The sequence below is a fragment of the Canis lupus genome, chromosome 38 (assembly GCF_003254725.2).
Source record: "Canis lupus dingo isolate Sandy chromosome 38, ASM325472v2, whole genome shotgun sequence".
NCBI lineage: Eukaryota > Metazoa > Chordata > Mammalia > Carnivora > Canidae > Canis > Canis lupus.
The window spans coordinates 9,526,330-9,670,508 of record NC_064280.1 but is presented as its reverse complement, the minus strand read 5'-3'; the positions used below and the strand labels follow the sequence as shown (position 1 = coordinate 9,670,508).

Here is a 144,179-nt window from a genome sequence, read left to right as displayed (position 1 = left end):
AAATAGTGTAAAATACTTCTAGAATCAGCTATAGAAGGTAAATTTCAAAATTGTTTTGAACAGAGTAACATTATTTAAAAAGCATATGCTTGGGATCCCTGGGTGGCGCATCGGTTTGGCGCCTGCCTTTGGCCTAGGGCGCGATCCTGGAGACCCGGGATTGAATCCCACGTCGGGCTCCCGGTGCATGGAGCCTGCTTCTCCCTCTGCCTGTGTCTCTGCCTCTCTCTCTCTCTGTGACTATCATAAATAAATAAAAATTAAAAAAAAATTAAAAAAAAAAAAAAGAATGATCCTGGTCTATGACACATGTAGGAATTATATCAGCCAGGAGGTGAAGGCATGGTGCCACACTTGACTACATGTGTCAGAGCTGGAGAAACACTTAACATCTCTGAACTTTACAGCAAATAAAATGCAATTTCCTCTAATTGTATCATGATTAAATGCACATTCTTCCCACTTCATGAAAATCTTTTCAAATATTTATCCCTCTTCACTCTTGTACTCTTGCACTTTCTACAAAACAACCTCCACATCTCTGCTTTTCAGGGTTTGGCCTGTCTTAACTTGAGTATTATTTTTCATCCTGTTGTCTCTTCAGTGTTAGATTGCTCTGTTAGTTAAATGTATTTGATTCTTCAAGACACTTCAGAAGGTGACTTTGCCTGTGAGAATGAACTCTATACGGCAGGATTAGGAGATGAACAGTGGAAGGCACTACTGTCATCGTAACACTTCACCCATTAGGATGCTTCATGTTTTTGTTTTTATTTGTCTGTAATTCTTTACTCTTTCACAGCATATCAAAGATCATTTTTCTCAAAATGTCAGTTCCTTAGCTGAAGGATTACCAGTGTCCAGTTTTACAAATTTATGTAATTATAATGCATAATCTATTTACTTCCCAGTAACTGGAGTATAGCCATCGCTGTGGGAATAAAAGCAAGACTTACAGTTCAGAGTAAAGGACATATTCATATCATATTGCTTGTGCCAACAAGGTGAAACTCTACTTGGCCTCTGTGACATTCCGAACATCAACATAGAATCTTAATTGTAGTTTGCCTTTTTTCAACAAAAAAGCATGTTACAAATGCTTTCAAATAGCATTAATTCTGAAATTAAATTAAGGCTCTCACATTATTATTTCTGTTGATATACTAATGTTTCATTGTGGAAAAAAAGCAGTCTATAGTTATTACTATGTAGCTCTGCACTATGGGTAGTTACTGGCATCACAGTTATCATTTAAATCAATTCTATTTCATTGTGAAACTCTTTTTGTTATTATTTATGACAACAAAACAACAATAATTATGTATGTTTTCTGACTTACTTTGATTTCTTACAGCCTCATACTTCTTGTTTCATGATAAATGATCCACCTATGCTTGTTAATACCACTATGACTGTTCCAGGGTTAATAGTCCTAAATTGGAATCATTTTCCTTAGAGCTGAGCAGTTACTTACAACTCATAGCTTCAACAAAAGAAGACATTTCTTATTTGTGGTAAAAGCTATATTCAAACAAAAATTAACATTTTTTGTGCTAGCCATTTATATAAAAATATATCACTCTAAAATTCACACAGATAGCAAAACAAACTATAATTATCTCCTTAAAATGTTTTCCTTAAGACCTAAAGCTAAGGTAGTTATCAGTCCCACACAGTTTTCCTACCAACTCTGACACTGTCTTACCTAAAAGATTCGTCAATCTAGATTTTCATTTCTACTTCTTCAGCCTCTAAGGCAAATCAGTTTTACATGTCTGATTATGTAAACCATTGCAGTCAACTAGTTAGTTAGCTCCAGAAACAGTGTTCTCTATATGATCTAACTGATTTGTTTCCATAATTCTTTTTAAGTATTTTAGGTTAATTTTCTAATTAAGAATCCATGTATTCATTCTGGCACCTAGGATGTTTCAAGCCTGTTAATAACCTCTGACCTTTTTACCAGAATGGTGCCATTATTTCCTTTTTTTTTTTTTTTTTTGCTGCCAGTCATTTAAAAGACAAACTCCTAACTGCAGGCAATCCCCTACTTCTCTCCTCAATTTAAATGGCTGCTCTGTCACAGCATACAAATTTATTGCCCTCTTCTCTTGCCCAGCTTATTTCCACTCCTGTAATTTGCCTGGTTTATTTCCACTTGCCTGGTTTATTTCCATTCCTGTAAGATATTCTTTGAAATAATTCCTGCCTCCATATTATAAAGAAGTATATCTAGGTCTGTTGTTTCCTTTATATTACATAAAAGCTTCTACATCCTGTTGTCTTTTTAGAAAAAAAAATTCTTAATAATAAGTTTCTTTACAAAATATCATTTTTTCACCCCAATCATCTTTGTTATCTTTTCCAGGGGGAGAGATATAATCATATTTTTGAAAGAATTAACATATTCTGAATTATTATACATGCAAATGAACTTTTAATGCATCATTGTATTCAAATATATGTATATTACATACACAAGTCGGTTTCCAAATTGTAATAATTATCTTTGTTTCAAATGTAATGAAGTTGAAAATTGGAGTTTAAGGAGAAAGGAAATATCTCAAATGCTTACTTTGATTAACTGAATGATATCTTTGTGTATATGGAATCAAAACAATGACTAATTTAATAAATTAACTCAAGCAGTCATTTGATGGGGTAAAATTCATATGAAGCAATTGCTTATCATCATGCAACTGCTAATTTGCCAGATTATTTAACTGTGTAGCATTTATAGAAATAGTCACAACAGATTTATTTATAATAAAAAACACTTGTATATTTCAATTAGTTTGAGAGTATGACTTCAATTGTACAAATACATTTGAATATTACATGATAGTGAACTTTACATTGCATCTGAACACTGTCTTCTGCTTTCTCCCAGATTAATTCAAAAGACATCCTATTACCTCAAGTTAGTTCTTCCTTTTAACAATGGAATTATTAAATACATTTCAAATTATTAAATGCAAAATACTAGCTGGCACAATCAGTTAACTATCTTATCTCTCATAATTCAGTCTTGCCTTTTGTCTCATTTTAGAAATTAAACAATCATAATTGTGTATATTTTAACTGTGATAGTCTTTCTATAAGATTAAAGGTTACCTTTAGATAAAAAAATTACAATGTATCTGAATTATTTGTACATGTAAATAAAAGTACCCATGACACAACAATAAAACAGTGAATAAGAAACTCATTGAATAATTCTTGTTTTTAAGTAAAAAAAAAATTGTATAGATATTAGGGGTTAAATTGCATCTCCAACATATTTTGTTATTATCATTGTGATTTGTTGTCTAATAATATTGACCTCTTAAATAATATAAAATATGTAGAGATTCCTGAGCTCGGGACGCCTGGGTGGTTCAGTGGTTGAGTGTCTGCCTTAGGCTCAGGGCGTGACCTGGGATCCAGTCCCACATCAGGCTCCTTGTGAGGAGCCTGCTTCTCTCTCTGCCTGTGTCTCTGCCTCTCTCTCTGTCATGAATAAATAAATAAATCTTAAAAAAAAAAGAGAGAGAGAAATTCCTGAGCTCAACTCTACTTTTATGGGCTAAAGTTACAGTGGTAAAATTGGCCTGCCTATATGTTCTATTTCCCAAATGTGTTAATTCTCTAGCAAATAGATACCACTGTTTCTCATTATAGTTCCTTAATTCTACAAAATGTGCTATTAGAATTGGAAAAGAAGTAGCTGTACGTAGAGAAAAACAACTCATCCTAGTTTATTTTATGAGACTGGTAAAATCTTGACATTAACATCAGACAAAAAATTTTACAAGAAAAGGCAACTACAAATCCAAATATTCATGGATTTAAAAATATATGTAAATTAAAAAATATATATATATGTAAAGTGATAGATATAAAATAAAGTATTAGCAAATCAAGTCCTGCAATATATAATAGATAAATCATGACCAACTTAACATGATATTATTAAATCATAATATAAATATGTGTAAAGGTTTTAAAAAGAAGTTTATATAACCTTTCATGTATACAGATTAAAAACACATGCTCATCTTGATAGATACATGAAAAGTAATACAGTTAATGATAACATCTAATGAGGTGCTACAACTTTCAGCAAACTAGAAATAGAACATAAAAGGACACATTTGTGGATACAAGATACCTTTTTAAAAATACCACTGCATTCATATTAAAAGTTCAAGATCAGGGACAATGTTAGATGTTCATTCTCACCACTTTTATTCATTATTATACTACTGCATATAGACAATTGGGTGTATTTTGTTGAGGATATGGGACATCAGAAACTCATTCATCACTGATGGGAATATAAGTTGGTATAGCTATTTTAGAAAATAATTTCAAAGGAATATTTTTCTGGGATTGAGAAACTGATTTTAAAATATATTAGGCAATAAAAGAGTTAAGAATAGAAGATAAAAAAGTATCTATTTTTAGTATGTTTCATGTTGCATTATGACTCTTGACAAAAGTGCCAATATAATTCAAAGGGAAAGGATAGCCAATAAAATATGGATAGAATATATATTAATGGAATAGAATATAGAATCCAGAAATAGACCCACTGATATAAGTAGCAATGATCTGAAGATGAATTGACATTACAAAGAAATATGGATAGGATAGACTTTTCAGTAAGTGTCACTGGTATACCAGTGTAACCACATTAAAAAAAGAAAATAAAACAATTTTTTTTTACCTTATCCCCAAACAAAAAATAAATTCTGAGTTGAATAACTAAGCATGAAATAACAAATATGAAGTTTTGATAATATTATATTGGAAGATATCTTCATTATGTTAATAAGAGAAAAAAGATTAGAAAAGACTAAAAAGACAGTCTTCTCATAATAACAGAGATCAAGAATGCAATCCAAGCATATAAGTGCATTTGAAGTCCCTTTTACTCTCATCGACATTAAATTGACCAAAACAAATAATCTGGTCAAGCCCAGAGTCAAGAGGTGAGGAAATGCAATCTGCCATCATGAGGCCATGGTAAGTGTTTGGATGTTTAATACCCTACTGTGGAGTGAAAAATCAGAATCAATAATTCAGTCAACCACATCTTGAATACAAGCTAGAAAGAAAACGTTGGCATCCATTTATTTCTAACCAACTATTGTACTTTTGCAATAGTGAATTTTTCATTCTTTTTTTTTAAATCATGATACTACATTTGACAAATCAATGTATTTACTGAACAATGAGTTGGGAAGCACACCTATAAGCTTTCCCTAACACAAGCATAAAATTTCTCTCTAGTAGAACCAAACAAGACTTCTAGACACTGTAAATTTAATTTGAAAATTTCAGAAAACAAATTTATCCAGATTGGACAAGGGCAAATTTCAAGATTTAAGGAAAAAAATCAAGTATTGTATAATATTTTCTAACTTACATATAAATATTCTATTTTCAGTTCCTAAAAATGTAAATGTAGTATTATTTTTTTCAAGTGTAACTCGGCTTCATTCACATATCACAGTTGGCTTTACAAGAATATTTTTCTAGTTAAATATCATAATTTCTTTATTCAGTGTCTCACATCGTACTTTCAATCATATCATTTTTTTCCCAAGTTAATCTGCAAAGGGTTCACTGGGGAACCACACAAAATATGGACTGCTTCATGAATTTGCATGTCATTCTTATGCAGGGGCCATGCTAATCTTCAATTTTAATATTTGTGTAGTTTTAGCGATAATTATATTTCAGCTCAGATATTAAAAAAAGTAATTTTTGCTAAAACTGCAGAATATGCTTATGTATGAAACTAACGCTTTCTATACAAAATATAATTCTAATCTGTCTTTCATTTACCCAATTACTTTGCAATTATGAAAATTTATTGCGATTTGAAGCAAAGTGATCTGGCAAGATACCACATACGTATATTTTGGATGAATATAGGTAAGATAGTCAAGTGATCTTAACATAAACTTAATTATACCAATTGTCTATAGTGACATGAAACTTTGAAATGAAGTGAGCAAATAAATTGTGCAAATGGGAAAATTGAATTGAATTATCAATGTTAGCTACCCACTTTAGCCCTTTGTGCTGAAATTCAGAACACCACATTGGCTATACAAAACTAACTTTAAATTAAATATGTTATAAAATTATAATCAACAACCATTGAATTTTCAATGGCAGCAGGAGATACCAGTAACTGTTTTTATGAGATTCCTTAATTTATAAAGGAATATTACAGATTTCAAATGTTTTCCCTGGTGGTTATAGGGTAGTACAATGTTTATTTATGCTTGTTTGGAGTATCTTTTTAAAAAAATTAGTTACAAGAATGGACTAAGAAAGGAACCCCAGATAGAACACTAAATTAAATCTCAGACAACTACTTTTTTAAACTAGAAAAATTGTTGAAAAGAAAAATACATTTGTCAGAGAAAAAAATATCAGTATTACACGAAAAATAGGTAAGGATAAAAACTTAATTAACTGCATAACTATATGCCAGGTAAAATATTATTTTAAGATATGCATTATTAGAGTAAAATAATGTATATAGAAATGTTTTTCCAGAACGATTTTATTTAATCTTTTTTATTATGATAATCTTTTGGAAAAGTTTCGGGTTCATAGCAAAATTGAGGAGAAAGTACAGAGATTTCCCAAATACCTCCTGCCTTCACACATACCTGGCCTTTTCCATTATTAACATTAACAACTAGAGTGGTACATTTTTTAGAGCTGATGAATCCTAAAGTGAAACACCATAATCATTCAAAGTCCAAATTTTATATTACAGTTCACTTTTGGTTTTAACTTTCCATGGAATGTTAAATTGTTGTTTATTGATTTATATATAATGATATGTATCCATCATTACAATACCATACAGATATACACCAAATATCCTTTGTGCTCTATCTATTCATCCCTCCACGCCCCCAACTCAAACCTGGTGACCTCTATATTTTTACTCTCTCCACAGTTTTGCCTTTTCCAAATGTCATGTAGTTGGAATCATGCAGTATGTAGTTTTTTTAGATTCATTACTTTCACTTTGTAATGGGCAGTTGTATTCTTCCATGACTTTTCATGTACTGATAACTCATTTCTTTTTGCACTAAATAGTATTCTATTGTCTAGATGTACATAGTTTATTATCTATTCAGATACCAAAGGACAGCTTGGTTGTTTCTAACTTGGCAATTATGAATAAAGCTGCAATAAACATCCAATGTGCAAATTTCTTTTTGGGCATAAGTTTTCAACTCCATTGAATAAATTCCTTCTAACAACCATGAGTGAACTCTGAAGCAGATCTTTTGAAGACTTCCAATAGCCATTTGAATCTGGAAGTAAATTTACCCCTAGACAGACTTTGAGGTGCTTGCATATCCAGCTAACAAACTGATGTAGAGATTTTGATCCAGAACTACTCAGATAAAATAATTATTTGACTCCTTTCCTACAGATATTATGGAAGAAAAAGGTTTTATTTTAAACGTTAAGTTTTGAATACTTTGTTACATAGCAATAGATAATGAATGTGTGTAATGTTTTCAAAAATTATTTAGTCAACACATATTTCTTGAACACTTGTTGAATGTCAAACATTGTTCAAAGTATTACAGATTCAATTGTCAAGAGGAATAGGATTATGGATTTCATTGTGCTCATTTCTTTTTTTTTTTTCTCGATTAGGATTTCTTGCCTAGTTTTAATTTTCCTTTGATTAAATTTTAACTATATACTTTAGTAATTGAAGGCAATCATTAACTGTTTAATGTGAGCCAGATTTTTACATTAAACTCATTTCTTCATTATAACAATGATATAAGATAGAAATTTGTACAAATCACTAAGCTATTATTGCCTATAAACACCAAATCCACCCTTTTATACTCTGTGATTCTAGAGCTAGGCTATGCAAGCTGGTTTAAACTTTAACAGTTGGTTCTCTATGAAATTTTGCAAATATGGGGCACTTTAGAGAAACTAAAAGACAGGAGAATGTAGGAAGGGATATGCTTCTTCCTGTTTTCTTAGAGTTCTCCTCAGTTTTGCCTTAGGAATACTCCATGTGAGTATGGAAAGTTGATTCTACTCTCCAGCTTTGCTTGCTCCTCCCAGAAACAACCCTATTCTTAGCCTTTACAGGTGCCAACATCAGAAACACATCCTCAAAGATCTAGGTTTTAGAACCACAGAGCCTTTCGCCAAATGCCTCGGTTCTTATAACTCCAACTCACACTTCATTTTTTCTCCTAATTTGGCCTTGATTCTTTCTAGGAGTTACTAATTTCCATGTTACTTCAATATTCAGTATCTCTTTCAGTTGTCCAAAACTTGAAAACAATTCTTAACATTAAATTCTCTCTCTCTAAAAATGCTTAGTGTGGTTTCTGTTTTCTAAGTGGACCCTGAATACTATAATATTTTGTTTTTTCTCATGTTGCTCAAGGTCATAGAATCTCTGAGTAGAAGTGCTGAGTTGAAACTCAAGTGCTGTGACCAAAGGGCTTTTGCATTTAACAAGTAATCTCTTTTGTTATGAGTTGTTACAGTTTTCTCAAAATTATTAGTTTTAGGTATTCTGAATTTTGAAAAAATAATCTGTTTTAGTTCTGAGATAAATCATTTGTAATCTAAAATGAACATTTACCCAATATCATGTATTACTAATGATTTTGAGGATGCGTAATTATGAAGTAGAGGTAAAATCAAAGTAAGTCGGTAACAGCCAACTCAGTCTCCTTATTCCTTTCTTGCCACATTAGTACGAGATGTGGATTACCATTTACATGTGAGGTTAACAAATGATACTTCATACAAAGAGAAATATTTCATTTAAGAAACCTCTTCCATTTTATACACTAATAATTGCACTGTTTAAAAATAATTTGCAAAGAACCACAAATAAATCTGTATGTTACAGATTTGTTTACCATAAAAGTTCTAGGGAGAATAGGTATATTCTATAAAATGTATTCCATAGGTAAGGACTCTTTCACTTTTAAATACCATTAATACTTTAATTGTGAGTTTTATCAATAACATATTTTGAAGGGAGTTTTATTGGACCACTTTTTTCCCCCTGGTCTGTCTCTGAAGAAAATTTAAAAAAAAAATTCAGATCCACTACTAATGCTTTTATTCTCTAACTGATAATTGCTTAGGAATTCTTTTATTTTTGTGATATGCTTGCCTTTTATAATTTTAAGTGTGTGGTATTTGAAGTTATACTTCAGTGCAGTATAATTCTTGCTTTGTTCAATTATACTCCTAGAATTTAAGCTGTGCTCATTCAAACTATTGCTTTAAATTGTCAAATCTGGGATTTTTGTTAACTTCTATAAGATATTTTTAATTTTTAAATATGCATAAGATACACATATGTGTATGTATTTATATATGTATACACACATACGTATTAATAGATACAGTTATCTATTAAAAAGAAAACAATGAGATTAATTGGATTTAGGCAGAATATTACTCATGGCACTTATGAGAACATGAGCTTCATGTTCACATTGGATTCTTTTGTCTTTCAAGCATGGGAATAACACAGAAAGTGCCTGGGTAAATGCTGAATACGCAGTGATTTGTGTCACAGTTCATAAATACTCAGTTTAGGGAACCCAATCTTAACCAGAAACTGCTGACAAACTTGCCCACACTTTGCCTATGAGAAACGTTTTATTTTGTTTTATTTTATTTTTCCTGGAATATAAGCAAACCTCTAGATCTAGAACAAGGAAGGGGACTTGACCCGGACTATCGCCACACATATGTAAAATCTGCTCACTTGTCTATATGGAGATACTCTCTCTAGCTTTTAAAGGTGTTAATGTCTAGAACTGTAGAAATGCCAGAGACATGGAGAATAATCTCCCAGCAGATATACAGACTTATAATATGTAACGTGAAAAAGTGAAATATGGGCTTTTCCTGTCTTCTTCTGGACCATCCTTTACTTTGAAATTTATTCTACAAATATAACAATATACTTGAATATAATGATCAAGATAAGCCTTCCTTTCTTTTCAGAGCATATATTGAGGATCAATTTAATCCTAGATTTCATATCAAATAATATTAGACCTACAGAAGCATGATAAATGTATTCATAAAGGGTCAGTGAAGAGAAAATCTTCATCCTATATCCACATATCTCATTGACTAAGAAATTCATTAAATAACACTATTCAGAAAGTGACTGGCTTTGATACTCGCCTTTGATATAAAGAGGAAAATACTTTACTATCAAAAATGACAATTGTAGATCAACTTACTGAATTCCTATGAATTTATGTATCATCATCGTTCCTGTGCTATACCAGTAAAACATTTTTTTCTCTGTTATAAAATAATTCACATAACAACAGAATTTATGTTGGACAAATAGTATATGTTCTTTCATTTATAACTCTAGCATTGTCTTCAAAAAGCAATAAAATATTAAAGTAAAATATGCAAATACACCCAGAATCATACACATCTATGGTATCCCCTAGCAACAGTGTAGTTGTACTTCCTGAAATGCAAATCCCAGATGTTATTAAATACAAGTCACATTTCTGACTCCATTAAGAAAAATCTGAATTGTAAGAACCAGCAAACACCTAACATGGTTAGTGTCCCTGAATAAGAAATAAAAGCATAATGAATTAAATTGCAATGGAACTGAGGGAAACCACATTAAGAATGGGCTAACATTGGCATTGGAACATTTACTGAACAATACAAAACTAAAGCATACATCCATATCTTATTTTTTACAACTTTTTTCCCCTTTCCTTTGACATTACATTTCTGAAAAGAAAGTAAAGGTGTTTATCCTTCCCAGTCATAAGATAAATAAACACTAGGGATTTAATGTACAACATGATGACTATAGTTAATAGTGCTGCATTATATATAGAAAAGTGGCTAAGAGAGTAAATCCTAAGAGTTCTCATCAGAAGTAGAATTTCTTTTTTTCTTTTTTCTCTTTCTCTTTTTTAAAATATTTTATTTATTTTTTCATGAAAGACACAGAGAGGCAGAGACATAAGCAGAGATAAAGCAGGCTCGGTACAGAGACCTTGATGTGGAACTTGATCCCAGGATCCTAGGATCATGCCCTGAGCCAAAGGCAGATGCTCAACCACTAAGCCACCTAGATGTCCCAGGATTTCTTTTTATTTTTTCTTTTCCTTTTTTTTATATTTTATCCATATAAGGTAATGGATGTTAGCTAAACCTATTGTGATAATCATTTCAAAATACATGTAATGAAACTATCATGCCGTACACCTTAAATTTATGCAGTGATGTATATCAATTACTTCTCAATAAACTAGAAAAATGTTTTTGCTATCCTTGAATAAATATGGAAATTTCTTTTTTTTAATATTTTATTTATTTATTCATGAGAGACACACAGAGAAAGAGGCAGAGACATAGGTAGAGGGAGAAGCAGGCTCCCTAGGAGGACCCCGATGCGAGACTCGATCCCTGACCCCTGGATCATGCCCTGAGCCGAAGGCAACGCTCAACCACCAAGCCACCCACGCGTCCCAAATTGGAAATTTCTTAATCCCAAAATTCTTAATCCTATAACTATTCCTGAATGATGAATTACTTAGTTTGGTTATTAACCATTTTCAAATTGTAAAAAGCATTTACTTGTAATAGTTTAGAAAATTCAGAGAGAGCAGTGATGGAGTCTAAAATAGGGGTATTTGGCATAGAACAATGGTGATCTTCATTAATTCTTGTACACATTGTTCTTCTGGTCTTTCATGGCTGAGGTAGGTGCCAGTGAATGGTATAAACTTTAGTAATTTTCCCTGTTCCATATTGAATAAGATAATTTCTTTAAGTGTCATCACAGTATCTGGCATATACTAAAAATATTAGTTTATTTTTCCCTAATTCTACTCTGTTGCCTCTAAAGAATGTGGATTCTAATGTTTTTTCTTCCTTGAATGCACAAACTATAGTGGATTAGGGATGTTTATAAATTAATATTATTAGACTTATTTTATACAGGACTTGTGAATTTTCAAGTAACACTAAATACTTGCCCCAAGTACCTTACATAATAATGCTTTTTAAATCAACTCTGTGTATAATTTACATAAATAAAAAGCATCCATTTTAAGTATGCAATATCTATTAGTTTTTCCATTATGACTTTGTATTGTGAAAACTTGCTAAACTCTATGACCTTGCTACTAGCTCATTATGGATTTGTTAGGATCTTTTTAGACACATAATCATGATAACTGCAAAAATACATATATTTATTTTGTTTTCTATCTTATTGCATTTTTTTCTTTTTTTGTCCAGGAATAATTGATATACAGAACATTATATTAGTTTCAGATGTACAATATAATGATTTGGCATTTGCATACATTGCAAAATGAACACCACAATAGGTTTAGTTAACATCACCATGCATAGTCTACAAATGTGTGTGTGTGTGTGTGTGTATGATAAGGACTCTTAAGATCTACTCCCTTAGCAACTTTTGAATATGCAATACAATATTCTAACTATAATTACTATGCTCTACATCACATCAGAATAATTTATTTATTTAACTGGAAGTCTGCCTTTTTCCCCCACCCCCTTTCTTGACCTTATTATACTGTTGCAATTCTGAATAAATATGCTCAAGGCCAACTTCCTTGTTCTATTCCAAACATAAAGGAAAAAAAAACTATTTAAATAAATATGAATGTTTGCTGTTTGGGGTCTTATTTTGTTTTTGCAGTACACTCAAATGTTTCTGCATCTCTTAGATAAAAATATATTTTTTCTTAGTCTATTAATGTGATTTCCTGTTATTACTCCAACAAACTTCCCCAAACTTCATTTTAAAACAACACAATTCTGTGTTAAAACAACATAAATGTTACTTTCTTAGATCCTGGAGGTTGAAGTCTGAAATGGATCTCACTGTGTTAAAACCAAAATATCTTCAGGCCTTTGTTCCTGCTGGCAGCTCTAAGGGTAAATCTGTTTCCTTGTATCTTCCTGCTTCTAAAGACCACCTTTATTACTTTCGCTCATGGCCTCTTTCTCCATCTTCAAAATCAGAAGCAACTGATAGAGTCTTTCTCATGCTGTATTAGTCTGACAGTCCTATTCTGAAATTAAATCTTTCTTTACTTCCCTTATAAGGATACTTGTTTTTAAATTTAAGGGCCACTTGGATAATTCAGGATAATCTTCCCATCTCATTATGCCTTACTTAATCACATCTGCAAAATCTCTTTGACCATGTAAGTTAACATATGCACAGATTCCAGGGATTCAGACACTAACATTTAGGTGGGAAATTCAGCCTATCATGATAAACCAACCTTGCATTCCTGGGAAAAACAGTACTTGATCATGGTGTATTTTGCATCTTGAATATTATTAATTTGGTATGCTATAAAATAAAGTTAAAAACATTTGTGTCTATGTTCATGAAAAATATTAGTCTATAGTTTCTTTTCTTGTAATGACTGTCTGGTTTTAGTATAAGGATAATGATGTCCTTGTATAATGAGTTAAGGAATACTCCATCCTCTTCTAATTTCTGGAAAATTTATGTAAAATAGGTATTATTTCTTTACATATGTTTGCTAGAATTCAGCACTCTGTAAAAAGTATAATACAACATGACCAAGTGTGATTTGTACCAGGAGTGCAGAATTCATTCATCATTTAAAATTCAGTCAATCAACGAAAATTATTAGATTGGACAGAAAAAAAAAACTGTTATCTCAGTGATGCAGTGAAATTGCTTGAAATATTCAACACCTATTCATATCATAAAAAATTAGCAAATTAGAAATAAAAAGGAACATTCTTAACAGGTAAGTGGTGAACGTATCATTGTATATTGTACAATGGAATAAATCTACTGATTCTCACAACAACATTGATTTTCAAAAGCATCATGTTAAATGTAAAAAGACTGACATATAAACAACATATGCTGTATAATTCTACTTACGTGAAACTGATGGATAAGCAAAATCTGATGGAAATAAAAATAATGTTTGCCACTGGATGATAAAACTAACTTGAAGGGAACATGATTACATTTTCTGGGGAAGGCACATATTCTATCTCTTAATTGTATTTTTGCTTACAGACTTGTTTAAATTTGTCAAAATTCACCAAATTTTATTCACCAAATATAGTCTCTGTATTAAATTTATCCAAATAAAACAAAACACATAAATAAGAATTAACAAACAAACAAAAAATAACACCAACTATCTATATGAAATGTACTACTTACCAGCATTTTTATTGTAGCAGAGATTAAATTTTGAATTTTTGTAGCATGCATTAATATTTCTTATGTGTATGCATTTATCTCCTGAGTACTTATAAGTGAACTTCTTAAAATGTAATTAAAGGATGAAATAAATCTATTTTATATAGATCACCAATAATTCTTTTTGTTATAGAGATATTAAGAAAGGAGCATAGCTCTAATAAGAACAATTTGTTCCCATTTTTTCAAATATGCAGCTCTGCTATAAATAGATTTCCACAGAAACACCTACTGCTTATCAAAATTTGAGCCAAGAAAATCTCTTATGTACTTTTTTTAATGCAACTGAAACTTTGTGATTGAAAAGTTTTCTTCCATCATTTTTTCAGAATTCTTTTAATTTACCCAATTCCTCTGAATCTTCACCAAAAGTATCTGTATTTTGGGAAGACTCCCCAGTATTCAAGTCTCTCAAATCTTACTCTTCAATTCTCTTAACTTCATATCTCAGCTAAATCTTTAAAAAAGCCTTTTAACTACGGGTGTCAATTAGCCCTGAAATATATTATGATTAAAGTATTGTAATCCTAAACTATATTGTACTAGAAGTATTTCTATACTAAGCTGCTGTATTTCCCTCTTGCTATTTCAACTATTTTATTGTTATAGTTTATTAGTTGAAAAGTAACACAGATATGTGTATGGTTAATCTTATCTAGATTATGTTCATGAGATATTGTATGACAAATAATTCAACATGTTTACTTATTAATATAAAAGGAATAATTATAGAAGATGCAGGATATTATCCATATAATTCTACCAATTAGAAACTTGAAAATAACGTAAACATCTCCCTTACCAGTCCCCCAATCCAGTTAGCCAAAAATATTGCTGAATTCTATGTCCCAGATCTTTCTAATAGCCATCATATCATTTATATATACTTCAGATCTAATTATCTCTTTCTTTGTATTTAATTTCTTCAGATTAAATCTCCAGTTTTCACATCTCCCTACAGTCTTCTACTATACAATAAATTTCCCTGCATCCTCAAAGTCTTGGTGATTGTTTCTCTTTTTTTCCCTTTAACTTAATCACTTTCCCACTAAATTGCCCAAATGATAATTAGGAACTAATAATCTTGTAGAGTTAGAACAGATTGTAACATGATTTACTGTTATAATAACAGTAGGTATAGAAAGAGTCTGGTGGTAATTAACAGATGTTGATAACATATATGAAGGCCTAACAAGTAAGGTTCTTTTGGGCTATAATTGTTACTGCAAAGCATCAGACCAATAACTTGCTAATTGGAGAAAGAAAATTAATGCAATGACTTGTGTACCATGCAAAACATTCAAATATACTATTTAGGTATGGCTAGCTTTTGTGTAGAAAACCTCAAACATAGAGCTTTAAAAATGTGCTTATATAATTTGTATTGTTCATAGTCTTTATTTAAAAAAGTATAGACTAAAAAATAAAACAAAAAAGAAGAAAAAAGAATAGACTACTGTGTTACACTATAGTCTCCTATGTTTATTACTTTATGGTACTTAATAACAAACATAATACCTTTTTTAAAAAAGATTTTATTTATTTATTCATGAGAGACACAGAGAGAGGCAGAGACATAGACAGAGGGAGAATCAGGCTCCATGCAGGAAGCCCAATGTGGGACTTGATGCCGGGACTCCAAGATCATGCCCTGGGTCAAAGGCAGGCACTAAACCACTGAACCACCCGGGCATTCCACAAACATAATACTTTTAATGGCAGTTGAGGAATTACCATTGCGCAGTCTCATAGATCTAAGGTTGTAAGTTCCTTTATCATTGTTTTTGATAACCACAAAAAATATAAACTAGTTATTTCAAGTCTATTAATATAATATAAGTACATAAAGCAATTCAGAAAGGGGGGAGAGATAAATAGCATGCCCAATGTGTGCTTTTAGAAAGGAAATTAAAGCAATGTATCTATTTACAGCCCCAATCTTTAATCTGTGGTCTTTTTGTTTGGTTAATATTTTGTGGAAGATAGTGGGATAACACCTCAAAAAATAGCATCTCCAAAAAGAAGTAGATTATGGCAGTCTCTGGCTGAGAGTCCTTCTAACTTGTTTCCTGTAAGCCAATGATTCTCAAACTAAGTTGCCCCTTGCAGTTGCTTGTTAAGCTGTCCTAAATATATGGATGCTCCTCCCAGTTCCAGAGTAATTAAATCACCAATATTACTGGTGATGACATACTGATAATCTTAAAGCTTCACAAATCATTTTACCGTGTATCCAGGATGAGAAAATTGGTCTACAATATCCTTCCCTCACCTTCTCCCTGCACTTGAGGACAACAGCTACTGCTGATGGGACTCTTCCCTAATCTGATGCATTTGAAACTGACTACATCAAACATATTGATTTTTTCCTCTTCAAAGCCCTGATCATAAGACTAGAAGTTTAATTACTTCTAGCTCAATTACCACATCAGTCTTAAGCAGATAGAATTTGGTATTTTATTTTATTTTATTTTATTTTATTTTATTTTATTTTATTTTTAGAATTTGTTATTTTAAAGAAACAGATATTTTAGCCAAGTCATATTGGCCTATAGGAGGTTATTTCTGGACTATTGTATATTTTAAAATATGCAAATGACTTAATATTATGCATGATATTACTTTCTTCTCTCAGTCCTCAAGGAAAGGAAATCATAATATAGTCTGTCAAAACTCCTTTGACCACACTGAAAATTATTTTAACTTTTCTCATTTTCAGGGTGAAATAATCACAAGTCATTAAGAAGTTTACATAAAGTCATTTCTAACTTAGAATAGTAACGATACTATTGTATTCAGTAACATAGAAACCTGTATCAAATTATAGTACATTTTAAAGATATATATTTTAAGTAAAATAGCTCTAACCTGTTGTACTGCCTGTTAAAACAATACACCTGGTATCTTACTTTATCAAGTAATTGAAATTATCAAAGTCATCCATGAAAAAAAAAAAAGACATCCAGTTAGTGATCAATGCATGTATTTAAACATAAAAAAAAGAATAAAATCTTGCTATTTGTGACAACATGAGTGGACCTTGAAGGTATTTTGCTAACTGAAATGAGTCAGTTAGCAAAATCATATGCTACATATGCCACATGATTTCACTTATGAGTGGAATCTAAAAAACAAAACCAGATAAAACCCAGACTCATAGATACGGAGAACAGGGTGGTGGTTGTCAGAGGGGAGGGAATGTTTTGTACAGCCTGGGGAATGAAGTCCATAAAATTATATTAACTTTGTACAGTAATAAATAGTAACTAGACTCATGGTGCTGAGCTCATGTGCATTGTACACAAATACTGAATTACTAATGTTTTACGCCTGCAACCAATATAACATTATATGTCCATTACATTTCAATTTTTAAAAATGGGATTTAAATTTTTTAAAATAGATTTTATTTATTTATTCATGAGAGACACAGAGAGAGAGAGGGGCAGAGACACAGGCAGAGGGAGAAGCAGGCCCCATGCAGGGAGCCCAATGTGGGACTTGATCCCGGGTCTCCAGGATCACGCCGTGGGCTGAAGGCAGCGCTAAACCGCTGAGCCACCTGGGCTACTCTAAAGAATGGGTTTTAAAATGTAGATTAAAAAATAAATAAATAAATAAATAAATAAATAAACAAACAAACAAATAAAAATAAATAAATAAAATGTAGATTTTAAAGATCATAAATTGAAGGAAATGGAAATGAAGTTGTATTTTTTGGCTCCTAGTATATACCATACACTGTAAAGACAGTATCTCCTATTTATTTTCAAAACACTTCTCTAATGTGAACTATTAAATCCATTTTACAGATGTGGAAGCAGAGCATATGTGAAATTAGACAAATTGCCAAATCACAAGAGTATGTCTGATTTCAATCAAAATCTGTTATTCTAAAGCAGATTCTGTTTGTTTGCTTGTTTTCCTCCTTATAACTAAAATCATTTAGGATGCCAAAAGCAGCAGAGACACTTTCACACAGTCTGTGTTTATCAGTGGAGGACACATATTTCTCTTATGTACTTTACACTTTTAAATTGTACTTACTAGAAAAAAGGATAGATGCTATATTGCCTGTGAAATTTCATTTTCACTTTTGTCCAGGCTGAAAGAGGACAGACTAGTGACAGAGCAGAAGAGCAGGAAAGAGTGACAGCATAAGCAGTGAGGAATGTGATTAGGATAATTTCATCAAGAGATTTTAAGTGGTCAAATATTTTGGCAATTATCATAGTAATTTCCAAAGCAGCCCTAAGTGCCCTTTTATGAAAATATATTTGAACCATACTTAGGATATTCATCTCCAGGAGAGTGTATCTGAGGAAATTGCATTAGGAGATCACTTCTAGGTAGAAATATGCTGAAATTAGGATCAATCTGAAATTGTTTCTCTTAATCACTGCATAAAATTTGCACATACGCGAAGCTAAAAAGACTAGACCTTTTTAAAAATCCTCTACCTTTGGTAAAATTTAGAAACAAGAGTTTTGGGATGTCTGGGTGGTTCAGTGGTTGAGCTTCTTGCCATTGGCTCAAGGCGTGGTTCTGGAGTCTCGGGATGGAGTCCTGCATCGGATCGGGCTCCTCCATGGGGCCTGATTCTCCCTCTGCCTATGTCTCTGCCTCTCTCTGTGTGTCTCATGAATAAATAAATAAAACCTTAAAAATAAAAAAAAGAACAAGAGTTTCTGGGGGCTACTGGCTACATCAATAGATGTGATCCTTATTGTGTCAAATGACACCTTCACATATGTGTAGAAAATTAATGGAAAGAAACATTAAAATATCAAGTGTAGGAACACCTGTGTGGCTCAGTAGTTGAGCCTTTGTCTTTGATTCAGGGCGTGATCCCAAGGTCGGAGATTCAGTCCCACATAGGGCTCCTTGTGGGGAGCCTGCTTCTCCCTCTGCCTGTGTGTCTGCCTCTCTCTGTGTCTCTCATGAATAAATAAATAAAATCTTAAAAAAAAATACTAAGTGTAGGCAGCTCTGTCTGGTAGAAGGACACGTGATTTTTATTTCTTCTTTATATTTTTCTGTACTGTTCAAAACCTTACCTGTCCATTATTTTTGTCATTTTGAGCATTGTTCATAACCATAACAACAGCTGCAAAAAAAAAAAAAACAAAAAAACAAAAAAAAAAAACAAAAAAACTCAAGCTGCACACTTACCACACCGTACTATGCCAGAGCAGACCATATGAAAACTCTCGTACAGATATTTCACTCTCATATAAATTTGGACATTTCTCTTTCTACAAACCTGGCTTTCTCCACTATCTGGCTACCCAATTTCATCAAAATATGCATATTGCTCATTTGTCCTTTGCAGAGAAGTTCTCCCAAATACATTCTTCCTACAGGTTTTCCCCAGTTCCCATGACATGCTTTCCTGCAGCACAAAGTTTTTCTTCCTAGTCCATCATGGTAGCTCTGATGTTGGTGACTTCAGCTCTGTTTAGAATCATCTGACATTCTCTACTCTTTAGCAAGGTGAACAATATTCCAATCACTTAAAGCTCAGTGTAGATTTTATTTATTTTCCCCCACTTTCCACTTCTGTGTTAGTTGCTTCTGCTATGTGCCCCTACATTATATTGTCCTTTTGTATTGAGAGCACTTACTATACTTTGATAAAACAGATTTGTTTTTTAAAACATTTTTATTTATTTATTTGAGAAAGAGGGAGAAGGAGAGTACAAGCAGGGGAAGCGGCAGAGAGAGAAGCAGACTCCCAACTGAGCAGGGAGCCTGACACCAGGCTTCATCCTAGGACCTCAATCTCAGGACCCAAGGATCTTGACCTGAGACAAAGGCAGACTCTTAACCAACTGAACCACCTGAGTGCCCCAAAACTGATTTGTTTTTAAAGTGTCTCTCCTAAAAAAAATAAATAAATAAAAAATAAAAAATAAAAAAATAAAGTGTCTCTCCTGCCAGATTTCCTGAGAAATTTGCATGTGAAATTATATATATGTATATACTACTCATTCAACATGTGTGTGTGTATATATATATATATATATATATATATATATATATAAACGGAGTTTAATGAATATCAGAAAACTTGCAATTGTTACCATAAAGAATAAGAAAGAAATGTGTCTAGGAGGGACATAGGAGATTACTGTGCTGTTCCTGATGTAAAGTTCACAGATTTATGGTATCTCTACTCTTTATGATTGTCTAAACATTTCTAACATCCGGAATACAAATTTCAGGGAAAGAACACTGCATGCGGAAGTTAATTAGTTGACAGTGAGTGTATAAGTAATGGGTCATTGATTAGGAAGGATATTTGGAAGGAAATGTATTGATAGTAACCATTAGGAAGTAACCAAAATCAAATATTTAAGGGTCGGAAGGTCCCATAGGATTAATGCAGATAAAATAAAATACCAAATTGATAGGATGATTATTGATCATTTCAATCAACTGGTCTTCCAATATCAACCCTCCCCACTTCCCTAGGGGTTCCTTCACAATTGTCCTCCAAAATTCAGCCCCAGAATCCATCGACCCTTCTCCATTTCTATTTCCAGAATTTGGTAATCCGCTAGTGTAAAAGTACATATGTAGATACTTTATACAATTATCTTCATGAGTTCCAAATCCAGTTCATACCAGAAGATTACACAATAGCCTGCTATATGTTTCCAGTCTTTCCAGTGATCTCTGGAATTATGAAAGATTTCACAAATCCAACTGTCATCTTGCTGTCAGCACATGATCTTGAGTTTTATTTTAGAAGAAAAGATAAATCAACAAAACACATCAAATTCTCTCTATTTCACTTACAAAGATGAACCTTCTTGTCTTAGTATCCTTTCACACTCTATCAAGCAAGAGGTGTCCTTTTCTCCATCCAAGGATAATCCACCCCTGTTTGGAGGCATATTTCCTCATTCATTCTCTGAGAATATGCTCTATCAAGTGAGTTCACTCTCTCTTATGGATCGTAATCTTTTCATTTTCTTTTGTTTATTTCTATGAGCATTGAATTCCCTATCTTCAATATGAAACATTAAGGTTCTTAAAATAAAATAACCTCTTTGTCTTTTCTCCTTTTACCATCTAAAATTGCTTCTTTGATGTGTAACAGTGCTTGTAGTCTTCTTCATTTACAGTCTGTTTTTTCTCATTTTATATATACACCCTAATGTCCCAAACAAAGTGTCTGCCCCCATCTTTCTGAAGAAACAGATGGGATCATCGGTAACAACCTAGCTATCAAAAATATTTATTATGACATCATCTCATAATTCTAAGTGTGCATTCATCTAGCAAAATCTCATCTTTTGGTTTCTTTCAACATTCCCCTATGTACTTCTTACCTCTATAAAAATGTTTCCCAGTTTTATGGGAATTTTTCATGGATTCACCTTTCTCCACTTACCTTACATACTGGTGATGACTCTACATTGTTTGTTCCTGTCTTTTTAGTTCATGTTGATCTATAGTTCATTTAAGAATCTGAATTATGTTTTTCAATTTCTGTCTTTCATTGTTGGTAATAATTCCATGTGATAGAATTTTTTTTTAATTTTTTTTATTTATTTATGATAGTTACAGAGAGAGAGAGAGGCAGAGACACAAGCAGAGGGAGGAGCAGGCTCCATGCACCGGGAGCCCGACGTGGGATTCGATCCCGGGTCTCCAGGATCGCACCCTGGGCCAAAGGCAGGCGCCAAACCGCTGCGCCACCCAGGGATCCCTAATTTTTTTTTTTTTTAATGATGTAAAAGAAGACACAAAAGATAACTAAAGTCTGGCCATTTAGAGCGAAACACTGCAAGTGATAGTTTCCAACAAAAAAATAAAAAGTCAAGGCGCCTAGGAGGTTCAGTTGGTTAAGTGTCTGCCTTCAATGTAGGTCATGATCCCAAGGTCCTGGGATGGATCCCCATGTCAGGGTCTCTGCTCAGTAGGGATACTACTTCTCCCTCTGCCTGCCTCTCCCCCTGCTCTTGCTCTGTTTCTCTGTCAAGTAAATAAATAGAATCTTCAAAAAAGAAAAAAAAAGAAAAGAAGAAAGGCATGGATTTGTAGATCAACACAGATTTTGGCTCTTAAAGCAGAACCAGCTCTGCTACTTTCTAGAATATAAATAGAGACAAGCTATTTAAGTTTGTTAAACAAATTTGTTGTTTAAAATGAGTTTGAGTGGAAACGTGGGTGGCTCAGCAGTTGAGCATCTAGATGTCTCTGACCCAGGGCTTGATCCTGGAGTCCCGGGATGAGTCCCATCTCAGCCTTCCTGCGTGGAGTCTGCTTCTCCTTCTGCCTAGGTCTCTGCCTCTCTGTGTGTGTCTCTCATGAATAAGTAAATAAAATATTTTTAAAAAATAATAAATAAATAAAATTAATTTGAGGGGTGCCTGGCTGGCTCATTTGTTTGAGAGCTTGCCTTTGGATCTAGTTATGATCCCAGAGTCCTGGGGTCTAGCCCACATTGGCTCCCTGCTCAGCGGGGAGTGTGCTTCTCGCTCTCCTTTTGCCCCTCCCCCAGCTCATGTTCTCATTAGCCTTTTCTCAAATAAACAAATGAATGAATGAATGGATGGATGAATAAATAAATAAGTAAATACTAAAAAAAATGAGGTTGACATCTGTATCATTGGATAAGTATGGCATTTAAATGAGATGAAATATTTACAGCAATTGGTTCATGTTCTGGAACTTAGATAATGGTTGATAAATTGAGATATTAATATTACCATTATGTTATCACTTGTATGTCCATCATTTGGCTTAACTGGATAAGATGAAATTCAACCTTAACCTGGAAAGATATACGGATAACAATAATGGCTGAATGAAATAAAGTCGTTTATTCAAAAATATGTACTGACTCTACTTCATATATCAGGCACTGTTATACTTGGCATTGAAAAGAAATGATTTAAAAATGTAACATTTTAATTTATTGATTAACAGGCATTTATTGAAAATGTTATGTGGGAGTCACTACACCAGAATATGAATGTAGAATGATTTTTTAAGAGCTTTTATGGAGCTAACAATATAATATGGGAAAGACAGCAACCATAAAAAAATTATAATTTGAAAATATGCTCAAATCTCTGAAGTGAAATACTTGACTGCTAAGACGGGGTGGGGGGGGGGGGGATCAAAGCACAAACTGACCAGAAAAATCTTTTCTAAGAAAGTTATATTTAAAAGTGTTATATGAAAGATGAATGGAACAAAAACAGGTGATAAGTGGGAAGGAGAATATTCCAGGCAGAAAGAATTGAATATGTAAATGCCTTTAGGTAAGAAAAAGATATCAACACTTAAGAAAAAAAAAGAGAGAGGCAGTATAGCTAAAACCTGGACAGTTAAAGGGAAGTATCTCAGGGGCACCTGGCTGACTCAGTGAAAGGAGGATGGGACTCGATCTTGGGATCATCAGTTCGAGCCCCAGGTTGGATAGAAAGTTTACTCAAAAATAAATAAATAAGTAAAACTTTAAAAAAAGATATTCTATAAAAATAATAAAAATAAAAGGAAGTAGCTCAGATTGGATTTTGGAGATAGAAACTGAAGCAGCTTATTCAAGATCTTACAGTCAAGGTTGTAAAATGTAAAATGGTTCAGAGGTGTGGAGTGAGTGACATGCATCATTTATCTGCCATTTATAGCATGTTTGTATATGGCAGACATTTTCTAGGTCATGTAAACAAAATTAGTGGAAATAAGCAAATTTTATAACAATTTGCATGTGAGAAGATATGGGGAAAAAGGTAAAGAGGAGAGTTCCAATGGGATACAGGAGTAGGCTTTGGGGAAACTGCAATTTTAAATGGGGAAGTAAGATAGCAATGTATAATATATATTTGTTCTGGTTTTGCTGCTTAATTTTTTTTTCAAATCTACTACTTTAAAGAAATATATTATTTCATAATCCATCCTCATCACCACCTTGTTTTATTCTTTAGATTAAGCCATTGTCAAGAATTACTTTTGTCTTTTCAAAATTTTTTGTGATATAATTGTCCCACTTTTATTGTTTTAAATTGCAATGTATCAAAAATAAATAAATAAATTGCATGTATCTTGGAATCTCCCCATTTCAGAACACATACTTCTTGTCCATTCTTTTATACTCTAATCTGAGATTTGTATAATAATGATGAATTTTATTAAACCAGTTGCATACTGGTAGGCATTTCAATCATTTCACTTTTAAAACATATTTCCAAAAAATTTGTAAGGGAAAGCTTTGTGACACACTTTTGGAAAATTAAGTATCATCTATTTAGGGAGTAGAATTGAGGGACAAAGTGATTTATATTACAAAAAAAAAAAAATGATGGATAAGCCCAAACTATTCTCCCAAATGACAGTATTGATTAAACTTTAACCAATAGGATGCGAGGATTCTGACTTTTTAACTTGCATCAGTACTTATTATCACATTCTGAGAGTCACTTAGATTTTATAATTTTTCAATATGACTAAAATAGTATCTTATCATTGCTTTTATTTACGTATCTTGGATTATGAGAGAGGTTCATCTTTTTTCATTGTTACCTGTCAGTTGTATTCTATTTTTGATCAATCCTTTTTTTGCTGTATTGCAATATCTCTTTAGTAAAGAAACCAGCCTTTTTCAAATGTGTCAAAAATATTTCATTGAATTTTCTTTTTTTTAAATTTCGTTGAATTTTCATCTTTCTTTCACTATATATGATATCTTTCATTAAATAGATATTATTGTTTGGGAATACTCAAAATTATATTTTCTTTCATGGCTTCTTGGTTTTGAAACCTGATGAGATTTGTTTAGGAAGATCTTCCTATTCCAAGTTGACAAAATATTCATTCACCATTCTTTGTTACGTGGTTTAATTTTAATATTTCAAGCATTTTGCCTGTTGAACTTGGTTTGAGTTTTAAAAATTAAGTAAAGAGGCATTCTTATTTATCTCCAAATGCTAACCAGTTATTGCAAACATTTAGTTAAATAACCTATCAATTTCTTAGTAATTTAAAAATGCTTAATTTTTTTATCATGTAAAAATTCCAAATGTAATTACAATAATATTTCAAAAAATAATATATTGCATTTAACTGTCTGAATATTCCTACATAAGATCATATTTTAATACATGTAGATTTGTGATAGTTCTTTCAAAATAAAGAATGGCCAAAAGCCCGTCATTATTTTCTTCATAGTTGCTCTGGTATTTTTGCATGTTGTAGGCATTTTTTTCGGATCAAATTAACTTTTTAAAAAATTTTTGAATAGAATGATACTAAGCTAATATATTACAGAAATGATAAACATCTTGATATTTAAAAAGTTTTCTTCATAAAGGCTTTCCATATTTATATTTACTAAAATTTGTTTTATATTTTTATATTATATGTAGAATATTTTATATATTTTTATTTTATTTTATTATTTTAAAAAGTACAGGTCTTAATATATGTAAAGGAAATGTATATTTATTTTATAGACAGATACCTAATCAATTCCTTTTTCTCTAAAAGTAACATAATGATTCCTTATTTCTTATCCACTAAAACTATAAAATTATAACTACAGCTTTTTAAATAGCCATTTGAGTTTAAAGAATTAGTTGACTATATTATATACTTAATGCTCAGAAGCTTGCTAAACTTTGAGGAAAATAAAAATGTCACCCATTTAATCTGAGCTACCTTAAAATGTATTGATTATCTCAAGTGGCCATTAATCTATATGTATTCAAAATATAAAGAAAAATATTATAATTCCATATACCAAATTCCTAGGAATATCAACTAAATAACTCATATGATCTACAACCCTTTGTCTCAAATTTTATTTTCAAACATCATGAGAGACGTGTGCTAATCTTTCCCTTCCCCACGTATTTTTTTTCTGTTTTTGATTATTTTTCACAAATCTAAGTCTGTGGTATATCGCTCTAAATCAACATGCATAATAGACACTAAAATGTGGCTGATCCTAGGATCTCACTAAGTCTATTGTTTTCTTATCATTAAACGAGTTATATGTTCAAATAACTTGGCTACTAATTAATGTGAATCAGGGAATTTCCATTGGAATAGTATTTTGAACTAAAATCCCTAACTTGATAAGTTGAAGACACTGAGACACAAATATATTCAATGTCTTGTCTAAGATGACATGGCAAATCCAATTGTCATTAGATATTACCAAAAAGCTTATATAAAAATTCATATTGTAATTTTAATTTGCTCAAATGCAATCTTAATTTAAAATACTCTGGTTAGATTCTAGTTCTCATAAAAGCATAATTTTTAAAAATATACCTTATTTGGGAATGTTGTTAGAGTGATTATCATTAGTAATGTCTGAAGTGATTATAAAATGTAACTCTGGGGCAGCCCGGATGGCTCAGCAGTTTAGCGCCGCCTTCCATCCAGGAGACCAGGATCAAGTCCCCCACATCGGGCTCCCTGCATGGAGCCTGCTTCTCCCTCCCTTTGCCTGTGTCTCTGCCTGTGTGTGTGTGTGTGTCATGAATAAATAAAATCTTTAAAAAAATGTAACTCTGTCAAAGGAGTTACTACAATATTTATACGAACATTAATAAATAAAATGACTTTCAATTATTGTACAATGTTTCTCAACAGATTCCAAGTCACATTCATATCATATCCCACATGATAGAAATTAGAATAATTATGGAAGAGTATATGTGAAACAATCTAATGTTTTCTTCAAGATTAAAAGAATGTATTCTTATCTGTTATGTTCATTATCTGAATCAAGGCAAGGGAGAGCATTTTTCCAAGATGTCCTTTTGTGACTTTAATCCTCATTATCCTGAAGGCATGTCTTAATAATGACAAAACAGTCTTTCTGTCTTGTTTTTGGCAACATTGTTCAATTGTCTAATTAGTGTTTTGATATTACAGAGAAGTATTAGAAAATTTATGTAAGACAAACATTTGTTGTTATTGTTTCATAAAGAAATAATCTCTAGTATATTATTTTCAAGCCCACAAAGATATATAATGTCTACAATTTTGACACTTTTTAATTATTCTAAAATACTAGGTACTGCTGATACAAAGAAAAACAATCATATTTACACATAAATATATATTTATATTTACATATATTTCTATCTACAGCTTGTCTCAAGGTGATGTTTTCTAAATTTTTATCAAGTTAGATGATTGCTATTTTTAGGTTTATCTCTCAATATACTATTTTTTATTTTTAACTTATTTTGAAAGCATATAGAAATTTGAGTACTGTCTAACCTCATATATTCCTTTGTTTATAGGTGGTTTAATGTTTGTAAAGATTAAAGAAATCATGGCCAAATATATTTTTTCATTTTAACTTTTCTCTGCTTTTTCAATTTTTATTATTTTTTTATTATTTTTCTTTCAACTCAAATTTTTATTTAAGTTCTAATTAGTTAACATATAGTGTCATATTAATTTCAGATGTAGAATTTAGTGATTCATCACTTACATACCACACCCAGTGCTTGTCAAAAGCGCACTCCTTGGTACTCATCACCTATTTAACCCTGCCCCCCACCCACCTCCCTTATAGTAACCCTAAGTTTATTCTCATGGCTAAGAGTCTATTTCTTGGCTTGCCTCTCTTCCTCTCTCTCTCTTTTTTTCCTCTTTTCTCATTTTTTTTTTCTTAAATTCTACATATGAGTGAAATCATATGGTATGCGTCTTTTTCTGAGCAACATATTTTCTTTACCATAGTACGCTCAAGCTCTATCCATGCCCTTGCAAATGGCAAGATTCCATTCATTTTTATGGCTGAGTAATATTCCATTATATATATATATATATATATATATATATATATATATATATATAATCACATCTTCTTTATCCTTTCATCAATAGATAGACACGGGCTGTTTCCATAATTTGCCTATTGTAGATAATTCTACTATAAACATTGAGGTGTATATATCGCTTTGAATTATTATTTTTGTACCCTTTGGGTAAATACCTAGTAGTGCAATTGCTGGATTATATGGTAGTTGGTAGTTCTATTTTTAACTTTGTGAGGAAACCCCATACTGTTTTCTAGAGGGGCTGCATCAGTTTGCATTCCCACCAACACTGCAAGAGAGTTTCCCTTTCTCCACATCTTCACCAAAACCCTGTGTTTCTTGTGTTGTTGATTTTAGCCATTCTAAGAGGTGCCAGGTGACATCTCATTGTAGCTTTTCTTTTTAAGATTTTTATTTATTTATCTTCAAGATATTATTTATTTATTATGAGAGAGAGAGGGAGAGCAACAGAGGTAGTGAGAGAGAGTACAAGCAGGAGAGGGAGAAGCAGACTCCCTGCTGAACACAGTTCTATGCTGGGCTTGACCCCAGGACCCTAGGATCATGACCTGTGCAAAAGGCAGGCTTAATTGACTGAACCACCCAGGCACCCTCTCATTGTAGTTTTCATTTGTATTTCCCTGATAATTGAATGATGTTGAGCGAAAGATGCTCATGCATCTGTTAGCCATCTGGATGCCTTCTTTGAAGAAAAGTTTATTCGTGTCTTCTGCCATTTTATAAATGGATTATTTGTTTTGGGAAATGTTGACAATTTCTTTATATATTTTGGATACTAATCCTTTGTCAGATACATCATTGCAAATATCTTCTATTCCATAAGTTTCTTTTTAGTTTTGTTGATTGTTTCCTTCTCTGTGCAGAAGAGGTTTTTTTCTATGAAGTTCCAACAGCTTAGTTTTGGTTTTGATTCCCTTGCCTCAGGAGACATATCTAGAAAGATATTGCTATGGCTGATGTCAAAGAGGTTACTGCCTGTGTTCTCTTCTAGGATTTTGATGGTTTCAGGTCTCAAATTTAGGTCTTTCATCCATTTTGAATTTATTTTTGTGTATGGCATAAGAAAGTGATCCATTTTCTTTTCTTTTTTTCTTTTTTTCTTTTTTTTTTTGCATGTGGCTGCCCAGTTTTCCCAACACCATTTGTTGAAGAGACTGTCTTTTTCCCATTGGATATTCTTTTCTACTTTGTCAAAGATTAACTGACCGTGTAGTTGTGGGTTCATTTTTGGATTTTCTATTCTGTTTTATTGATCTATATGTCTTGTTTTTGTGCCAGTACCTTACTGTCTTGACCACTGCACCTTTGTAATATAACTTTAAGTCTGGAATTGTGATGGCTTTAGCTTTGCTTTTCTTTTTCAAGGTTACATTGGCTATTTGGGGTCTTCTCTGGCTCCATACAAATTTTAGAAATGTTTGTTTTAGTTCTGTGAAAAATACTGGTGATATTTTTATAGGGATTGCATTAAATGTGTAAATTGCTAGAGTGGTATAGACATTTTATCAATATTTGTTCTTCTAACTCATGAGCATGGAATGTCTTTCCATTTTGTGTATTGTTTTCAATTTCTTTCATCAGCCTTTTATACTTTTCAGAGTACAAGTCTTTTATCTTCTTGGTTAGGCTTCTTCCTAGGTATTTTATTATTTTTGGTGCAATTATAAGTAAGGTTGATTTCTTAATTTTTCCTTCTGCTTCATTATTGTTGGATTGAAATGCAACAGATTTCTATACCTTGGTTTTGTATCCTGTGACTTTGCTGAATTCATGTATGAGTTCTATCAATTTTTTGGTGGAGTCTTTTGGATTTTCTATACATGTCATCTGCAAATAGTGAAAGTTTGACTTCTTTCTTTTTGATATGGTTGCCTTTTTTTTGTTGTCTGAGGTGTCTAGGACTTCCAGTACTATGTTAAATAATGGTGGTGAGAGTAGACATCCTTGTCTTGTTCCTGACAGTAGAGGAAAATCTTTCAGTTTTTCCCAATGGAGGATGATTTTGCTGTGAATTTTCATAAGCTGTCTTTATTATGTTGTAGTATGTTCCCTCTGAACCTACTTTGGGAATTTTTGTTATAAATGGATGTTGTACTTTGTCAAATGCTTTTTTCCCCATATATTAAGAGGATCATATCGTTATTCTTTTTTAAAATTATTATGGCATAATATGTTGATTCATTTGCTAATACTGACACATCCTTGCAACCTCAGAATAAATCCCACTTGACCATGATGAATGATTTTCACAATATAATGCTGGATTTGGTTTGCTAGTACTTTATTGAGAATTATTGCATCCATATTCATCAGGGATATTGGCTTATAGTTCTTTTCTTTTAGTGGAGTTTTTGTCTGATTTTGGTTTCAGGGTAATGTTGGCTTCAGAGAATGAGTTTGCAAGTTTTGTTTTTCTTTTCTATTTTTTGGAGTATTACAAAGCTGTAGTGATCAAAATAGTATGGTTCTAGCAGAAAAACAGACACATAGATCAATAAAACAGAACAGAAAACCCAGAAATCAACCCACAACTACACGGTCGATTAATCTTTGACAAAGAAAAGAATATCCAATGGGAAAAAGACAGTCTCTTCAACAAATGGTGTTGGGAAAACTGGGCAGCCACATGCAAAAGAAAAAAAATAAAAGAAAAAGAAAATGGATCACTTTCTTATGCCATACACAAAAATAAATTCAAAATGGATGAAAGACCTAAATTTGAGACCTGAAACCATCAAAATCCTAGAAGAGAACACAGGCAGTAACCTCTTTGACATCAGCCATAGCGACTTCTTTCTAGATATGTCTCCTGAGGCAAGGGAATCAAAAGCAAAACTAAGCTGTTGGAACTTCATAGAAAAAAAACTCTTCTGCACAGAGAAGGAAACAATGAACAAAATTAAAAAGAAACTTATGGAATAGAAGATATTTGCAATGATGTATCTGACAAAGAGTTAGTATCCAAAATATATAAAGAACTTGTCAACATTTCCCAAAACAAATAATCCATTTATAAAATGGGCAGAAGACACTAAGACTTTTTTCCAAAGAAAAAATTGATGTTAAATTAAAAAGTGATTTCAGCTGAACAGAAACATCACATCATTGCCTATTAACAGGATATATTAAAGAATATAGTCTAAGAACAAGAGATAATTCAGTAAGAATGCCCACGTTTCATAGCAACGACATGTTTACAAAGTACACTAATCAATATGTGCACCTATCCCATATGGGTAGGATTATCCTAAAAAATATTGTACATTTAGGATAATATTTAACAGTGTTCTGGGTTTCTTTTCTTTTTTTTTAAGATTTATTTATTTATTTATGATAGGCACAGAGAGAGAGAGAGGCAGAGACACAGGCAGAGGGAGAAGCAGGCTCCATGCAGGGAGCCCGATGCGGGAATCGATCCCGGGACTCTAGGATCGCGCCCTGGGCCAAAGGCAGGCGCCAAACTGCTGAGCCACCCAGGGATCCCCTGTTCTGGGTTTATTTTCTGAAAATAATGTTTTTATTTCTAAAAGCAAATTATATTAGGATTATAGACAAAATTTTAGATTTGGTTATTCATTATGTAATGTATCTTCCACGGCTTAATAGTAAAAAATTCTAAGTTACTTTAAAGAGCTTGTGTAATTATGCACATTTGCGGAGAAAAACAAATTGACGCATTTGCCAAGGCACAGAGTTTATTGCAGGATTGTTTAAAGGAAGATTGATAATGCTGTTATAATGCTGTTATGATGGAATTGTTGGATATGGCATTTTAGCACTTTTTAAATCTTGCAGTATGAAAAAGTAAGATTTGGGGCACCTAGGTGGCTCAGTGGTTGAGCATCTGTCTTTAGCTCAGGACCCTGGGATCAAGTCCCACATCAGGCTTCTTGCGGGAGCCTGCTTTTCCCTCTGCGTGTCTCTGCCTCTCTCTGTGTGTCTCTCATGAATAAATAAATAAAATCTTCAAAAAAAAAAAAAGAAAAAAAACAAAGAAAAAGAACATTCAAATGTATGATTTCCAAGATAAAATAAGATGTCTTATGGTTTAGAGCTATGATTCAGATAACACAATTTGTCAGCTTAGGGAAAGTCTCTTAGTGCTCTATTTGCTCTGGTTGAGAAAGCTTCTTGAACACTCAATGACTAGAAAGATTTATATAGATGCTCATTTTTTACTGGAAGCATAGTGGATAAGGATCCAAATGTTTGCTTTCAGCCTGTCTGATCTGTAGATGCCATACTTTTCTGAGTTGGACTAATTATAATTTGGTCCTTTTAATCAAAATCTAGTGGAAAAATTAAAATGGCCCATAAAAGACCTCAGTAAATTATTCTTTCCAAATATATATCAGCACACCACCCCCACTAGTTTGGTCTGCTGCCAAAAAAGTGGACATTTTTCATAGTACAAAATGCCCAAAACTCTAGAATAGATACAGCTCACTTGGAAAAGGGGGTAGACAATAGGGCATCCTAACTCTTCTAGAAATGGTGTGATATTTTGACTCTTTTATTTTTTCCTCCAGCAGAATTTTTGAGTCCATGGTGACATTCAATTATAATTTTCTTTAACCTTTTGGGGGGAGGGGATACAAACAAATAACTTTCTCTACATTTCACTTACAGAAATATTTGTCAAGAAAAAAAAAACGTGGAATTTTTTGAACAAAAATGCACCCACCAGGCAATATGTAAATACATGTTCTCCTCCATGTTAACATAAACCCATCGTTTTTTGGAAAATGTATGGAAAGTTAACATAAATATATATTTTATATAGATATTCAAGAATCTCTGCTTTGCTCCTTAGCCTAACTATTAACTCTTAGATATTCCCATTTCTTCAGAAGCCTTCAACCAGGTACACACCATGAGAACCATTTTTACAGGATTCTGTATTTGTTTATTTTATTCTTTTGCATTTTATCACTACTTTGTACTATAATAGGATTGTGTGTGTGTTTATGTGTTTTGGATCTCTCCTAACACTCATAATCTGATTCAGAGTCTAAGACATTCTAACTATTAAAGAGAAAAATAAATGTTATTTTAAGTTGAAATAGTTCCACTGGCCACTTGTCTTCATGGCAACCTGAAGAGGCAGATGAATATTAATATACTGATTTTACAACTATGAAGTTGAGAAATAGAGATATTTAGTAGTTTGCACACAGTCACACTGGTAATAATTTCCGTGCAGTACTTATGTAGAAGGAAGGCCAAGCTCTTGGCCAGTAGGCAATGTAAGGCAGGCTGTCTTTCTTGTTTTGGGGAGTTATAATAAGGAGTACATACTTAGTAGTGACCTTTGCCATGTATTACCTCAAATCCCCTAAATTTCTCTTCCACTTTGCCTCTCAAGAAGCAAACACCAAAAAAGATTACATAAGATAAATTTGAGAAACAGTTATATAGGACCAGGTCATAGTCTGTTTGACATGGTTCATAAACATGTGTTAACAATTAAAACAGAACATACAATTTTCTTACTTTAAGTTTTAAAATCTATTCTCTTGGCAATTTCCAAATACACAATATGGTGATGGATGTGTTAACTACATGTATTGTGGTAATCATTTTGCAGTATATACATATATTAAGTTATATTGTATACCTTAAAGTCACACAATATTATATCAAATATATCTCAATAAAACTGGAAAAAAATTAAAGCAAACATCAAACATCAGTTACATTTACATGTAATCAGTTACATTTACATGTAATATTCACATAGTCCTTTCTAGCAAACTTTCAGTAACCCTTGTTTTTCAATGTAAAACTCAGTTTTTAAGTTAAATTTATAAATAAGAACAAATGGAATGTACAAAATTTCAGGAAGAAGGCTGTGACTTAAAATCACCAAATGAATGAAGTATAAAAATAGTATAATTGCCATAGTAATTCATTTTATTTTATTTTGAATAGATCACTTTAGCAATTCTCAGATAGAAAATGTTTAATATGATGGAAAAAGACATGCAGATAATTGCTCTTTGGATGAAAGCAGTAATCTTGTAGAAAAAAAAATTCTTTTTGATATTTAAGTGCTACGTAGTCATGTAATGGTACACTAACATAAAGATTTAAGAACCAAAGATGTATCTCTTAGGAACCTTTATAAAGCTCATTTGCAAAATTGTGTGAAGTAAACTGAACAAGTAAGATGAAACTAAGAAAGGATTTGCCCCATTTAATCCTCTCTTATAGACTCTTGAAGCATTGGCTATTTATGAACTAGTTTATTATAATGGCCCTATATCAAAATTTCTCTAATACATACCTATTATCTTTACTTGACAGCCCAAGCACAAAAATTCACATTGGTTTAAAATCATATGTTAGCTTGTATATCTTAACTGAAGATGTATTCATTACACATAAAGGTGTTCTTAAGTTTTATGTCTATATAGATCAGGAACCTACATTTCTGCATATTAAGTTATTTCTATAAATAAAATTTGAGTTAATTTTTTAGTCGAAATTATTGGCAATTAATTGGAGTAGTAAGAATATGCAAAATATACCTGTGGGGAGTTGTTTGTTAATATTGACCTTAAGGGCGGCCGCGAGGCGGAGACGCAGGCGGGAGGGCCGGGTCCCGGCGGCGCGGGCCCGCGAGCCTCCGCGGGTCTGAGGGCGGTGGCGCCCCCTCACCCCACCCCGCGTGAGGGGGGCTCCAGCCCGGCGGCGGCGGCGGCGCCCGCGGTGTCGGAGCCAACCGAGGACCAGGCCGCGAGGCGACCGCGCCCGGAGGGTTTGTGAAACAGGATCTGACAACCAACCTCTTAGTGATGATCGACAAAGAAATTGTGAATATTTTGTTGACAGCCTTTTTGAGGAAGCTGAGAAGGTTGGTGCCAAATGTATGTCTCCCACCGAACAGAAGAAACAGGTTGATGTAAGTATAAAATTATGGAAAAATGGATTCACAGTCAATGATGATTTCAGAAGTTACACTGATGGTGCAAGTCAGCAGTTTTTGAACTCTGTCAAAAAAGGGGAATTACCTTTGGAATTACAGGGAATTTTTGATAAAGAGGAGGTGGATGTTAAAGTTGAAGACAAAAAAAATGAAGTATGTATGTCCACGAAGCCTGTGTTCCAGCCCTTCTCAGGGCAAGGTCACAGACTGGGAAGTGCCACACCAAAAATTGTTTCTAAGTCAAAGAGTATTGAAGTTGAGAATAAAAATAATTTGTCTGTTGTTCAACTAAACAACCTGGAACCCATCACTAATGTACAGATCTGGTTAGCCAATGGAAAAAGGATTGTCCAAAAATTTAACATTTCTCATAGGATAAGCCACATCAAAGACTTCATCGAAAAATACCAAGGATCTCAAAGAAGCCCTCCCTTTTCCCTGGCCACAGCTCTTCCTTTCCTCAAATTGCTAGATGAAACACTCACATTGGAAGAAGCAGATTTACAGAATGCTGTAATCATTCAGAGACTCCAAAAAACTGCTGAACCTTTTAGAGAACTTTCATAACATTGATTTTTGATACACTAAGTGGAAAGTTTGCAGAGAATGATGGTTGTTAATGAACATGCAAACCAAAATGAGGGAAAGGATGTCAGATTTGCTGGACTTTGGGTTTGAGCACTGTTTAACTCCCTCCTGATGAGAAGATTTTTAAATCAGTACAAGTTAGGAAAGTGAACTATGACTGGAAACTCTATTCAATGCACTTTTTCCAAAAGGCTACTCAGAAAGAAAGCTACACTTATTTCAAATACCAGTTAATTCAACAATAAGATATATAGAATCTTAACATGGTATAAATTAGCCAGTGTATTCACAGCATCATTCATTCAAATATTCCCAACCAGCAGTGATTTATTTAGATGTTAGCTGTCTCAGATTTTTTAAAAGCAATATATTAAGAAAATTATACATGGCAGGTTAAAAACATCAATGTAATTATTTTATATCTGAGATACAGTCAGAAGGCTAGAAGGAACTGCTTTCACCACAGCTATGCCTGAATATCAGTGTTCTCTATTATTCACTTATGGCAGGATTTACTCATATTAATTTGGCATAATACCTAAAATGTATTTTAAGAATAAAATTGTGCAGCTTAGTATAATGTCAATATTAATCTCCTCCCATTTCTACATTTTCAAGAAGTGTAATTTAAACAATTTTTTTTTTATCCAGGAACCCTAGTTCATCCCTTATTTTATTTTATTTTGAAAATTAGGTATTTGTTTTTAGCTAACATTTTAAGTAAACCTTTCATTTGCTACCACTTGCTTAGAATCTAATGCTTGTGTTGGCACATTGCTAATTAATATTTTTTAAATGCATCACATAAAGTATGGTTTTCTATTCCAAATACCAGAGTCAACCTGGATATACATTAAAGGATTATTTATTACATCCTGATGCCACCAAGGAAAACATGTTCTGCATTTTAGTTTTTTAACCCAAACTGGTTAAACTTCAATATTTCACTGTCAGATTGAATTCCCTTGCCTGAAATAAGTTTAAGAAGTTTTTTCTTTTCCCTGCAAATTATCTATTGAATCTTATGTAAAGCAAAATAAGGAACTAAATAGCCATATCTATCAGCAGTAATGTTCACAGGGCAGTGGGTATCTGCTGGAAAGAGTAGTTTTCCAACTTCTTGGTCTCAAGACCTTTTATTTATATGGGTTATATATATGATACTGAAAATAAAAAGTTATAAAATACTTATTCATTAAAAATAGTAAGCACATGTTAATGCAAACCACATTTTAATGAAAATGCATTTCCTTAAAAAATTATTAAGAAAAGTGGAAATTGTATTCCAGTTTTTGCAACTATCTTTACCGTCTGACTTAACGAAGACAGATGGAGTCTCATATCTGCTTCCACATTCAATCTGTTGTGATATTACACATCATGTAACCTCTAGTAAATGCTACTGTATATTCATGAAAAATTGGGAGTGTGGGAAATAATAATGTCTTAGTTTGGTTATGAAAATAGTTTTACTTGAAAGAACCATTCTTACAAAACAGTGGTTTACAAGGATTCTCAAATCTTAGTGTAAGAATCCTTTGGAAAGCGTTTCAGAATGTCTATTTCAGGCATCTACCACACACATATTCTGATTGATTGTATCTGGGATAAATCCCAGATCTCTGCATTTGTAATCTCAAGTGAGTTTTAGGTATGTAGTAGAAGAACCACTGTTCAGGGTTCACTATGCTTCCACCCTAAAAAAGTAAGCCTGTGTGCTTCACCATGGACAGTGGAGGACTCTCCACTGAAATGGACTTCTGGACCTTTCAGTTTTATCCTTTATCTCCCACAGTTTGTTCTTAGACTGTTCCCCTTTAACTCTTAACTAATCATGATACAAACCTATCCCTCCTCTTCTCTAAGGACAGCTGAGATGAGGCTACAACATTTAAATGAGGTTTTCATTAGAAGCTCAGGAATAATAAGGGAAAAATACACGTAACAGATGACCTGGTTTATAAATACATCTTCTGTTTGAGGTCCATATAAAGACTGCCTTCTCATCTAGCTCTCAGCCTTCCATATGGTAGAGGCTTATCAGGAAGACGAGGAGGGCAAAGGAACCTTTTTGTCATTTACTTTCGTAAGTGAACAGATATATAATAGAAAATACTGAGTATGTTTACAGCTGTAGTAGAGCCTTCTCTAATGAAACATAATGGCATTCTTAAAATGAAGGAACAGTAAAAATCCACAAACTCAGATATAAAAATAAGATAATTGTTAATGTATTTTCCAAGAGTCTGTAAGAAAATGTTTCATAAAGGCCTATCATGAAGCATTGTGTAACTTAATTTGCATAATTTTTAGTCTATGTAATTCTCCATATATTTCTATAAAGGGGCTTCTCATTGGAAATATTTTTCTTGTACCTATAAAAAAACCTCCTTTGTGGATTTTCCAGTTTATAATTACTTATCCCGAAGATACATTGGAGATTTTCTTGTGTGTACATGTGGAATACACCCCAGTGAGAAATTCCTATGGAGAAAGACTCATCATCAGCAATAACCTTCATCTTTGTAACTGTGAACACTTTCATTAATGTGAATAATATTCTCAAAGGCTTTCTAAAATCGGAATCATCCGATACAGCTTTCTACCTTAAAGTTCAAAATTGTAAAGTTGTTAAATAAATGTGTAGATTATGCAAAACATACTTAAAATATAAATTGAATTTGGCAAGGCAAGGGAAGACAAACTTGAAAATACAGGTGTTGAATACAATTTGATCTACATAGTTCCAAAACTCGCCAGTTTCTTAAAAATCATTGTTAAGGCTGATACAAGAAGTACATTTCTAGTTTTATAGATTCTAATTTAATGGTTAAATTACTATGCATTATGCAGGTTATAAAACTGTTCTTATTTATTTTATATACTTTTCTCATTCAGAATACTTTTCATTACTTTTCGTTGTGTTGGAAATATAGCATCATGCATCTGTTTCAGTGCCTTATTTTTAAAAGCAATCTTTTGCTAATGGTTGAAGAACTGTTGTCTTAAGAATGAAATATTTCATTAAAAGGAACTGTGAAATAATCTAAAAAAAAAAAAAAAAAAAAAAAATATTGACCTTAAAGAACTACATGGTTAATTTGCATATTTTACTCTGATGTCTGTACGTAATAGAACTTATTCTCTGCTACCTATTTTATTTCCTTCTTTACTAATATGTCGACAAATTCTGGGTGGCTATTATAATAATAATATCTGAAATTTTTCAAGTGCTTTCTTATGTGTTAGGACTTCAGACTCTCATGCACAACAGGAGAGTTTTTAAACAGATATCTATAAGTAGGAAAACAGAAACAAAACAAGAACACAGATTGCTAGCAAATCCTAGGCTCATTATCAAGTAGCTTTTAAATTTAAAATATTAATAACAAAAACAATAACAGTAATATCTACCATTTGTGGAGCTCCCACTGTGTGTAAAGCATTTTAAAGACATTATCTTACCATCGCAGACTTGAAGTTACTACTGTTATATGTTATTATTTGGCTTAAAGAGGCCAAGTTCCTTGTCCAAGATAATACAGCTAACAAGTAACAGAGTCAGGCAAGTATCCCTAGCATGTAACAACCCAAACTGCATTTGTGCCATGATAGCATGCTAAATCTCATTTTATTATTTTTAATTTTATTAATAAACTAGAATCCTTTTACAAAAAGGAAACAAAATTTTATAAAGGTTAAATATCAGCTTAGATCTGTTGAAGTCAGAATTTCAATCACACTCTCCTTAATAACAAAATATAGTCTTTCCATAGAAATGATACAATGCCAGTTCTCTAAGAAAATAGGTGGAGAAGATCATGCTTATCAGACATTTATCATTAGGCAATGGGTAGCCATCAGCAGACTGAAAATACATGAGGCAAAATTGAAGAAAAATGATAGCAATATATAATGTGTTTTGAAAAAATACATTAGTTTAATCCAATCTCCCAGTTTTGAAAATCATTAATAGTGCTGTTGGCCATGGAATCGTGATCATACTTTCTAAACCAAATGAGTTTCTCCAAACACCATATTCTGAGGACTCTGAATCCCAGAAGTCCAGCTTTTTTCTTCCTCTCTTTGGTCTCTTCCTCTCCCTCAGCTTTCTGAAGTCTCTGTCTTCACATGGACCATGCTTTCCACATGGACCAAGTCATTTCCCAGGCTTGTTTGGATTTTTGCACTCAGTCAAGACTTGTCTTCTCTGAGCCTAACTACCTGAAGAAAAAGAAGGAACAAATATAAGACTCAAGGAAAGAAATAGATTCACAGGTAGACCTAGTAGATGTCTGTATTAAATATAATTTGGTGGTCTGCAATAATCTTAACCTTGCGTTAGGCAGTATGCTTAAGTGGACATGGATGTAAAACTGCCTTGCATATTAGAAATTGCAAGAAGTTGTGTTTATCTGGGCAGAAAGTTTCAAGAAAAAGCATAAGATCATAACACACAAGAAAAAGGTGGAGCTATTATTGTTATACAGCCTTGTAAAACACACCTGCACACAAACATGCACATGCACACATAAAAATACATTGCTCTCTTCAAAGACTGATGGACAGACATGGGAGTACAATGTTTCTCAGTAATTCTCTAAAGTATGTCACAAAGGCCAATGAATTTAAATCAGGAATTCCTGGATGGCTCAGCAGCTGAGAGTCTGCCTTTGGCTCAGGTCATAATCCTGGGGTCCTGGGATTGAGTCCCACATGGGGCTCCCTGCATGGAGCCTCCCTCTGCCTATGTCTCTACCTCTCTCTGTGTGTCTCTTATGAGTAAATAAATAAGATCTTTTAAAAAGTCAGAAAATCAGAAACCACATATAAGAACTTTTATTAAGTTTAGCTGAAAAACTAAACTAAAATATTCACCGCAACGAGTGTTGAAGTTAAAATATGTCATTTGAAACAAGGAGAAAAGGTAGAATGAACTATCTAGAAATGTTGAGAGATATTGTGGAGTATTTCTCTACATGATTTCTCAATTTCCATATTATTTATCTTCATATTAAAAGAGAAAGCAATATGAGAACACCTGGAATCAATTATACATGTAAAGATCAATCTAATATACTAAATTTTTAAAAGAACTCTGACATTTTTGTTATCATATTCCAATGGATAAGATTTCTTTGAAGTGTAAGACTTTGCAGTTTGGTTGTCCAGTTATAATACCTAACTTATTAAAGGAAAAACAATCTTTCGAAATATTTTCATACTTAGTCTGTAAAAACTGTCAGGATAAAGAAATTATTATGGAGGCAAGGTATTAAAAAAGCAATTAGAAAGTGACATGTTATAAATAAAAATGCAAGCTTTTATGAGAATGTCAAATTTAATATTCATATAATATGCCAGTTTAGAAAAATGTTGCCAGAATATAATATCTAGCTCTTTTCTTCTTGATGAAGCTAAATCTTGTGAATTACTTGAGATGATATGTGTATAGATATTTTTTTTCTCTTTGTACATATGTTTCTTTACCCTTAATTCCTGTCACCAAATTAAAGGCCAAGCTGCTTATTCCATAACATGCCCAAACTGTGGACATTCATTCATCTCACATTCCAATTCTAAACATTGCATGCTTCCAGATAAGAGAATTATGCAATCAAATCTTTAATACATCTCATGTAAGCTTGTTAAGATTATAGTTTAGACATTATGTGTTTTAATTTTAGGATCTCAAATTATGTAAAACTTATTTAAAAGATGATTTTAGTGTGTCTTTTCTATGATAGATTTTATGCCACAGAAAGGAAGAACATATATCTTTGACTTAATGTATTCCATACCAACCAGCCCAAGCATGATACAGTGTTCAGGTGACTTTTATTTTGGCCTCAAAGACTATTTAATACAAACATACAACTGGTATCTATCAGACTTTAATAAAAAATCATTATATGTTTATTCACAATAAGCAAACCACTTCTCTGCCTTTTGCAAAATGGCCTACTTACTAGTACTTTTCTAGAATTCACTAATTTTTGGAATTCATTAAGCATATATCCATTTAGGGAGAGACTTTTCTACCTATACATGAAGGAGCCTCTTGCTGTCTTGAGATCTGTGGGTTTCTTTCAAGGTGCGTCAGATACAATTTTCAAGGAGAATCAAGAGCAAGAGGATCCTAAAAAATTCAATGTTTTTAAGTTCAACAAATTTATTTGTTTACTTACATATGTAACAAGAGTTTATTGTTTGCCTGTTTTTGTCAATTCCTGAGCCCTACATTGGCATAAACATAGATATTTTGGGGCAGCCCAGGTGGTTCAGCGGTTTAGCGCTACCTTCAGCCCAGGGAGTGATCCTGGAGACCTGGGATCGAGTCCCGCATCGGGATCCCTGCATGGAGCCTGCTTCTCCCTCTGCCTGTGTCTCTGCCAATCTCTCTCTCTCTCTCTTTCTCGGTCTCTTATGAATAAATAAATAAAATCTTAAAAAAAAAAACATAGATATTTTGCTGGTCTCACTTCCCAAACATGGTGGTTTAATAGTGTTTGTTTATTGATGGTATAAGTGGATATTTCCATACTCTATATTTCAAAATTAGCATTCTGTGTAAGAATTGGCAGATTATTTGAAGACATTTAAAAATGTGAATCATCTCTATATGAAATAAATGTTTTTCTAAAGTTTTTTTTTTCTTCTTAAAGTATAAACATGGTTCATGAGTGGCGTTTGTATACTCAGCATTTCTGAACTTCAATGAAAATGCTGATGTGTAGCAAAATTTCTAGCTAAACTTTGCTTTTGTTCTAAGGTCACTTAGGTTCCAATGATTAAAAACGTTCAAGGATGCATTTCATATTAATCTTGGGAGGAGCAAAGATTGACCTCTGCTAAAATTAAATATAATTCAAAAAGCTGCATCATTCTTAAAAGCAGCTTTATTAAAAATGTTCATCCTCAAACTTTTTTTTCATCTTATTACTTTTATATGTTTTTCTTGTTTCAGTTTAATACATTATGTCTTACAAAAAGAACATCGATAAATCTATTCAAACTGAAAATAATTCTGTAACAGTAATAAGATCAAATGATAGCCTCAATCCATATGATTCCTTCTCTATGATTTAGAATGTTTTGGAGATAGTTTTTCTAATCTGTAAAATATCCCTGAAAACATTGTGTTATTTTACTGATGAGGTTATTACACCAAGGTCACAGCAAGAAAGAGCAGGGTTTTAATATATCCAAGCATATACTATTCTTCCCAAGTTATATTTTCCTCAGTAAAGTTAGAATCCAGTAAAAACATGTCCCAACTATGTATTTGAAAAGAAAAAAATATTCTTTTGACCTTTGCTAGCTATTAACTAAAGCACAATGCAGCTGAAGCTAAGCTCCTGAGTGTTCTAAAGTAGTGGGAGAAAAAATGATTGGATAAGAGAAATGCCTGCCAACTCAGAATAAAAACTGGTTTCCAGACTTTCTTGGAAGCATTAATATACAGCGATTTTTCATGCTATTCCATTCAAGTATTTTATTAAGCTCTGTAGAGAGAAAATTTCAACATGATCCTGATGCTCCAAGGGTTGTAATCTCTCATGTCTGTATCTGGAGGGTGTTGGGAAACAGGTGCTGAAACATTTTCATATTTTACTTTGACAAAAATAAAGACTATCTGGTGTTAGTTTTTTGTTTGTTTTCAGGGCCTGATTGAACATTTGTGCTTACACATTTCATGTGGGGAATTTTCACAAGAAAATATGTGAGAAATCTGAGTTCAGACAAAGAAAATTTCTGTGAACTATTAACAAGCCACGTTTGATGAAAAATGCCACTGAATACCTGGTTGAGTGGGAGTGTCAATTAGATGATCAGCCCTTGATGTGATTGAAAGGATTTGTGGAAACCAGGCAATGTTTGTTTTAGTAAACATTCAGAATTATTCTGGGACACCTTTGTGAAACTGTTGAACACCTCTCTGGATCTCTGTTTCTTCATTTATAAAGTAGGTATGAAAATATAAAATTCCTTAGGTTAATTTATGAATTACAAAAACTTATGAATATTAAACGTTAAAAGTAAAATAATCTCTCAAAAAATGTAATTTATTTTCTTGCCACCCATATTGCTTTTTATTTTCCTTCCCAGACTGTATTGTATATATCATATTTATAAAAGCAAGAGATTGATGCCATATTAACTAGTTTATATTTAGAGAGAATGGTTAAGAATATATGAAGTTTTGGGATCCCTGGGTGGCGCAGCGGTTTAGCGCCTGCCTTTGACCCAGGGCGCGATCCTGGAGACCCGGGATCGAATCCCACGTCAGGCTCCCGGTGCATGGAGCCTGCTTCTCTCTCTGCCTGTGTCTCTGCCTCTCTCTCTCTGTGTCTATCATGAATAAATAAATAAAATCTTTAAAAAAAAAAAAAAAAGAATATATGAAGTTTCAACACACACAAAAGTAATTGGCTGTCAGGAAACCAAGTGGATTGGGGAACCCAGAAATCATAGGTGTTCCTTTTGATTATGCAAGGGCATTGAACAACAACCCAATCAACTGATGTCTGGTTTAGAGAATATCTTACATGATGAGTAGTCATTCAAAATCATCCATGATCAAAAAATAAAACTCTGAGCATATTTAGTAGCTAAATATTTTCTGTTGTTAATATTTATGTTGTATCTCTACTAGCAAAATGAGCAAAATTTCTCACCATTGGAAAAGAGTTCATAAACTATAAACACAAGTTAGAAAAATGACTCTTAGGACTAGGTGCAGTAATGTGGAACATATATGAATTAATGATACTTACGTGACTTTCAATCTCTGTTTGTTCACAGAATGTATGTAAGTAATTCATAAAATAAGCTTTTATTTAGATTATTTTGTGTTACCTTCTATCTATCTGTCGGTGTGAGGGCCAGTTATGAAGCAGAACATTTTTCCCCTAAAGAGAGATGTAAAATGTCCTTTTCATGGCATTTGAAATCCACTCATATTTTTACAGTGGAAAGGCATCATCGTCTTAGGTTGGTTACCTGAGATAGGATTTAATATTCAGGCATCCTTTTGTGGTTACAACCTGTTGAAGGGAAACATAACGGTTGAGTGGAAGAAGAGGTTTTGGTGAGATGCAACCACAGTGAAGGGTATCTCCTTTGATGGGATACTGTAGACTGTCCCTATTTGGATGAGGAAGTCAGGTCCTCATACTCTTTTTTTTTTTTTTTAATTTATTTATGATAGTCACAGAGAGAGAGAGAGAGGCAGAGACACAGGCAGAGGGAGAAGCAGGCTCCATGCACCGGGAGCCTGATGTGGGATTCGATCCCGGGTCTCCAGGATCGTGCCCTGGGCCAAAGGCAGGCGCCAAACCGCTGTGCCACCCAGGGATCCCAGGTCCTCATACTCTTGCAGGATAATCAGTCATTAGATTTGGGCCACTTTGGGAAGGAAGTATAATACTAGCTAAGACAGATGAGGCAATGCTTATAGGGGGCTGATAGCTGAGGATTTTCTTTAGGGATCACTCCTAGCATCTATGGAAGGAAAGTATTTCTGGAGGGACAACTGAGTAGCACACAACAACATTCACAACAATTTACCGATTGTGCCACCTTGATCATTTCTTTTTTCTTTTTTTTAAGATTTTATTATTTATTTTAGAGAGAGATAGAGAGTGTGATTGGCAAGAGGGACAGAGGGAGAGGGAGATAGAGAATCTCAACAGACTCTGCTGAACAAGGACTCCAATCTCAGGGCCCGGAGATCATGAACTGAGCCGAAATCAAAAGTTGGACACTTAACTGACTAAGCCACCCAGGCACCCCTTGCTCTGCTTCTTTATACAAATTCTGAGTGAAGTTACTCCAAGATTACAATAAGCATATCTTTCTGTATAAAACTTGGAAAAGGAAGCTTAGTAAAATAAAATATAGTCCGTGCCACTGCCACAGGTCTTGGAACTACTATTGGTATTTTTTATCCCTCTCCTCTGTTACCTATTCTTAGCTCCCCTGATTCAGCTCACTCTCTCTTTTTCCATGGTGGCATGAACTATCTCCTTATTCTTGAGGTTTTTGAGTTCCTGATCATTATGACTTTCTCAAGACATTGTGCTGCTCTTGTCCATCTACTATCAAGAAAGGGTAAGGTAATATAAAGGAACACCAAAGTACAGGTACACTTTGGAAATATTGTACTTCAGCTCCAGACCACTGCAATAAAGTAAACATTGCAATAAAGCCAATTAAATGATTTTTTTGTTTTCCTAGTGCATATAAAAATATGTTTACACTATGCTATAGTCTATTAAGGCTTCAATACCATAATGTCAAGAAAACTGTACATACCTTAATTTAAAAAATACTTCCCAAAAAATGCTATTATCTGAGCTTTCAGTGAGTCATAATCTTTTTGCTGGTGGAGGGTCTTGATGTTGATGGCTGATGACTGATCAGGAAAACGGTTGCTGATGGTTCAAATGGCTATGGCAGTTTCTTAAAATAAGACAACCATAAAGTGTGCCTTGTTAATTGTCTCTTTTTTCAGGAATGATTTCTCTGTAGCATGTGATGCTGTTTAATGGCATTTTACCCATAGTATAACTTCTTTTATAATTGAAGTAAATCTTCTCAAACCCTGCCACTGTTTCATCAACCGAATTGATGTAATATTCTAAGTCTTGTGATGTCATTTAAACAATTTTTAAGGAATCTTCACCATGTTTTTATCTCAAGAAACCAAATTCCTTGGCTAAAATTAACAACACAGGAAACAATGGATGTTGGTGAGGATGTGGAGAAAGGGGAACCCTCTTATACTGTTGGTGGGAATGCAAACTGATGCAGCCACTCTGGAGGTTCTTCTACAGTAAACAGTAGGAAGATTTTTCTAAAACGTTAAAAATAGAACTACCCTATGACCCAGCAATTACACTACTAGGTATTTATACAAAGGATACAAAAATACTGATTCAAAGCAGCACATAAATCCTGATGTTTATAGCATTATCAACAATAGTCAAATTATGGAAAGAGTCCAAATGTCCATTGACTAATAAATGGATAAAGATGAGGTAAATATATACAATGGAATATTACTCAGCCATCAAAAAGAATATCTTGCCAACTGCAAGGACATGGATGGAGCTGAAATAGCCAGAGAAAGATAAGTGCCATGTAATTTCATTCATATGTGGAATTTAAGAAACAAAACAGATGAACATAAAGAAAGAAAGAAAAGAGAGGGGATAAATAATAAGAGACTATTTGCTATGGAGAACAAACTGCGGGTTACTGGAGAGGAGGTGGGCAGGAGATGGGCCAAATGGGTGATGAATATTAAGGAAGCCACTTATGATGAGCACTGAGTGTTATATGTAAGTGATGAATCACTAAACTCTACTCCTGAAATCAATATTTCACCATATGTTAACTAACTAGAATTTAAATAAAAACTTGAAACAAACAAACAAAAGAAACCGCTTTCTTTGCTCATCCACTAAAATCAACTCCTCTTCTGTCAAAATTTTGTTATGAGATCACAACAATTCAGTCAGGTCTTCAGATTCCACTTCTAATCCTAGTTCTCTTGCTATTTCCACCACATCTACAGTTACTTCCTCCAGTGAAATCTTGAACACCTCAAAGTCAACTTGTTGCAAATCCCTGCTCATGTGCATCTTTTCACCTCTTCCTATGAATCACAAATGTTCTTAGTGGCATGAGTGAAGCCTTTCTGGAGGATTTTCAATTTACCCTACCCAGATACATCACAAGAATCACTATTTAGGCAGCTACATCCTTACAAAATGTGTTTCTTAAATAATAAGTTTTAAAAGTTGAGATGACTCCTTCCAAGGCTACAGAATGGATGTTGTGTTAGCAGGCATGAAAACAACACTAATCTCCTTATACATCTCCTTGAAAGCCCTTGGATTGCAAGGTGCATTGTCAGTGAGAGTCATATTTTGAAAGGAAACTTTTTTCAGTAGGTCTCAATGGTGGGCTTCAAATATTCAGAAACCATAGTGTAAGCAAATGTGCTATCATCCAGGCTTTGTTCTTGCATTTATAGAGCACAGAGGGTAGATTCAGCATAATTCTTAAAGGTCCTAGAATTTTCAGGATGACAAATGGACACTGGCTTCAACTTAAAGTCACCAGCTGTATTATCCCATAAAGAGAAAGTCGGCCTGTCCTTTGAAGCCAGGCATTGACTTTTCCTAACTGTGGAAGTTCTAGATGAAATCTTCCAATAGAAGGCGATTTCATAAACATTGCAAATCTGTTGGTCAGTGAAAGTTCATTAACTGTCCTAGCTTGATTTCTGGATCAGTTGCTGTAGCTTCTATATCAGCACTTGCTTCTTCACTTTGCACTTTGATGTTATGAAGATAGCTTCTTTCCTTAAAGTTTATGAACCAACCTAGGCTAGCTTTAAACTTTTCTTCTGTAGTCTCCTTACCTCTCTCAGCTTTCATAGAATTGAAGAGAGTTAGGGCCTTCCTCTAGATTAGACTCTGGCTTAAGGGATATTTTATGGCTGGATTGATCTTCTATGTAGACCACTAAAATTTTTTCCATATCAAAAATAAAGGTCTTTCACTTTCTTATTTTCCATGTATTCATTGGAGTGGCACATTAATTTTCTTTAAGAACTTTCCTTTGCATCCACAACTTGGTTAACTCTTTGGTATAAGAGGCCTAGCTTTTGGCTTATCTCAGCTTCTGACATGCCTTCCTCACTAAGCTTAATCATTTCTAGCTTTTAATTTAAAGTGAGAAATGTGCAACTCTTCCTTTTACTTGAACATGTCAAGGCTCTTGTAAGGTTATTAATTAGCCAAACTTAAATGTGGTTGTGTCTCAGGCAATAGGAGGCCTGAGGAGAGAAAGAGAGAGAGACAAAAGAATGGTCAATGCATGCATTTGTTGATTAAGGTCTCCATTTTATATAGATATTATTTGTGATGTCCCAAAATAATTACAGAATTAGTTATGTCAACTTTGTTAGATGGGAACATGTATGGGCACATGTATGGTGTTCAATCCTGTAGAATGGTTACTCTGCTTGTGCTCAGTGTGCCAGCAACAGTGTGGCAAATGACAGGTGGCTCATGTCAATTTGCCAACTTGCACCGTTTACCTAGGCATTTAGTGTCTTTTCCATGGTGAATGCTGTCTTGCTAAGAATACAAAGGGGGTATGTCCAGTCTTAGATGTCCATTCATACACCCTATCGTATACTCGTTTGCTCCTGACTTTCTCATCTTTCTCTTTCCAGGCTTGTTTCTCCTTCCAGGCACCAAGTCTTTTGTCATTGGCAAAAGTCCATGTATATTCTAACATCAGATGGTCATTCTTCGCACTCAAAGTGGACGGTCATGTGTGAAGCTCTGACATTTCAAAAGTTTTCTCTCATGACTGTCATCAGGAGTGAGTTTATCATGCAGCCACAGTAACTTTTAACATCTACTCAGTTTCCAAGCCAATTCACAACCGTGAGCCAAATTGGGCTACTTCCCTCTCTGTCAGCTGGTCATAAGGGATGCCCACTGTGCACTGTGAGTGTTGGTAAATTGTGGGGTGACATGATGATCTGCATGGTCTGAATGGTCTGTTCATCGAACTTGTTTATACTCAGGTCTTACTGCTATTTGATCCAGGATGTACCACTTCTTACTTTCAAAAGATTGCTTATAGACTTCTCTTTATGATGTGCTTGGTCTATGACACTCATCTCATTATAGGAAATTTTGGCTCAAGGTTTCTTTCCTGTATAGTGGTTAGAAGTTCCATCTCTGTAGCACTGAGTCAAAAACCATTTTTCATAAATCGTATAATCCCCTACTGCAAAAGACCTGGTTTTACTCCAGTAAAGACTAGAAGTATTCATTTTGTTTCTCCTACTGGGGCTTTCCATTAACTCCACATGACATTTTTTCCAGCACCAATAATTCCAATAACATAGTACAAGAAGCAGAGCTACTTGCATTTTTTTGACTTATTTCTTTTGTTATAAATTTATTTTTTATTGCTGTTCAATTTGTCAACGTATAGAATAACACCCAGTGCTCATCCCATCAAGTGCCCCCTCAGTGCCTGTCACCCAGTCACCCCCACTCCCCGCCCACCTCCCTTTCTACCACCCCTAGTTCATTTCCCAGAGTTAGGAGTCTCCCATGTTCTGTCTCCCTTTCTGATATTTCCCACTCATTTTTTTCTCCTTTCCTCTTTATTCCCTTTCACTATTTTTTATATTCCCCAAATGAATGAGACCATATAATGTTTGTCCTTCTCCGATTGACTTATTTCACTCAGCATAATACCCTCCAGTTCCATCCACATCGAAGCAAATGGTATTTGTCATTTCTAATGGCTGAGGAATATTCCATTGTATACATAGACCACAGCTTCTTTATCCATTCATCTTTCGATGGACACCGAGGCTCCTTCCACAGTTTAGCTATTGTGGACATTGCTGTTAGAAACATCGGGGTGCAGGTGTCCCAGTGTTTCGCTGCATCTGTATCTTTGGAGTAAATCCCCAGCAGTGCAATTCCTGGGTAGGGCAGGTCTATTTTTAATTGTTTGAGGAACCTCCACACAGTTTTCCAGAGTGGCTGCACCAGTTCACATTCCCACCAACAGTGTAAGAGGGTTCCCTTTTCTCCACATCCTCTCCAACATTTGTGGATTCCTGCCTTGTTAATTTTCCCCATTCTCACTGGTGTGAGGTGGTATCTCATTGTGGTTTTGATTTGTATTTCCCTGATGGCAAGTGATGCGGAGCATCTTCTCATGTGCTTGTTGGCCATGTCTATGTCTTCCTCTGTGAGATTTCTGTTCATGTCTTTTGCCCATTTCATGATTGGATTGTTTGTTTCTTTGCTGTTGAGTTTAATAAGTTCTTTATAGATCTTGGATACTAGCCCTTTATCTGATATGTCATTTGCAAATATCTTCTCCCATTATGTAGGTTGTCTTTTAATTTTGTGGACTGTTTCTTTTGCTGTGCAAAAGCTTCGTATCTTGATGAAGTCCTAATAGTTCATTTTTGCTTTTGTTTCTCTAGCCTTCATGGATGTATCTTGCAAGAAGTTACTGTGGCCAAGTTCAAAAAGGGTGTTACCTATGTTCTCATCTAGGATTTTGATGGAATCTTGTCTCACATTTAGATCTTTCATCCATTTTGAGTTTATCTTTGTGTATGGTGTAAGAGAAGTCAGTGACATTTCTATACACTAACAATGAGACTGAAGAAAGAGAAATTAAGGAGTCAATCCCATTTACAATTGCACCCAAAAGCATAAGATACCTAGGAGTAAACCTAACCAAAGAGGTAAAGGATCTATACCCTAAAAACTACAGAACACTTCTGAAAGAAATTGAGGAAGACACAAAGAGATGGAAAAATATTCCATGCTCATGGATTGGCAGAATTAATATTGTGAAAATGTCAATGCTACCCAGGGCAATTTACACGTTTAATGCAATCCTTATCAAAATACCATGGACTTTCTTCAGAGAGTTGGAACAAATTATTTTAAGATTTGTGTGGAATCAGAAAAGACCCCTAATAGTCATGGGAATATTAAAAAAGAAAACCATAGCTTGGGGCATCACAATGCCAGATTTCAGGTTGTACTACAAAGCTGTGGTCATCAAGACAGTGTGGTCCTGGCACAAAAACAGACACATAGATCAATGGAACAGAATAGAGAATCCAGAAGTGGACCCTCAATTTTATGGTCAACTAATACTCGACAAAGGAGGAAAGACTATCCATTGGAAGAAAGACAGTCTCTTCAATAAATGGTGCTGGGAAAATTGGACATCCACAGGCAGAAGAATGAAACTAGACCACTCTCTTGCACCAGACACAAAGATAAACTCAAAATGGATGAAAGATCTAAATGTGCTACTTGCATTTTAGACTGAAGCTACTGCAGAGCCCTTTCCTGATCTGCATATTACCAAAAGCTATCAGCGTTTTTTGTCACTCATGCCACTCAGTATATTGGCTGAAGCTGGACTGGATGTCTCATACCAAGCCTTCCAATTCTAGCACTTCTTGCTTTTCCAGTCTGTCAAGCATGATTTCTATCACTGTAGGTTAGTTTGTTTATTATGGAGTTTCATAGTATGTATTTTGCTTACATGCTATATATTTTGTATTAGGCTTCTTTCATTCACATAATGATTTTATATGAATCTACTAACAGTGGATAACAGTAGCAGTTCCTTTCTATTTATAAATAATGTTCCATTCAATAAATTTACTACAATATCTTCTTCTGTTGACAAACATTAGAGTTATTCCTAATTTTGGCTATTATGAATGAAATTTAGGAAAATTCTTGTATAAAATTACTTGTGGATATATGCTACAATTTATGTTAGATAAAGGGAAATTTGGGAGTAAAGTGATAGAAATATGTTAAATTTTAAAAACAAATAGTATTCTAAAATGACCATATCATTTTAAGCTCTTATTAATAATGTATGACATTCTCAATTGCTCCAATCCAGTTTGTCATTTTGGCAATGTGTATTTCCTCTTTTGTGAAGTGTGCATTCAAACTTATTACTCATTTTTCATTGGGTTGCCTGTGTTCTTATCACTGACTCATAGTAGCTAATTATGTATTTTATATGTTAGCCTTGTGTCCAAAATATATTCTGTAAATTTGTTCCTTCAGTCAGTGGCTTCCTGTTTACTTTCCTGATTTGATTTACACAAGTTTTAATTTTGACAAGCTCAAGTCATCTTTTCTTTTATGGTTTGCTTTTTCTGTGTCCTCCCTAAGAAATTTTGCCTATCTCAAGGCACAAAGAAATATCCTCTTTTTCCAGAAGCTATATTATTTTAGTTTTACATTTTGGTCTATCACCCATCCCTAATTGATTTTTGAGTAAGGAATGACATATAGGTCAGGTTATTAATTCATCATGTAAGATAACAAATTGTTCCAGTATAATTTCTTCAAGAGACTTTCCTGTATCAATGAATATCATGAGGAAATTGTTTGTGTATCTGTTAGTATAGATGTGTGCATGTGTATGCATATTGTGCATATATATATATTATACTGCATATATATATTTGTAATTGCTAGACTCTATTCTGTTCTATTGAGCTATATGTCTACACTGGTTGCTTACAGTACCTTAATATTGTCTTTCCATTAGTTTTTTATTGCTGCATAACAAATTACCTAAGTTAGAGGCTCAAAATATCACCCATTTATTATCTCCCAACCTTCTACATCAGAAGTCTGGGACAGCCTGGCTAGTTTCTCTGGATTCTCTACTTAGGATCTCACGAGGCTGAAGTAGGTGTTAGCCAAATGATTTCACTTCTGTAGCTTGGGATTCTCTTCCAAACATATACTATTTGCAGAATTCAGCTCTGCAGGAGGACTCCCTTGTTGGCTGTTGACAAAGACTTACTCTTGGCTCTGTATAGCTGCTCTCTGGTTCTTGTATGTGACCCCATTCATCTTAAAAGTCAAAGATGGCATGTTGAATTCTTCTTGTAATTCAAATCTCTGAAACCAATAGCTGATTCTTTGCAACTATCAAGCAAATTTGATAAAACTTTACTCAGTGTGATCAGCAAAAAATAAAGAAAAAGCAAATTTCTCATTCTCACAAAGAATGAGAGAAATACATAACTACAGATCCCTCAGGTATTAAAAACAACAATAACAACAATAATAATAAGGTGATATTATGAACAACTTTATCTTAATAAATTTAACAATTTTCCAACTTCTTTGAAAGATATAAACTGCTAAACCTAATTAAAATAGATATCATGGATACCTCAAGTCTATTTTAAAAATTAGACTTTTAGTTAAATGACATGTACAACAAAACTCCAGACACACACGCCTTTACCAGGGAATTCTAGCAAATATTTAATTAAAAAAATAAGAACTCAATATAAAATTTTCCCAAATTCCAAAATAAGGGAATATTTAATTATTCTATGAGGTCAGTATTATTCTGATAACAAACCAAAAACAAAAACAAATTACAGGAAAAAATAAGTACTGCTAGATGAGTATTTACTAATGTTCAACATCGATTCCTTTCAAAAACGTGTCAATAAACCAGTATTAGAAGGAAATTTCCTCAGTCTAATTCAGATTGAAGAAATACTGCCAGCTATAGAATATGGAATGCCAGGGATCCCTGGGTGGCTCAGCGGTTTGGCACCTGCCTTTGGTCCAGGACATGATCCTGGAGTTCTAGGATCGAGTCCCATATCAGGATCCTGGCATGGAGTCTGATTCTCCCTCTGCCTGTCTCTCTCTCTCTCTCTCTCTGTGTGTCTTTCATGAATAAATAAGTAAAATCTTAAAAAAAAAAAAAAGAATATGGAATGCCTGTAAATACCTATGGCTTACAACCTAATTAATCATGAAAGACTGAATGCATTCTTCCTATGATCAAAACTGAGGCAGGGATGTAATAGTTCCCTTTCAGAAAGGGCTGTGGGAATCATTAACGTGGGTACTTGCTGGGGTGTTGTGAGATTCCTCCACATGGGGACTGAGTCACTTTTTCACATGATGAGTTTCAGATCCAAAAGTTGGACACTGAGTTAGAAATCAAGACTTTATAGGAGGAGAAATTCTTGATTATGGTCATAGCTTTAGGGGTAAATATATATACATCAAAAGTTATTAAATTGTGCCTTTTAAATATGTACAGTTCATTTCATGTCAACTCTACTTCAATAAAGCTGGAAAGAGAAATGAATTCCATATGTCCTTGATTGCAGTTCCAAATCCCCAAAGGGCCAGCAGTTCTGCAAAGGGAACTCTTCGACTTTATTTTCTAATAATACTGATTTGTAGCATGATTTTAATGTATGTAATTTTGGACATTACTCAGAATTTCTTGTCCTGGAGGCAAATTTGAGTGGATTTCATTTTATGTGGTTTTGGCTTTAAAAAAAAAAAAAAAAAAAAGTTTCCACCCAATTGTAAAAACAGAGCAAATAGGTATATGAGAAACATGAATATGTATATATGCATACACATTTAGAGGCATGTAAATATATTTATATATGCATGCACACAATATGAATACCATTATTTTCATTATGATATAGTCAGTGAGTGTTAGCAGAGATGCTTGTCTAACCACCGAAATGATAAAGTATCTTTATGTCCAGAGGTGGGCATGCTTCTTCTGTGGTCAGGGTATTAGGAAGAGGTGTTGAGTCAATCTAGTCTGTAGTAAAGCTGTGCGTGGGCTTCACTGCTGCCTCCATGACATCCCGTGTACTAAGGGCTTTGCCACCTAGTGGTGGACCTCAGTTTCATGCTTGGCGCCTGGAGCACCACTGTTTCCTTCAGGACTACTGTACTCAGATTTCAGCCATTCTTCATGCCTGCCACCAGGAATCTCCCTCATCCTCCTTCCCTCCTCTAGGGGTGAACCACACTAGGCTCCTACTCCATACAAGCAAGAGTAGAAGAGTGCAAGCTTTGAAGAGCACTTGGCAGTGGGTGAGATTTAAGGAGGAGCTTCCATCCTCCTGCTCATCCCCTGTTCTAGTAAACCCTCAGTTATGAGGCTCTCATACTTTAGGCCATTCCTCAGCAACCACATTTGCCTGATACTGAATGCACAGCCCGGAGCAAGCACTGTCTCTCTGTCTCCCAACCTTCCCAGGGATAGAGGAGCTCTGGCTCATATTCAGCACTGGGGCCAGTGTGAGCAGATTTCCTGTTGAATCATGGCCCAGTTCACCTCAGCCTTGCACTTAGCAGGGATTTTGGGTGTGGGGTTGCGAACAATTGCCCTGGTGCAGAGAACCCATACTTAGTGATGGATCCTGGCACAGGAAGTTGTGCTGACCTACCCCCAGATTCTGAAGATTGCTCAATTAGTGATCATAACAAGGGGGAGTTTTCTCTCAGTTTTAGGCAGGCCCTCTACATGCCTGCTTCACACAGGCAATTTCTTTGGGTTTTCTCATTCCCTTCCTCGTCTTGTGATCACTAAGTAGAAGTCCTTGGGGGAGAAAATTGGTAGTCGATATGACTTCTCTTGTATCTGTGGCTGCCCAGAGATTTTCACATCGACCCATGCTTAGCTTTAAAATCTCTGCAAAACTCTAATCATGTCTTCTTAACTGCTTCGCTGGTGGTTGCCTTCTCCTACTGCTCTGCCCAAAGACAACTAGTCTCAACTCTTCTAGGAGTTTAGATTTGGGTTAGTCAGTTTGCTTTACAACTTCAACTTTTTTTTTTTTTTCAACTTCAACTTAAATAGACTCAAAATGGAATTATGATTTCTGAAGGTAGTCTTGGTGTTCTTTGGAGACTCTCCACATACTAAGAAGCAGAAGTGTCCAAATGCTGTACTGTATGTGATTTATTACTTTTCCTGAAGAAGGTGAGATGTTTCTAAGATGTCTACCTAGCTTTCTCCAACATAGTATCTCCTATAAGCTATCTACATCCCATATGACAGTAGTGGCATTGATCTTGTATGTGTATCCCAGTTATTCATTTTAGGATCAAATGTGTGATCCCTAGGTGGATCTGCAGACTCAGTTAACCCATGGGAACTGAACTAGGGCTCAAATTCAAGTTATGACCTTGCTTTCATATGTTCCCATTCTAACTGTGAGACTGTAATGACTGTTCAGATTCCCTAATATCAAGGTCAAATTGAACTCTTTTGTCCAACTGTGTTTGGAAACTTTGTGTATTTCTTTTTTTCCTCAGTGTATATTTGCCTGAATAATGATGGTAGTACCCTTTCAGGGACTATGGGAATCATTTCCATGGATACCTACTATGGTGTTGTGAGATTTTTCCTTCTGGAGACTCAGTCACTCCTTCACACAATTTGTTTCAGATTTAAAAGCTGGATAGGAAGAAAAGCCATGAGAGACTCCTAACTTGGAAGCAAACAAAGGGTTGCAGAAGGTGAGATGGGTGGGGGATAGGGTAACTGGGTGACAGGAATTAAGAAGGGTACATGATGACATAAGCACTGGGTGTTATACTATATGTTGGCAAATTGAATTTAAATTAAAAAATAAAATTTAGGGACCCTTGGGTTGCTCAGCAGTTGAGTGTCTGCCTTTGGCTCAGGGTATGATCCTGGGGTCCTGGGATGGAGTCTCACATAGGTTTCCCTGCATGGAGTCTGCTTCTCCCTCTGCCTATGTCTCTACCTCTCTCTGTGTCTCTCATGAATAAATAAATAAAATCTTTAAAAAATAATAAAAATAAAAATAAAATTTAATGTAAATGAAATAAATTTAAAAAGGAACTATGCAATTAAGTAAAAGTAAAATTATTGATATGAATAAACCAATATGACCTGGTAAAAATCATTAAATTGTAAATCAATTAAATAAAGCTGACTCTCTGGGCATATTTTGTTTGAAACGTTATCTCAAATCATTAGAAATGGGGGGAAAACTTGAAACATTAAAATTCAAAGAGAAAAAGAAAGTTGGATACAGAGTTAGGAATCATGATTTTGCAGACCATCCTGGAGTAACTAGGAATGGTGGTGGAGCTTGATAGGTAAAAGCACTCAGTTTTCTCACCAACCATCACTGGTTTCTTTTGAATTTACACGTAGAGTATTGGCCTGTTAGTTGCCCATCTCTTTGTTGCCATAGGAACACAATTTTCTGGTAAACATTTGTATGATTCTTTATAGAAATCACATTGTTGTCCTCAAACATTAATACACATACTAATGATTATGACAAACTGACTTCTGTTGGTTAAGGGTCACTTCCTGCCATCATTGTTTTGGCTCCTATCATTGGCATTTGTCAGCAAGCTCAGGTTTGTAATAAAAGCTCCTACATCAAACCTGACTTGCTGGGGGGCCACAGTATTAGCACACAGGGGTTCTTATCACCAGGTCATTGCTTATAGAGTATAAATGAGGTACCTCATAAATGAGGTAAGTGAGAAGCCTCCCAGGGAGCAGAGTCCACTGCTGACTTTTCAGGTCTTTCATAGCTTATTCCCTCCAGCATTTCCCAACTTTGAGCATTTTAATTCCTTCTTTTTAGTTCTTCCATCTGCAATTCAAATTCTGATATTTCTCCCTCATATACTGTGAACCATCACTTTTTCCATGGTCCTAGGAGCTCTCTTTAGCCACCCTTACAACATGTAATGTCTCCTGAGATCTTTGCCAGATTGTTAAATCCTATATGTTAGAAGAGAACTCCGTGCTCGCTTCGGTAGCACATATACTAGAAGAGAACTCCAAAATCAATAAATTCTCCTTATTCGAACCTTAGTTTTCACTGTCTTGTTCAAGCACACTCAGAATTCAGTTGCATGTATACTTCCCCAGATTTTTCATTAAATGCTAGTTGGGTCCTACAGATCCTTTAACCTATAATCACTCCCTGTCTTTTCGGATTTAATATGCCTACAGGTTGGGTTATGCTGTGACTTAACTTTCATTATTGGCTAAGTTACAAATATTAATTAGTGGCCTAGATTTTGCAAGGAGAGGCTTCTCCATTCTCTTCAGATAAGGATGAATATGAAGAAATAGGCCGTTTGTTCAGGCTCAGGAGGTCCACTGATTTCTGAGAATTTAACATTTTTGAGCACCTTAATTCATATATCTTCATTCTATATATCAGAATACCATTCTTTCCCAAACAAGTTCTGTTTTGGAATAGGAGACAGGCCTTAATGGAAATACTTAGGTATCTACCACTGTAAGTCTAGGTGTTGTTCCCTGGGTCTTAGCTCTTTCTAATCTGCTAAGGTAAGAAATAAGTGACCCCAAGAAAGACCTCTGGCTCTCAACTTAGCCTTTATTTCCAATTAATCAAGATTAGCTTTTAGTTATTTTTCAGTTTAATCAAACTGTGCATTAGACACCCACTTCCATTTCATTAGCAGTTAATATTTCCCCCTCCTTCCTCAAATGTGTGATACATCACATCTGCTAATGCATTCCCTTCTACCATTGTAGTTCACCAACTATGAAAGTTAAAAAATTGTAGTGCCACCTTGGGCCTGAAGATATCTATGTTCACCCACTGCCAGTCAGAGGTCAGAGGGTCTTTACTTGCAAAATTTCATCTCAGAGCCTACTTATTCAAGCCACCTCTGGAACTCTCTGCAGATTTGTTTTCTAGAAAAGCCAATTCTGAGATTGATTAGCAACCAGAAAATTTATTCATAAGCATTTTGAGTTAACACCTGTTAAAACATAACAATGAACAGAAGTTGAGCTGCAGTGTAGATCTAATAGAGGCTTCAGCTGTCTCTCTGGGGAGTTCCAGAGTCGGGAGGACACGTTAGAATTGTCTCAAGGTTGACATAGAGCCTGGGCATTTGTAACTCAACATTGATTTATCACTGAAAATGGGCATTATTTTGAGCAAAAGCTGCTCTCTTCAACTGAGGCAATCCTTTAAATCATTGACAGATGAGGGCTTTCTGACACGGAGAAGGTGGGAAGTGAGTTCTTTCTTCCTGGTGGGGAAAATGTGTAATCCATCATAGCATTCACTACAGGGTCCTTAGAAGCCATCAAAATAACCTCTCAAATGATGCAGGACACTATTTTTTCAATAATTCACCAGTCTCTTTTAGTCCTTTGAAATCGAACAACACTAATACTTTCACTTGCAGTCTAGTGCACTGTTTAAAATTAAATTCAAAACGTATTTATTTATCTATTTATTCATTTACTTTTTAATTTTATTTATTTATTCATGAGAGACACAGAGAGAGAGGCAGAGACACAGGCAGAGGAAAAACCAGGCTCCCTGTGGGAAGCCCGATGCAGGACTCGATCCCGAGACCCCAAGATCATGCCCTGAGCCTAAAGCACATGCTCAACCACTGAGCCACCCAGGTGCCAGAAATTCAAAACTTTAAAAGCTGGAACTTTGCCAACTTAAAAGTGGTTAGTTTACATCTATGCCATCTTATTATTTTTTGTTAGACCGCCTGGAGGTTGTAATTCTCTTATAGTCCAACCAATCGATAGTGAAAGAATAAAGTTAAAAAGAGAATGAAAGGAGTAAGATTCTAATCCCAGAAAGGCATTTTATTGAAGTCCATTTATTTTCTACAATTCCAGCTCATACACACACACATACAAACACACATTCAGGTAAAATGTAACAATATGTCAGGACACAGTGCTCTCTATTAGTCCCCTGGACCTTTTGTTACATTTCTTTATGATTTTTCCACTTATAACTGAGATGGATCTACAGTCATTTTTAAAAAATTATCTTTATCAATTATAGTTAATTAAGATAATATCTCAAGTAAGTTGTGGAGCTTTCATTCTTTTTTTATCGATAATAATTTTATATGTCTTTAGACGTTACACAGAATTAGGCTGTGGGATCATCAATTCTGGTAACTTTTTAAAACATTTCCAATCTTTGCTAAGGAAATTGGTCTATTCAAATACAATCTATCTTCTGGCCACATTTTTAAATTACAATTTTATGGGAAATCACACATTTCCTCTAATGTTCCAGATTTATTACATTCACAATTATCATATAATTCTCTTCATCTTTTATCTATGGCTATGTGTCCTTTGCATCCTTAATTTTCTTCATTTCTATATTCGTGTTGATTTAAAATAATTACAAGAACTTAGCTTCTGTGTATTTTCAAAATAAGTTGCTTTTATATTTATCTATCTTCGATTCTTTATGTATCTTTTATTTTATTAATTTCTGCTTTTGTGTTTATTAATTTATCAATACTATATTAATGTATGCTGTTCTCCTAGTTTTTAACATATAGTAGACACCTTCATACTGTGTATGCTTTATTTAATAGTGAAGATAGAGAAAACTATAAAAGATTAACTTTTTACCTAGTACAAGATCAATATTTGTTTTATTTCATTTTGGGCAAAATCTCACTTTTTTTCCAATCACGGTTATATAAGATACTTATTCCAACCTCATTTATTCTATACAATACACATTCATGCACACACACAAACACACATGCAAAAAAAAAAAAAAAAAGAAAACCTAAAAACCTTTATCTTTCTGTGTTGCCTTATTTTTGTATGCTATATATTACTATATATGAAATAAGTATGTCAATATATGTTGCTTTTATAATTTTTAATAGCCAAATAGCCAGGAAAAATGAATAGTTCTTATTCAGTTTCTAGTACTACAAATAAAAAGTTGATGACACTTAAGATTAACAGTTTAACTTAGAAGGGTTTTTCTTGTACATATATATGAATTTATACCTTTCTTAAAAACTGTGTTGTTGGTTTAATTTGGTTAATATTTCATTAACCTAATAAATTAAATTCACTTAAATTTCTATTGCATTTACAACTTATTTATTAGATTTCTTTATCATGTAACTAATATATTTATAGATATAAGACATGTAATTAATTATGGTAAATAAAATTCATTTCTGTAATACTGTATATGGCTATATAGAATATGGAAGATGATCTTCAAAAATCATATACTGAATTACATATAATGCTTGCTTAATAAGGAATATATTAACGTGTTCAGATTTGAGTATACAGATTGTATATATATTTCTCATATAATGTATATTCATATTTATATATATTTTAAGTGAAAATATAAGCATACACACTAAGCGCATGAATGCATACTTGCATGCTTAAATATATATTATATTTGCATTTGTGTAGTTTAAATGGCTATTATGTCAAAATAATATATTTAAGCACTTTAAAATCTAAATGTCAAGACTTAAAAAAAATAAAAATAAATAAATGTCAAGACTTAAACACTTTTGGAAGCTGAAACACTCTGTAGCTTCCTGTGTGTTTAACCAATATGTAATTTAAATGCTGCATCTCATATTCATAATGAAGTAAGCTGTCTTTAACATGAAAATACTTAACACTTTTTGTTAAATTATCTTTTATCTTTCAATTTAAAATCATAAAATCAATATGAGTTTTTTTAACTATTGTATTTTTATATAATACATATAGTACTTTTAATTTGGCACAAATTTATCAAAATTAAGGGGTTTTTCTTCACCATTTCTGTATTTTTAGAAGTTTACTTACCCAATGAAAAAGATAGGTTTAACATTTATTCAAGGCTGAAGGCAATGACTTGAAATCTCAGGATGGCAATATTGTCAGTTATCTGGGTAGTATTTAGCCATTTAACTATTTCTTATCCACCACCCTGTAAGTACTTCTTTTGTATGCACCAAAGTGTAAAAATATCTTTAAAAAAGGAAAATGAATTATAACAAAACATATTTTAAATAACTCACATTATCTAAGAATATATATATATATATTTATATATTTATATATTTTGTTGGGGCTTCACTGTAAATAAGTAATTATGTTTCACAATGATCTTGCTGTGAGCAATGGAGTAAATGAATGTGCGGGAACCAAAATTATTCTTCCCAAGTCATAATAAAATTCTTTTTTTTTCATAATAAAATTCTTTACAACAGTGTGACTTATATCATTTAAGCATTGAAAACTAATTCCTTAAACTTCCCTATTGAAATATTTCATAATAAAAGGAGTGTCATTTGACACAGTGAGCTAAAGGGAAAATTCAAGACTCGAAAAGCGGAAGAGATGATAACCCAATTTTCCTCCCATTGCTGTTATTGCAAGTCAATAGGCTAGCCTCATGTCTTGAAGCTGTTGACATTTTTTCGCAAGTATTTGTACATTAAATATCTGTTAATAACCTAAAGAGTATTTTTAAATGCAATGACTTCTTAGAAAACCATCATAAAAATCATTCTTAATTAGGTTTAGGAAATCAATTTGAGGGTCTGCATAAATCAAATTGTATGTACTGCCATGTTGAATGCAAGGTCAGATAAGAGGTAGGAAAGAACATATCTGAGTTGTTTTTCTAAGCAACATACCTAACTGCTAAATATTAAAATTGACTTTTGTAGAAAGAAGAGAATATTTATTATTTAAGTGTGTCAGGAATTAAGTTAAACACTTAAAATTGAGTGACGGCTGCATGATTTGACATCATTACAAATAGCACAGGCATAATTTCATTGTTATTCTAAAACTGTGGGCAATAAAAGGAAAAACCCTTCAGAAGGAGCCTAGAATAACAATATTATATCCCATAACAATGATACTCAAATATGGTTTGGTGGTTGTACTATTCAGGAGCAGACTTTGTTTCCCAAGAGTTTCCTCAATCACTAAGGTAATACAGAAGACAAAGGCCAAGCTTCAGGGAATTCAGCAACTTTTGCTGTTGTTGGATGTCTCATTGCACCATGAGGACACTGAAAGAATGTTCCAAAAAGCCTGATATTTTACAGTCCCCTTTAAATTTAGCAACCATTCACGGCAAGAGGAAAGTGTTATCAGGAAAGATAAGACAATCAAAAAGTGTAGCCTCCATTCCTAAATTAAAAAATGTTTGCCCTTAGAAGTTAAAGTGAGTTATTTAATGTCCTTTTGTAAGCTATTATTATTTGATAACTTCAATCATTATGTAACACTGTATGTTAAGAAATTTGTGTGGGGGGGTATATGAATACAACCCTAAAATGATCCTAAGGGGTATTGCTACTATCACACCTTTATATGTGAAGAAAATGATAATGAGAGATATTAGGAAACTCTGATTTTACTGGTAAATTTTAATTTCACGTTATTATCCCTCTATCCCATAAAAGTTCAGCAACAAAAATTTCTAGAGTCTCCCGGTACTTCCTCTCTTTACATTCTACTTATCTTATTCCTTTCTTGCTTTTATTTAGAACTACCTTTTCATTATATTTAACCACTTTTTTGGCTTTTCTTTTTTAACTTCTTTTATAAAAGAAGGTAGAAGCATGACTCCTTTAGATAATTGGTCAAGGGGTATCTGACTGGCTCACTCAGTAGAATAAGTGACTTTAGATCTCAGGATCATGAGTTCAAGCCTCATGTTGGGTGTGGAGCCTACTACAGAAAAAAAAAAAGATAATGTTTGTATATACAGGCAAGTACAAACTCCATTTTGTGGATGTAGCAGCATGTGGTTTTGTCTTTACATACATCCGTGTGTGTTTATCTAAATCACTCTTCCTGTCAATATAAATATCAATTTAATTTGAAAGTATAAAACTGTTTCCTAAATAAATACTAGCTCATCTAAAAATGTTCAAATATTAAGTTGCACTTAAGTTACAAATATTAATTAATGCTGACTTAATTCCAGGTTCCATGCTTAGTACTTCAAATGAAAACAAACATGGAAAATGAGTGTATGAGTCCCTTCCTTCAAGAAGCCTGTAATTTAGTATCATATCAAATGTATGCAAAATAAAAGATTAACATCGCAAGATCTGAATTAATGATAAAAGAAGCTAAATGAAAAAAATAATTTAAACCATTTAAAGTAAATAATATTTCCCAGAAGACATAAATTTTTGAACTGGGTTTCTAAGAATGAAGTTATCAGAGGTGAAAATTATTCCAAAACATTTTATTATTTCTTGAATTAGTAATAGTATGAAAAGATATTAAATATGTGATCACATACCTAGCAAAATGTGACAGCAAATTTAAGTGGACATAATGAAGGCAGAGGATACTTATTTATGAGAAACTTAATTTGCCAATGATAAAAGCCATTTTCAGGGACTTAAATATAGAATACCTGGCTTTTCTAGATGAAGCATTATCATCCCTCCTTTGTCCTCACATATGTATGTGCCTCTCAACATGAAATGAAATAGCTTGATATCAATTACAGGACATTATCGCCAAGGAATAGACATTATGGAAGTAAGAGAGAGACATTACCCATTATGAGAATGATCAATTCAATTATGAACTCACAGTGGTACTACACCTGCTAACTTATATCTCTATACCCAACAGTCCAAAGTAGACAAAGTAGGCAAGTTCAAATTAGATGTTATTGCCATCATGAAGCTGGTTCATTCTGAAGGAGCATTTTGTCTTCCCAGGATGCTATGACCTCTGTGTGGCACTACTATTAGCTACTTCTTTATGAGTCATGAGAAAAATAAACCCTTCAGTGCTGCTTAGGGAGGCTTTGAGGTACTTACCATTTACTTTTTTTTCACACTGACTTTATGCTCCTCACAGTAGTAAAGCAGACAGCACAAGTCACCGAGAGTAGTTAATTTGATAAATAAAGAATGGTGACAAAATAAACCATAGGATATAGCCAGAGGCTGCAGTTATGAGTATATGTGTTTGAAATGCAGAGATTAGTTGGATGTTTCTGTTTTTTTGAGAAATCGTCAGTTCACTTGGTTGGAAATGAATGACGAAAAACAAATGACTAACAAAAATGCAAAAATCTCCCTTCCCCCCCCCAAAAAACTTGAATTTTCAAGTGCTGTAAGTCTAATATTCTATCACATTCTACCATTCTACACTTATAATCTTAAGTTTCGTTCACCAGGGGACTTCACTGGAGAGTGTCAAGGCCATGCAAAAGTTTAATACAGAGGGATACAGAGGGAAAAAATCTTCTGAAGGTGTACAATATTAAGCAAGGATAATGGACATTTTAAATCTAGTTTTTAGCCAATACTATTAGTGTAGATTATAAAAAGTAAAGATTACAATGCAAAATAATAATAATAATAATAATAATAATAATACAATTATTTTACTATATTATCTTTTTTTGTCTTCTCATATTAGGCCTGGACGTGTAAAATCATATGTCAAAAGAAAGCAACATGACTAGGGTGCCTGGATGGTTTAGTTGCTTAAGCATCTGCCTTCAACACAGATTATGATCCCAGAGTCCCAGAATCAAACCCTGCATCAGGGTCCCTGCTCAACAGGAATTCTGCTTCTCCATCTGCCCTGCATCCCACTCGTGCTCTCTCTCTCTCTCTCTCTTCAATTCTTTCAAATCTTTTTCTTTCTTCTTTTCTTTTTACTTATTTTTTCTTTTCTTCTCTTTCTTAATGTCAAAGTTTTCAGATACTTCATCAATCAAGATGCATAAAACAGATTTTAAATTTGCTGCCCAGACCTGAATCCGATACTCTGCAAGGGCCTAATCTTGAAAACTGTAATATGGCATTTGCTCCTTTGTTATTAATTAACATTTTATGCAACATGGCTCATTAACGTTTAAAACCTTTTAATCAAAAAAAAAAACAAACAAATAATCTTTTTTAATCTATTGTCCTAAGTGGAACTTGGAAGAATCTACTTTTCCTAGGTTCTTTTTCAAAAAATATAGTCATTAACTTAATGAAGAATAGATTCAAAAGAAAAAAAATCATCATATTGTTCACAAGGCTCTACCCATATTCCAATTTCGACCTACTCAACAGATCTATATGGAATATAAATAGACAGCAATTGTGTAAACTTTTACAAATAAGAGAACAATTTGTTTGTGTTTTCTCCCTTGCTTTTATGTGTTTGGATGACATCTTTCTTGTTAGTGACTTATGTGTTTGAAATGTCCTTACCTGAGCCCACTCCCCCTTGAGCTTCTTTCCCTTATGTTGATCTCATTGCTTTTTGCTTTCAATATTCTGTAAAAACTGGGACATCTGGGTGGCTCAGCGGTTTAGCACCTGCCTTCGGTCCAGGGCGTGATCCCAGGGTCCAGGGATCAAGTCCCATATCGGGCTCCCTGCGGGGAGCCTGTTTCTCCCTCTATGTTTCTGCCTCTCTCTGTGTCTCTCATGAATAAATAAAATCTTTTAAAAACATTTTGTAAAAACTATATTCTGTCTCCAATATTTTTTTTTTTTTCTGAAATGTTATTTCTGGATCCCTGGGTGGTGCAGCAGTTTGGCGCCTGCCTTTGGCCCAGGGCGCGATCCTGGAGACCCGGGATCGAATCCCACGTCAGGCTCCCGGTGCATGGAGCCTGCTTCTCCCTCTGCCTGTGTCTCTGCCTCTCTCTCTCTCTCTCTCTCTCTCTCTCTCTGTGTGTGACTATCATAAATAAATAAAATTAAAAAAAAAAAAGAAATGTTATTTCTATGCTTAAACTTTATAAAAGTAGGTTTGAACTACCTATTTCTGTCTATCTATTACCCATTTCTCGTTCTCCTCCATACTTGTGGGTTTAGGAGCAAAAGGAACAGTTGCTCGGCTGTCTGTTATTCAATCAAGTAATCATTCAGCTGCTGTGTATCTATCTTTCTTCCTTTGGAACTATTAATATTTACCTATGTCTTCTGTCTCCAAAATAAAGCAAATATGCAGGTTTTCTAACTTTCTTGAGGGCTCCGGTATCTAGTTCACAGTGTTCATTGTAAAATACTTGTTACTAATGCTGATGACTTCAGTGTAAGCGTTCAACATACGTTCATTCTTTTTCCTCACTGCTCCTTGCCTTATCTGCACCAGTATTCTTGTTCTACAACCTGGATTGGTCATCTTCTAGGATGGATCTATCATATATTACTATCAACTGGAAATTATTCATTTTCAATACATCAAACCTAAAACTAGGTTTCTAATTTCTTTTCCTTTTTTTCAGCTTTTATGAAACATTTGTATTGCAAATGTTCTTAAACATTTCTCTACATGCTTTATACACTAGGTATAACTTTATTTTTAATTTAAGCCTGTTCAATACATAACATTGTATAAATTTAAGGTGTTCAACATAATTTGACACTTTTGTGTACTATAATATCATTACCATTGTAGCATTAATTAGCACCTCTATGAGTTGGAGTTCATTATCATATTTTGCAGATGAGAATAATTAAGTTCTAAGTCTCTTAGAAGGTCTACTGATTGGGACGCCTGGGTGGTTCAGTGGTTGAGTGTCTGCCTTTGGCTCAGGGTGTGATCTTGGAGGCCCAGGATCAAGTCCCACATCACACTCCCTGCATGGAGCCTGCTTCTCCCTCTGCCTATGTCTCTGCCTCTCTTTGTGTGTCTCTCATGAATAAATAAATAAAATCTTTAAAAAAAGAAAATCCACTGATTATTATGCAAATTGTCTATATTCATTATGCTGTGCATTAGGTCTCTAGAACGAACTTACTACTCATCACAATTCTGTACCTTTAAACAATATCTGTACTATCTTCCCACCCCCATCCTCTGGCAGCCACCATTTTACTCTCTATACTTAAAGTCTGGCTTTTTTAGATTCACATATAAGTGATATCATACAGTAGTACCTGTCCTTCTCTGTCTGACTTACCTCATTTAGTTTAATGCTGTTCCAAATCCATCCATGTTATCAAAGTGGAAGAATGTCTTTTCTCGTAGCTAAATAATAACTATCTATATATATGCCACATCTTAAGCTTCTAATTTCTAATTCTGGCCACCAGTGTCTGTCTTTTCTCATATCCTCTCTTATTTTTATAGCAACTGTATTACATTTGGATGGGTAGATCAAGTCCCCCAGCCTCACCCGAACTTTAGTCTAGTAGCTCCTTTATAGATCTGATGACCCACTGTAAGCTTAAAATCACTTTTGTTCACATGTCATCATATTTGCAGACAAAAACTAAAATTTAGAATTACCATTTGTTTTCTGTTGGAATCTATGCTGTGTCAGTTTAGTTATAAAAGACTCAGAGCAGATATATCATTCACCTCTAATTGTCTCCCTATCAAAATTACAGCAGTGGTCACAAAACATTCCACTTTCTAGAAGTCCTCTTTTCAAGTGACCTTAGCTTTTATTTTACTGAAATAATTTAGATCTCCAAAACTAAGTTAACTTAGATTTCTGATCCCAATGCCAGCATCTCTCTATATATTAACCCATATTCTTCTCTTTCTTTTTTTTTATCTCGAGATGAAATATTTCTGTCTTTCTTTCTAATGTTGATCATCAGGATAGAATGTCAAACGGAAAGAACGCTGTGAAATCAGAAGCCCTGCTTTGTAATGTTGCCATTCTAGTGTTTTGAACAAGTTACGTTTCTTTCTGAAACATTATATATTTAGTTTAATAAATGTCATTACTCTCATGTGATTTCCGTATTTAGTACTTTTACTTTATTGCTTGGTATAGAATTTGGGGAAAAATGTGCTATACTCTAAATAACTTTTATTTGAAAGCTTTTTAAATGAAGAGAGTTTTTATAGCTATAGAAGTAATAAATTTAAGAATAACAGCCTTAAAGCATTTTTGTTTAATTGCGTTTATCTCTATTATGTCTTAGGAATCTCATCGATTTTGAGGACTATAAAAAGATCATTAAGTTATCTGGCTCAATTCAATATAGTAAACAATCCCATTTAAACCAATCTTTTAGACAGTGGAATATTAAATTGTAAAATTTATGCAACACACATTAATTGGACAATGAATATGCCAAAATACTGGCAAAGTTTTAACTCTGTGTTATTCCATAGAATTATTTTTGTATGCTATAAAGATATTCAACCCATAATTATTTGAAAATTATAAAATTGTGTATCTAGCATATACATTCCTTTCTTGTTGAACATATGATATTATTATGAAAATGACTCCATCGTAGTAATTTTTCACTAAATATCTATGTTCATCATTCATGTTGATAACTTTGAATGGCATTCTTACAATACCTTAATTCTTATGTAATTTACTTTTTCTCAACAGGAAGGGATACTCCATGCCCAAATAAAGAGGATTGATCATCAGAAAGCATCACCATAATCGCAAGTATAATTAAATATATAGGTTACTAGGAACATTTAAATATACTAATTTAAATACTATTTAGGTGGTACTTTATTATTTTATGAATAATTATGATCATTGAATTGTGAACAGTAAGTAGTAAAGCCTTGAAGTAACTATCTCTTTCTCATGGTATGAAGTTACTCTAAGTTAGAAGCAAATTCCTGAGTAATTCTCCCTGATGTTAGTCTTAGTTTATTTCTTGAAATATCCTCATATTTTCTTTTTTTTCTTTTATTCTACTAAAACCATTGCCAGTTTTTTTTTTTGTGTCATCAAGCCTTCAACTCATTCTTAATATTCGTTTCTGTATTTATTTACTCACTCAGGTTCATCTCTGTGTGAACCACTTCATCTTCATATCCATAGAAGAATTTCACTTGTTATTACCTGTGGGTCTTCAAACTAAAAAATCCCCATAGCCTACACTTTTTTATCCTCTTTCCAGGATATGTGACCATTACTGTCATTATTAGAAAATATTGATTTTTTTGAAAATATTGATTTTTATATATGCCCTAATATATTGTTAACATCTTCTCTCCTACAAAATCAGTATTTTACAACTTACAAACCAAAAAGTTGAAATTCCATAGCATCGCTAAGCACAGATTTAAAGACCCATCACAATTCCATGTCATCATAGCAAAATGGTTTCTCTCTCACTTTGCAATGAATATCTCTATAATTTCTCTTTCTCACTACTTCAAAACATTTTTTCTTTTGTTTTAAAAATTCCATCCAAGTACATTTATATACTTTTGTACCAAATCATTACTTTTAAAGTTTTCTGTGTCAATGCAAGTTACTCTGAAACATAGCACCTATTGTCTATGACAATTATTTATTAGTGTCTCTCTGCTTCCTGAATTTTTAATATATTTTGCTTCATATGATAATACAACTATTGGCTTAAATAAAATCACCATTTGTTTAACAACCAAAACCCCAAGATAGACTATTTTTTACGAGTGAGTTTATGTCTCATAATTGTTTTTAACCCAAAAAGAGACTTAGAGACATTATCCACATTGTCTTTTCTTTCTCTGACTTCTTTGGTGTGTTGTTGTTTTTTACAAAGTTGTTTTATTTTTGTTTTTACAATGCAATGATTTCTTTTTTTTTTTTAATTTTTTTATTTATTTATGATAGTCACACACAGAGAGAGAGAGAGGCAGAGACACAGGCAGAGGGAGAAGCAGGCTCCATGCACTGGGAGCCCGACGTGGGATTCGATCCCGGGTCTCCAGGATCGCGCCCTGGGCCAAAGGCAGGCGCCAAACTGCTGCGCCTGCTGCGCCACCCAGGGATCCCCAATGCAATGCTTTCTAATAAATTTGCAGAGTTGGGAAGCTATCACCACAATCCAGTTTTAGAACATTTTCATCACAACAAAAAGATCCTTTCTACCCATTTACAATTATTGCCTTTTCCCATCTCCAGCTCCAACAGCCAATAAGCTAGTTGCTGTCTTTCATATTAGTGGAGTCAAAACTAAGTGACCTTTGCATCTGACTCAGATACATCACCTCACATCTGCCAGATTGGCAATTATCAAAAAAACAAAAAATAGCAAGTGTTAGATGTGGAGAAAAGGGAAACAGTGAACACTGTTTGCGGGAATGTAAATTGGTGCAGTTACTATGGAAACATATAGAAGATCCCTACTGAAAAAAAAAAGTTTTAAATTAAAAAAAAAAAAAAAAAAAGATCCCTACTGTGGGGACACCTGGGCAGCACAATCAATTGAGCATTCAACTCTTGGTCTCTGCTGAGATCATGATCTTATAGTCACAAGATTGAGCACCATAGCAGGGACTATGCTCAATGCAGAGTCTACTTGGGATTCTTTTTCCTTCTCCCTTTGTCCCTGTTGCTAGCACATCCTTTTTCTCAAATAAATAATAAAATCTTTATTAAAAATAAAAATAAATAAAAATTCAAGTACCATAGAGAAAACCCAGCAATTCTAAGCTGGATATTTATCCAAAGAAAACAAAACACTAATTACAAGAGATATTTACATGAGTGTGCTCATTGCAATATTATTTACAAGAGCCAAGGTGTAGAAGCAATTTAATTATCTATTGTTGAGTGAATGGATTAAAAAATATATGGTACACACACATACACACACACACGAATGTCACTCAGTTATCAAGAAGAATGAAACTTTGCCATTTGCTACAATGTGGATGAACATAGTATTATGCTAAGTGAAATAAGTCAAACAAAAACAAATACCATATTATTTCACTTATATGTGGAATCTAAAAAATAATACAAATGAATCAACAAAATAAAACAGCAACTGACTCTTAGATACAGGAAATAAACTGTTGGTTACCAGAGAGGAGAGAAGATAGGTGGCACATGAAATAGATGAAGGAGGTAAGAGGTACAAACTTCTAGTTACAGAATAAATAAGTCAAGAGGATATAATATATACAGCAGAGGAAATATAACCAATAATATTGTAACAACTTTGCATGGTGATGAATGGTAAATAGATTGTCATGGGGATTATTTCATAATATATATACAATCACTACGATAAAAACCTGAAACGAAAGGATATTGTAGGTCACTTATATTTCTTGGGTTGTAATTGAGCGTATTATGACTCCATTTTCTCCCTTTTCTTAGTATGTTATATTTATTTTCTTTTTTTTTTTCATGGTTGTTATACTACAGGTACTTTATAATAGAATATTCCCAATCTCTCCCTCCTTATTGTCAATTCATCCCATTTATCTATATACTGTAATCACCCAATACATTGTTCTATTATTATCTACCAATTCATTATTATTAAGAATAATAAAAATAAAATATTTTGTTTACTTTTTTGTTTATCTGGAAAAAGTTGTATTTCTCCTTGACATTTGAAGGATATTTTACTTAAAACAATTCTATGTTGATTTTTTTCTTTCAACACTTCTTTCAACACTTTAATCTATTCATGTTTGCATGGTTTCTAATAAGAAATTCAATTAATTATTTGTTGTTGTTTCTCTATGGGGAAATTCCTTTTTCTCTGTTTTTTCAAGATTTTCTTTTTGTCTTTGGATAACTATAGCTTAGCTTGTGAACACCTCAATTCTCTGATGGAACTGAAAAAGTCAGTTTTTTAATTTGTTCAAATATTTTCTTGTGAGGACAGGACTGATAACTTCCAAATTTCACTTGTCAGAGCTTAAATCCTCTTTGCCTACATATTTGTTCTTTATAAAATTATTAGAAAAAACTTAACACACATTATTATGGAATAATAATTTTATCATAAATAACATTTATTTACTATGACTTTGTTTAGACTTTCATGTAAACATAGTCATTTAACATTCCCTAAACATTTATATAATATTTTACAAAACAGATTCCTCTGCATTCATAAGGAAGATATAAATAAAGAAAAATTACATTTTATGTTACAATATTCTGATGCCACATAGACTTCAGACATTTATACTACAGTTCATTAATTACACCAGGAAAGAGGATAATTTGACAATTTTGTTGATTCTCAAAAGATCACTTAAGTATGTGTAAATTTTCTATTTGTTCACTTCCAAGTGTTAGTGTTTTCATTTCTAAACACTTCAATATATGTTTGAGAGGTAGCAAAAGCACCACTAAAGGCCCTTTCGATAATTACAGTAAATTTGAATTCTATGATAGAACTCTTTTATGATCTTTATTTATTTATTCATGAGAGACACAGAAAGAGAGAGGCAGAGACATAGGGAGAGGGAGAAGCAGGCTCCACGCAGGGAGCCTGATGTGGGACTCAATCTTGGAACTCCAGGATCAGGTTCTGAGCCGAAAGCAGACATGCTTAACCGCTGAGCCACCCAGGCATCCTGATAGAACTTTTTAATTAGCCCTATGGACCTAAATTTTATTTTTACAGATTACCAACATTGAAATATACAATACAGAATAAAGAAAAACTAAATCATCATCTGCATGATATAAAATATCTAGATTCTTATCTTAAATATCTTATTATCTGCAAAACTTCCGTGGCTCTATAATTTCATTTAGAAAATGAAAAAATTTCCAGATCATCTGTAAATATGTAAAATTTTGAAATATAGATCAACGTTTATAGTAATTCTACACTCAGTAGGAAAAAACATGAACACTTCACTCTTAGTACAATCTATTCTGGAATATATCCTATGTGTAGGATATATCTTTCAAACATTTGAAGCAAATTGCATATGGTAAAAAACATATACCACGATATCTACGGTGGTTCTTAATAAAGAGAAAGGAAATACTTGTGACAGTTATGTTATAAATTAAAGACGATCAAGATACACAGAAGTATATGATTTTTAGACTTAACTCCAACAGGTAAAATGTCAATACCAGTAGGCTTAAATAAGTTATGTATATTTAATATCAAATCTAAAGCAAACATTAAATGAAAGTTTTACAAATAGCACATTTATAAAGACTATAGATAAAATGACATCTTAAAAAAAGGTTCAAATAACTCATATGATGTCTGGAAAAGGAAAATAGAAAAAGTAAAACAACAGCAACAACAAACAGAACAAGCAGAAAACAAAAAATAAAATGTCAGACTTAAGCTATAATATTTAATAATTATGTTAAGTGTAAATGGATTATATTAAAATTTTTAATGGATACAAAAATAAACAATGTACTATCAAATACAATCTATAAGTAATTTACATAAAATACAATGACATAAGAAGTTGAAATTGAAAGGATAGAAAAAGATGTCCTGTACAAACATTAATTGAAAAAATCAGGGGTGGCTATATTAATATCAGATTAGCTAGATTCAGAGCACATAAAATTACCATGAATAGAAAGGACATATGCAACGATAAAAAACTCAATCCCTCAAATACATAGCAATATTAAATGATGCATATACACAAAAAAACTGAGCTGCAAAGGTTATGAAAGGAGAAATAGATATCCATGAATACGATTGGAGACTTTAACATTCTCTCTCAACAAATAATATAAAAATTGGATAGAACATCATCAAGGATATAGCAAAGACCAGAAACACTATCAACCAAAATGATGTATTGAATATTGCTCCCAACAACTGCAGAATACACACTCCTTTCAATTGGCTATGCAATACATATTAAGAAAGATCAAATACTGTGCCAAAAAAATCAACAAACTTAAAAGAGTTAAAATCAAAGTGCATTCTCAAACTACAAATTTAAAATAAAATCAAATAACAGATATAAGAGGGAAATCTCCAAACATTTGGAAACTAAAAATCTACTTCTAGGTATCAATGGACCAAAGAGGAAATCTCAAGGGAAATTATATATATATATATATATATATGCATTGAATTGAACGTAAATGAAAGACTATATATCAATATGTGTGGGATTCAGCTAAAACAGTGCTGAAAGGGAAATGTATAACCTTGACTGCTTATATCAGGGTAAACCTCAAATCAATAACCTAAGTTCCCATTTCCAACTAGTAAAAGAATAAAAAAATAAATTCAAATCAAACCAATAAAAGGGGCAGCCCGGGGGGGCTCGGCGGTTTAGCGCCGCCTTCAGCCCAGGGCCTGATCCTGGAGTCCCAGGATGGAGTCCCACCTCTGGCTCCCTGCCTGGAGCCTGCTACTCTCTCTGCCTGTGTTTCTGCCTCTCTCTCTCTCTGTCTGTCTCTCTCTCTGTCTGTCTCTCATGAATAAATAAATAAAATCTTTAGAAAAAAAAAAAACGATAAAAGGAAATAATGAAGATAACAGAAGCTAATGCTATTGAAGCAGAGAAGTAATGGAGAAATTCAATAACCAAACAAAAAGATTCGGGGCACCTGGGTGGCTTAGTCAGTTAAGCATCTGCCTTCAACTCAGGTTATGATCCCAGCATCCTGGGGAAGTCCTTCATCTGGCTGCCTGCTTAGTGAAGAGTCTGCTTTTGCCTCCCTCCTGCCCCTACCCTAGCTTGTACTTTCTCTTTCTCTCACTGTCTTTCCCTAAAATAAAGTATTTTAAAAAAATTCTTTGTAAAGATTAATAAAATTTTCAAACCTCTAGCAAGATTAGCAATGCAAACAGAGAGAAAATACAAATTACTAGTATCAAGAATGAAACAGAATATCACCACAAACCTTGCTGATAACAAAAAGATAATGAGCAATATTACACACACTTTTACGCATATAAATTTGACTAATTATATAAGATGAACTGATTCTCTTAAAAGTAGAAACTGCTATGACTTACTCAATATGCATAAATAATGCAAATAACTACATAACAACTAAGGGAATTTAATTTATAATTACATACTTCCTGAAAAAGAGATCTCCAGCTGCAGATAGTTTCCCGGGAAAAGTCTGTGAAATGTTTCAAAAAAGAATTAACACTAATTCTGCACAATTTCTTCCAGAGAATAGAAGAGGGAGTACACCCGAACTTATTCTATGAAACTAGTGTCAACCTAATACCAAAATCATACAAAGACAAGACAGAAAGGCAACTATCCTGTATCCATACCTACAAATCTATAAGTCTCATAAATATGGATGCCAAGATTCTCAACAAAATATTAGCAAATAGAATTCATTAATACATAAAAAAGAATTATATATTATGGTCAAGTGGGGTTTATTCCAGCCTTTTTCAACAGCTGAAAAATCAGTCAATGTAACAGGCTAAGGAAGAAAAAACAAATGATTATAACAATTAATGTAAAAGAAAAAAAAAACAATCAAATTTACTCATTGATCAGAAACACCCACTTGGTGATTATATTTTTAAAAATAAATGTTATTTTAGAAAAAGAGAGAGAGCAGGAGTAGGGGCGGCAGAGGGATGGGAAAGAAAGAATCTCAAGCCGACTTCCATTTGAGTATGGAGCATAATGCGGGCCTTATTTCACAAACCTGAGGTCATGACCCGAGCCAAAATTAAGTAAGTCGCTTAACTGACTGAGCCACCCAGGTGCCCTAGAAACACCCATTTATGGATTTTAAAAACTTAATTAACATGAGAAAAAGAGTAACAGAGGGATGTTTCCTCAACTTGATGGAGAACGTCAACAAAAGCAAAAAATATTTATTGTATATTTTTTTTAAATTTATTTATTTACTTTAGAGAGAGACAGAGACAGAGACAGAGACAGAGACAGAGACAGAGTGGGGGTGAAGCAGAGGGAGAGAGAGAATCCTCAAACTGACTCCCCACTGAGTATGGAGCCCAATGTGGGGCTTGATCCTAGGACAGAGTTCATGACCTGAGCCAAAATCAAAAGTTGGACATTTAACCACTGAGCCTATTGTATAGTTCTATTATCAAGTTATTTTTGATTTGCAAAAGCTAATCCTCATGATATAATGTCATAATAGAGAGAACAATATCATTAAAGCCAGGAACTCTGCTTTCAAACTTGACATTTCCAATTATTTTGGAGGACAGATAGACACCTAGATCAATGCAATTAAATAGAGAATGCAGAAATATACCTATTTAAGCATGGTTAGCTCCTTTTTGACAAGAGGGTAAAACCAACTCAATGGAGGGTGTAGTCATTTCAACAAATCATGCTGGAGAAATGGGATACAAACACACACACACACACATACACACCAAAACCCAAGAAACCTTAACCTAAACCTTACACAAAAATTAGCTCCAAATGATTTATAGATTTAACTATAAAATGTAAACCTATAACTTAAATAAAAAACGTTGGTATCCAGGGCCTAGTGAACATGACTGACGCTAAAAGTATCGTCCATAAAATACAAAAAATCCTAAATTGGGTTTTTTCAAAGTTAAAATGTTTTGGTTTTATGCACAAAAGATCCTGTTAAGAGGATGAAAGACATCCTCTAGACTATGATAAAATTTTACAAACTGTATATCTGAAAAGAAATCGAATCTAAAATATATGAGGAATTCTCAAAATTCAACCCATAAAAAACAAATAAACAAAAACAAGCAACCTAATTTGATTGTTGAAATGAGCATAAAGACAAGAAATAGGCAAAGATGTGAAAATAAATTTCGCAGAAGTGGATAAATGGATGGGAAAAATCAAATGTAGATGTTCAACATCACTTGCCATTAGAGAAATGAAAATTAAAACCATGATGAGAACAGTTAAAATTAAAAATAATATCAATATCAAATGCTCTTGATGATACAAAGCAAATGAATCTCTCATACGTTGCTGGTAGAAGCATAAAAATTATAGCCATTCTAGAAAATGGTTTCTAGAAAACCAAGCATACACTACCATAGACAATTGCGCCCACTCCTGTGTATTTATTCCAGAGAAATTAAACTTATTTAAAAAACAACAACCCACAAAAACTGTACATAATTAGAACATTCTTGAAATGGAAAATTTCAGATATGGAAAAAATGATCATATTTGTTAGGATTTAAACATGTTAAGGAATTGGAAGGTGGGCATAACTTTACACAGACAGCACTAGGGAGATATTTGCAAAGATGGAATATTTTATATTTTGATTGTGGTCATGATTACACAATTCTTTATAAATTAATATACAAATTATCAATATCAAATTCCCATTTTTGGTAGTTTACTATAATTATATAAGATGGGGAAAACTGGGTGAAGTGGGCATGGGACCTTTAGGTGCTAAATTTTTTCCTTTCTGTGTAATCTTGCACTTTCCTGAAATATAATTATTTCAAAATGCAAAGTTTTTTTTAAAGAGCTACTTATGATTTCCCTAAGTGACATTGACATTCATCCACTTCAATACAATCTGTGTTCTCTAGTGACCATTTATACTCCTTTTCAGTAAGATTTATGAAAAGCTTGTCATTAACTTCTAAAATATCTACATTTGCTACAGAAACCTGATTTTACCTAGTTATTCAAGAAATTCTCTAAATGAGAATGAGAAAAAGTAATTGGAGAGTTTGAATGTAGAGCTTTCATCTCCTTTTCCTTAACTTACAAGGGCAATAGAATATAAGACATTAACTCTTTTCGATGTTTATGTCTTTGAAATTTAACTTTCAAAGAGATTAGTCTCTCAAGTGAATTTCTTCCTAAGAATTCAATAATGGTAGGGGATTTATATCCAAATTTGGGACTTGTCTATATAGCTGTCGAATCACTGGGTGTTTGATCAGAGAAGCAGAAACAGTATGAGCAGTACAAGATAACTGATTTATTATAGTATTTAGAATTTACACAATTAAGGGAGGAAGAGAGGAAATATGCTCCGGAATGGAGAGCTGAATTATCCAGATAAAAGTCACTACTGAGCCCTTCGTATACCCTAGAGCATGCAGATAAGTAGGAGCTTGCAGAGAAAGCTGGGAAGCTAGAAATATGCATCTGCCAGAGTAGAATTATAGGAGACGTAAGTAATGGAGAAGATTATGGAAGGCTGCTGGCTCTGTGTCTGTTGTTAGGACTGGGATTGCTCATCACCAGAAAGAAGAGTCACATAAAAAGCACAGGAAAGAGGACCATCATGAACCTGAGAGCACTACTGCATATTGTTCTAACCATGGAATAGATCGAGAGCAGGCACCACTCCACTGGCTCTATCAGCTTCTAATCACCAGGATGAATATGGATGATGTGTCACTTCTGCTCTCCAAGTCTCATATATATTTCTCTTTTGGCTAAATCTGACTTGGAATAATAGAAGAAAAGGAATTCTGGGAAACAAAATTCTATCTTAGCCAAAGTGACACAGTCCAAAACCACCACAGTTATTGTTTAAAATCAAGGTTTTCATGCTGACTTTGAATCTCATAGCTGAACCATGGGTGCAACATGTTTGAAAACAGAAGCGGATATAATTCGAGAGAGAAACAAGAATTGAAAGCACATTTTGCATATTTGAATAAAGTGTTCATGGAATCAATTTAATAAAGAAACTTTTTAATGTATTTTCCTGTCTTCTAGAGACCATCCATCTTGTCCTTAGAGAGTATACTAAATAATGGTTTGTATGAATATAAAAACTTCACAAGTGTATGAAAAAGACTCTTCCAGTTTTCCAGTATATAATAGCAAATCCTCTACTTGATTACAGGGTTCATATTTTATGCAGATAGATTAACAGAAAATGAGCTCTAGAATGTTGGGAGAAAAGAAATTATTCTTGACATCTGGTGGTTCGAGGTATATGAAGGAATATCTGCTAGCATAATTTCCCTGACCTCCAGTTCTTTCACTAACTCATTTCTAGGGAAGGAAGAATAAGTTACATGATTGGTGTATTTGGAACAAAGATTTGGACATATGCTCAACCACTCTGTCATAATTTTCTTAGGAAACAGTTGTCAACAAGAAACATGACTTTACTCTAAGGAGACCTGTTGTTTTACAGTGCCACCTGTAGCTGGACCCATCTATCTAATTCTGACATTTGGGAACGGAAAGACCTTGTCTTCTGGTAGGATTCTGTTAACCGGATACCGGCCTCCTTATTTCTATCCATTGTTTCAGAACGTGAGCAGGGAAAATTAGGGCTATTTCTTACCTGTTTTCATCAAAGCTGTCAAATTTTCTTTTACCTAAAAGTAAAGTCCATCCTAAGTGATAAAACATTTTTCCTTGGGGAAGGTACCACTTCAGTGGTTCCTTCTCATGAGAGAATAGGTATCTTATTGGATTGAAGGCTATATGCTAGGCTGTTATAACAAGAATTTCCAAAAGAGAATGCTTTTAACATGACAGAAATTCTTTCACCCTGAATATGAGATGGGCAGATGATGAGGGCTGATATTCAAAGCATGTGGTTCCCAGGCTCCTTCCTTTCCATTCTTAGGCTTTGCCATAACATATAATCAGAGATGTCTTACTTCTGCATTCCAGCCCACATTCAGGTGGGAGAGAAGGGTTCACTCTTTTCAATAATATAAGGACAAAATCCAAAGTGGGTCACAACTTTTACCTCAATGTCATTTCTTTAAACTTAACTATGTTACCACATTGCTAAAAGAGAGACTATACCCAAGTAGTTATTTTCTTAGTTTTTTTTTAATTATATAAGAAGAGAAGGGTTGATTTGGGATAAGAATTAGCTAATTCTTACCAAAATACCTGTGCCTGGTCTGAATGTCTAGCTGCATCTGGTTTGATATTAAAAGGCTGATATATATATATATATAGATAGATATAATATTTTATATTATATATTATATATTTTATATATTTTCTTTTATATTTTATTTTTTCTGCTCTGCTGTGTAAAGGATGAGGAAACTGGTCAAAGCTCACTCCTTCTGATGGCTGGCCAAAGAACACATCTCTTTTCCAACTCTTGCTTTTTTGTGTCTGACAGGTGTGTGAATGTCTACAATGTTCAATATGCATAAATTTCAGTATATTACCAGCTCCAGTCAGTTCACTAGTTGGTGTTAACATCAAATTTGGGAGGCAGTATTTTTGTTTATTTAAATTTCAACTTTGATCTTCAATCCAGTTACAAAAAATTGTAACTATGAGCACTAAAGTGCTCGACTTTTATGGCCATTTCCTGAATTTGTTCAGAAGCTAGGGAAGAGATTAAATAATTAAATGTTATTCCACCTCCAACATATATTAAATTTTTGATCCTGAAAACAGTACAGCAAGCTAGCTGAAGTGATATTGCTATTCTCAAGTAAATATGAGGAAATTAACAGCAGAAGAACTCATTTTAAGGAGAGAATAGATTCAGAAGGGAAACACTCTGGGAAATGTTTGTACAGCTTTGGTTAATTGGTTATTTGCTCAAATAGTGCAGAAATAGATAACAAACATTTTTAAAGCATTCATTTTTATGAGGATAAATAAAACTTATTAATGATGAAGTAAGGAAAAAAAGCATGGCTTTGGAATAAGACACCATTGGCTTTGACTCAGATCATCCACTTCTTTGTTATATGAAAGCATTCATATAACTATAATTGCATAATTAACTATATACCAGTAAGTTACTTAAACTCTTAGAACTTCAAGGCGCCTGGGTGGCTTAGTCAGTTAAGCATCTGCCTTCAGCTCAGGTCACGATCCCGGAGTCCTGGGTTGGAGTCCTATGTCTGGCTCCCTGCTCAGCGAGGAGCCTGCTTCCCCTCAGCCCCTCCCCCTGCTTATTCTCTCTCTCTCTCTCTCTCTCTCAAATAAATACAATCTTTAAAAAATAAATAAATAAAATAAACTCTCAAAACTTCTTTTTCCTATTCTAAATGAGTGTGATGACATCCCTTCATAAGATTATTGGAAAAATTAAGTAAAAGGTAATATGAAAACACTTACACCAGTATTTAACATACCATAACACTTAATATAATTTAATTTTATCTCAATCACAGAAACCCATAAGTAAGAATCTGTTTGCTTTATTCCATAATGCAAAGCCCTGAGATTTAAATTTAAAAATTATATGTCATATCAATTTTTTCTAGTTACTGCCCAATAACAGTAATTCAATAAATATTTGTTTCATGAAGTAGTTGAGGATCTTAAAGATTTAAAAATATAGACTTGATAATATAAGTAATGTGCTAGCATTATTACATTAATATGAAAGAAATTCTAAATATACATGGTTTGAGGTAAATATAAAAGAAGCCCAACAAAATCTCTGTAAAATTCCTTTTGAAGTCATTGAAAAAACAGATATTGGTTATCTGATCAGTTTAATCATTCTTATATTCTCATATTCAAATTGACAAAGATAATGTTACTATTTGGGTGAGTTAAATTTAAATAATAAGACTTTGATGATCTCTAAGATTCCCTCAAGGGTTAAAACAATCCCTATCTTCTTAGAAGTTGCTGCAAGGATTTTTAAGAAAAGTGTTTTTTCCCTTTTTTTTTCTCAAACGAGAGCAATCAAAAAAACATTCAATACTGTGCACAAAATCATTCCCATTTGATGCTGAAAGAAATGATCCCATTAAGATGATTATCACTTACAAAAAGATTTCATTTTACAGTCTATGATAGATTTCCTATTGACTTGCTACTCTTCAATTCCATCCTAGTCTAACTTCTAAGATTCTGTGGTCCCTGCATTTCCTTCTAACTAAACCCAAATATTCAGTATTATTTTTTGCTCAATAGGATGTTATAACAAACATGTATTTCATGTTGTGCAAGAAATGGTTTCTTAAAAAAAAAAAAAAGAGGTCTATAGGGAAATGTAAGGAAGAGGACTACATCCACATAATATGGATTTCTGATAGAAAAAAAATGCTTTAATTCTTTTTTAGTATTTGTTAAAGGAAAATTAATCTTCAGGAGAATGGACAGGAGAAAAAAAATTGTAATACAACCACCAGTGACATGAGGAGATGAGGCTGAGGACAGGGATGGGGACAGTTAAAAGGAAGGAGACCAAGAAAAAAAAAAAAAAAAGGTAACAAGCCTGACTAAATAAGAAAGTTTTCTTGATAGAAAGGGACCTAATGGGGATCCCTGGGTGGCTCAGTGGTTTAGCGCCTGCCTTTGGCCTAGGGCATGATCCTGAAGTCCTGGGATCGAGTCCCACATCAGGCTCCTGCATGGGGCCTGCTTCTCCTTCTGCCTGTGTCTCTGCCTCTCTCCTCTCTCTTTCTCTTTGTGTCTCTTATGAATAAATAAATAAATTTTTTTTTTTAAAAGGGACCTAACTTACAACTTTTCAGGGTCAATAACCTTAGAGAGATAAAGAGAAAATGAGGGTAGAAATCAAACTGAATTATACTGTAATGAAAGGTAGTGGCAAACTCATAGAAACTATTGGGAAGAAAACAAGAATATATATCACACTGAACACATATTCAGATGAATAATCAATATGGTGAAATATGATGATAACAGTCTGGTAAAAATATCATGACATTTGAATCAATTAGAAATTAGGAAAGTAATTGCACTCAGATCAAAGAAAAGATATAATTGTATTTTGAATTAATGAGGAAAAAAGGTACCAGGAAAGAGAACCAAAGAAAATAATCTAGAAATAATCTCTAGATAAGTGTAAGTTTGTCAACTTTAAACAATACTTCAAGTAGCAGAAGGTGATTTGGGGAAAAATACAATCCTCGTTAAAAGGAGAAGGCAGGAGTATAGAAAGAAGAGCCAAATATTATCAGATGGAACAAATGATGCATTTCAAAAAAAGAGCATGTCCAAAATAAGAGACAAAAAAAAGCTGTCTAAAAGTTTTTGGAAAGATTCTTAGAGGGTTATTACTGGCATATTCACAATAAAATTTATTAAAATTGGGGTGCCTACGTGGCTCAGTTGGTTGGGCATCCACTCTTGATTTCTGCTCCAGTCATGATTTTGGCGTCAAGGGATTGAGCCCTGCCATCGATTCTGTGCTTAGCACAGAGTCTGCAGAGTCTTCTGGAGAGATTCTTTCTCTCCCTCCCCCTCTACCCTACCCTACCACTCATGCTCCCTCTCTAAAATAAATAAATAAATATCTTTAAAAAAATTGTTAAAATCGTCCCACCTTGAAAAGTTATATAACCATTATTCTTACTGGAACCAGAAATAACTGCACTTTGATCAGAAAGGAGTATTCTCTCCCTGCCATTAATAATTTGATGCAGATTATCACCTATGCATCAACTATACATTTTTGATACCTGCTAAATGCCAGGCATTGTGTTAGGCACTTTGAACTATAAAGATGAAGAGAATACCTCTCATTCTGAAGACATTGACAGTTAATGGCAAAGCTGACAAACACATTTGAAATAAAATATAATTATTAAGAAAATGGCATTGAATTCTACTGAGGGAATGCAAGGCAGATATCAGAGTGGACTTGCCCTTGACCTAAGACTTGAAGAATAAATATGCATTAACTCTGGTAAAGAGTTTTCTTCCATAATATGAAATTTTGCAAAAGGCTCACTAAACTATTGACTATAAACTAAGAAATAAATCACACAACTTTTTATTGAGTATTGGATTTTCTTTTAAATAACTTGGGAATACGAATTTTGAAGCTCGTAATAGGATGTAGCCTATTACAAAAATGTCATTTCAATTGGGTGTATCTGTGGCACGTTTGTATTGTATTTCCTCTGCTGTAAGCCAAGTATATCTGGGTATGTACTATTAGCTTTTCCAGGGAAAAAGTTTCAGAGTCCATTTTCTGCGACTGAATTTGGCCCATCCACATGATTGGAGTAGGATAGACTGTGGCAGAGTCTTGTATTGACCCTACTATTTATCCTGAATAAATACTAAGTGCTAGAAGAACAATCTAAAGGCTCAAATGAAGAGTACATAATGTAACACATTAGTTCAGTTGGAGGATACACCTATACTATACTATCCTATATGATAAATGTGACAATTACTTTATATAAATATAGTATAAATGTCATCTATTAAAAATTGAGTTTCAGTTTTTTCTCGGTATTAAATTTTCAGGAAACCTAAAGAACATACCATTAAATCCATGGCCACAATACGTAAACACACATACACACACATGTACATATAGGCATGCACATGCCATTGAAATATGAAGAACTGCAAGTTGGCAATACATAGTTGTCTCTTCATTTCATTAAAAAAATAATAGTACCATAAATTTAATTTGAACTGTCCAAGATATGAACTGAAATTTATCTCCCTAGGCTCACATAAATTCACTATGACTCAGCACTATTTTTATACTTTCACGAATAAATAAAAGCTTTTGAGATTTAAGTGAAATATTTTGTTTAGAGAATTCAAATGTATGTGTGTGTGTTTCAAACAAGATACCGTTTCAAAGGTAGAAATAAAAAACTACATACTATATGATTCTATTTGTATAAAATGTCCCAAAATAGCATTCTCTTTGGAGACAGAAAATAAATTAGTAGTTATCTCAGGCTGGAGCTGGGAAGGGGAATTAACAGCACATGGGCATGAGAAATTACTTCAGTGTGATGAAAATGTTATAAAACTTTATTATGGGGATCCCTGGGTGGCGCAGTGGTTTAGCGCCTGCCTTTGGCCCAGGGCGCGATCCTGGAGACCCGGGATCAAATCCCACGTCGGGCTCCCGGTGCATGGAGTCTGCTTCTCCTTCTGCCTGTGTCTCTGCCTCTCTCTCTCTCTCTTTGTGTGACTATCATAAATAAATAAGAATTAAAAAAAAAAAAACTTTATTATGGAGTGTTGCACAACTCAGTGAATTCGCTAAACACTGTTGAATTATATGCTTAATGGGTAAATTTCATGATAGGGATGACTTTTATGGTAAATTATATTTCAATATGTTATTTTAAAAAGAAAAAGGAAAAAAAGAATATGTTCCAAATAAACATATTGGCTGAGAAATAAATCTCCTTTGGAAAAGAAATCAGTATTTTAACAAATTAATGTGTATTCTATCTTAGGAATAGTTTCTTAAAGTTTTAGAGTGAACTATTTTCCCAAGTGATATTTCAATAAAATGACTCAGATCACTTCACAGTTTAACACTGTTATAATGATATAATTACAAAATTTCACTTATGTTTTCATCCCCTTGCTTTTACCCATATTTCATAATCATAAATCTTACCAATTAGTTTAACAACTACAAAACATCCCATCAATTGGACACATCACAGTTAATTAACACTTCATTGATAAGCATTTAGTTATTTCTCCAATAAATAAACCATTCAATTAGGACATTGTTGCATATATTCATTTGGATATTATGACTATTTCTTTAATATATTTCTCATAGGTTAGAATATTCACCACGTTCATATTCTTTGTCTCAGAACTTTTTGATCTGCCTATATATGGATCAAAGTACTTGATGTGGATATCCTTTGCTGTTGAATATGTTAAATTGTTTTCCACTTTGTCTCTCTCTTAAACTCGGAGGTTCTTGGGAGCTCTGGTGCACAAGATTAGGGCTTGTCACCTGTGGCTTCCAATTAGCATAGCAAGTGAGAGCATTGTTATTAGGTTACAGTATCTGAATCCTAAAGTGAGGAAGTGTTCTGTGGAGTAGACATAGCTAAACCGGAATTACTTGTTCTTGCAAAACCATATACTCAATGTCATTTCATAAACATCATCTTTTGTTTTAATTTTTACTTTTCAGTTAGGAAGTCCCGCAATTACCTTTAGCTAGAATGGAAACTTTAGGGTGTACCACTTCAGTGGGAAAGGAGAGAGGGAGGTCTCATTTTTGCAATTGTTTTATTGCCAGACTTTCCAATCCCCCTTTCCTTTTGACCATACCCTTATCTTCCGTGACTTCTGCATAGCTGACTCACAATCTGGAACTTCCCTGGCACATGTGTTGATGTACATGTGTACATAATACACATATTCAATTATATATGCAAAGTGTTCTAAGAGAAAAGCAAGCTGTGTGTAAGTGCCAGGCTCTTTTTATTCACCAATCTAGTTTAGCAATAAATTATATACAAATGTGCATCATAGTGAACTTAGAAATCATACAATAGTCTGTAGTGTAATTGTTTCTTGATTTAATGGTAGGTATTTACATCAGGGATTCTCAACCTTGACTACAAAATAAAATCACTCAGGAATCTTTTAAAAATTACAATACCCAATCTCTTGTAAAGATCAGTTAAATCATTGTTTCTGGTAGGGAGAAGGCAAATTCAATAATCATTCTATTTTTAAAGATCTTCAAGTGTCCCTACAGCCAAGGCTGGAAATTTGAATATATCCATTTTTTATCACAAATAATAATGCAGTTATTATACTATTTATATTATTTTTGAAAGTAATTTAAGATTATTTTTCATAATCGATACCTGGGTATGAAATTGCTGGACTAAGTGGCATGCCCTATCTAAATGTCTGTATGAATTGCTAAATTGCCCATTGAAAGTTTGTCAATTAAACAATATGTGACAATGCCCCATATTTCTTTGTATAATGATCAGTACTAGGTATTATGAGTAAATTTAGAGATTAGATTTGTTTTGAAATGCACCATTGAAACCTTATTATTGTTATAATTCATCAATGCAAAAATCAAAATCATACAAAATCCAAATTTGAGAATTTACTATTCCTTTATATCTATTTTTCATGGTTAAGCCAAGAGAAGTATAATTTATTCATATTTGACTATGTTTTGATTATTTTCTAGCAGTGTGACATCAAAATCTCTACATATTTACTATTTTTATTTTTTATTTTTATTTTTCATATTCACTATTTCTAAATGATAATGACAGCTTCTCATGAACTTAGGGAATCAGATTAAATATCATTTGTGATATAGAAAGCTTCACATAAGTCACATATGTGAAAATGAGAATTTTGAAATCTGAAACTTTACATTCACTTAGTACTGTAAAAAACCAGTAACCTCTGCTTTTTGGTTACATATAAGTTAAAGCAAAATTGCTTGAAGCATAAGAAATTGGCAAAACATTAATAAAGCTTTCAGCATTCACACCTTGTCTTTGCTGAACTGAAAGCCAGACTCATTCAGGCATGTATTAGGGTCATTAGGAAAATGACTTCTATTTGTTGTTAGAAATATTACTTTTCATCTGTACATGAATTGTCTTTGAATTTGTAAGAGCCATGTATTGATTGTACATCCTGTTATATAATGGGATGTCTTGTGGGAGTTTTGGTTACTTTTCCATTTTAGGCATATGAGTGTATATTTTTCCATTGCCCCAACCACATACTTATTTATTTATCTCTGGTAGAAGGACAAAAATGTTTGACATATTCTGATCCACATAGTCATCAGTAAAAATAATTTACCAAGTTTGTGGCTGATTGTATTAGCAGTAGAGTAATGACTCCTTAGACTTTTGGAAAACATGCATTAAGAAAATTATTTCATGATGAATCCCCCCACAGTAAAAATCTATTTTTCAGTGTGAAACTCTAGTGAATTGTGCTCAATTTTATTTGAGAGGCTAGAGGTCTGAATAGTTGTCAACTAGAAAAAAGGTGAACTGGAATTAGAGAGGACCTGGAAGAGACTAAACCTCAACTTTGAATTAAATAATCCGTGAAATTGGGTTGAGTTGACTGGAGTGTTAAGCTAACAGCACTATAAATTCCAGAAACAGATCTATACCTACATGGACACTAGGGTTATGATAAAAGCTTTACTGAAGAGATGAGAAAATAATGATGTTTAAATAAGTGTGTGTGGAAAATAGGATATGTTTATGGAAAAATTAAAAATGACCCAAGGTCATACCATATGGAAAAGTACAATTCAGATGAAATGTAGATTTAAATTTAGGCAAAATAATAAATATTCTAGAAGAAAACATAGAGAACATCTTCAAACTTCATGATGTGAAAATGCAGAATAAAATATTTTTTTAAAAAAATATTGATTGGGGCAGCCCCGGGTGGCTCAGCGGTTTAGCACCACCTTCAGCTCAGGGCGTGATCCTGGAGACCTGGGATCGAGTCCCACATCAGGCTCCCTGCATGGGGCCTGCTTCTCCTTCTGCCTCTCTCTCTATGTGTCTCATTAATAAATAAAATCTTTAAAAAAATATATATTGATTGGATACTTTAAAATGGCAAAGATCTGCTTATCAAAAGATACAAAAAATGAGTGAAAAAGAAAACCAGTGGAGAAAACTGCAACATATATGAGTGATTATGCACACACACACATTTAAATATAAATAATATAAATATAAATAATTTATATGTTTACTTCCTACCAAAAATTATGCTAATACATATGTAAACTATCTCCCACAAAGAAACAGAAATAATTTAAAAGTTGGCAAGAGGGATGCCTGGGTGGCTAACCATTTGGGTGTCTGCCTTTGGCTCAGGGAGTGATCCTGGGGTCAGGAATCGTGTCTCACATAGGGCTCCTTGCAGAGAGCCTGCTTCTCCCTTTGCCTATGTCTCTGCCTCTCTTTCTCTATGTGTCTCATGAATAAATAAATAAAATCTTTAAAAAAAAATTGACAAAATATTTGGCTGGTATTTTGCACACAAATGTTTTTCAACGGCTTACAAACATAGGAAAAACTATTTGATCTCTTTAAAATCCAGAGGAAGAACAGTAAAGCATAGTGAGTTATCAGTTATCATTATTCACACACTATGATGGTAAAGGAAAAAGACAGCTCAGGCCAAGCTTTATAATATACAATGGTGGGGAGTCAGCGGAATGCCTGAGGAGGATGCTCTGCTAATCTCTGGAGCTCTTTCTCTGTGTTGCTCTCTCCGAGGATTCTGTTCATCCTACAAGCTCTAGCAGCATCCTTGGTTTTCTAGCACTTTCAGCTTAATCTCCTCAACACAGGGAGTCTCTTGGACTCTGCTGGGGTCTCCTAGCCTGGCTAGGAGCCCTGGAGCTTCTCTCAAGATAGTAAACTTTTAGAAATGTAGGGCTCATCTTATTTATTTCCCATCTCTAAGAGATCACATTGTATTATTCTCTGCCCTCTAGTATCTCAAAATTTCTGTTTCATATATTTTGTCTCCATTTTTTGGCTGTTTATGAGTAAATCTGGTTGCTCCGTCGTAGCTAGAAGCGAGAGCAGTATCCCTGCTTTTTAAGTGATTTTTCTCAGCATAGTTAAAAGCAGAGTTCTGCTACTGCAAACTAGTGAAAATACTAGTTGTATCATTTTATTTATCATGTCATGTATTGCTTTCTGAAATCCACTTTTAGTTTAAATAATAAAATACAATTAAACTGGTCATCATATTCTTCATTATTAGAGTCTGGATTATGAAGACAAATATTTACCAAAGAAATTCCTATGTTCCCATCTGAATTATCACAATCCCCCGAAGTATATCATGTTCACCTCTCAAAAGGGTGATAAAGGTTCTTATTGCTCCCTGAAACTTTCACTAGCTACCGTATCTCATGTGTTACAAAAAATGCTAAAGGATCCTTTCAATGATTCAATGTGGCTCTCTATGTGGAAATTTTACATTCCATGTTTTTATAATGGAAATATATTAGATAAAGAAGCTTGGACTTGTTTCATTGAACTGGAAGTTGAGGCATTTTTCTTACCATTGTCCTATTGAACACTCATAATTGCTGCTTTGCTTTGTGTCAGATGCACATGTTATTTATTCCTCTTGCCTGTCACTGAGTGATAACCACTCATGGTTGAGGCGAGTAGTCCTACCACATTCTTGCCTCATTCTCTCATTTAAGAAGATATTCAACACAGCAGAGTCCAAGTGGGGCAGTGGAGGTTAAATCTGCTTAAAACGAAAAAGCATAAAATGTGTGGATTTTGTTGGTATATTGAATTAGACAAACCAAAGCAAAAATAGATATTTAAGAAAATCAGGACAAATTAAAGATACAGGTTATTAGAAAACACTAGTATTTATGCTTTAGGTTTCCTTTTTTAATATAATAATGATATAACTATTTTGAATCCTTATCACTTAGAGATACTTACAAAGTGACATATGAGCCATATTGTATGATAAATATAATTGGCCTTAAAATACTCAAAAAAAAAGTTAGGTGTTTGCATTTGAATAGAGACAGTGAGAAGAGCTAAAAGATATAGTAGAATAGAACTTAATTTTGACAAAAGGTGTGAAAATTCAAATGAGTTATTACAAAAGAAATACATGACCATCTGAACAAAAGAGATTACTACAAAAGTAAATAAAAGAGAATCATATGTATTTAAAATAGTGGTTAAGGTAATTCATAAATAATATGTATTTTTATGAATAGATATTAAATGTATATTAAAATCACATCATCAATAATAAGCAATTTTCATTAGTCAGCTTGTATGGTTAAATAACTATTACCATTATGTTTCTGAATATAGGCTGACCCCCCAGTAGTTGCGATTTCTGATGACAGGGTATAAGTAAAATGTCAATAACATTCACTTTTTGAGACATAGGTGAACTAGGAGAAGAAAACCTATTTAGAATTTTACTTTTTTGCAATGTCTTCAGGATGATTTCTTCACAAACATGCCCAAGGTAGAATCATTTAAAGTTGTTTCTGTTCAAGAGATATACTAAATCGAGAGCAGACAAACGAGTCTGTGGGCCAAATCTGGACTGACACTCATGCCTGTAAATAAAATCTTATTGCCCATAACGGTAACCGTAGCAGTTACATGTCATCTGTGGCTGCTTCTTTCCTTCAATGGCAGAAGGAAGTGGTGATTTTAAATTATATATTATATATTGTATCTTATAAATATAAAACATATGGGACACATGTATTATAATTATTGTTAATTTTCAAGAAATGGAAAAAACAGAAAATCATATTTAATAGAAAGGAATGTCAAAGCAAGACCAAGGTATATTAAAAACATGAAGACTTTTATATGTTTTATCTCTAGAAAGCTATACCATATAAGCTGTTTTAACATAAAAAGAAATGTCTTTGCTACACATAAAATTAGTAAGATTATGTTTTTACTTAAAATAGTTGTGTTCTTTTGCATGATTTAAAAATCCATGTAGTGTATAAAGGTTAAATAAACAAGTTACACAGGTTTAAATTGTACCATATTAATGCTTTGAGGGTTTTGTTTTTGTTTTTGTTTTTGTTTTTTAAGATTTCACTGCTGAGGACATGTGTGAGCCTAGGGAAAGCACTTAATTTGTTCATGCAGAGAATTCATTTTAGGTTTTTTGATCTTTCAGGCAGAATTTGATTCATTCTTTAATACTAAAAGATAGTGATCTTTTCTAAATAGCATCATAACATGAGGACTTTTCTGTCCTTTTACATTATAAACAGAATACTAATTTCCGTAAGCTCTACAGGGAGTAAAATTTACTTTATGAAAAAGAGTAAATCACAGATTTTTTTTCTTTTTTTTTTTAGAAATCATGCTCTAGGGGTAGGATAAACAAGTCAGATATTTCATGGAAGGCATCAATAGAAATAGCTGTTCACAAGAATTAAGACAGCAAAATGTTTTAACTGTAAAACAAGTGAGATTAGATAACAATATTCATTTAAATGTGTGAGTGACTCATATTGTCTGCGCAACCCAGCCTCTGCTCTAGGTCATGCACAAAACAAGACAGAAGTTTTCCAAAAGCAAATCTGAGTGTGCCTGTAGTAAAGAAGCTGTCAGAAGGACTTTTCTTTAAGCTCCTAGCCTATGGAGTTTCCTTTTATAGATCATCAATAAACACCATCATAGAAATAATAAATGTCATCACTTCCACATTACAGAAACTTATCTTGTCATGCCATGTTTTTCATGGAGGTGCTTCTTGGTCTTACTGGCATGACTATTAAGTATTAATTAAATTTTTGAAGATTGAATCATTAAGATTTAGAGTATTTTTAGTTCACTTAAGCCATGTGAATAGTCATCACAATTTCATTTATATTTATCTTGGTTGCTGTCTCAAGTTAGCCTGTAGCCTGACTGACTCGTTTATCTGAGTCTACTAGCAGAACCCATAATGGCATTATTTTAACTCCTATCTACTCTTTCTATTCTGTTCTCTGTAGAGGCAAAAGATGACCCTCTTTTCTCCTATACATAACTTGAATCATTTAATTATTTGATTTTTATACACTTAAACAATTAAAAGCACTGCAATTCTACTACTACTACTACTACTACTATTACTACTATCACTACTACTGCAAATACTATTGGTAATTAGAAGCCATTGCCTTCTTATTAATATTTCTGAAAGATATTTTGCTGCTTTTGCCCTTCTTATAAAAAAAACTAGACAAGTTTCTCATTTCTTAAGAAATTATATATGAATAAAAAGGTAATATGTAGAATCACAGTGACTTTAAGTAAGACAAATACAAATTATGAAATTTAGTTGATATTTTAGAGGTAATGGGCGCAAAAATCATCTATCACAAAGACATACTTGTAATTTAATCTAGCATACTTCTATCATTTTAACTACAAGGAAAATATTTAAATGAGTAGGAGATAATTAGGGTTAATGATTAATATGTATACAGCAGTGTAGACTGACTACACATTATAAGAGACATCTATCTGATGGGTTAGTTATACATTCCAATTGGTTCTTGACCTTCTCAAATAATTTGTTAAATATTCTGATTTTCAATCAGAAACAAATTGGTAAACTTATAATATGATCCCATCTCTACATTTAGTATCATGAAAAGTTGAATGCCTAATATTCCTTTACAAGATATATCACTTTCTAGATAAAACACAGAATCTGGACTGCGTGAGTGGCTTAACTAATGTTACAGAGCTAGTTTGTCTATTCCCAAAACTGGTATTTGGCATATCATCGAGTAACTCAGTTGCAATCCAAATATTTCAAAAGCTTTATTTAGAGTTTTATTAGGTACAATCATTTATCTTGGCTGTTTCTGATTTTTATGCTCAAGACTAGAATATGTATTTTAAACAGGGGAAGCTTAAACACAAGAATATAAATTTGATGTAACAGTGAGTTTCTAAGAAACTCAATCTATGTCTCTTGACTATTCCAATCTGTTAAAGTCTTCATAATAGCTTGGCTACATTACCACTAGTGCTCTTGCTCCCAAATCTTGCCCATTCAAAATCCAACCTAAGAAATATTATTTGAATATATTTCTAAAATGGGAGAAAAATGGAAATCTAGTATATAACTTCAATGCTGCAAAAGGTATTGAATTGATCATCTCTCTCATAAAGTGTAGAAATAACAAAAGGTAAATGCACATGTTTACATAGTATGCTTATACATGAGAATTATACATACACACGTGCATATGCAATGTAGGTCTTTCCTATTCAAGAAATAATATTCAAAAACATAATATTCAGGGCACCTGGGTGGCTTAGGCCGTTAAGTGTCTGACTTTGGTTTCGGCTCAGGTCATGATCTCAAGGTCGTGAGATCAAGCCTTGTGTTGGGCTCCACACTGGACATGAAGCCTGCTTAAGATTTTTTCTTTCCTTCCCATGAGGTCCCCATGCTCACATGCTCTCTCTATTTCTCTCAAAACCAACATAATATTCAATGCCTTTTCTTATTGTTTTGTGCAATTTACCCATTGCTGGCTTACTCTCCTAGTAAGATATAATATTTTATAAGTTGATTTGTGAACTATAACCCCAGTGATAGAAGTGAAATACTTTTTCCCCTCATATACTGTGTGTGTGCGTGTGTATGTTTGTCTATATATGGAGATTTAAGATGTGTGCTGGCTATTGATTTCTTGCTTCCTCACTTGAAATACATACATTTTCTACTCTGTGAAAATGGATCTGGGCCCTTAAAATAATTTTCTTTGTCAGTCAGCACTGAAGCTTTGTCAGTAAAAGGCACAAAGAAGACATTGCAAGAGGAAAGAACCTTTGCTTCCTAGTTCGGGTGTGTTTACTCAGCAGGCGCCTGAAGCACTCACTGGGCATGGCTTCTCTAGTTCCCGGTTCCTGCAGCTTCTTTGACAACAATTTCCTGCAACACACATGGTTTCCAATGAACCTAGACATACTTAGCAGTTTATGGAATCATACATCAGCACACAGTCCCATAGGGGATATTACAGTAGGAAGCATGAACTGGAAGCTCTTGGACTTCCATTCCTTTTCAAGATAATAAATCAAAAGCAATACCAAATTCCTGGGGTAATGCCAGAAATTGATTCCACCATAAAACACTTGAAAGAAAGCAGAGGTGATATTATCTATCATAGTTCTTCAGAGATTTCTGATGCTCCTGATATTCCCCAAAATATCACACTGGTCCACCATGTGATACTACATTATGCTGATTGAATCTGAAGTAACGGGTTCTTGAGAGGTCTTAGTAAGAAATATGTAAATGAGAGAGTTGGAGGTCAATTTCACAAAAATTCAGGGACAAATCACCCTAGTGGCATATCTAGGATTCAATGGTCTGGAGTAGATTGAGATATCCCTTCAAGGTGAAAGACAAGTTGCTATACCTCACCATTATAAAAACAGAGAGGTACAATGCTTAGTGGACATTTGTGTGGAAATTAGAGGCAACATATTACAGAATCACCTGTAAGGAGGTCAGTTTTTAATGAGACCAGAATAAGAGAAGTGTATAGAGGAAGTTAGTAGAGCCAATATACCTCACACTGATCATATGGGAACATTACAGTAAGAAACACTAACTGGAAGCCCCTAAAACTTCCATTGCCTTCCATGATAATAAATTGGAATCAATACAAATTCCTGGGAAAATTATAGAAATTAGTTTCCCTATACAGCGCAAGTTGCTCTATCACTGGGCCTTGTGATCCAGCAAATCCAGAAACATTTGACCTGTGACAAATAAGAATGTTATATCAAGTATAGAATGGATAGCAAATGAGGGAAGACATGGATATTAACTCATAGTCTGATAATCACTTATAAAAACTAATCTTTGCACATTTCTATTTGCAGGTTATGTGTGCGTGTTTGAAAATGCTATTTTTCACGTCCCTTTATGTTTTCACTTTATATACTAGTTATTAGGAGCTAACTTTATAATTTAGTCTTTAGATATTCTGTGGGATGGTGGCTGAAGTTCAGGGGTACTTAATATATCCACTGATGTATACAGTGACTCATGATTGTATGTCGCCTCATTTAGGGGAAAGCAGGAAGATTCTTTTCACTTAATAGAATGATAGCTGTGTCTTTTTAAGTAGAAATACAGAGTTACTTTGTTGTTTATTGAAAAGTTCAAATGTTTGCGGAAGAGTATATATGGAAGCTAAATAGCCAAAGGGGTGGATTGGGTCAGTTGGTGATTTATTTGTTCTTTGCCTCCAATTCATCTTTTTCCCTGCTTTGTGAAATGCATCTTGGCCCATAAAGCATCTTAGCTCTTTACCAGCTGGCACTGAAGCTTTGTCAGTAGAGAGGGCTGGAGAATTGTGCAGGAAAAAAAAAAAAAATGTTTTCTGCTTCCTGGTTCTCATGTGCTCACCAGGCAAGCCCCTGGAGTCCGTATGGCTTTCTCCAGGACCAGGGCCCTAGGTTTCCAGCAACTGTAGTGAACAAAAGCCAGGAAGACAAGCAGCTAACAGTTGTGACTGGCATCCCACTCACCTTAGGTGTTTTTTGTAGCAGAGTGCTTCTGGTTTCTGCAGTGCTCACAGTTTCAGCAGAACCAGTTCTTGCAGTATTATGGTGGTCAGCAGCAAACACCAGGCAGCATTTTTCCTTGACTCGTCTCCTTAGGCAGGTTTCTAGTGAAATGCCTCCAAAGAGATACCACCTCATGAACAGCTTTCCTAAATACCTTAGAATTAGTATTTCCCACAAGATCTAGGAGGCAAATATCCAAGTTCTTCAGGACAGGGCCACAGAGATTTCCCTGCACATAATGAGCCATAGCTGAGCCCCCTCCAGCACAATCTGGATCTTTTCTTCAGGCATTGTGTATCTCCCTTGGGAGAACTAGCTGCTTGTGACATCTGCTCTTCTTATATCTTTGAGATTTCTGTGTGCTTCTTCTTAACCTAACCAATCCCTTTATTCCAATACCCTTTTAAGTGTATTTAACTACCTTCCCCTATTCAAATTTCTATGTAGTGTCCCTCTTCTCTTTAGATCCAGATTAATAGGTGACTTCTATCTCCATATTGCTAGAAATATTTCACTTCAAGTATGTGTCTTCTGTTTCAGTAGCTTTATTTAGAATTTATACTACACAATCACAGATCGTCTACCACTAAATATATTACCTACCGTATATATTAGCCACAACTTTTCCCACTCTTCTTCATCATGCCAAATATCAAGGTCTGTACCGATTAATGTATTAGTCAGATGAGGCACGTATATCAGAATTTCAGAAATTGTTTTTAAAGTGTTTGGGGCCTCGGGCAGCCCCGGTGGAGCAGTGGTTTAGCGCTGCTTGCAGCCCAGGGCGTGATCCTGGAGACCCTGGATCGAGGCCCATATCAGGCTCTCTGTATGATGCCTGCTTCTCCTAACCTCTGCCTGTGTCTCTGCCTCTCCCTCTCTCTCTCTCTCTGTCTCTATGAATAAATAAATAAAATCTTTTAAAAAAAAGTGTTTGGGGCCTCTTCTAATTATGTTATTTGTGCTTTTTCTCCGCTGTCTGTTCTACATGTATGTATTATGAGTTATCTTGTCTGCTACTGGTGCTCTACTGCTAAGTTATCTTAGGGTAACAGCTATCTCAAGATGCAGTGGTCTCTGTTCCTAGACATAGTTTATAAATCTGTAGATCATCAGTTCCAAGGACCAGGAACCAACTTCTTTACTCTCCAGTCTCCTGTGACCTCCCAGGCTACTTTCCTATACTTTCTACAAAAGTATAGGAATCTCTACTGAGTAACTTTTCCCTGGAATTTCCCACATAGGGAAATCTGACTTAGGGCAGAGAAAGCCCTACAAAGGTGACCGCACTAATATCTTCCAGCGGCAGGCTTCCTGCTATGTCAGCACTATCTTTGCTTCAGAGAAGTGTAGGGTAGCGTCCTAGACCAGATTAAAGGGAAATTAGTATGAAATAACCCACTATCCTCCCTCCTCGATATAATATATGTGATTATATATATATGTACATAGACATGAATACCTATATGTATCTATAGAAATCAATCTAGGGAGAGATTTGCAGTAGAGTTCTTTACCACCTAATAATATGTCACTAATATCTCCTGCCAACAATTATCCAACTTCTATAATTTAAAAACACCTATATGCGTATCCAGATAACATAAAGCTATGTTTTGTTATAATACACTTTGCGTCAGCTTCTTTGACTTATTAAATATACATGTTCAATAAATTCTATCCAAAGTATTCTGCATTTACATTTCTAGATCATTTACTTAATATCCTGTATCTGTTAGAATACATCACATATGTTTTTGTACTTCAGTGTGGAAGATTAATATATAAACAAATTTAGTGATGTATTGTTTATTCGGAGGGATCTATGAAATGTTCTAGTAGCCTCAAAGAGTACGTGCAAGAAAAATAAAGCCACTGTAGCCAGGAGGGTTAAAATAAGTAGATTTAATAAATCTTGCAAAACAGTTAAGTGCTTGCAGTGATACTGTGTATGCTGTTGTGCTCTAACAGCATAGATAAGAAGTGGGGAAATGAGAAGCTGGGCGGGTGGCAAGAGGAAGGTGAGCAAAAGAAAGACAAGCTGTATGGTTAATTTTAAGAAATGGTGTGACATTGTTCAGATCTGGTTTGTTTGAGTTTCTCTACTTCTTAATACTCTTAATTTGCCTCTGGTTTCAATTCTATTGATAATTGGGATATTTTGAGACGTTGTAGGATAATAAATAGATGTGATGCAGGATAGGAAAATGAATCCTTTTTCTAAAATACACTGTGCTGTTTCTCCCTAGGATTAATGCATGTGAATTGGAACATCCAGATAATTTATCCAAGTGAAAAATTAGGGGCTAAATGAACCATGCAGTGTGTTTATGCTACTTAATGGTATAAGAAACTATAAATGCAGAACTGCATGTGCGATTTTGGTAATGAAGCCACACAGTTGTCATGGACCTCCTGCTCTACTATTAATTTTTGTTTCCTCCCACAGCTTCACTACCTCTGAGCTTGGCCAAAACTGTGCAGCCACATTTCTTTTGCAAAATTTTCAAAGAAAAATATCAGCATTAATATTATAGTTAAAGATTATAAATTGAAAACTCTCTTTGAAAGGTTAAAATCATCATAGCTAGTATACAGATTCCTTTGTCTTTTGAGGACCTGGTGTTTGTGAAAATACTTTTTAAATTATTTTTTTCCTTGCTGACATTAATATTGCAAATGCAAATTTAAAACAGACAGAAAAATATGAAGGAAAAAGTTCACAAACCATGCCATGAATGTAATGAATTCACTCACTAAATTGTACTAATTCTGGGCAAGATTGGTCTGTGTGCTCACAAGTGTGAAACCTGTACTATTAAAAAAAGTACTTATTATGAGTTATCTAATACAGCATTTAAAAATAAGAAAAGCAAAGTCTTGCTTTCCTTTGTTTAAATCTGAATAGTTTTAATTTTAAGCTAAATTATAAAAATCCATGTAAGGAGCTAGAACACACCTTGACAAATTATATCTGATCACTAAAAGTTACCACGTTTTGCTTTTTTATAATTACTTAGATCATTTTCTTTTCAACAATTTGGAACACGGTTTGCAGCACAGAAGTAAGAAAAAAATAACATTTCTGGCAATCAAACCATGATTCTGGGCAAAGTTCATCTATGCCACCAAAAATTATTGAGTGCCCATTTCATGCCTGACTATGCGCTACAAAGAAGTGCCCAAAACATACGTGCTTCTTATGTTCCTGAAGTTAATCTATTCACATGACATATGAATGAATCTCTCTACTTTTCCTTTCGGCACAATTATATAAGCTGACTTATAATTATATAAGCTTACTTCTGTGCATTCATTTCAAGTTCCAGAACACCGTGGTTCTAATTATTTGAATACTTCTAATCAAATCAGAATTTGGTGGTGGGAATTGAGGAAAAGTAGGGTCAAGTAGAGAAGGATAGATGGCTCCAATCCAGGAAAAGAAAATACTTTAACACTTCTCTGCCCTATCCCTCATCCCCTAAAATAAATAGACCAACCCCCGCCCCCAAACCCAAAACTTCATTCACTTTGCTTTTAGAGCAATACCTCAATCTAATCATTGTAATACTTTATCTTGGAAACAACAACTCATCTGGGCATTTATCTCCCACTTTATTTGTGTATTCTTGAAGCCAGCAGTTACATCATAAATATTTTGCCTCAATTTAAGAATCAAGTAGAAGCCTCAGATTTTTTTTAAAGTAACTTAACTGAATAATTAAGGAATATGTCTGGGTAATAATTTGGTATGGATTATATTGAAGAAGATCATAAATACACAGGAAGAAAATAGAAAAAAAAAATACAGGTAAGTGAGCTACCTATGCAAAATGACCCAGAGTCCTGAGTCTTCCGTATGAGCTTTGGCATAAAGACACATGAGAAGTAATACTGAATACTTAGAAAGATGATATTAGCCAACCCCCCCCCCAAAAAAAATTGTAGGTAACCCTCAAAAAATTAAACACCAGACATAAGAAATAATATGGCCTTAAATGGAGTTTAACATATCATTAGTTTAAAACCTGTATATTTTGTGATGAGTGGCTACTGGGAAAAGAGTTGTCCACCATGTGAGAATATTATATGTAATTGTATATTTGATATACATTGAGACAGGTTCAATCTATTTAAACAGAGGACAGATGGGAAAGAGAACATGAGAATAGAAATGAAGATTGGAGAAAATGGTGCTACAAATCAATTTTTCTTTCTTTTTTTTCTATTGGAGTTTTCATTTTATTTTTTTATTTTTCATTTTTTTAAATTAATCAGTTTACTTTAAGTAGGCTCCATGCCCAAGATGGGGCTTGAACTCATGACCTCAATATCAAGTCACATGCTCTAATGACTGAGCCATCAGGCCCTCCTCTACTGGGGTTTTTAACTTGTTTATGCAAAGTTCATAAGTCCCGAAATGACCCTCAGTTGTCACCAACTACCTAAGACTACCCTCAGATTCACTAGTTTGCTAGAAATACTCACAGAACTCAGCAAAGCTGTTATGTTCATGATTCTAGTTTATTACAACGAAAGATACAAGAGAAGAGTTTTATACAGCAGGGTCCAGGAGTCACTATGTGTGGAGCTCCCAGTTGTCCTTTCCCAGTGGCATTATGCAGACACAGCTTACTCCTGTGTGTGACAACGTACGAGGTGTATTGCCAGCCTGGGCAGTTTCTTAAGCCTGGTTTCCAGAGTTTGTATGAGGGGTGGGTCATGCAGATAGGTCTGACTGCCCATGTGGCTGACGGTCTCTAGCCCTTCCAGAGGCTGAGTTGATACCACATGGCCCAGAGCCCCTATCTCAAATCACATTGTTAGACTAAATAGCTACATCCAAAGACCCCAGGTAAACAAAGTCACTTTATCAGGCTGGACGTTTCAGGGGTTTAGAGAACATCTCCTGAGAGGCAAGTGCAAAGGCCAGACTTCTCTTTTGGCAAAGTAAATACTCTAATGCACAGTTAACATTTTATTTTGTTGTTGTTGTTTTCATGTGTTCATGTCGAAACTGCAACATGAACAAGTGGGGTGTTCAGTATATGATGGTTTATTTGAGTCTTTAAAATTAAGAAAAAATACCTGATATCTCACAAATGAAAATAGAAAAAAATATAATACAGTTTAAATTCAGCACGTTTAATATGACTGACTTGGAGTGGTTTGTGTTCAGAAATAATAAGAGTAGCTTAAACAAACTGGATCAATTACAGGGCAGACAATTAGGAGACAGCCCTAAAAGCCAAGTGGGTAAGCCATCTGGACTTGAGCTAATGAGTTTTAAGGAAATGTGGTTTTCTTAGCATGACTAGCCTGTTGTAGTAATTTTGAAATGAGATAATGATCTGGATTAACACTGTAGGTATCTAAATGAGAATTTATATATTAACAATATTTTTAGCCTTATTATGGTATAATTGATAAAACTGTAAAATGTTGAAAGTGCTCAATGAGATTATTTGATATGGGCATACGTGGAGACATGGTAAAAGGATTCTCTCCAGAAAGTTATTTAGCACATCCATCATCTTCATCTCACATATTTATCCTAATTTTTCTTTCTGGTGAGAACATATAACTTTCACTGTCTTAACAAATTTCAATTATACAATTCATCCTTATCAACTATAGTCACCATGTTATAATTAGATTCTCAGAGCTTATTCATTTCATAAGTAAAAGTGTGTACATTTTTACCAACTTCTCCCTATCCCCCAGTAAACAGTAAAATTGAAGCATTTTACACCTTAATTACTTTGTAAATATATATTTTTAAGATTTTATTTATTTATTCATGAGAGGCACAGAGGCGAGAGAGAGAGAGATAGAGAGAGGCACAGACACAGGCAGGGGGAGAAGCAGGCTCCATGCAGGGAGCCCAATGTGGGACTCAATTCAGGGTCTCCAGGATCAGGCCCTGGGCTGAAGGCAGCGCTAAACCGCTGGGCCACCGGGCCTGCCCCAAATATTTTTTAATTAATCCTGTTTTGTAAAACTATCAAACCAGTATAAACATTCTGAAAACAAAAACAATCAGTTAAAAACTTTGAGGGGTATCATAATCATAAAAGCTGTATTTACTCATCTTGAATTAAGCAGACTGGACATCATATACTTGGAATTATATAAAAGAAACTAAATCCACATAATGGTTTATCTACATGGCTCTTTACTACTTGCTTGTAAAGCTCAGTCTTGTCATTTATTATTTGGTTGTTATAGGAAAGCTTTTAACCTTTACACTGAAAATATTTTGCAAAGGCTCACAGAGAAAGAAAAAATCCATTAAAAAGGACCCTTCAAACTATGTAGCTTGTGTCAATCTTTGAATTATTATTGATTCTATACTTAGAAAATTTATTTTATGTCTACCTACCTCGACATTAATTTGGAGATTGAAAAAGCAAGCAAAAGCAAACCAATTCTTAGAAGATTTTAGAAAGTTACAAAAACCTTTCCCTTTAACATGTAATACTTTCAGCTATTACACATTAACACAGAGAAAAATTTATGTTAGAAACAATTTGGGGAACCCCTGGGTGGCTCAGTGGTTTGGCGCCTGCCTTTGGCCCAGGGCGTGATCCTGGAGTCCCGGGATCGAGTCCCGTGTCGGGCTCCCAGCATGGAGCCTGCTTCTCCCTCTGCCTGTGTCTCTGCCTCTCTTTCGCTCTCTCTCTCTCTCTATCATAAATAAATAAATCTTAAAAAAAAAAAAAAAACCCACAGGAGGAAAAAAAAAAGAAACAATTTGAAGAGAAAATGTTACCGTGGGTAAAAGTAGCTTAGTTTTTATTGAAAATTAAATTAACTCCCTTGCAATAATTTTATCAATAAATTAAATAATGATGAAAATAATAATAAACATTTACTAATCACTCATCAAATACCAGGGCCCTTAAAGAACTTTATACCAATACCTCAGTTATTCTTCATAATAAATCTATAGATTAGGCATTGTTATTTTGCATGTTTGAAAGATAAGGAAACTGAGATTTAACAACTTTTACCTTGACCAAAATTTCTCAAAAATCAAACAATAGATCTAATATTTGAACACATCACTGCTATCTGATGACAGATCTCCCTAGATTTAATTTCTGTCTTCCCTGCCTTATCACATTGGGTTAAGATTGGTGGAAAATATGAGTGAGCCACAGCTCAAATTTAAGTTTGAAATTAAGTAGGGAAGCCAGGGCCAAGGTTCAAAAGAGGTAACATATTTTGATAAAAATAGTATATGTTTATACCCTGAGCTTAAAACCTAATTCCCCTAGTTCTGTGTTTGAAATTTGACTTTCTAATCTATAAAGTTGAAAAATAATGACTATCTTCCTTGGTAGAATATATGGGTAATATTTAAGGGGCACCTGGGTGGCTCAGTCAGTTAAGTGTCTGCCTTTGGCTCAGGTCATGATCCCAGGGTCTGGGGACCGAGCCCAGAGTCGGGCTCCCTGCTCCATGGGGAGTCTGCTTCTCCCTCTCGGTCTACCTCTCTCCCCTCTCCTCTCATGGTCTCTCTCTCAAGCATAGCCCTCTCTCAGATCAATAAATAAAATCATATATATATATATATATATATATATATATATATATATATATATACAAGAACCAAATATTGTTAAGTGAAGTCTAATAGGAAGTGATTTGTAGGAACTATCTTCTTTACAAATGTTCAGCCCAAATGGGTCTTACATTTGAGGCAGAGACCTGAACAGTAAGATAAGTAGCTTCTGACTGGCAAAAAAACATAATATAATAAACCTTCCTCAACATGTTGAAGCTAGAGATTATTTAGCAGAGAAATATATAGTATTATCCCTGCATATTACAAAGAAATGAAATTAATTGGTCCACGGCTGAAGCCACCTTTCCCTTACATAACAAATATTGACTGAGCAATTGTAAGCATCTTTTCTGGTATATTCTGACTAGGACATCAACATATCAAAATTATAACGTATTTTCAGAAGTCTTCTACGATCTTGCCTAGGGAGAAATACCATATCCACAAAAATCAAATAAATAGTACACGTGGCAGTGATAAAGAATGAGACAAAAGTTGTGAAAATGGGGCAGGCAGATGGGTTGATGATGAGAGACGAAGTCTCAGTGGAGCGCAGGCTTGGGGAGGATGGGCCCTGGAATGAGAAGTAGAATTTGATGAGGAAGAGAGAAGGAAAATACAATGAAAACTTCATCATCCCAAAAATAGGTGCCGTCTCCACCCCCATGAACTTACCTCATTTGCTCTTCTTTCTGGAAGCATGGTCTATGACAAAAATGGTAGATAGAATTTGTAATTTAGGTTTTGGATATCTCCTGGAAATACTTGAAGGCCCGACTGATAACTTTAAAACTTTATCCTTTTAAATAAACTTCAAATGCACTGAGCTTCAAGTGATTTCTCCAAGAATAATCAGTCAGAATTTTACAATCACTTTTGGCTTTTTATTCAGTTTCTTTGATTACTCCTCATTTAAACTGGTTTCCTTGCTGTTTCCTCCCCACTCTGCAAATACAAGCACACAAACGTGTGTGTTCACACACACACACACATGCATGCATTCACACACATAGTGCATACACATATACACACAGTGTAGTTTTGTCTTTTTAATCAAGAGCAGTACATAAAGCATGGCTGAAAGCAGAATTGGATTGATGTCTTTAGCTTGTTACTTTTATGTTTACATTTCAGACCCTGATTACTCTATTTTATATAGCTACAGTCTTGTTATTTATTATTTAATTCTTGAGATTAACTTGAATTTTATACATAGTATGATGCAGAAGTCAATATATACTTGAAGAATATAATTGAAATAGCAAACAATGTTTTCACTTGATGATAGTAGTTACAGAAACAGTTTATTTTATGTTTTAATTTTCTGTGTATTAAATGTGTGTCATTGAATCACTTTAGTCACCTGGCAAATGTGCTATTCTCAGTCTTTGAATTCATTTTAAAATATATTAAAATTTGAGAAGTTGAGTCCTTATTTCTGGATCATGAGCTGCCTCATTACTGCAGAAATAGGTTACAGGGACCATGAACTTTCTTATCAATGCCCTAGCCACTTTAATCATCTGGTAGTCCCTAAATCAACAGAATGTAACACAATTTCATCTAGATTTCTTGTTGATTGATAGATACACATTCTATTTTTTTCTTTTCTATGAATGCTTACTAATACTCCACTAAAAGCTAATTTATGGCACAATTCTGTAAAACAATCCCAACTAATGTATAAAAGGGAGGTATTATAATGCTTATGAAAATTTTATTGCTTGTATAATGCAAGTAGTGAATAACTATACAGTATATTACTTTTAAGGAAATGCTAAATTTCTGAGGCTTGCAACTACTTAATCCTAGGAAGCAAAGACCACTAATCCACATATAAGAGTCTGAAAATAATCCAAGAGTTGGGAGAAGACTTGTCCCTGCCTGTCTTTCTTCTGAATATTCTTCATTAGTGGATAGCAAAGCAAAGTTTATTGAGGGGAAGTACATAGCCCCTAAAGAGGGAGGGGGACACAAGAGGGCTGCCCCTGGAGTTTCAAAGTCTAGGAGTTTTGAGGAGAATGTTGTCGGGCTGCTTTAATCTGATTAAGCCTCCATGCTCCTATCACCCAATCAGGTTTTCTTCAATAGGCTCATCTACCTATCTGGTGGTTGTTCAGTGGGAAAGGGTAGAGGGCTCCTTCCAGGGTGGTGTGAAATCCTTTTGGGGGTAGTTTCCACTTAAGGCAAGGCCCCTTGTCTCTGCCTGCCTTTTTTCTGACTATCCTTCATTACCATGAGTCCTGAGTCAGAAAATGAGATATTTTAAGCAACTCTTTCATTTTGTTCTCGTCATTTTATTGTCTATTGGCAAGCAGATAATTAAATATTCATTTAAAAATTAAATATTCATAAAAATATTCATAAAAATATATATACATGGGGGTACCTGGGTGGCTCAGTGGTTGAGCTTCTGCCTTTGGCTCCAGGCATGATCCCGGGGTCCCAGGATTGAGTCTTGCTTCAGCCTCCCCTCAGGAAGCCTGCTTCTCCCTCTGCCTATGTCTCTGCCTCTCTTTGTGTCTCTCATGAATATATATATATATATATATATATAAAGATTTATATATATAAAGATTTTATTTCTATATGTTTCTATATATTTCTATATTTTATATATTATATATATTCACATATATATAGAGAGACAACGTGTTTTGTATCAAAAGATGATCATGGTTCCTATCGTCATTTAGTTAACTTCTTAATCTAAGAAACAGATATTAGGCAGAAAATCTAATTATTAGCATACTTGTGTGTATAATTAGATAGGATGTATGTGCCCTATTCATAGTATACTAATAATATTTTAATTTATATCTTGTTTATACAAAATTCAACAACCTTCACATGCTTTTCCTTCCAATTTTACCTCCAGCCAGTCCCTCATTTAAATGATGGTGCTTTCAAACTCAATTATTACAGTGCCTGACTTTCAAATATAAGTGTTATTATCATAAGGATATGAGTATCATCTCTAGTTCTACTCTGATGACATTTTGAAATTTACATATTATTAATTCACCTATCTCTAAATAGGTGTAAGATTGATACTCATCTGAATTACTTATTGGTTAAATAAGAAAATGTTCATGAGCACCAAATATATTATTGGCTTTGATAAACATCTTTCTCTATATTTCCTCACCCAACAATCCTTTTCCTCACAACTGAATATGGATGTCTTACTTTGGCTTTGTATATTTATTTGTTTTGGCTTTTTATTTATTCATTTTTCATACATTATAGAAGGACTTAGAGGATTTCTATGTTTTTGTTTGTGTTTTTATCTAAGGAAAAAAGTTAAGTGGCTTAAGCTATTTACTTGGTGTTTGTTTTCAAGGATAACAATTCTCCAAGACAGCCATGACACAAAATACTTGATCTTTTTGAAAAAATTCTGCTAGGGTGCCTGAAATTCTCATTTATTTTTTTCTCTCTCTTTCAGATTACTGCATACCAATTTCTTGTTAAAATGCCTGACAAATGGGTGTGGGAACAAACTGAGAAGCAGCTAGTTTAAATTTACTCCAAATTATTTGATCCACTTTGTAAGCACATTAGTATCAGCAAATTCATAAGGAATTAAACTACACAGTTCTCAAAGTATTTGATTTACTTTCTTTCTTGAAGGGGAAGAAAGATGAAATTTAGGAGCGAGGTTTATTGCTATCCTCAATGGAAAATTATATGATTACTAGCATTACATGTGACCTTCGAAGATTTGTGATGAGTGTAGAAAAAAGAATAAAAAGATGCTGAAAAACTATCCAGTTAAATATGATATCTTTGAAGAGACATGTTGAATATAATGTTATTTTGTACTAGAAAAAAAGTCCATCTCTCAAAAAATGAAGCAGTAATTATAGTCAATCATGACACATTTTTTAAGATATGCCAGTAGAATAAAAAGTAGTATTGCTTACCTAAAATGAAATAAAAGCAAAAAACTATATTACTATGACAATGTCTAGCAAATAGTAAATACTATTTCAGTTCCCATAATTTTTATTACTATTTTCTAATATGCTAATCTTACCAATTGTTTCATTTTTATAAAATATAGAAGATACTAAGGGGGATGGTGGCTCACCCAGTTAAGCACCTGACTCTTGATTTGGGCTCACATGTTGATCTCGGGGTGTCCTTGAGATTCTCTCCCTCTCCTTCTGCCTCTCCCTCCACTTGTGCTTGCATGGGTACTCTCTCTCTCTGTAAAAATTAAATCTTAAAAAAAAAAAAAAAATAAGTAGCAGACTTTTTCAAAAGTAGAGAGAAAAATAATTACTGAAGCAGAAACTGTTTCATAAAGATTATAATCATTATTTAAAGAATTTCTAATTATTATTTTTACTTCTAGAATATAAGAAACTTAAAAGGGATTTTTTCCCCCATTCAATAATCCTTTATCTTGTGGAAAAGCCCCTCTGTGATTTATATTCTAATGAAGTCAGTAACAAAACACCTGTGGCTATTCTAAGTGATTTGTTGTCATGACTTTTTTCTAGAAATAAAAAGACAGTGAATTTGAACACAATTACACAAGCATAGAAAGATGTGTGACCTATAGTTTCAATACTCCATCCAATCTTCCTCTATACAGGTATTTAAATTTGTGAAAAGTATGGTTTATTCCAATACATAACAAAACCCTGACTGTCTCTGAGTTAATAGTCACACGTATGAGGTTAACTGCCAAAGACAAAAAATACTCAGGCTATCGTATCATATGACTACCTAATAATTTTGATTTTTAAAAATGTGAATGGAGATAAGAAATTACCTAAGTCTATATCAGTCACTGATTATTTGCAAAATATACTTTTCATAAAATACAAGGCAGATGTGTCTCCAAAAGTTAATTTCTAGGTGGAGAAGGAACACTGTATATTTTGACTGTAGTTTCTTGCATACCCAGTTCATTACTAAGTGTTTTAGCATATGAAATTGTATCCTGCTTCTGCTCAAATTGATTTTCTACTGAGTCTGAGTGATGGTGCTCTGGGAGGGCAGACTTTACAGTTTCATCATTGTTCTGTTTTGTGCTATCCCAAATCATAGCCCCATCTGTGTTAGGTTCAGTACGCATTAGAGCAGGTGACCACCTTTGCTATATAAATGTGAAGAACTTCTATTTCCCACTAAAAGTGTTAAATTCTTTTTTAATATTATTAATATCTTCATGATGGATTGCTTCTCATTATTTGAACTTTGTTCCTTTATAAAGGAAATGTTTTTATACATTTTGAGCTCAAAACAGACGTTCACATTTTAAGAAGTCATATTTGAAAGGACTAAAATAATAAGCCCAAAACTAGTCACCAATATTTTTGACGTATTCACTAGTATGCCAAAATCATATTTTACGATGTCTATGAGAGATCTGTAATTACATTTAATTGTATTTGCCATAAAATTAAATAAACTACATTTATCCAGTTTTACTTTGTTACTGTCTTGTTAATTTAGTAAGACTGTATAGTATTATAATGATACTCTTTTGTGAACAGGAGTAATATTTTTCTATATATCCATAAAAAGACTTTCTTTCATTGGATTTGCTTAATACTGAGTGTAGCTTCTTGCTTGATATAAATTATCACATCTACATAACACAGCTCAAGACCAACTCAACTCTATTTTTCCCCATGTATCCATCATTGTAAGAGTATGAATAATCTGCTGTAATCAAAATAAAAACAGTTTGACCACATAATCTGTTTAAGGTTGTACTTAGGATCTCCCACTGGTACTTTTTTTTTTTAATGAATTCATAAGGAAAACAGTTTGAAATCCAGATAGAGAGATAGTGAAAAAGTCTGGAATGAGCACACTAATAAAAAAAAAATAGGATCCATTTTTGCAAAGTATATATTTGGAGTAAAAATTTCAAATCACTGAAAATTTTATAACATGCTTTGCTTTTATATAAACTATGTGCCAAAGTATTATCTCAAGGCATTGAAATTGACCATTTTCATATCCTCAAAAATTCTATTTTTATTCTTCATGGTCTTGAGGAAAAAAATTGACAGAATTATGTCATTTTCCGGGATCCCTGGGTGGCGCAGCGGTTTGGCGCCTGCCTTTGGCCCAGGGCGCGATCCTGGAGACCCGGGATCGAATCCCACATCGGGCTCCCGGTGCATGGAGCCTGCTTCTCCCTCTGCCTGTGTCTCTGCCTCTCTCTCTCTCTCTCTATGTGACTATCATAAATAAATAAAATTTAAAAAAAAAAAAAAAAAGAATTATGTCATTTTCCATTATCCTTTTGGCCTCTACATTTATCTATACTAATAAACTTCAAAGCTCTTCAGAAAGTAAATACAACTACAATACTGTACTTGATTCCTGGAGTATCCATGGTATGAGGACAATCCTCCTGATTTTAGAATAGTAAAACAGAAATCTGCAATCTATTTGCTACAAGCAACAGCATGACATTCTGAACAACCTTGACGTGGGAAAAAAAAAAAAAAGACAAAATAAAACTGTTTGAATTCCATTTGATAGTATTTTATCTTTAGTATAGAATAGAACACCATGCACTATCTGTTGATTTATTTTTTCAAAGGAGGAAAGCAAATTTATTGTGACATAAATTACTCTGCTAAACATATTTAAAAGTCTAACCCTGCAAGATCTGCTTCACCAAAGTGGCTGCCGTTCAATTTTCTATATCTTTTCTCAGGTCAAATATTCCAGGAAAGAAAACTAGAACAGGATCCACAGAGTACAGTATGTTATATGGAGAAGCAAACTAACTACATCAGTTTCCTGCCCATAAACGTGGTCAAGTGAAACTATCTGCACAGTATTATTGGCTATATAATGAGATAGAAAGAAAAAATGATGATCTTTAAAAATATAGTTTAATCTCCTTGGATATGATCAAGCATCACCTCATATTTGAGTTGATTGCCCAGCAATACATATGAGAATGTGTGTGTAACTACAAAATGTTTAATGCTTTTGAAATAATAGTTCAGCTAACATCTCCTACAGTGCTTTTCATTTGTATAGCAGTTCTACATACGCAATGCCACTTAGATCACTGTGAAAATAGACCCAGAAAGATTCAGTAGCTTGCCCCAAAACTCACAGTCAGTGAAATATCTACAATTTGAACCCATTTTCTGATTTATATTCCCACATTTTTCCTAAATAAGTAAAAGGATTAAATCAAAAGAATAATACTGGGTGTGTTACATGAAATACTACCCGGTTCATAGTGAATTATAGTAAATATTTATTGAAAATAATAAATGGGGTTAGCCCGGGTGGCTCAGTGGTTTAGCACTGCCTTCAGCCCAGGGCCTGATCCTGGAGGCCCGGATCAAGTCCCATGTCGGGTTCTCTGCATGGAGCCTGCTTCTCCCTCTCTTGTCTCTCTTTCCCTCTCTCTCTGTGGCTCTCATAAATAAATAAATAAATAAATAAATAAATAAATAAATAAATAAAATGTATTTTACAACCGTTAAAATAATAGAAGTTAAAACAAGAATAATTCTCAATAAGGTGGCCTGAGAGACTGAGACCTTTTCCCCCAGGCCCTCAGCCCTTCACCCAGCACCACCAGGCTGCCTTTGGCAGCTCTCTGTCTCATCCCAGAAGGAATTCAAGGAGACCAGACACAAGGTTTGAGTGGTGCAAGTGGAAGAGTTTATTAAAGTGAGAGTACACTCAGGGCACTTGGGTGGCTCAGGGTCTTGGGATAAAGCTCCCATCAGGCACCCTGCTCAACGAAGAGCCTGCTTCTCCCTTTCTCCTCTCCCCCCCTCCCCGCTCATGCTCTCTCTTACTATCTCTCATAAATAAATAAATAAATAAATAAATAAATAAATAAATCTTTAAATAAATAAATAGAGAGTACACTCTTGACCCATGAGAGTGGGCCAGCTCAAGGGAGGCTTGCACACCCTGGGGGTTGGGTTTCTATCTTTTATTGATGGCTGTTAACTACAGGGTGGAATATTTCCTACTTAAGGGAGACATTTTTGGGGAGCAGTGTTTCACCTTTTCCTCCTTACTTGGTCAGTCTCTGGCCTTTTTTTGTCTTGTACTTGCCCGATTTCACCAGGCATCTCATGGCTTTGTTTTGAGTTCCACCAGAGCAGGTTTCTCATCTGTCCCGTTGGGGGTCATGACTCCCTCTTTGCTGGTCTCCATGCTCCTATTTAAACCTAACTAACTGCCTACTCTAACAATAAAGGTAACAGAGTATATTGATTTGAGGTAATTTTCTTTTTTTCTGGTTAAATGCCAACATAGTCTATTGATTTGAGTCTAGATCTACGGAGGCTGCGTTGAATGTCAAATTTAGATACACATGGTCCATGACACCTGACGCACTTCTGTATGCCACTGCCCAAAGAGTCCAGTAAGGTGTTAGGCCTCATTTTTGGTTTTGGAGGAAAAAGAACAGCTTTTCCTTCATTGACATTCAGAGAGATTATTTGTTATGAAATCACTCATGTAGTTCAAAACAATTTTGCTTGGTGAGCAGTCTTGGCATTTTGTGGGGGCTTTTTAGCCATTTCTGCCGGAGGAAGTGTAATAATATCACAGTCAGGGCCATTGAGATGGAGGTTTTGAACTGCCAATAAATAGAACATTATATAATGAAAGCTTTGGACATCAGAGGGTAAAAGCATTCTTACTAAATCTAAAAAAAAAAAAAAAAAACCCTCTGGTGACAAATGGGAGGGAAGTTGGTCTCACTAACATGCTCTGCATTTGACTCTTCCATCTGGAATATATCTTCTTAAAATTATGACACAGGGTAGTACAAATAGAAAATTTAATTTTTTACTTTACTTTTACTTAAATCTAAGAAATTACAAAAACGGGACATTAATTTGGCCCCCTGGCTACCACCAACAGTCACGTTAGCTTCTCTTTTCCACTGAAAACGCCACCCAAACCTCATTAGTTAAATTTAGTATGATGTAATTACACCATAGAACCAGGTTAGATTGTGACTTGGACTTCTGTGTCCAGCAAAATCATGCATATTTGAATCTCTCTCTTATGCAAATTTCCCCAATTTAGTCAAACGTGCATCACTTTAAACCCCCGTGGGGAGATTTCCATTTTTAATCCTATTTCTCCATAGAGCACTAAGGTTATGGTAGGAGAGGAAAGAACTTGGGGACATTGAGAGAGAGAATGGCTCTGTCTCATTTTCTGTCTTTTTTGAAGAAATTAGTGGCTTCTTGTGATTCACCTGAACAAATTTGTGGAGCTTTCCATCCAGATCCCTATATATCATTATCACTGACACTTAATTTTAGCTTTGGGAACTCATGACTCAGCTACAGCCACATTGTTTTTTGGCTGGAGTAATAAGATTTTCTGCCCTGTTGTCATGATGACATTTTTTCCTCTGTCTTCTCAGAGAATACAGAAGAAAAACCAAAGCATCATTGCATCATGTAAGCAGTCTATTCCAATCCTATTTCCACCAAGGAGTCTCTAAATAGTCATTACTTTCTCCTCTCCCTCACCCACAGCTTGGCTGAGACATTTACTAGGAGATGCCAGGACATCTTCCCATATCTCCTTAAAGGGCGAGAAAAACCTCATCCGTTTTCTTTAAAAATGCATGTCTTTGTTAACAACCCATTCTCTTTGTCAAAACTTCCATAACTATGAAGGCCTCAGTGATTTTATCCTACATTTATGTTAGCATGCTAGTCTGCTCTCTGTGATATTGTGATTTGTAATAAGAAATACATAGCTGGTCATCCCCATTTCAGACACAGAGCTCCTAAAACCCTTGGAATTTTGGAAATGCTGAGAATGATTAAGGTGTCTCTTGTTATGTTAAAGAGGTAACTTTTGGAAAGCCCCTAAACCCGAGAGCTATTTGTTAACAGAACCAAAGATAGAATTAGAGGGTTAGAGATTTCATTTCAACCTCCATCCCCAGACCTCCAAGGAGAGGCTAGTGATGGAACCCAATGGCCAATGATATCATCAATCACACCCGTGTAATGAATCTTGCATAAAAATTCAAAAAGATCTTACTGTTTGGTGAACAAATGCAGGTGTTGGGAGAATGGTGCCCTCAGTGAGGGCATGGAAGCTATTTTATCCATACCTTGCTCTGTGTATCTCTTCCATCTAGTTGTTCCTAAATTATATCATTTTATAATAGACCAGTGGTATAGCAAGCAAAATGTTCCTCTGAGTTGTGTGAGGCACTCTAGCAAATTAATTGAGTGAAAAAATCATCTGGGGAAACTGATTTATAGCCACTTGGTCAGAAGCCTAAGCTTATGACTAGCATCTGAAGTAATGTTAGTTCTGTAGGACTAAACCTTTAACCTGTGGGATCTAATACTATTTCTCAGTAGATAGTGTCATAAATGAATTAAATCACACCCAGTTAGTGCCCAGAGAATTGCTTGTTGGTGTGAGAAACACCCCACCAATTGGTAGAATTGGTCCAGGACCTAAAAGATTCCCATTTTATGGATGCTAACAGAAGGTACAAGACTCCTGGCTCAGATACAAAGGATGATTTATTACTCATAGCAACAGCAGTAAGTGTGGAGAAAATTAAGGCCATTCCACTTTAAGTTCAGGGTTAGCACAAGTGCAGCCATCCCAGGCCCCTGTGAATAAGAGCTGAACTTTACCTTACTTCAGTTACAGGAAGAAAACAGTTTGCAGCTTAAAGTCCTAGGAAGCCCCTATTGGAATGAGAACAGAGCTCAACGCCCTTGAAAGCCCCACATCAAAATGTAAACAGAACTTGAGAAATTCCTCCGCCCCTTCTGGAGGTCCCCTAGACCAGCCCTTAAAACTCAGCTGAAACCTCCCTCGGGGTCCAAGTCCCTGCTCCACTGTGTCGGGTGTACTTGGACCCAAGCTCGAGCTTGTAGATAAACCCTCGTGTGTTTGCATCAGTGTTGGCTCCTTGGTGGTTTCTCAGATTCGCAATCTTGGGCACAACATTTGGGGACTCTTCCGGGATCCAAGACACCCCCAGGACCCCATCCAGAGGGTTTCACGCGTGGTGAGTGCACTCAACTTTTTCCACCTTTTGCGTGCATATTTTCTGAGAGCTCTACACTGTACTTTCCCTGTAGGAATTCCAATCTGTATCGGGTCGGCATTGGCTTAGGTGGACGCACTGGAGGGCCATCGACTGGGGGTCTTGAGGAGACGTCCCTTGCCCCCGCCTGGAGGACAGGGTCCTCATCTGTAAGTGGAACAGAGTCCTCATCCATAAGGGGGACGGAGGTCCTCATCTGTAAGGAGGATGGATGTCCTCATCTGTGAGGGGGACGGGGCCCTCGTCTGTAAGGAGGACGGAGGTCCTCGTCTGTAAGGAGGATGGATGTCCTCATCTGTAAGGGGGACGGGGCCCTCGTCTGTAAGGAGGACGGAGGTCCTCATCTGTAAGGGGGACGGGGTCCTCATCTGTAAGGGGGACAGGGGTCCTCATCTGTAAGGGGGATGGGGTCCTCATATGTAAGGAGGACGGGGTCCTCATCTGTAAGGAGGATGGGGTCCTCATATGTAAGGAGGACGGGGTCCTCATCTGTAAGGGGGACAGGGGTCCTCATCTGTAAGGAGGACGGAGGTCCTCATCGGTTAGGGGGAGAGGGTCCTCGTCTGTAAGGAGGGCCGGCTGCCAGCCCTTCGGGTTACTATCTGTTTTGTCTCTGCGGCCGCATTGGAATGTTGGTCTGTGTTACTATGTCCTTGTTCACTGTGCATTCGTCTGTGTTGTTGGCTCCGTGTTAATCGTCTTTACTGTCTGTGTCTTGGTGTGGATTGAGGACATAATGGGGGAGACAGAAACCACTCCCCTGTCTCTTATGCTCTCCCACTTCTCGGATATTAGGGAAAGAGCTCGTATTCTGAGCACAGACATGCGGAGAGAAAGATCCCAAATTTATTGCATATCAGAATGGCCAACCTTTGACATGGGATGGCCCCAAGAAGGAACTTGTCACCTACCTATTATCTTACAGGTTAAGGCCGTGATCTTCAGGGACAAACTGGATGGCCACTCTGACCAGGTTCCCTACATCCTGGTCTGGCAGGAAATGATCGAGAATCCCTCTCCTTGGCTAAAACCATTTTTACCCCCCAAAGCAGGACCCACCGAGATTCTAGCCCTGCAGAAAGCTGAGAAGGAGACCGACTCTACGCCCCAAGCGCCCCTTTATCCGGTCTTCCAGGATTCCTCCCCGGAGGACCTGATTCTCCTGCCACCCTACCGGGCACCCCCTCCCCCTTCTGCCTCTCCATTGGAGGCATCAGGGGCTGCAGAAGGGGCGCCCCCCCCAACGAGGGAGTCCCTGTGTGTGGGTCAGCAACGGGGACACGCGGTCGGACCCACTGGACGGCCCCACCACCGAGTGCGGGGCCAGCCAACGCCACCGCCCTTCCTCTCCACGCCATGTCCCCCCCGCCCCACCATGAGACTGGTGAACAGCTAATGTTATATTGGCCATTCTCCACCAGTGATTTATATAATTGGAAAACCCAAAATGCAAAGTTCTCTGATAATCTGAAAGATCTAATAGGGCTTTTAGATACTGTGCCCTTTACCCACCAGCCTACTTGGGATGACTGCCAACAGCTCTTGCAGGTTCTCTTCACCACCGAGGAGAGAGAACGAACTCAGGTGGAAGCCCGGAAGTCTGTCCTGGGAGAGGACAGACGGCCGACTGAAAACCCAGACCTCATAAACGCTGCCTTCCCCTTATCCCACCCTACCTGGGACTACAACTCAGCTGAAAGTAAGGAGAGACTCCGGGTCCACCGGCAGACTCTAGGGGCAGGTCTCCAGGCTGCTGCACGCAAGCCTCCCAATCTGGCCGAGGTCTATGATGTGAGGCAGGGTAAGGATGAGAGTCCAGCAGCCTTCTTGAGAGAGTCATAGAGGCTTTTAGGCAGTGCACCCCTATGAACCCAGAAGCCCCGGAAACAAAGGCCGCAACTATCATGGCTTTTGTTAACCAGGCCACTCCAGACATTAAAAAGAAATTGCAAAGAGTAGAGAGACTGGGAGAGAAGAGCTTGCAGGACTTAGTGATAGTAGCAGAAAGAGTCTATAATAACAGAGAAAGTCTGGAAGAACAACGAACCAAACTAAGTTACCAGCATACCCAAAACTTGGCTAAGATCCTGCTGGCCACAACCACGGACGACCCACAGGAAAGACGGAGGCACCTCAAGAAGCTGGCTTCTGGGACAGGTAAGGAGGATGGCTCTGGTCCCCCACGGGAGTGCCCTAAGCTGAACAAAAACCAATGTGCTTATTGCAAAGAAGAGGGCCACTGGGTGAAAGACTGCCCTAACAAAAGATCTAAGGCCCCTGCCGAGATCTTGGAAACAGAGGACCTGGACAATTAGGGGAGTCTGGGTTTGGCACCCTTCCCGAGCCCAGGGTAACTCTTGAAGTGAAGGGGCAACCTGTTGAATTCCTAGTGGACACTGGGGCACAACATTCAGTTTTATTACATCCCCAAGGGAGATTGGAAAACAAGACTTCATGGGTGCAAGGGGCCATGGGCACCAAACAGTACTCATGGACTACCCGAAGAACTGTGGGTCTCGGCATGGGCCGGGGATCCCACTCCTTCATGGTCATCCCTGAGTGCCCCTACCTGTTTTTAGGTTGGGATTTGCTCACCAAGATGGGAGCACAAATTTGCTTCCACCCCAAAGGGGCAAAAGTCCTAAACAAGGAGGGGCACCCGATGCAGGTGCTTTTCCTGAGTTTAGAAGATGAATATCGTCTCCACCAAATGCCCTCAGCCCCAGTGACTGACATTGACTGTTGGCTGCAGGAATTTCCCCAAGCATGGGCAGAAACTGGGGGAATTGGGATGGCCCCGCACTGACTGGCCATATACATAGAACTAAAGCCGGGGGCAGACCCTGTCAAGGTCTGCCAATACCCCATGCCTCTTGTTTCCCTAACCCAGACTGGGACCCCCCTCTGCATGACTGTCAAGAAATTTTGGCACAGATGCATGGAATCAGAGATCTCCAGGACCAGCCACTGCAGAATGCTGACACCACCTGGTACATGGACCTCCTGGTACCCGGACAGCAGCAGTCCCTTCTGAGAAGGGATCAGATATGCGGGGGCAGCTGTAACCACGGAAACGGAGACCCGATCCGGGGACACCGACCCTGCTCGACACTCCCAACTATACTGATGGACTTAGCTGATTTACACTGGATCAAACGCTTGCCTATGATCAAGCGCTTGCCAGTGCTTGCGTGGCTGGGGGAGGGCCGCAGACCCCAGCATCATCCTGCCAGAGGAACTAGGATGGCGAGTCCTATCCAAAATGTGTCAGAGTACTCATATGGGAACAAGGAAGATGGAAGACCTCATGCGACATGCAAAGATCACTATTAAAGACTCTCGAGCAAAGATCGAGCAGATTGTGGCGAGCTGCCACACATGCCAGTTAACCAATGTGGAGGCCGAGAAAAATCAAGGCCATCCCACCTAAAGTTTAGCATTAGCACAAGTATAGCCATCTTAGGTCCCTGTGAATAAGAGCTGAACTTTATGGGAAAAATTGCAGAATGTCCTCAATGTCCTCGGCAGGGAATCCCATATCAGAAAGACAACAGAGCCCACACCCGTGGTAGAAAGTCCCATCTTAGAATGAGAACAGAGCTCAACGCCCTTGAAAGCCCCATATTAGAATGTAAATGGAACTTGAGAAATTCTTCCATCTCTTCTGAAAATCCTCTAGACCAGCCTATAAAAAACCCAGCTGTAACCCACTTCGGGGTCCAAGTCCCTGTTCCGCTGTGTCGGGTATACTTGGACCCAAGCTCGAGCTTGCAAATAAACCCTCATGTGTTTGCATCTGTGTCAGCTCCTTGGTGGTTTCTCGGGTTTGCAATCTTGGGCACAACACTAATGCCTCCACCCATGGACCTAACCCAGGCACCCGGCTCCGGTGGGGACCGCCCAGGAGCCTACTGGGAAGTGGACTTCACTGAGGTAAAACCTGGAAAATACAGATACAGGTATTTACTAGTGTTTGTAGGTACTTTTTCAGGATGTAGAGAGGCATTTCCCACCAAACATAAAACAGCCCAGACCGTGACCAAGAAACTGCTGGAAGACATCTTACTGAGGTATGGTTTTCCTGTTAGGATTGGATCAGACAACGGCCCAGGATTCATCTCTAAGGTAACACGGGGAGTGGCACTAGTACTTGGGGAAGATTGGAAATTACACTGTGCATATAGGCCCCAGAGCTCAGGACAGGTAGAGGATGAACAGAACATTAAAGGAGACCTTAACTAAATTAGCCCTGGAGACTGGCGGGGACTGGGTGACTCTCCTCCCCTTTGCCCTATATAGGGTGAGGAATTCCCCCTATAAGATGGGACTGACTCCCTACGAGATCATGTTCTGTCTTCCTCCACCTATTATCCCCAATTTAAAACCTGAGATGCTTGCTGAGTTTGATGATCACCAACTTTTCTCCTCCAAATGTCACAACGAACCCATAAGCAGGTGTGGCCTAAGCTGAGGGCCCTCTACGAGACTGGGCCACCCCCGAGGCCCCATCGATACCGGCCAGGGGACTGGGTGTACGTGCAGAGATACCAACACCAGACAGTTCAGCCTCACTGGAAGGGATCCTACATCATGATCCTGACCACTCCTACCGCTCTCCAGGTCGAAGGGATTATTCCCTGGGTCCACTACACCCACGTCCAGCCAGCTGACCCACTCACCATTCTCAAGCCCTTTGTTCCAGAATGAGAAGGCCAACCAGACAAGGACAATCCCCTAAAGCTAAGACTGTGCCATTCTCACTTATTTCCCACCTCCAAAACTCCCTAGTCTGAGGTTGTCCCTCAAAATACAAGGGGATTAGACTTAGTCTTCTTACAACAAAGGGGGGGTGGTTATGTGCTGCCTTGAATGTAGGATGTTGCTTCTTCACCGAAATGTAAATGGGAACGAGAATAGCAACAAGGTTGGTTCGAATCCTGGTCTAATAATTCCCCCTGGCTCACTCTGAGAGCAACCTGGACCCATGATTGGGTCCTTCCTTAGGTTCGTCTGAGAGGGGGAAATGTGGAGTCTGAGAAAATTAAGGCCACTTTAAGTTCAGGGTTAGCACAAGTGCAGCCTTCCCAGGCCCCTGTGAATAAGAGCTGAACTTTACCTTACTTCAGTTACAGGAAAAACACAGCTTACAGCCTAATGCCCTAGAAAGCCCCATATCAGAATGAGAACAGAACTTGAGAAATTCCTCTGCCCCTTCTGGAGGTCCCCTAGACCAGCCCATAAAACTCAGCTGAAAGGCACCTCGGGGGTTAAGTCTCTGCTCCGCTGTGTCGGGTGTACTTGGACCCAAGCTCGAGCTTGTAAATAAACCCTCGTGTGTGTTTGCATCGGTGTCGGCTCCTCGGTGGTTTCTCGGATTCGCAATCTTGGGCACAACAGTAAGCAGAACATCATCTATTCTTGCCTTAGTTTTCCAAAACTCAATTCCCACAAAACAGTGCCTTAAGGGCCAGTGGATGCTTTCATGTGCATAGGGTTGTGTTACAGGAAAGGAATTCTGAACTACAGAATTTTGAATCTTTCAGACTGGACTGCAAGCAAACCTGTCCAATCTTGTCTCATACAGAAATATTATCTTTATTATACTGGGTGGTAAACAGACCTGCTCTTTACTTTAGCAAAGGAACGATCTCTGTCTTCCAAGGCTGTTTGCTATGCACATATCCTTGAAAATGCAGTTTGAAATGAAAGGGAATTATTCCATCTGTTTTCAAGACCGGCAGAAATGTGAGAGATAGATGGAGAACAGCTTACAATATAGTGATCCTGGGGTTTCCTGAGAGGTATTATGTTAGCAACCATAGGGAACAATTATTCCTAATACCTAGCTTAGATGTTACACTAGTAGCCACATGAGTCCAAACGCACATACGTGTAGGTGAGCATATGCCCATACACACACACACACGAGTGTTTTTTCTTTTTCTTTTTTACTGTTCCTAAATAAGTAATTCAATTTCATGGTACATAGAGAATAAATACTCATTTTAAATATATATTATATGATGGTCTTAAATAACCTAGAAAATATCTACAGACACCAAAACTAATATAATACTCTATATTAATTATACTTGAATAAACACAAGAAAATATTCACTAGAAATATCTTCCAGAATTAACAAAAGTAAATTTCCTGAAAATTACAGTTCTGGTTGTTATAGGCAAATTATTATACTTCTAGAGAGTACTGCGAATTTAGCACAATGCAAAAATTTTAATTTAAAAATTATGTCAATTATGTAGCATTGAAAATGATTTAGCCTTTACCATCTGTATCTAGACTAACAGTATTTTATATATTATGTATTATATAATAAAGAATACAGGTTTAGTCTATATGTGTATGTATTTTTAAAAAATATTTATCCTTGAGAAACACAGAGAGAGTGGCAAAAGCATAGGCCGAGGGAGAAGCAGGCTCCCTACAGGGAGCCAGATGTGGGACAAAGATACCAGGACCCTGGGATCACACCCTGAGCTGAAGGCAGATGCTCAACCACTGAGCCACCCAGGTGCCCCTACATGTGTATATATTGTATATATGGGTATATTGTCTCTTCCAGAAGCTTGATTTTTTTTTCATAAACTTGAATCTTACTCAGGATCATTTTCTTTCCTTCTTTCTTTTTTTTTAAGATTTATTTATTTATTTATTTATTTATTTATTTATTTATTTATTTATTCATGATAGACGCAGAGAGAGAGGCAGAGACACAGGAGGAGGGAGAAGCAGGCTCCATGCAGGGAGCCCGATGCGGGACTCGATCCCAGGACTCCAGTATCGCGCCCTGGGCCAAAGGCAGGTGTTAAACTGCTGAGCCACCCAGGGATCCCCAGAGGATCATTTTCTTATAAATACATGAGTTAAAAAATAAAATAAAAAAAAAATAAATAAATACATGAGTTATATAGAAATCACAGTTTTGGACAACCATTTGGTTTTAATATTAGAAATTTGTGCAAATTTTACTGCATGATATTATGTATAAATTAATCTCTTTAATACTTAATGTTTACACTAAGACCACAACTAATTTAAAAGTTATTACATGCATGTCAATTTTTTGCGATTATTAAACTTATGTCTATATGCATATTTTTGGAAAATTTAATTTAGATGACTGTTTCACTTTTACTCAGCATTATACTTTTTAAAAATATTTTATTAATTTAAGAAAGAGACTGAGAGAACAAGCAAAGAGAGGGGCAGAAGGAGAGGCAGACTCCACACCGAGCAGGGAGCTCAATGTGGGGCTTGTTCTCAGGGCCCTGGGATCACCACCTGAGCCAAAGGTAGATGCTAACTGGTTGAGCCACTCAGGGACCCCAGTATTATAATTTCTTAAGACATATTTTGTGGTTATAAAGATATTATAGACTAAATTTTTGAAGCGAAGGATGATGAAAATTTGTATAATTTGTTGAACAACAGTTACTCAGAAGAAATTCTCCTTCTTTTGAAACATCTCTCTTGCAGTTTTACTTGAGCAGCTGTTTCCTGGATTATCAAAGCCTCTCTATTTTGTAGATTTTACTGTACAGACACATGCAATTAGTATCTCTTCTTTGTGTTCATTTCTGATCGATGCATGATAATATCATTGTTAAAGCTATAATAAGTTGTATTTATCTTTTAGCAAGACTATTGTGATTTTTTGACTTTGTATTCCTGCTAGAGAATAATAAAATTTTAATATTTGAATGTTAACTTGGTGATAATCTTTTCAACTCTTACAAGAAAATTTTCTTGAATTACTTGTTTTCTTTCTTTAGAAAGTTCCTCTTAGCTTATGCCTATTTATATTGCTTATTGTACCATGTATAAAGTGTCATGTAATATTAAAGCTCAGAAAAACTTTTCTTGCTCATTCTCTGAGGATGAAAAATGATAAATAAATGTGTTTTTCTGTTTGGCAGGAAAATCAAGAAGCTCCAAACAATTTTCTAGTTTACTATGAAATGACCATTGTAGTTTAGGTAAAAATTAATTTAATTTATCAGATATTAATATTGAATTATATCAGCAACCATTACCTTATTTTTTTAGAAGAAAACTACTTGCATATTTTCAAAAATATAGTTTCTTGGTACTGATAAACAAATTATCACAAACTTAGCTACTTAACCACTCAAACTGATTATCTGACAGCTTCTGAGTGTCAGAAGTTCAACATGGTATAGCTGGGTTATCTGCTTAGAACATCACAAGGCTGAAACCAAGGTGTTTGTAGGGCTGAGTTTTTATCTGAAGAGCCTGGGGGGCATGAGCGGGGGATGGGGGGTTACCTATTCCAAGCCCTATCATTTTTAGAGATTTCTCTTTCATGTGTTTGTATGAATGGAGTCCTCATTTCTTTGCTGGCTAAAAGCACTGGATTGCTCTAGACTCCTAAAGGTCATCTGCATACTTCGCCACATGGCCCTTTCATCTTCAAGTAGACCATGGTGTGTCAAAGCCTCTAGTGCTTTAAATCTATAACCAACAGAAATAAAAAAATCTCTTTAAAGAACACATGTACATATATCAAACCACAGGAGTAATCTTCTCTTAAGGTCAATTATGCCATGTAACATAATCAAATCATAAGAGTAAAATTCATCAAATTCAGAATCCTAAGGATTATGCAGGGAATATAAATAGAAGGCAGACTATGTTAGGGACCATCTTAGAATTCTGTTTAGTGTAATAATACATAGAAATATGTGGGAACATTTATTCATATTCTCCTCATCCAAAGATAAACACCTCTCGGCAATTGTGGGATATTTTAATCAAGTCTTATATAACTATCATTTTGCAGTTAAAATATAACTTATTTTAAACTTACACACCAATTTTCAATATTATAAAATATTTTTAATATTCTTTTAAATTGAAGCACTGATTTTGGCCATAGGGTTATTATATCGTCATTATTACTTTTCTTATAAAAATGAATTCTCTCATCCATTGGATATCTAATGGTTCTCTAATACATTAAAACACATAGATATAAATATATACAGATAAGATATAGATAGATATTTGGAAAATAATTTGTTAATAAAGAGTTATTCACTATTTTATTTGATCTTTATTACTATATAACCACATCAATGTGTTTCATAACTCTAGATGTAAAGATGACCCATTGTTTGATCAAATTTGCGTGGAGTTATTTGAGATCAATTGGTGCTAAATACAAAGAATGCATATATTTAAGAATATTTTAACAAAGTTCTAATTAAATAATGTCACTTTAATATTTTGTTTTCTGTAATATATAATTTAGAAAATGCAAAAATATCTTTGACTAATTAATACATAACAAATACCACAAGCCTATCTAACCTGCATAAATAATTTCAAATGTATAGATACTTATGTTTCAGCATAGTTTACAAAAGCTATAGTCATGTGAGAGAAAAAAGAATATAATGCAATTTTAATTTTAATTTTAATTTAAGAGTGTAGTGTCTATGATACTGAAACTTTGGTCAAAAAAACTCAGTATCAAACCAAATCAAATAACATTTACAAAAGTATTTTGATTAAATCAAATCAGAATATTTTGATTATTTAACACCTTCTACAAATGAAATATTGTGTCTATCATTGAAATTTTTAGATCTAATTTATAAACTTTAGTAAGCTTTATCTTATGCAACACACAGATATATTGTCATGTGAAAGATTACTTATCCCAAAATTTAAAGAGCTACATTTTTCACCCTATGGGAAGAATGTGAATTGTTTGAACTAAGGCAAAAAGAAAAGAAAAAAAAAAAAAAAAAAAAGGAAGATCCTATCAGATATATAATTTTGAATCAGAAGAATCTGGTGCCATTCTCTGAGAGGGCATCTGTTAAATGCGTTATTATAGTTAAGTGTATCTAATGTGCTATGGCATTTGTGAAACACAGAATTTAAGTACTTGCTGAACAGTTTCTCTGATAATTATTGTCTTTTTTAAGTCCTATTTATGAAATTGAAAATTTCCTTCCTGATATTAGCTATTAACCTATTGATTTTTTCTGCCAAATCTGAACTTATAATTTATTTAAATGAAAATCAATGTTTAGTGTAATTCCTTTGTTGCTTTTCAGAAATCAGTAATTATATATGAGACTATCCTTTTTAGTTTAAGAATTATATGACATGTAGGGAATTATAACCTTTAAATATAGAAGTTTGTGTAGTCTCAATTTAATATTTTTGTTGCATTTTTAAAAGATATTGGGCATTATTCAATATAGCTACTTTAAGAGAATGTCATAGATGTTATCTTTGGAATATAATAAGTAGGAGTACCCACAATAAAAAGTGATTCAGGAAAGCATTTGTAAAAACTAGTTTGATCTCCCATTAAAAGGAAAGTATTAGGGACACCTGGGTGGCTCGGCAGTTGGGCGTCTGCATACGGCTCAGGGCGTGATCCTGGAGTCCCAGGATGGAGTCCTGCATTGGGCTCCCAGCATGGAGCCTGCTTCTCCCTCTGCCTGCATCTCTCCCTCTGCCTGCATCTCTGCCTCTGTGTGTGTGTGTGTGTGTGTGTGTGTGTGTGTGTGTCTCATGAATAAATAAATAAAATCATTTAAAAAAGAAAGAAAGAAAGAAAAGGAAAGTATTATGGGGTATATGGAGACCATGCTTTCTCACTAGGTCCTGGGAAGACTTTCTAATTATATAAATGGTTTACATTATAAAATCAGGTAACTAAATTAAGATGAGAATAACTGTAAAAAAATGAATCATATTCTATAATGATATGCATATAAAGTTGAAAAAGTTGAAAAATCTATCCAAAATTTAAGAAAGCCTTCTCTTTTTTTTTTTTTAAAGATTTTATTTATTTATTCATGAGAGACACAGAAAGAGAGAGGCAGAGACACGGGCAGAGGGAGAAGTAGGCTCCATACACGGAGCCTGACGTGGAACTGGATCCGGGGACTCTAGGATCATGACCTGAACCGAAGGCAGGCACCCAACCACTGAGCCACCCAGGGATCCCAGGAAAGCTTTCTTATATTAATTCAAGTTTTAGGTATTTCTGTAACCTCTTTAACTTCCCTTGTCCATGACATAGCAACTGGGAGAAATCCTGCAGGACAAGGGCTGAGAGAGTGTTAGCTGCTGTATTTAGGTATACAGAAGAGCAGAAAGATGGTAGCAGAGTAGAAGGATCCTAGGCTCACCTCGTCCCATCAACACAAGTAGGTAACTACCAAATTATTCTAAATAATACTCCAGAAATAAATCTGAAGATGACAGAACAAACTCTACAAGTAAAGAGAGAAAAGAGGTCACATTGAGGAAGAAGCAGGAGACATACTGTCTTTTCTAACACAGAGAAAAAGACAGAGACTTAGATAAAATGTGAAGACAGAGGAATGTATCCCAAATGAAAAAACAAGATAAGGCCATGGGTCAGAGACCTAAGCAAAACAGATATAAGCAACATGCTTTGGGAGAATTTAAAGCAATGATCAGAAGGATACTCACCGGGCTTGAGAAAAGAATATAAGACATCAGTGAAACTCTTACTACGGATATGAGTTAAAAAAAGAATCAATCAGAGATGAAAAGTGTAATTGAGATTGGAAACACACCTGATGCAATGAAAAGTAGTCTGGAAGAGGCAGAGGAACTAATTAATGATCTAGAAGACAAAGTAATGGGAGGCAATGAAGCTGAACAAAAGAGAGAAGGAATAGACAGGGAACTCAGAGACTCGATCAAATGTAATAACATTTGTATTATAGGACCCAGGAGCCCCTGGGTGGCTCATTTGGTTAAGCATCTGCCTTTGGCTCAGGTCATGATCCCAGGGTCTTGGGATGGAGCCCGCATTAGACTCTCTGCTGAGAGTCTGCTTCTCCCTCTGCCCTTCCCCTGCTTGTTCTCTCTCTCTCTCTCTCTCTGAAATAAATAAATAAAATAAAATAAATCTTAAAAAAAAAAGGAGTCCCAGAGGAAGAAGATAGAGAAAAGGGGGCAGAAAATTTATTCAAAGAAATAATACCTGGAAACTTCCCTAATCTGGGGAATATCCAGATCCAGGAGGCAAAGAGAACTCCCATCAAAATCAACAAAAGCAGGCCAAATCAAGACATATTGCAATTAAATTTGCAAGATATAATGATAAAAAAAAAATCTTAAAAGCAACAAGACAAAAGAAGTCATTAACTTACAAGGGAAAAGTCATAAGACTATTTGGAGATATTTCAACAGAAACTTGGCAAATACAGAAGAAAATGGCATGCATTTTAGACATAAAGACACATGCATATTGAAAGTGAGGGGATGGGAAAACTTTATAATGCAAGTGGCCATCAAAAGAAAGCTGGAGCAACAGTACTTATATTGGACAAACTAGACTTCAAAACAAAGACTGTTACAAGAGACAAAGAAGGGCACTATATCATAATAAAGGGAACAATCCACAAGAAGACATAACAATTGTAAATATTTATTCACCCAACATGAGAACACACAGATGTATAAAACAATTAATAACAAACATAAAGGAACTAATTGATAATAGCACAATAATAATAGGGGACTTTAATATCCCATTTACATCAATGGGCAGATCATCTAAACAAAAAATCAGCAAGGAAACCATGGCTCTGAATGAAGCACTGGACCAGATGGACTTAAAAGATATATTCAGAACATTCCATTCTAAACCAGCAGAATATATATTCTTTTCAAGTGCACATGGAACATTCTCCAAAATAGCTTACAAAAAAGATTGAGGTCATGCCATGCACCTTTTCTGGCCACAGTGCTATTTAAAAAGAAGTCAATCATTAAAAAAAAAAAGAAAGAAAAAAAAAAAGAAAGAAAAAAGAAAAATCAGGAAAGTCCACAAATACCTGGAGATTAAACAATGGACTGCTAAACAATGAAGGGACTAACCAGAAAATCAAAGAAGAAATTTTAAAAAATACATGGAAATAAAATAAAATGAAAACACAATGGTCCAAACGTTTTGGGATGCAGCAAAAGCAATCTTAACACAGAAATATATAGCAATACAGGCCTATCTCAAGAAGTAAGAAAAATCTCAAGTACTTCAAGTATTAGTAGCATTTGGTATACTGTCTTTCCTCTATTATTTTCTTGAGAGTTGTCTAAAATTCTTTTTGAAAAAAAAAAAAAAATAAAATAAAATAAAATTCTTTTTGATATAAGCTATGCCTTGTCTAGCATACAAATATGATATAGTTCTGCCTCTTTGAATAACAATTGTTTATATCAACCTTGAGGGTGTTACATTAAGTGAAATAAATCAAGGAAAGACAACTGGCATATGATTTCACTTATATGTAAAATTTAAAGCAAAACAGAACAACACAAAACAAAACTCGTACATACAGAGACCATATTGATGGTTACCAGAGAGGAAAGGGGTTGGGGATGGGCAAAATGGGTGAAGGGGATCTATTGTATGGTAATGAATGGTAATTATACTTAATAGTGGTGATCAGTTTATAGTTTATACAAATATTGAATTATAACATACATTTGAAACTTACATAAGGTTGTATATTAAATTTACCTCAATATAGAAAACCTATTTTTATATAATTTTAAATATGTTTTAAATTATAATCAAGAATGGCTAAATTGTACGTATCTGTTGAACACTGACAGAAACTATCCTAAAACAAATGACATTCTTAGATTTTTAAAAATCAAGGAATTATATTATAGTACTTTTCTTAATATAATATCTGTGAAACTTGAACAAGTACAGATACCATTTACTATAAATTAGGAAACCTTGTTGTTTTGCAAAATATTCATATACCTATAAAAATGATAGGAATTAATTATTTTTTGTTCTAATATCCTTCTATTTTAGTATAAGGTAGTCCACATACTGTGCTCAGTTAATTACTAAAACTTTGAGTCATTGGATGAAACTTGTAAATTCTAATTCTGTTTCATTTTTGGAAAATACAGAAATGTTTCTCAATACCTGGGATTAGTTATGTAAGCTTTGCTTTTTTAAAAAACAAGTATTTGACAGAACTGATGCATAATATAATACATTATTAATATTTTACTAGAGTCTAAGTAAAAATCAATATATTGTTACATGTTGGTAACTGACAATTTGCCATAATAGCAATTATATTAGTTACAACAAAATTCTTGCAGAATATTCCACTTTAGACTTTCAACTATAATTATTTCTGTACTTAAATAAGTACTTCTACCTCCCTTGAACTGAAATAGGAACTCATTAATGAGAAGTTTGCAGTGATTAATTAGAAACCTGTTGAAAAATACCTTTTGAAGATAGCTAAATTAGGCATTTCATTTTTTTCCCCCCAAAAAGAGCTCTATACTAATTGGAGCTTTCTTTCCTATTCAATGGAAATTTGTGATTTGGGAAGTTACTGTTCTTGCTTTAATATCTTTTAAGCTAATAGATGAAAGGAGAAAGTAGTTTTATTTCATACATTTTTTTCTTTTATATAGAACAGACCCAATCAATCTAATATTGTATGAACTTGGCAGAACATTGGAGAGCACAGATGGCCAGCCCTCTATAGGAATGCCCAGGGGTCATTTATTGGAACAGAGTCATTAGAAAGATAAGTAACAATGCTAAATAAATAATATGACCAGCCAATCAATCAATCAATCTCCTCCAATTCTATATTTGTACCCATATAATTACTAATGGAAAAAATTCAATTGTGTGATTTCTCATCACTCGTCTTAAATATATATACCTCTAGAGCCCTCTCAAAATGTTTTAAAATGGCTTCAATATTTTTTTAAGTGAGAAAAAGAGATTTATAAATATCAAGTAGCCCCCAAATCTTCAAAGTGTGTTGAGTTTCCTTCTAGAGACAACATTATGCAACTTAAAAGCAAACTCACCTGATTTGGACCTATTGAAGAAATAAACCAAAAGGACAAAAATCAAAGACAGTTCAAACGTTTTGGGAAAGAAGAAAGTATGTTAACTAAGTGGACCACATATTATATTTCAAGTGAGTTTGTCTTAATGTCTAAAATAAAATGTCTTTTCTTATCTTTTATCTTTATTATTATTTTATATTTATTATTACTACCTTTTCACTTTGATCTTTATAGAGTCTTGACAAAATGTCAAGATAAAACATGCATTTTGATACACTGTAAACACAGATTCAAATTGTGTAAACTCATTTAATCGTCCCTCTCAACTCATCAACCCCCTCAGTTGTCTTTAAATATAACTAAGGGAGAAAAAATAAAATTTGAAGCAAACTTTTGGACAGATTTGTATTATGTGAATCTAAACTAGTTCTTTTCCAAAATAAACTAATAATGAGAATTCTCATCCAACATTTCCATTGAAAAACTGGCTTTATAAAGAAAAGTTTCAGAGATTAAGTGTGGTCAGGAAGCAACCTGAAAATGTCACTAAGCATTCTGTTTCTCAGTCTTTTTCTCTGTAAATTCAGGACTTTAAATAAAATTATCTTACATTCTTGCTAGTATTAAGTTTTATACTTCCTTCATTTATGGAGAATACCAAGTGAGTGACTCTGGGAAATCTAAATTGTTTCTTAGTTTTCTCATTTGTAAGTCTATGCTCCATCAACCTTAAAAATCTTTGTTTGAATATAATTATTGTTAGATAAATGTTCAAAAACTATTTAAATCTTATGTAAATATAAGTGATAGGGTCTGGTTATTAAATCATTTTCTCCAAATTTAGGCATAATTACTTATAACTTAATTATGTCTTTTTAATTTTTAGCAATATGATTGACAACTACAAATATATATATTTACAATTGTATTAAGTAAATGTATTACACTTTGATAATAATAATGTTCAATTTGTTATGTTCATATTTCCATTTGTCTCCAAACTAATGTATCTAGAAAAATGGGACCATTTTTCTATTTTTAAGATTTGCCATTTGTTTTTCATATTATAAAATGTATATTATATAAGTATTTTTATTTTAAATATTTGATATTAATGCCTACATAAGTATGCAATATAATTTAAAAATTTATGTTTACATATTTTAAAAATAAACAAGAAATATAAGAGATACTCGGTTTGGCCTCTTTCCAATCTCAATTTCTTATAACCCTCTTCCTATTTACCACTTTTTGTATTTCCCATCAGCTCCTTAGATCCAACAAACTTAGCTCAAACATGAACAATGAGCTACTTTTTCTATCAACTTTTTATTGTCAGAATCCATCAATTCTCCTCTCTATATTTCTTCACACAAATTATAGTTAATGGTCAACCACTGAAATTACTAGATTCTATGCATCTTCAACTTATCTATTTTTCCCCTGCATTATGGAGCTCCATTGCCAAAACTACAATATTAGTGAAATCTAACTCTTAGTTTAATTCTTGCAACCAAGCAGATAACATGTCTGGAAAAAAAATATGTCCAATTAGACACTTAATGGCTATCTCAAATATAATATATCCTCAACTGAAGAAATCTTCACTCAAAGCATTCCCTGGTTTAATAAAGTTAACTCTGTTTTTCCAGCTGTTCCTTCTAAAAACCTCAGTCATCGTGATCCTTCTTCTTGAGTATAAAACAATCTTTTGAGGAACCCCATTAATTCAAAATTGCCCAGTCTAATTTTTTTTTCTCTCTACTTCTATATTTACCCTCATGTTCCAAACCACCATCATCTCTACCTTGGATTATCTCATATCTCTCACTAATTTCATGTAGGCTCATCTCAATCAGTTGTCCAAAAAGAAATGAAAGTGACTGGGATATTCCTTTGCTCAGTAACCTCCATTTGCTTTTCAACTCTCTCAAAGTAAAATCCAAGACCCATCCAGAGACCCATAAAACCCTTTACAATCTGGGATGCCTGAGTGGCTTAATGGTTGAGCATCTGCCTTCAGCTCAGGTCATGATCCCTGGATTGAGTCCTGTATCACATTCCCCGTAGGGATCCTGCTTCTCCTTCTGCCTATGTCTCTGCCTCTCTCTCTCTGTGTGTCTCTCATGAATCAACAAATAAAATCTTTAAAAAAAAAAAAAAAGTCCTTTTATAATCTAATGTAGTCCATATTCCATTACCTAACTGCCCTGACTCAATTTCTTTTTTCTCTTTTGCTCCATTCCAAGGTTTCTTTTGGTTTTGTTTGTTTGTTTACTTGCTGTTGTTCTTGTTTGGGGATTGTTTTCAGACTGAGCAGACTTCCTGCCTTGTATTTTTTCTATAAATGGAATATTCTTCCTACAAATAACCAAATTGGTCACCAATTTACCTTTTCATAATTTTGCTCAGATATCTTTAAACTGTTGCCTCGCCTTACCTAACTATATTTGTAAAGGTTTCCACTCACCTCTCTAGTGCTCCCAATTTCTTTTCTCTGCTGATTTTTTTTCCTATGAATGCTCTGGCATACTATATATTTTACATATAGTTTGGGTATTGCCTCTTAATCCACTATAATATAAATCCCATGAAACTAGAGATTTTTGATTGTTGTATCCAATGCCAGAAATAAAATCAGTTATTAGTCATTACTACAGAGATAGATTATTCTGAAATATCCTTTAGATTAGTGGAACTGCAAGATTCATCTCAATGAAATGGTCTATAGTGACTTAAAAAATGCACTCATTATATTATATCCTCTTGGGCATTTACAATGATTTTTAATATAGCAAAAGTATTTGATATCCTGTTGGAATAGAACCTTGATATTCTTTCATGGACTACCTAACAACAAAGAGAACATTCTCTGTTGGCAATTGATTAGCTTTATTGTTTATTTTTTGTTCCTTAAAGACCTTACAACGTTAAAAAGACCCCATAAACTTTGCTTACAAAATCTCTACTTAAATGCCTAAAAAAAAAGTCAGGAAATATTTTGATCTAAAGCTTAGAGACATTTTAAGAAATCTTTAAATTTTGATTTATGCTTATTTGCACTTTTTTAGGACAGTCAAAACATTTTGCAGAATATTATGCACAAATTTGTAGAATAAATGTTAAAAATAAACCTGAAGCATCTAGAGATCCTGCATGAGTCTACACATGGAAAGCCATTTGTCATAACCACATCTACTAATAATTGAGCATGGATATAAATAGTCCCTGAAATCTGCTGGTTAATGTACTGACCAAAAGCACCTTGACAGATAAATCAAGTTAAAACATAATCAAGAGGCTAGTGTATTCTCTGCAATGCTAGTGAAAAAGAAATATGAGAACAACCTCAGGAGAAAGATGACCCAGAAGAAAAGAGACTTGAGCCAGGATTTTGAGTCTTTTTTTATAAAGCTGTCTTTACCAGCAACAGCAGCAGAATTTAGGAATTGGCAAATTGATTGGAAGGTAAGCCTGAGAACCTTGTATCAATCCCATTTCTAATTACATTGTATATTACATTCTATCTATTATAAGAATAATACGGATTATTGAAAAGAGTTCCTCTCTTTCTCAAACCATCTTTGTCACCACTGCTATAATCTATACAGTGAGCTAGATGTTGTGCCAAACACATTACAAGCATTTTATTTAATCTTCATTGTAACCTTGTGGGGTAGGTTTTATTATCAAAGTTAATGGAGGTTAAACAACTTCCTCAGAGTAAATGACAGTTCCAGGATTCCAACACTAGTTTATTGCATTCCTAAATTCCCTTAACCAGTATTACATATTCTTCACATGGGAGGCCAGGAAAAACATGGAGAAAGGGAGCAAGGAAGAAGACATTTGGGGGAAGAAGTAGTAAAATAGTACTTGGGTATAAATTGCTACATAATTATATGCTATGAAATCTCCCCACAGGGTAAAACCATTCAGCAAAACCTTGCATCTCAGTTTTTCTTTGAAGTATTCTTTTTTGTACTGAAGAGAAGTGTTTAGATTTCCTCCAGGGTTAATTGCAGAAATGACCAGAGATGGCCCAGGAAATACAATTATTCCTAAGAAAGACAATTATTCCCTTTTAATATGAGTAGTTTTTGAAATGCATAAACATTTGTCTGATAAAGGGCTTTTATTTTTCCATATGTTTAAGCATTTCAATTGTAGAACCTACCACCTAGCATTACATCATGCTTTATGTTTTGTGATAGTTGGATAATTATTATTCCTTATGTAAAAATAAAATCTGTCCTGTTGCCATTTATGTTAACTTCCAAATGTGTGTTCTTTATTAAATAATGGATAAACTACTTTTGAGGAGGAAGAATTCCTGTTGCCCCAAAGGTCCTTCTAGCTGGACTAAGAATCAAATTGAAATGAGTGAGTTTAACAGGAGAAAATCCAATTTAATAGGCATACATACAAGGAATCCTCATTGACATGAAAATTGCAAAGACAGGAAAAATAAAAAAAAAAAAAAAAAAAAAAAAGACAGGAAAAATAAGCCAAATATATCATTTTGAACTAGAAGAAGAGGATGGAGGCTTGGGACATCAGAGCAAAGGAATGTACATTACAGAGCAATAAGAAGGGACCATGTTTGGTAACTAGACGTTTGCTCTACCATACAGATGGGTCACTTAGATAAAATTTACTTCTGTTAATAATCTGGATTCAGTGAAAGAAATCAATTTAGGTTCTTCTATGTGGTTACAGGAGGAAGAAAATTTTCTCTTGAGCCCATGGGGCCTCAGGTGTCTTCAGCTCAAAATAATCTAAATACCAAAGTGGCCAATTCTGAGAGACCCATGAAGCTGAGAAAATTTGGTCCACAAGTAATATCTTGACCACAGCCAGCCAGATAGCAATCATTTGAAAGATGCTTCCTACAACAGAGAAAAAAACGAATTTTAGTTTTGTACCAACTTACTTTTGATATTCAAGCTCTTTCACTTACTTAAATTCATTCCAATCTTAGCCAGTCCTGACTACCTGCCCCCAACACAGACAAATCTGTTCCAATGATTCCTATTCCATAAACCTCTGACAACTTTCTTTTTCCTTAACAAAACACATTTTAAATACTTTGAATATAGAAATACTTCCCTTATTATTTCTAATAGCTTTAGTTACATAATTATTAGGATTCATAACATTTAGAAACTGTGATTTTTAATGAAAATTAAGCTATTGTGAACAGTTATACTAGCATTCTTTAGATTGACAAATTTATGGGTACATTTCATAAATTCTAGAAGCATATGTCTTTTTCAATTTTTCAATGCAGTACTAGTCAAATATCTTTTAGTTTCTCTGTAATAAGAAACTGAAAGTGGATAAACCTATGTTTGGTAATAAATATTTCAGCATTTTATCTTATTTGGAAATGATCTAGATATTTAATGACTATCAATCATCGAGTGTAATTTAGGTAAACTCTCATGTTTTAAGTTATCAAAAAGACTTGGAACTATTTCAGCAGACATAAATATTGCTGAAAAGTTTCTTTATAAACTTTTATCCTATATTCACCTATTTAATTCAGTTCTTAATAACTACTAAGTTGGTCATTAAAATTTCATGTGACATTAAATAGCTACCATCTTAAGTTATCTTTTTTGCTGACCAATTCTGTAAGAGATAACATGACCTCATTTGACCTTTAGTAAGCCTAGGTAGAATGAAAGTATTAATGCTGATGACTCTAAAGACATGCCTGTTTTAATTAAACCAACAAGCTTAAACTAGTTTTAATACTGAGTATTTTCCCAGATCCCATGAATCTGAAATTCATTTGGATTAAGTTCCTATTACATTTCTGAGAATTTAATTTATATAAGTACTTAATTTTTTATATAAGTACTTAGTTTTCTTTACAATTAAATTTAACTCTTTTGCAAATTAATTTTGGCAATAACACCTGTACAGGAGAACTACCACACATCTACTGTACACATAATCAGTACACATAATCACTGACACACTTGAAAGTAGAGACAGACACAAACAGAAACTTTGGAATTTCCATCTTTTAAATATCTACCACGGGGCAACCTGGGTGGCTCAGCAGTTTAGCTCCACTTTGGCCCAAGGTGTGATCCTGGAGACCTGGGATGGAATCCCATATCAGGCTTCCTGCATGGAACCTGCTTCTCTCTCTGCCTGTATCTGTGACTCTGTGTGTGTGTGTCTCTCATGAATAAATAAATAAAATCTAAATAAATAAATAATAAATAAATAAATAAATATCATGAGACAGATATAAGACTCACTATTTTATAAAAGGAGTTGAATTTTTCAAATAACTCTTCTTTTCCTTTTATCCTACTCCTAATAACAACTATCCCCTAACCCAAAGTTTGTATTTCAAAGAGATGGACTAGATAACAGTTCTGGAGAAAACCCTGTGGAATATTTACATCTTGAGGTAGCAGAAAAAGAAAAAAAGTGCAAGTTTCTCCAAGATGAATTTTGGTCTTATGAGGCCAATATTTAAAGCCTTTTGAGATAAATAGAGGAGGTTTGGGGATTGGTAAAAAGAATTGGTGGACTTTGATTTGTTTCTCTTTTATTAAGATTTATTGATTTTATTTATTTATTTATTTATTTATTTATTTATTTATTTATTCATTCATTCATTCATTCATGAGAGACACAGAAAGAGAGAGACAGAGGAAGAAGCAGGCTCCCTGTGGGGAGCCTGATGCAGGACTCTATCCTAGGACCCTGAGATCATGACCTGAGTCAAAGGCAGATGGTCAACCCCTGAGCCATCCAGGTACCCCTAGTTTGTTTCTGAAGCTACGCTTCTAATTAAGTAAAGACTAGATTTGTAAAACAAGAATAGCTATCTTTAATTCCTGAAAGCATTGTCACCTAATTTATACCAAAGAATTGATACACGCTTTCACTTATGTTAGAATATTTTTCTTTCCCTCTGGGTACCTTTAGCTTAGGGCAGAAAACCTAAAAACATTTCTATCAGGCTCTGAATATTACCTTCCAATTTGGCCATGTTTTTGATCATGTCATTACATTTTTTCAAATGTCTTGTCAGGTTTTAAGTGGAACAAACAGTAAATACTTCTGGCAGTTTTAAATATTTTTTTTTAATTTTTTTATTTATTTATGATAGTCACAGAGAGAGAGAGAGGCAGAGACACAGGCAGAGGGAGAAGCAGGCTCCATGCACCGGGAGCCCGACGTGGGATTCGATCCCGGGTCTCCAGGATCGCCCCCTGGGCCAAAGGCAGGCGCCAAACCGCTGCGCCACCCAGGGATCCCACTTCTGGCAGTTTTAAACAACCCCATGGACCCAAGAGACATCCTCGAGAAAAGTACAAAAGATAATACCTTATCTTTCCCAAGATCTAGACTCACTCTCAGAGACCCCAAAGAAAGAATTGACAACCTCCATGTCCCAGGCAGGCAAAAAAAAAAAAAAAAAAGCTAAAGTCTTAGGATGGAAGAATGAGACAAGCAAGAAGGCAGTAGCTATTCCTGGGTAAGAAAGGATGGATAACTAATTGGTCTGGATTTGGAAAGAAAAGGACAATGTGAATTTTTATTTCTCTCTGTTTAGTAGGTTCAGGAAGTAATCTATTTACAATAACTTTTGAGCATCCTTCCTGGGTTTAAAACATTTTTAAACTGTGGCCCTTAGTTTGGTCTTTGACCAATGAGTGAAAAGAAATGGTAGAGAATTGGCTCTAGCCTCCAGTGGTTTTATTTTAAAAAGGACAATAGTTAATAGTCTTTTCAGAATGGAAAGGCAATTCAAGGTAATGAAGCATAGCTGGAAGCAAGGTAGTCAGGATAGGGCTTCCCCACTATACCACCTCCCCCCAAGAGGAAAATCACCCTTAAGGATTTTACACCACTCTGGAAGGAACCCTCCACTCTTTACAATGTGATAGGTAGATGACAAAAACCTGATTGGGTGACAGGTGCATGGAAGGTTACTCAGATTAAAACTGCCCGCCAATAAACCCACAGAAACCCCTAGACTTAGCAACTCCAGTGGTAACCTTCTCGGGTCCCCTCCCTCCTCAGGGGCTTTGTACTATCACTCGATAAACTTTGCTTTGCTGCCCACCACTCTTCATCTGATCTACCTCTTCATTCTTCAAAGTAGTGAAGCAGGAGAGCTTGGTTCTTGCCTCACGGAGTCGAAGAATGAAGCTCACAGACCAAGGAGAGTGAGTAAAGTGATAGAAGCAGAAGTTTATTAAGCAAAGATGCAGAGAAAGCTCTCAGAAGTGAGAGAGATTCTGACAAGGTTGCCACTGAGGGCTTTTTTTTTTTTTAATTTTTAAAAATCCTTTATTGGGTACATTTAGAGACACAGCAGTTTCAGATTTACCATACAATAGGAAAAGTGGTTATCCAAATCGAATAAATATAAATTTCAGCTTGGGCAAATAAATTAATATATGGCAAATGAAACCTACACTTGGGTCGCAAATACACACTTACATAAGAATGATATTTTTTCTTTCTTTTTTTTTGCCATTTATCTTTTTTTATTATTATTGGTGTTCAATTTACCAACATACAGAATAACCCCCAGTGCCCGTCACCCAATCACTCCCACCCCCCGCCCTCCTCTCCTTCTACCACCCCTAGTTCGTTTCCCAGAGTTAGCAGTCTTTACGTTCTGTCTCCCTTTCTGATATTTCCCACACATTTCTTCTCCCTTCCCTTATATTCCCTTTCACTATTATTTATATTCCCCAAATGAATGAGAACATATAATGTTTGTCCTTCTCCGACTGACTTACTTCACTCAGCATAATACCCTCCAGTTCCATCCACGTTGAAGCAAATGGTGGGTATTTGTCATTTCTAATAGCTGAGTAATATTCCATTGTATACATAAACCACATCTTCTTTATCCATTCATCTTTCGTTGGACACCGAGGCTCCTTCCACAGTTTGGCTACTGTGGCCATTGCTGCTATAAACATCGGGGTGCAGGTGTCCCAGCGTTTCACTGCATCTGTATCTTTGGGGTAAATCCCCAACAGTGCAATTGCTGGGTCGTAGGGCAGGTCTATTTTTAACTCTTTGAGGAACCTCCACACAGTTTTCCAGAGTGGCTGCACCAGTTCACATTCCCACCAACAGTGTAAGAGGGTTCCCTTTTCTCCGCATCCTCTCCAACATTTGTGGTTTCCTGCCTTGTTAATTTTCCCCATTCTCCCTGGTGTGAGGTGGTATCTCATTGTGGTTTTGATTTGTATTTCCCTGATGGCAAGTGATGCAGAGCATTTTCTCATGTGCATGTTGGCCATGTCTATGTCTTCCTCTGTGAGATTTCTCTTCATGTTGGTCTTTTATAGAAAACCTGACTAGGGAGTTGATGGCCTTGAGATTTCTTGAGTGAATGACATGACAGTTTTGAGCCATCAAAGGAAGATACCCCTTGTATTTTGGAGCCAGGGGGCCAGATTTACTACTCTGTTTTTGTTGTTTTCTCTTTGTTTCATCTCAGTGTCCTTGAGATATATGGGAGTCCAGAGATTTGTGGGATCCTGACTCTAGGTCTTTCTCTTATCTTTCCCTGCCTAGCCCCATTTGTCTCTAACTCAGTAGCATGACCAAGAACTGTAGGCACTGAAGGAAAAGAAATTCTGCAACCAAAGGATGACCAGAATGAGTACCCCCAAAAATGATAGAGAGGAACAGTAGGAATTACATCCTTATATTTCAGCTTTATAATCACTTGTCTTAGGTAACTTTTTTTATCTCGTTTTATTAACTTTTGGCAATAAATCTTTCAATGAAACTATTTGAGGTTTTGAGATCTTTGGAGGCTTTTGCATGCCAATTAAAAAAGGTATCCCATTCTGTTTCTTTAATTTGGGAATCCTTGCATTCAAATGCATTTTTAAAATAATCTTTAAATGGAACATTCTCCATAATGGATATTGGAACTCTAGATTGTCTTTAGTAAGATTATGCCATTTTTATAGATATCTATAGCTTTCAGGACCATAGTTCTTAGAGATAAAATAAAGACATCTTATGGCACACTCAGCTCTTTGGATTAAAAAAAAAAATCTCATTTCTTTTAGCTTAGGTCCTTAGGTTTCTCAGAATCAAGCTAATACCTATGAGGGATGTGCTGTGGGGTTGGAGATTGTGGGATATTTTACAGTATCTTGCTGCACTGAAATATTTTTGAGGTTAGCAGGTGACCTAGTGTCAATCTGATGCCAACAGGCTGGGTCTAAGAACCCAGAGGATGGTCCCAATTGACCAGTTAAAGGGTCCTTGACTTCATGCAGAATAGTGAAAGCAGGAAGTGAAAGCAGAGTTTATTGAAGAGTAGAGGGAACAGATACAGACAGACCATCCAGGAGACTTGGAAAGGAAGGAAGCATGAATCTCATCTTTGTTTGAGGTCTGAATGTCTTTACTGAGGATGGTAGTCTGGTATATGCGTCCTCTTAGACATCCAGGAAATAGAAGAAGGACAAAGTCCAAATGTTCATTATAATTCCCTTATTCCTTGAACCAGGGGTCTTGGCATTGATGTCTGGTGCCAGTGGTTTAGATATTAGTTATGGTGCTAGGCGATTCCAAAGATATCATTAACTCTTTATCCACCTCAAAGAAGATATACATTAAGGCCTATGTAGGGAGGGGATATAGGTCTTAGCAAGAATAGAAGAATAAAAGAAGCAAATTTTTTTCTTCTGTGGGGCTCTTTTGATTTCCCTGTCTTGTGTCTAACCCATTTTGTGACCAACTCACCCTATCACAGGAGTCTTCTTGAGGCGGCAAGTGCTCTAACAGACTTTAAACCCTCAACTCATGCCCACCAAATTTTGCAGCTTTTTGGCTTCCAAGATACCCATTAGCAGGATTTTATGGGACACAGTCCCGCTCAAGTCAGACCAGGTCCAACTCTAAGACTAATTTAGTTTTTCAGTCAAGACCCTGTCTGATCCAGGCCAGTAACCACCACCAATTTCCATGGAACTTTGGACTGAGGAAAAGTAATGAAGCAGCAGATTTCAACAAATGGGGACTGTGGACTGATTCCCAACAGATGAGGAATTTCAGCTGTCACCAGCAGTTCCTAATGTGGAATCTGGGGATCTGAGGACAAAACCAGAGGTGGGGTTTCTTTTTTTTTTTTTTTTTTCTTTTTAAGATTTTATTTATTTATTCATGAGAGACACAGAGAGAGAGAGAGAGGCAGAGACACAGGCAGAGAGAAGCAGGCTCCATGCAGGGAGCCCGATGTGGGACTCGATCCCAGGACTCCAGGATCACACCCTGAGCCAAAGGCAGACGCTCAACCACTGAGCCACCCAGGCGTCCCAGAGGTGGGGTTTCTAATCAAATGGGGGGACTGACTGGAAAGCCAATTAGATTGGAAACTCAATGCAAAGAGAGCAGAGCTAAGAACCAAGAAATGGTGGAAAGAGTGAACGCCAAGTGTTTTTGAGTACCACACCTGTGTTTCTCCTTGCCCTTGTATGCCATAGGAAATTTGTTTTGATTCCCCTCACTATAACTAAATCTGTTTAAAAAAATTCAACTCAGTAAATTTAAAGATCTAATTGGTTTTATCCAATGGTTCATAAATTGGACAACAACCCATTTAGCAAATACAAGGGAGCTCTGAGGAGTTGTACAAAATGAAGATTTTTATCTGCAAGAAGGAATTTGGTACAAGGAAGTGAAAGGGTGGATTATTTCAGGCAAGTTTACTTCACCTTCTGAGAAGACAGGAGGTCCTTTCATGCAAAGTATATCACTCATGGTAATCCAAAAATTCCAGAGTGATTAGGTTAAAATTTCACTCCTGGGAGAAACTGAAACTGCCATTAGGTTAGGCTTCAAGTCTTGATGGAGCTTGACAAAAGTGACTCCATATTGGGCCTATTGTTTCTTTTAATAGGATAATGATAATTATTGGCTTTTTAATCATTTATTAAAAAATCCCATATTACATTAGCATACCAGTATTATGATTCAGTTTACTTTTAATATTGTATTAAGTTCTATTTATGTATAGGATTTGTTTTAGGCCCAAAGTGTTTTTTTTTTAAGATTTTATTTATTTATTTATTTATTTATTTATTTGAGAGAGAGAGAGAGAGCATGTGAGTGGGGAGAGATAGAGGGAGAAGGAGAGAATCTCTAGCAGACTCTGTGCTGACAGCATAGCCCGACACAGGGCAGAACCCTGAAATCATGACCTGATCCAAAGCTGAGAATCCGAAGCCCAACTGACTGAGTCACCCAGGTGTCCCTAGTCCTAATGTTTTATTGCTATTTTTTTAGTTCCAAGCTTAAACATTTGACAGTAAGGTCAACACTTTATTACTATTTTTGGCCAAAGTCCAATTTAAAAATTAGGCTATTTGGAAAAGATCTCAATTTTTGATCTGTTTATAGGATCACATTTTATTAGGGATGGTTAGCAAGTGCCTAATGAAAGGAGCTATCCAAGAATAAGCTCTGAAATTTTGGAAAATGAGCTACTATTTTGATTGAGGCTTATTGGGAGTATTGTGGTGGAGACTGTATTAACCAAGGACTGTATAAGAGTATGGATTTAGGGTTTTAATGCTGACATAATTTTAAACAGTACTTTCAACCAAAAAAGTGTTCTGTTTGGACAGTATATTATGTAGTCTTGCAAAAGAAGCAGAATTTGCCACCACAAAAGATGCCACTTTGGCATTAGAATTATCTGCAGTTGATTATTTTTAAGAAACTATGGACACAAGAGAAGCTCTGAAAACTGGCAGAAGTTATCTTTTTGTAAGCGATCTTTACATTCATAAGAAAAATCTCCATTTATAAGGCTGACTTCCTCTCTATACCAGGAATAGGAAGATGACAAAATCTGTAGAAACTCTTATCAATGGAAAAGGCAAAGACTTAAATCTGCTTAACAACCTTACTTTTATTTAAGGAGCCTTGCCTGAAAACCTGGCTCTCCCAGCCCAGTCTTTTGTCTTCATCAGGAGATGATATTTAAGGTGATGGCTTGGGCCATTATGTGGAGTAACTCCAATTTTCTGGGTACTCCCTACATATACAGGAGATAAATAGGTAATTGAGTCTAAATCTGTCTGCCTGATGTGCAGCAAAGCCACTCACCAAGACATCAAGTATGCAGCAAGGAAAGGGTTTATTTGAGAGGTAGCCAAATAAGAAGATGAAAGGCTAAGCTTCAAATCTGCTTCCCCAAAAGGGGAGAGAACAACTTTTTTATAATCATAGGGGTTGATTGAGATTACATATCTCTTGATGAAACGGGTAGGGAAACTTATGACTGTGCGTGAGGAAAGATGGAGCACATGCATTGAGCAAATGTATATAACATGCATCCCATGTTCACTTTGGGGTGTAAACAATACCAGAAGGAGGCAAAATTTAGGCCCTGACCTCAGGATCATTCTAGGACAAGAAGGAGAGGTGATGGACATAATCTGAGAGCTGGTATAAACTGCATGGGGTCTTGGGCTCACTATCTTAGATAAGCAATGCAAGATCTTACTAGTTTCTAAGCGGCAACCATATCAATTAACTTTGAGTCCAGGCTTCTGCAGAGACAGCTAGTGGATTTGTTAGTGGGGTCTGAAAAGATACAAGAGCTGATTAGGGAGAAACAGTTCTCTGAAACACAAGTTTTAAAGTTTCTGCTCGTTTTAAACTCATTAACTCCGGGGGGCATGGTTTTAATCCCCTCTGAGTTATGATCATTCCTCAATCTTGGAGGAATTGGGATAATGACTTCTCTGGCCACTTCCCTGTCTCCTCTGATGAGGTAGGTTTTGGGTAAAGAGTGTTTTTTTGCAAATCTTAGTTGTATACAGAATATCTTTGATGATTAGCATGCCTACAGGGAGGGCTAAGCAGAAGTTTCTAACCTATAGGTTGTAGCAACAAGGGAAATAGAAGCAGCATGTAGTCCAATATATCAATTTCTTTTTCCTGTTATAAATATGTCATTAAACGTGTTTATTTTTCTCTGCTACTATGTTTTCTCTTACAAGGGGAGTCTCAGCCAAAAACTTATAAAGATAGAGGGAAAATTATTTTTCTTCCCTACACTGCCCATCATCTAAAGGCAGATAGAGTAGGATAGAAAAGATTCAGTTCTTGATCACCTCCAGTTTCTGATGAGGAATTCATAATACGCAACCCAAACCAACTTTCATTCCCATACTCTGAAGTCTCTCTTTTCTTCATGCTGAGAATTTTTCCCTGGTGATGGTTTAGCATTATCATGCCACCTGTGTTCATAACATTTTTGCCTCATGTACTGGGGGACATATGCAGCTACTTATCACAGGAACTCTCCTGCCCATTAATGTGACAGGTAGAGTGGAAGAAAAATAGTTTATAAGTGATCAGGA

The 144,179-nt window shown here is 34.8% G+C and overlaps 1 protein-coding gene and 2 pseudogenes across 1 annotated transcript; 1 reads left to right on the top strand and 2 right to left on the bottom strand.

Annotated features, from left to right (window-relative positions):
- Positions 1–5,623: 5,623 nt before the first annotated feature.
- Positions 5,624–5,721, bottom strand: LOC112643280 (U6 spliceosomal RNA; annotated as a pseudogene).
- A 28,976-nt stretch (positions 5,722–34,697) lies between these two features.
- LOC125754549 (UBX domain-containing protein 2A) lies at positions 34,698–38,692 on the top strand. Its single transcript, XM_049106931.1, has one exon. It carries the CDS (start codon positions 35,003–35,005, stop codon positions 35,624–35,626), a length of 624 nt encoding a protein of 207 aa, XP_048962888.1. The 5' UTR covers positions 34,698–35,002; the 3' UTR covers positions 35,627–38,692.
- Positions 38,693–45,750: 7,058 nt separating this feature from the next.
- Positions 45,751–96,408, bottom strand: LOC125754536 (tigger transposable element-derived protein 1-like; annotated as a pseudogene).
- Positions 96,409–144,179: the final 47,771 nt, after the last annotated feature.

Coding starts and splice junctions, on each gene's coding strand:
- LOC125754549 (XM_049106931.1), top strand. CDS start 35,003: ATGTCTCCCACCGAACAGAAGAAACAGGTTGATGTAAGTATAAAATTA.